Source organism: Perca fluviatilis, chromosome 9, assembly GCF_010015445.1.
Source record: "Perca fluviatilis chromosome 9, GENO_Pfluv_1.0, whole genome shotgun sequence".
Classification (NCBI taxonomy): Eukaryota; Metazoa; Chordata; class Actinopteri; order Perciformes; family Percidae; genus Perca; species Perca fluviatilis.
In genome coordinates, this window is record NC_053120.1 from 4,578,473 (window position 1) to 4,690,613 (window position 112,141).

At 39.8% G+C, this 112,141-nt stretch overlaps 10 protein-coding genes and 3 pseudogenes across 15 annotated transcripts in view; 4 read left to right on the top strand and 9 right to left on the bottom strand.

Moving 5' to 3' along the window:
- The first annotated feature begins 1,823 nt into the window (after positions 1 to 1,823).
- LOC120565678 lies at positions 1,824 to 4,291 on the top strand (annotated as a pseudogene).
- A 3,187-nt stretch (positions 4,292 to 7,478) lies between these two features.
- LOC120565683 lies at positions 7,479 to 10,175 on the bottom strand (annotated as a pseudogene).
- A 2,565-nt stretch (positions 10,176 to 12,740) lies between these two features.
- Positions 12,741 to 38,273, bottom strand: LOC120565679 (interferon-induced protein with tetratricopeptide repeats 1B-like). 2 transcript variants are annotated; one of them, XM_039811603.1, is made up of 3 exons: positions 38,166 to 38,273; positions 15,307 to 15,325; positions 12,741 to 14,494 (listed from the first exon to the last, which is right to left on the bottom strand). In XM_039811603.1, the coding sequence occupies exons 2-3, from the start codon at positions 15,312 to 15,314 to the stop codon at positions 13,159 to 13,161; spliced, it is 1,344 nt and encodes a 447-aa protein (XP_039667537.1). In that variant the 5' UTR covers positions 15,315 to 15,325; positions 38,166 to 38,273; the 3' UTR covers positions 12,741 to 13,158. The 2 variants fall into 2 exon arrangements, with proteins under 2 accessions (XP_039667537.1, XP_039667536.1); XM_039811602.1 differs by lacking the exon at positions 38,166 to 38,273 and having other exon boundaries at positions 15,307 to 15,587.
- On the top strand, positions 21,000 to 24,681 carry LOC120565681 (interferon-induced protein with tetratricopeptide repeats 1B-like). The gene is made up of 2 exons (XM_039811606.1): positions 21,000 to 21,174; positions 22,532 to 24,681. The coding sequence occupies exons 1-2, from the start codon at positions 21,167 to 21,169 to the stop codon at positions 23,829 to 23,831; spliced, it is 1,308 nt and encodes a 435-aa protein (XP_039667540.1). The 5' UTR covers positions 21,000 to 21,166; the 3' UTR covers positions 23,832 to 24,681.
- Positions 26,729 to 35,169, bottom strand: LOC120565682 (interferon-induced protein with tetratricopeptide repeats 2-like). Of its 3 annotated transcripts, none has more exons than XM_039811609.1 (2): positions 35,119 to 35,169; positions 26,729 to 28,438 (listed from the first exon to the last, which is right to left on the bottom strand). In XM_039811609.1, exons 1-2 carry the CDS (start codon positions 35,122 to 35,124, stop codon positions 27,161 to 27,163), a joined length of 1,284 nt encoding a protein of 427 aa, XP_039667543.1. In that variant the 5' UTR covers positions 35,125 to 35,169; the 3' UTR covers positions 26,729 to 27,160. The 3 variants fall into 3 exon arrangements, with proteins under 3 accessions (XP_039667543.1, XP_039667542.1, XP_039667541.1); XM_039811608.1 differs by lacking the exon at positions 35,119 to 35,169 and adding an exon at positions 29,873 to 30,007 and having other exon boundaries at positions 26,729 to 28,436; XM_039811607.1 differs by lacking the exon at positions 35,119 to 35,169 and adding an exon at positions 29,041 to 29,696 and having other exon boundaries at positions 26,729 to 28,436.
- Positions 35,568 to 38,247, bottom strand: LOC120565680 (interferon-induced protein with tetratricopeptide repeats 1-like). Its single transcript, XM_039811604.1, has 2 exons — positions 38,144 to 38,247; positions 35,568 to 37,502 (listed from the first exon to the last, which is right to left on the bottom strand). The coding sequence occupies exons 1-2, from the start codon at positions 38,149 to 38,151 to the stop codon at positions 36,194 to 36,196; spliced, it is 1,317 nt and encodes a 438-aa protein (XP_039667538.1). The 5' UTR covers positions 38,152 to 38,247; the 3' UTR covers positions 35,568 to 36,193.
- A 1,724-nt stretch (positions 38,274 to 39,997) lies between the features above and the next one.
- LOC120565685 (interferon-induced protein with tetratricopeptide repeats 1B-like) lies at positions 39,998 to 43,309 on the bottom strand. Its single transcript, XM_039811611.1, has 2 exons — positions 43,156 to 43,309; positions 39,998 to 41,811 (listed from the first exon to the last, which is right to left on the bottom strand). Exons 1-2 carry the CDS (start codon positions 43,161 to 43,163, stop codon positions 40,512 to 40,514), a joined length of 1,308 nt encoding a protein of 435 aa, XP_039667545.1. The 5' UTR covers positions 43,164 to 43,309; the 3' UTR covers positions 39,998 to 40,511.
- Positions 43,310 to 49,811: 6,502 nt separating this feature from the next.
- Positions 49,812 to 55,950, bottom strand: LOC120565610 (annotated as a pseudogene).
- A 1,791-nt stretch (positions 55,951 to 57,741) lies between these two features.
- Positions 57,742 to 60,992, bottom strand: LOC120565684 (interferon-induced protein with tetratricopeptide repeats 1-like). The gene is made up of 2 exons (XM_039811610.1): positions 60,905 to 60,992; positions 57,742 to 59,566 (listed from the first exon to the last, which is right to left on the bottom strand). The coding sequence occupies exons 1-2, from the start codon at positions 60,910 to 60,912 to the stop codon at positions 58,267 to 58,269; spliced, it is 1,308 nt and encodes a 435-aa protein (XP_039667544.1). The 5' UTR covers positions 60,913 to 60,992; the 3' UTR covers positions 57,742 to 58,266.
- An 18,296-nt stretch (positions 60,993 to 79,288) lies between these two features.
- On the top strand, positions 79,289 to 83,713 carry LOC120565686. 3 transcript variants are annotated; one of them, XM_039811615.1, is made up of 6 exons: positions 79,289 to 80,217; positions 81,103 to 81,274; positions 82,138 to 82,344; positions 82,438 to 82,487; positions 82,590 to 82,696; positions 83,558 to 83,713. In XM_039811615.1, the coding sequence occupies exons 1-6, from the start codon at positions 79,546 to 79,548 to the stop codon at positions 83,559 to 83,561; spliced, it is 1,212 nt and encodes a 403-aa protein (XP_039667549.1). In that variant the 5' UTR covers positions 79,289 to 79,545; the 3' UTR covers positions 83,562 to 83,713. The 3 variants fall into 3 exon arrangements, with proteins under 3 accessions (XP_039667549.1, XP_039667546.1, XP_039667548.1); XM_039811612.1 differs by lacking the exon at positions 83,558 to 83,713 and adding an exon at positions 82,813 to 82,965; XM_039811614.1 differs by lacking the exon at positions 83,558 to 83,713 and adding an exon at positions 82,813 to 82,965 and having other exon boundaries at positions 82,441 to 82,487.
- A 3,791-nt stretch (positions 83,714 to 87,504) lies between these two features.
- LOC120565687 (interferon-induced protein with tetratricopeptide repeats 1-like) lies at positions 87,505 to 91,801 on the bottom strand. The gene is made up of 2 exons (XM_039811616.1): positions 91,661 to 91,801; positions 87,505 to 89,197 (listed from the first exon to the last, which is right to left on the bottom strand). The coding sequence occupies exons 1-2, from the start codon at positions 91,666 to 91,668 to the stop codon at positions 87,895 to 87,897; spliced, it is 1,311 nt and encodes a 436-aa protein (XP_039667550.1). The 5' UTR covers positions 91,669 to 91,801; the 3' UTR covers positions 87,505 to 87,894.
- A 5,254-nt stretch (positions 91,802 to 97,055) lies between these two features.
- Positions 97,056 to 104,048, bottom strand: LOC120565688 (interferon-induced protein with tetratricopeptide repeats 1-like). Its single transcript, XM_039811617.1, has 2 exons — positions 103,864 to 104,048; positions 97,056 to 98,394 (listed from the first exon to the last, which is right to left on the bottom strand). The coding sequence occupies exons 1-2, from the start codon at positions 103,866 to 103,868 to the stop codon at positions 97,086 to 97,088; spliced, it is 1,314 nt and encodes a 437-aa protein (XP_039667551.1). The 5' UTR covers positions 103,869 to 104,048; the 3' UTR covers positions 97,056 to 97,085.
- Positions 104,049 to 106,751: 2,703 nt separating this feature from the next.
- trmt1l (tRNA methyltransferase 1-like) overlaps positions 106,752 to 112,141 on the top strand; it is a 28,010-nt gene continuing 22,620 nt past the window's right edge. The window contains exons 1-4 of the mRNA XM_039811513.1: positions 106,752 to 106,856; positions 108,679 to 108,741; positions 109,875 to 109,988; positions 111,155 to 111,219. Of these exons, the coding sequence (XP_039667447.1) occupies positions 111,163 to 111,219 (57 nt within the window). The 5' untranslated portion in view covers positions 106,752 to 106,856; positions 108,679 to 108,741; positions 109,875 to 109,988; positions 111,155 to 111,162. The remainder of the gene's footprint in view (positions 106,857 to 108,678; positions 108,742 to 109,874; positions 109,989 to 111,154; positions 111,220 to 112,141) is intronic.

Below are 112,141 nucleotides of genomic sequence, written 5' to 3' on the forward strand. Positions count from 1 at the left end.
GTGGTCAGCGGTACGCGTCAATGTAGATAAAATAACATGAGCGTCAGAAAAGAAATGCACCATGGTTTAAAAGTGAGGGTTTAACAGACAGAGATATATGAACAGATTTGCAAATTGTATGCAAATAAAATACCAGAACAACATGGCTCATCTCCACCCCCCGAGAAGCAAAAACTAATCTAAACCAACTAAACCAACCAACACTACACACACGACAAGCTACCTCCCAATCAGCGAGCTAAAAAATAACTCAAACTCACTTGTAAAAATCTACAACTGTGGAAAATGATTTTGTACTTGCTAAAAACAACCATAGACCCGCAGAACATAACTCTACAAAAACTTAAAGAAAAGTTACCAAAAGGTAACTTGTATGATGACAGGGAGTATCTATGACAACCATTATCACAGACTGACTGCTTCACTAACATACGAAAGTCACCGGGCAACCAGTTAACTTGACCAATACACAATAATGAAAACAAACAGATGTTGACAAATTTGGGAAATTGAAGTTAAAGATATGCATATATAGATACATATGTTAAAATCCATATATTATCTCCTAAGTAGGATATACGTACTGTATCCCCCTACTGCTATCCTCCGGATGTAGAGCTTAATTGTATATATATATTAATGTGGTATATAAATATACACACAACAGCTAGCCATTTACAGGTATCGTGTTTGATGTTTTAAGTAATTTAAATACATTATTAATTTGCACATTTAAAACAATTATTACTAAAATATATAAACCTACATTATAATTTTAAACCATAATCAAATATAAATGATGATGGTGTGTAAAACTACTGGTAACTACATCCCACAATGACGTCACACGGTCCAGGAGTCCACCTGGGCAAAAGTTAAACATTAAAGACAAGATTTTAAGGTGCTATTAAGTTATTCTTGTAAACAAACAATCTGTTAGTTCAGACAGACAGCTTTGATATCAGAGTGGTCAACCATTCTACAGCTGCAAAATATAAATTGATTTGTTGCCAACTATTAAATGAATCGACAAGTATTTTGATAATCGACTGATAAGTTTTAGTCATTTTTTTTTTGGAAAAACAAGTAAAACTTCTGTGCTTGCAGCTTGTTAAATGTGAATATGTTCTAGTATCTTCTCTCCTCTGGGACAGGAAACTGAATATCTTGAGTTGGGGACAAAACAAGACATTTCAGAACGTCATCTTGGCCTTTTAGAAACACTGATACACATTTTACACAATTTTCTGACATTTTATAGACCAAACAACTATTTGATTAATCAAGAAAATAATCCACAGATGAATCGACAATGAAAATAATTGTTAGTTGCAGCAATATCGCCACTAGTCTGTCTGATCCACTCAAGCTCAACCGTAATACGTAAAGAAAATAGAAACGTTCAGAGAGGCAAAGCAGTTGGGGGGGTAATCAGAGTTTCATTATGAAGAATCACGATTGCAAGGATACAAATGTCATAATGAAAAGGTAATTAGTATACTACTTCTTCATACATCTCGTACAAAGGTCAGCCATAAAAACGTGGCACCTCGGCTTTGAATATTTTATTGCGTGAAACTCAGTGAGTCATATTCTTCAAGAAGAAGCTACTGTATAGTTTGTTGTGATTACTTTCAGATATTTGGCTGTAGGTTTCCATTCCTGGGAAACGACAGTCAAGGTGAGATAAGACTGAAGTAGTAATAAGACTTTATACGTTAAATGCCCCTCTTGGAAATCCGCCTCTGACTTCAGTGTGACTATTTAAAGCTGCGTGCTTCAACAACATCTCATCATTTACAGCGAGGCAGAAGTTGGACATCACCGACTTTATACCAGCGGACCCAAAGCAGCATCAAGAGCAGAAACCAGCCCGAATATTTAGAGGAAACAGCTGAATGATGAGGTGAGTAGCTGCTGCTGCATTAAATATATACAGAGAATCATTATGATTTATTTAATATCTTATTATTGAGACCCAGAACCCAAAATATTAACATTATGGATCCCACAATTCAATTTTGATGTTTTCATTCCATCCCTATTTTGTTCTTACGATTAACTTCTTAAAACACCACTGGTTGTCAAAACTGTTAACTGTCTATTCGTCGTTATTCTGTTGTGTTAGGGTTACTATCTGGGACGTGCACATGTATGGGCTATTGTTGCCCAGGCAACAGCCCGTTTGCCCTGATTGGCTTAGCTGTCCCTCTGGTGGAAGAGTTTAAATAAACTTTCGTTCTTTCTTTTTCATTTCTTTTTGTTTTTTGCTGTTGTGGCTGCATCAATACGATAATACGCCCATCATTACTAAATTTAATCTTGCCCCCCAGTCACGTGACTTTGTTACTTTTCTCACACACATGGTGCATCGCATATTAAAGAGAGGGAACGCCAAGCCCTTCTGCTTTCATCTCCGTCGTCAATCAAGCAATAGCCCCTCCAAATGTCTGTGCATGTCCCTGGTTACTGTGTCATCTTTTCTTGATTTGTGTCTGGGTAGGTGGTGATGACGAATAGGGGGTTCGTTTTTTTTTGTATACTGTTAAAAAAATTAATGAAAATTGTTAATTAATAAATAAAATACTTATTTGTATTCTCCATCAGTGCTGCTCAGAGTCAAACAACACTGGAGTCCAATCTGGAGGCCCTGCAGTGCCACTTCACCTGGGATCTGGAGACCAGCAAGTCCATGCTTTTATGTCACAGGGACAGGCTGGAGGACATCGGCACCGAGGAGGGGAACAGCTGGCTGGGTCACATTTACAACCTGCGGGGGTTCGTTCAGTACAAGCTGGGGTTCACCGAAGACGCCCAGAGTTTCTTCAACAAGGCTGCAGAGGCCTTTCCAACATAAGAAACGGATTGCCTGGTTGGGGTCCCTGGTTGAACTTACGGGAACCTGGCGTGGCTGCACCACCACCTGGGAGACCAAGCAGAGAGTCAGGCTTACCTGTCAAAGGTCAACGCCCTGATGAATAAATACCCATCTCCATCCCAGGATGAGCTCTATCCAGAGATCTACGCTGAGAAAGCCTGGACTCTGTTGTCTTTCAGCACCGACAAGAAACGGGCTGCAGATTACTTCCAGAGAGCCATCAGGATGCAGCCGGACATGGTGGAGTGGAACAGCAGCCACGTCTTAGAGTTAATGTATGATTTCAGGGAAAACAACAAAGGGCAGGAGGCTGACTTTTTGGAGAAAATGAGAATTGCCAAGAAACAGGATCCAGAGAACTTTTACCTCGCTGTTCTCTACCTTGAGCATTGTGCAAAGAAAGGAGAGAGAATCAAAGATGAAGCACGTGAGTTAGCCAGAAAGGTGTTGAGAAATCCTGTCAGCAGCTACAGTGGTATTAGACCATTGTTAGAGGTTTACATAAACCATGTATCTATTGATGAGGCCATTGATTTGGCAGAGGAGGCTCTGGGAAAACATCCAGATAAACGTTATCTGAAGAAATGTCTCGCATACTGCTACCAACAGAAGATCTTCAGAGAAAGTCGCCCAGAGCAAAGCATGGTAGACAGAGCAATCAGTCTCCATGAGGAGGTGATTTCTCTTTACCCTTATTCTTCATTTGTGAAGAAAATAAACCTCGCAAAGATATATGCAAATTTAAATTACAGCCAGGATAAAAGTGAGCAGATATACCAGGAACTGCTAGAAAGTGATCTGGAACCTGCAGACAAACAATTGCTTTACAGCATCTATGCAAAATATTTACACTTCCATCGACAAGACAGCGAAGGGTCAGTACGATATCACATGAAGGTGGTGACGATACCGCAAATAAGTATCTATCGGGAGACCAGCATCACAATCCTGAAGAAGCACAAATACAAAAGCCCAATGTGTAGAGAAATAGAGGAGTTTCTTGCAAACCTGCAAGAGCCATATTGTTTTTAACATTCGCCCAAAGCAAAGCTCAATAAACAGAGCAATCAGTCTCCATAAAGAGGTGATTGCTCTTTACCCTCTTTCTTTCCTTATGAAGAAAAATGAACTCGCAAATATATATCTACAGTTAAATTATGGCCAGGAAAAGGATAAGAAACTGCTAGAAAATGATCAAAAATATTTATACCTCAATCTTGAGGAGTACCAAAGGTCAATATATGAAGGTGGCAGCAGTACCGCATCGATCCTCGTGTCAAATGAAGATTAGAGACAGAGACAAAAGCCCAATGTGTAGAGAAATAGAGGAGTTTCTGGCAAACCTGCAAGAGCCATAGTGTTTTTAAAAGCACTGCTTCTAAATCCAGATTAAATGTAGGTACATACATTACATTATATTGATTACATACATCAGGAAAACCTGTTTCCTTCTGTTGGTCTGCTGGTCCAGAAGCAGCAACACCTTATTCAGAACATGTATGATCAATACGTTGTTGGTTTTGGTCTATTCATGGTTATAATAAAGATATACAGTATATCACAGAAAGCCAACTGTCTGCACTTTAGTACAGTTAATAGAAGACAAAGGCTGTTAAGTGTGTTTGTTTTTTTGCACCATAGAGTAGCACTTTTCATTTTGTTGTGTGTACTTAAAATGACAATAAAGTCCATTCTAAATGTGATTAAAAATAAACAAAAACTTAAAGATTGACTCTGAAAACTGTCAGCAGTAGTACACTAGATTTTTATGAAAGAAGCTGAATCATTTTAATAACAGTGGTCCTTTAAATAACATCCACTGTGGACATGTTCAGATGTCATTACATGATTAATTCAAATAGATTTTCATCAGATGTTGTCTTTTCCAAACTTAACTTATTATTACATTCCTGTTGTGTTGACTGTTTTCATTTTGAAGTTTAAATAAGTACATTATACTCTGTGTATGAAGTTTGCTTTGCTGTAAGAAATATAAATGGTGGTAAGATGTCAGTTACAATATTAATTCAAATAGATTTTGATCAGAGGTTTTTCTTAAATTTACCACGGTGTTAATTATATTCCTGTTGTGTTGAATGTTTTCATTTTGAAGTTGAAATAAGTACATAACTTATGTGAATGAAATCTGCTTTGCTGTAAGAAAAATAAACAGTTGTTAATGTAATAGTTAATTTGATGTATAACCTGAATATGATCCCATTTGTAGCCTACACGATACTATTAAATATACATTATATGAACTAAGAAATCCTCCTTTCGTTAGTTTGTGTGTGTGTTGGTGGTAACTATAGAATAAATTCATGTTTTCTAGATAATCTTGCAGAACTTTACACAGTGACGGTGAGGGCTGTGATCAGACAAAACATTTAAAAAAATCTGCTGCCAAATAATTTTGTTAACTTTCAACTTTTCAGTCAACCAACAACTACAACAGTATATTAATATCTCCAAGGTGACAGGTAAACGGGTAAAAGATGATTAAATAGAGATTTTGTGTCTAAATGTTTTTCAGTGAAACTGAACCTGTCAGTGTGAAGTGGTAACAAACAGTAACCTGGTTAGACCGGTAGGTGGCAGCAGAACATCATAAAATGTTTAAGACTATTAATTTATAGGCATATTTTTATGCGTTTTACAGTCAAAATGTAAAGTTTTTTTCACACAGGACATCCGATTCCCCTAGTAACACCTGAGGGTTGACTTACCTGGAACAATCATTCCTATCCCATATGGTTCTTATGCAATGTAAATGTTGTTTACTTCTCCAGTAAATAGGACAGACCTTAGATACGACCACATGGCAACGGGAGATATTGCTAGCTACGATACGTTAGCCAGCTACAGACTGTATGTTATAACAACTTTCACATCAACTTTAACAGCTTTCTCAGCCATGTCTGTGTCCACAAATCAATATGAAGACTATCATGAAGTAGGCCTAGAGAGATGAACACTAACTAACCCTAACAAGTTCAGAGGAGGCATGTAGAGGGTTGTAGAGTGTAACTTAGCCTACTTCTTGTAGCTTGTGTCTTAGCGCCATCCTGTGTTGGTCAGAGGACGAGGCACTGAAGGACTACACTGTTGGAAATGAGATATTCAGTTGATGTAGCGCATTCATTTTGAATGTAAATGTCAAACGGTCTGTTTCATCGGAACTACTTGGCACTGCAGCCAATCTGAATAGAGTATTCACTCCGACTTAGTGTTAATTTTGTCACCTATTTTTAATTTAGTCTTAGTCTTGTGCCAAACATTTTTGTTAGTCAAGTCGACTAAAAGTCTCGTCATTTTAGTCACGTTTTAGTCAAAAGAGAACTCAAGGTATCTTAGTCGAGTTTTAGTCGACTAAAAGTCTCGCCATTTTAGTCAAGTTTTAGTCAAAACATTTTAGTCTTTTTTTTAAATAAATTATTTCTGATAACCATTTCAGTCAAATAGTTATAAAAATAAATAAATTATATAAAGTTATATAAATATTGAGCCTCTTCCTTATTTCACCAGTAAACGACAAAAACAACCACTGCAGGGGGAAAAGGATATTTTACAATAAAATAAATGCAGCACGAAACTGGCAAGGCGTATTTCAAGTGAACGCAACATATGTGTTGTTTTTCAGACAATGGCAGCTATAGACTGTCGTACGTCTCGTGTTGGAATCCTACACAGTAAAAAGAGACAAAAATTTTAATTTTTTTAGCTGTCAGCATTGTAACCCTTTTATATATGTCAATGATTGTAACCGTGTTTTACTCAACTCTAGCTAACGGTATGCTAACGTTACCTGCTGCCAAGTATAGTGGTGTTAACTAAGCCCATGCAGCGATGTTTCGGTTGACTCTAACGTCCGGTTAGGAGCATCAGAAGAGGCGCAGGCTATTCGGTCCGGTAAATAACGGTTCGTTCGGGCACCTGTCGGTGCCGTAGCACCGGGTCTCAGTAACAACCCGAATATTCTATCTCATGATGAAAAGTAGAGACGATTGTAGACGAAAATGAAGAGAGATTTTATCTTAGTTTTTATTTTATGCAAAACATTTTAGTCTCGTCTTTTTTCGTCAACAATAATGCATGTTAATTTAGTCTTAGTCAGCATTTTTGGACATTGGCGCAGTCTCGTCATCGTCTCGTCTTAGTCATGGAAAAAAAGGTCGTTGACGAACATATTTAGTCTCGTCTCGTCTGACGAAATTAACACTACTCCGACTATGGTATAATCGCTGTCAATGGGATGGATGGATGGATGGATGGATGGATGGATGGATGGATGGATAGATAGATAGATAGATAGATAGATAGATAGATAGATAGATATTTCCAAGAATTGTATTAATAAATCCTTCTGAAATCTCTACTTGAGCTTTTTGGGGGAACACAAAATATATTAGGGGCCTAGTAAACAAATGTTTTGCTTCTCTCAGAGTTTCCAATTTTAATGTTGGCAGCAGCTTTTAAAGTTTTACTTTTAGTTTGATTAAAGGCCATCTTCGTCCTGTGTGCAGTACTGCAAACCTACTGAGTAGAGTCCATTCATTTCTTGTAGGCCTACAGGAACTACCAACAACAAAACACTTGAAGATTTCTTAGTGTACATATTTATTGTATTGTGTACAACTGAGACACAGATTGACAATCAGTTGCATCTACCGACATTATTCAGGTTATACAATCAAAGTAACTATTACATTACCATTCAGTTAGATTTTTCTTACAGCAAAGCAAATTTCCTTAAGACAGTAGTTCTTATTATAATTTAAAATACAATGCAAAGGAAAAATGATTCAACCCAATAGGAATATAATAGAAAAACAACATATGATATATTTAAACTAATTGTGTAATTGACTGACTCAGGTATAAGTTTCTCACTTCCGTGTTTTATTTTGAGAATCTTGTTCACAATTGCCACAAATCTTTCCTGGAAGTAATCACATTAACAAATATGTGCAGTTTTATTTCAGGTAATGCTTTATATTTTTTTCTGGATTTAGAACCAGTGCTGTTAAAAACACTATGGCTCTTGCAGGTTTTCCAGAAACTCTTCTATTTCTCTACACATGTGGCCTTTGTCTTTCATCTTCTTCAGAGTTGCGATGCTGTTACAGCGATAAGAGGATTCAATCGGTATTGCTGCTACTTTCATGTTATATTGTATTGACCTTTGGTATTCCTGTTGATTACAATATAAATATTTTGCATAGCAGTTATAAACCATCTGTTTGTCTGCAGGTTCCAGATCACTTTCTAGCATTTCAAGGTATATCTGCTCAGCTTTATCCTGGCTGTAATTTGACATTTCGTATATTTCTGCAAGAGCTATTTTCCTCATAAATGAAGAATGAGGGTAAAGAGAAATCACCTCCTCAAGGAGAATGAATGCTCTGTCTATCGAGCCTTGATCTGGGCGACTCTCCCTGAGGATTTTCCATTGGTAGAGGAGTGCAACGCATTTCTTCAGATAACGCTCATCTGGATGTTTTCCCAGAGCCTCCTCTGCCAAATCAATGGCTTCATCCATAGATACATAGGTACTGTCAAGCTGTAATAATGGTCTAACACCACTGTAGACGCCAACAGGATTTCTCAAAACCTTTCCGGTTAACTCACGTGCTTCATCTTCGATTTCTTCTCCGCGGTCAGCACGTAGAGTTAAGTAGTGAGCAGCGAGGTACAAGTTCTCTGGATCCTGTTCCTTGGCGATTCTCATAATCTCCAAGATGTCGCTGTAATCAGAAGCATACTCTAGTGCTCGGGCATGGCTGGTGTTCCACTCCACCATGCCCGGCTGCATCCTGATGGCTCTCTGGAAGTAATCTGCAGCCAGCTTTTTGTTCGTTGCTGAACGTCAACAGAGTCCAGCCTTTCTCAGCGTAGATCTCTGGATGGAGCTGGTCCTGGGATGGAGATGGGTATTTATTCATCAGGGCGTTGACCTTTGACAGGTAAGCCTGACTCTCTGCTTGGTCTCCCAGGTGGTGGTGCAGCCACGCCAGGTTCCCGTAGTTCACCACCAACCAGGGACCCTCATCTGCGTTTCTTATCTTGCTGAAGGCCTCTGCAGCCTTGTTGAAGAAACTCTGGGCGTCTTCGGTGAACCCCAGCTTGTACTGAACGAACCCCCGCAGGTTGTAAATGTGACCCAGCCAGCTGTTCCCCTCCTCGGTGCCGATGTCCTCCAGCTTGTCCTTATCGACATAAAAGTAGGGACTCGCTGGTCTCCAGATCCCAGGTGAAGTGGCACTGCAGGGCCTCCACTTTGGACTCCAGTGTTGTTTGACTCTGAGCAGCACTGATGGAGAATAAAACAACACTATAACAGTAAGTTAATTTAATATGCTCTAGTCTAAGCTTTAAGTGTTTGGATTATCACACTGTTCATTTCATGAGGAGGAAGAAGGGGGGAAGGAAGGAAGATAGAAATGGTCCCTTCACTACTTCTGGTGCCCTTACTCGGACCACACCTGTGGACTTTGGTCACTGCAAGTTGCATGGTTGTGATGCTATTTGTTAGTGAGTCGCAGACAGAGACAGACAAAGGCAAAGTACACAAACCACCTCTATAATAGTTCCTCCTACAGTAAGTGTCTCAAAGAACACGTTTAACCCGACAAAACGTAGCAAAAGATTCATTTAAACTGAGAAGGAACTGGGGCCACACTCCCTTTTTAATAGTCTACCACGAGTTTTCAGCACGTCGCTGCTGAACCAAACGGCAGAAAAAATGATCAAAGTTTGTTTCACACCGAGAAAACATTTCGTTCAACCTGGAAACCGTAGCAAAACGTTGTGCACCGTTTTGAGACTGAACGTGCCCCAGGACACAAAACCTAGGATGGAAAGGCATGTCCTGCAATACTCTGCCTCTGATTGGCTTACCCTGATATTCTTACCCTAACTCTAACCAATCTCACGCCTACTGTCTAAACTTAACCAATCCAACAAACGAAGGCAACGAATATTATCCAATCAGAGGCAGAGTAGGGCGGGACATTCCTTTGCCATCCTAGGACACTCAAATTTGCCTCCAGGAACACATTAAAAAAAGAAAATTGAGGAAAAGAAAGAGGGGAGGACAGATGGAGAAATGAGGAAAGTGGGTTGTAAGAGACAACTTTTGACATGGAAGACTCACCTCATCATTCAGCTGTTTCCTCCACTCAGTAGTTCTCTAAATATGAGTCAGTTTGGTTCTTGACGTTACTTTGAAGACAAAGTCTGAGGTGTGGCATTCACAGAGTCTTGTGCTTGGCGTTCGTTTCCCAGGAATGGAAGTCACACCCGGCAATGAAACTAAAACATGACTCATCACATTCTGTGATGGGTTTGGACCTGCGTGAAGCTGGCCCCCCATGTCACAACACTGCTATTCGTTTGTGCCGGTTTGTGCTGTAAAAATTATCGTTTGTGCTGTTAAGGGTTTTAAGTGATTCAACAATTGAGACCATTTTGGGGAGATTTGGACATTAATGGGGGGCTGGGTGATGTCACTGGCCAGAAAATGTAACGTTGAATTATTCAAAACCCTTAACAGCACAAACAATCATTTTTACAGCACAAATATAGCAGTGTTTTTAATTATATTTGTTAGTGCAATGGAGGTCATCTTCATGCAGGTATTATGTGGTCTTCAGTTGATTTAAATTTAGAACTAGTTTTGTTGGTTTGTTCGTTTTTATTCTTGTTTGTTTTGCACTTCGTTACTCATTGTTGTACAGTTGTAGGTTATAAACATATGTTTTGCAGCAGTTTTTAAAAGTTGCAGTTTGGTAACGTCCATCATCATCCTGATTGTGTAGAATACATGAATGTCTTGTATAGTTACCACCAAAACACAACAAACACACGGAACAAGGATTTGTTAGTTCACATAATGTATATTTAATACTATTGTGTGTGCACAAATAGCGATCATATTCAGGTTATACATCAAATTAACTATTACATTACCAACCATTTATTTTTCTTACAGCAAAGCAAACACACACAGAGTATGATGTTGTTATATAAGCTAAAATTACAGTGCAAAGGAAAAACAATTCAACACTACAGGAATATGATAAACACCATGGTTAAGGAGGACTACATCGACTTAAACTTTATTTGTGTCCCCAAAGGGCGATTAGGTGTGCTGCAATTATAAACACATACAAGACACATAAATAAACACAAGTTCTACACACAGTCCAACTGTAACAGTACGAGGACAAATAAATACCAGTACAAGGTGCATGGATAGCAGCGTCAAAGAAACCTACACAGGGTAGGAAAAAGTGCATATCAGGCTCCAAAGTTGACACAATATAATCAGCAATGACCATCGTCAACAACATCAGCATCCATTACATTACATTACATCACCAACCCCTTTTATCAACATTTCTGACATCCTCAACACATAGTCAAGAGACTAGAATATAAAACCTACCAAGGAATTAAGAAAGTAAAAGGACCAAATGAGGTAGCCAAGAGATCAAAGAAGATTCCTACCCTCCCACCTATTCAAGAAGGAAATGACTGCAGGTATAAAAGAGTACTTCAATAATAATTTATACTTTATTAATTCCCTAAGGGAAATTACAATGTTTTCACTCGTTGTTATTATTATACACATTACACACATGCATGCATGTATAGGTACTCTATACATGCACTAATGGAGAGATGTCAGAGTGGCCCATGGACAGGCGCCCAGTTGGCAGTTGGGGGTTCAGCAATGCCCAGGACGTGAACTGGCACCTCTCCACCACCAGACTTTGGTTCGTATGGGGACTTGAACCAGCAACTCCCTACTGACTGATCTACTGCCACTTGTACCTGTTAGTCCTTACAGATAGACATCTCAGACGGGAGCCAGATGGCAAGGACTGAAATTCAAGGAATAAGGGGTGGGAACTGTCGGCGCAAATAACATTAGCTTTCCTGACTATCTGTCCATGGAACAGGTCTGATAATGTGCACCGTTGGACACCCAATATCTTGTTGCTCATCTTCACAACTCTTTTAGTGCAGTTTTGGACGAACAGAACCTAAGTTTCCATCCACTTGTCAATTGAATTATCTGAAGTTCGGTAAAAAAACTCATGCGAATAAAGTTGAGTGTGAAAGTGTGTTTCCATCCAACAGCTTTAAAGCGAATAAAAACCTGTTGCGTAATGACGTCACACTTGCTGTTTTGCGATTAAATTGGTATATGGAATTGATTTGAGACATTTTAAGGTGTTTCCGTTCATTTTCGCACGGAATCGCACAACATTCAAGCAAACATTTGCGAACAAAGTTTTGCTGGACAAAATTAGTTGTTGTTAATATTAGAAGCCGAGGAAGCTCCGATGGGCCTTTGGCCGAGGATCTGATCCAGCTCATCATAAAGGTGGAACTTGCCTTTTATTTTCCCTCCAGTAACGCTGCGAGACAACTCTCTTTTTTGAGACATGTATTGCTGTTTGAGCCCCTTCCATTTACTCTGGAGGACGTCCCACGGCTTGTCGTAACCTTTGTTGGCCATTTTCTTCGTGAGATCCTGATAAATGATGGCATTTCTTAGATTTTTGCTATCTAAAATAGCTGTTATATTTTGCTCGTGAATTAAATTCAAAAAGTCTCTCGTCTCCTCGTTCGTCCACTTACATCTTGTCTTTGTTGACACCCGTCATGTGTGCAAACAGAGTGGAAATACTGGGCGGAAATGAACTACAACTTCTTCTTCTTTGTTTTTGTGGCGGGTCGCAACCATGAAATTACCTAAAATTTTAATGATTTTTTTTTTTTTTTAAAAAAATTTTTGTATTATATCGATCAAGAGAAAATCCGATGAGACCGAAACCTATTTCCTTTGAGTCGATATTCATGAAATTCAATCGGATTTTACTGTTTCCATGAGGCATTTTTCATTCATCGCTTAATTCGGATAAAAACGTGTGGATAGAAACATAGCTAGAGAAGGGAGAAGATCAGGACAGATAAACAGTGGATGTTATTTAAAGGACCAGTGTTATTAAATGATTCAGCTTGTTTCATATATCTAGTGTACTATTGCTGACAGTTTTCCAGAATAAATGTAAAGGTTTTTAATATTTAACAGCCTAAAGGATACAGTTCAAAATATTCTATATTTTCTATGTTTTCTTTGTGATAACCATGAAAAGACCAAAACCAACAACCATTTGATCTTACATGTTCTGAATAAGGTGTTGCTGCTTCTGGACCAGCCGACCAACAGAAGGAAACAGGTTTTCCTGATGTGTGATCAATTCCTGGATTTAGAACCTGTGCTTTTTAAAACACTTTGGCTTTTGCAGGTTTGCCAGAAACTTCTCTATTTCTCTACTCACATTACTACTCTTGCCTCTGTCTCTAATATTCTTCAGAGTGTTGATGCTGCTCACTCGATAGGAGGATTGCTGCAGTATCGCTGCCGCCTTCATATGATATTGTATTGACTTTTGGTACTCCCTATAATGGCGGTATAAATGTGTTGCATAACTGTTGTAGAGCCTTTGTTTGTCTGCAGGTTCCAGATCTCTTTCTAGCAGTTTCCGGTATATCTGCTCAGCTTTAGCCTTGCTTTTTTTTGAGTTTGCATATATATTTGCAAGGTCTATTTCCTTCGCAAGTGAAGGATGAGGGTAAAGAGCAATCACCTCCTCATGGAGACTGATTGCTCTGTCTATCACACTTTGCTTTGGGCAACTGTCCCTGACATTAATGATTTTCCATTTGTAGCAGAGGGCAGCGCACCTCTTCAGATAACGCTCATCTGGATGGGTTTTCAGAGCCTGCTCTGCCAAATCAATGGACTCATCAATAGATAGATAATCACGGTAAACATTTAGTAATGGTTTAATACCACTGTAGCTGCTGACAGGATTTCTCAAAACCTTTCTGGCTAACTCACGTACTTCATCTTTGATTTCTTCTCCGTGGTCAGCACGTAGATTTAAGTAGTAGAGGGCAGCGAGGAACAAGTTCTTTGGATCCTGTTCCTTGGCCACTCTCATTTTCTCCAGAAGGTCAGCCTGCAGCACTGTGTCTCTGTGATCAGAAGTATACACTAACCCTAAGACGTAGCTGGTGTTCCACTCCACCATGTCCGGTTGCATCCTGATGGCTCTCTGGAAGTAATCTGCAGCCCGTTTCTCTTCTTTGCTGAACTTCATCAGGGTCCAGGCTTTCTCAGCGTAGATCTCTTGATGGAGCTCATCCTGGGATGGAGATGGGTATTTATTCATCAGGGCGTTGACCTTTGACAGGTAAGACTGACTCTCTGCTTGGTCTCCCAGGTGGTGGTGCAACCACGCCAGGTTCCCGTAGTTCACCACCAACCAGGGACCCTCATCTGCGTTTCTTATCTTGCTGAAGGCCTCTGCAGCCTTGTTGAAGAAACTCTGGGCGTCTTCGGTGAACCCCAGCTTGTACTGAAACAACACCCGCAGGTTGTAAATGTGACCCAGCCAGCTGTTTCCCTCCTCGGTGCCGATGTCCTCCAGGTGGTCCCTTAGATGTAAAGGTATGGGCTCGCTGGTCTCCAGATCCCAGGTGAAGTGGCACTGCAGGGCCTCCAGTTTGGACTCCAGTGTTGTTTGACTCTGAGCAGCACTGATGGAGAATAAAAATAATTATTGTAACATAACATCAGCAGGTTTAAACAATATGCTCTGAAGTCTGCTATGTTTGGCCTGTTTATCTTATGTGGAAGAAGGACGTGAGGAGCATTAATTAGACAGCAAGTAAAAGGAAAAATGGGGACGGTCCTTTCCCCAAAAACTCCCAAATAGGTGCTTTTTTTCTAGCATGAATTGCGACTCATATTGGCCTTTTTAGTGGCCGTCCCCTCTATTGGCCGCAGTAATTCCTCATAAGGAGGCAGGTGGGGGGGTGGACGAATGTAAACGAATGCAATACTGTCTGCTTTTTCTTAACTTGTTGTATGGTTTGGAGGACGTGTTGAAATCAATAAATGGACCACAGTGGTTCGGATCAAACATTCCTCCCAGTCACACAGTCTTCACCATTGTTGCACACATGAGCGTTAAATTACCCCAAAACTAGAGAGTCCTTAGGAAGTCCAAATGAGGAAATAACTATAAGCAGAGCCTTATCACACAGGAAACACATTACAGACCAAAAGCTATGTACAATAAAATGAAAGTACAATTAATTCATTAAACTAAAACTAAATTTATGTATTTAGAATTTCTCCAATTTCTCCACCATACGTATATTTCTGTTTTGTAATAATTGTTCAAGTAAATAAAAAAATTTAAAATCCCTGTGGATGGAATGAAAACATCAACATTGACTTGTAGGATCCATAATGTTAATATTTTGGGCTCTGGGGCTCAATAATAAGATGTTAAAGAAATCATAATGATTCTCTTCATATATTAAATGCAGCAGCAACTCCTCACCTCATCATTCAGCTGTTTCCTCGACTCAGTAGTTCTCTAAATATTCGGCTGGTTTCTGCTCTTGATGCTGCTTTGGGTAAGCTGGTATAAAGTTTGTGATGTCCAACTTCTGCTTTGCTGTAAATGATGAGATGTTGTTGAAGCCCGCAGCTTTAAATAGTCACGCTGAAGTCAGAACGGATGTCTGAGGCGGGGCGTTTGCATTTGTAGACAAGTGGTCCAACTTGTTAAGTTTGTTTTTTACTATCTCACCTTTACTTTCGTTTCCCAGGAATGGAAATGTCATATTATAATGTAAAACAAGTGGAGCAGTGTGCTTGATGGGTAACCTTACTGTTGGAACCATCAGTGGTGTTAAATCTGATTTTAACCAAAAGGCCTCAGATTAAACTGACCTCTGGATACAAGACACACATGTGCTCAGAGACAAGGGGACATGTGGCCAAGACAAAGGAATCTTGGCCTGTATGTAAACCCCAAAGCCTGGTTAATTCACACCTCTATGCGAAAGTGCCAGCCAGAAGGGAAACGCCTCACAACTGGCAGGAAGTCAAAGGACTACAAGATTGTAGTCTTCACACTATCAAGAGTTTTGAGTCTTCCTATTGGTTCAGCGGGACCATAAACACAGCATGCAGTCTTGACCTATAAATAAGCCTGATCACCCAAAATCCTGTTGTCTTCGCTTGCAACTCACGTTGCTAACAGGAGGCGCGCAAGCGCTTGTGCTCAACTTCTATTTTCTGGAGAAAGTGGATTTTATTTCGGAGGATCCTATGAAAAACGCACCAGTGTTTTTCATAACTGCACAGTGAAGGAAACAAACGTTTTCTTCTCAAAGTCGACCAAACTTCCCCCTTTGCTGCCGTTTGGAGGGGTTTCTCCGTGGCTGCTGACGCTAGGGAACCCGTTCTGTTTCATTTCTGGCGGAAATCTATGGACAAAAAAAAAAAACGGACTGAACACACCGTAAAAAGGCTGACGTCTGGGCAGAGATAAGTAGTGTGTTTATTAATGAGCAAAGGGTTCGCTACCATTGTTGCCATTAATGTGATCTGATTTAATCATGTACTGGTCCATATGTGATTATTAATCTGTTCTGTGAATGTATAATCGATCAATTATACCGTTGGTTTATGTTGTGTTAAGTAGCTGGTTTAAAACCGTAAGCGCTACCTGCTAAGTCACTCCTTTCATGGAGTTTAGTTACAGTCTGCGATAGAATCGCGAAAATCAGCTGTTAGTTACTGGAGTGGTTATAGTGACGTTTCCCTCAGCAAAACCAAAAGTCTCAGTCTGTCCTAACTAAGACCTGACCTGAGTGGCTGAGGGGAACTGGGTCATTATCGATAACTAAGATCAAAGTGCCTCTTTTCTTTACTCTTCTTCTCTTTCTCCTCTTACTAACACACACACACACACACACACACACACACACACGACACAGGCTAGCCGCGTAGCTCCCGAGCTAACGCTGTAGGCTAGCTTCACACGTGGAATCTGCTTACGTTCGTACAGAGCTAACACAGGAACTAGCTACCATACCGGCTAAGCGTGCGCGTTGCCTAGCAACCCCCCGGCTTCTTCAGCCCCGGCCCGTGCACCCAGCACCTCTACCGCCCTCTTGAGGTTAAATAGTTTGTGCAGCTCACAGGAGTAGCCATTTTTGGAGTTGTTTTAGGTGTTAGAATTACACTTCAACACCGCCCCCTCCTTTTTCACTCACTCTCTCTCTCACACACACACACACACACACAGACACAGACGTGTCCATGCTGCTTTGTTTTTGCTTTGTTTTTGGTTGTGATATTGTAAAAAGGTATATGAGTTTATTATTGAAGGATTATTGTTTAGCTACTCATAATTGTGAAGTTAATAAATCTTGTTATGCTTAATTAGCAGTTGCTTGTGATTATTTGTGTACTTGTTGTAATAATTGCTGGTCGAACGGGTCGCGCTCGAAATCACCCCTTCCTTTAATTCCTTTTAAAGGATTTTTACAGAAATGAGACTGTTCCACAGTTTGATTATTGGTCCCTGACAAGCAGGGTGGTGCCCCGTTTTGATTGTTTGTCGATTTGATACAAATCGACAATCATTAATATTGATAAAACATCTTTGATAATTTGCCAATGATCAAATCTGTACCCTACGTGAATCCTACATTACTTTATTTTGTGAATTGAAATGATGTTGCTGTGAATTAACTTTTATATTGATTGCTGTGATTTTCCCTTATCGTTTCCTTTGATGTTGCTGGATTATTGTGTCGGACAATTGATCGTACTGTTTCCCTCTTTCACAAACTGCAACAACAAACACTAATTGACACACCTGTAGAACCCTATTCACATCAGCAATCTAATTTGCCAGTTGCTCAGACCACTCCCCATAAAAGGATGCTAGATCCTAGAGAGAGAGAGAGAGAGAGAGAGAGAGAGAGAGAGAGATCTGGACGGATGGACAGTTGCTGCAGGCTGGACTGGACTTGGGTATTGTTTAACCCTGGGGCAGAACATTGGACAATTCACGTTTTTTTCTTCATTATCTCACTTTTTTTTAGAAGAGCAGATGTCTTATTTAAAACAGAAAATAATAAAATACTATTTTTATATATTTCTTGTGTCCTTCCCTCTGTGCTGGTGTGGCTGGGAATCCGAACCTAAAATAACTTAAAATTAACAGACTTTCAATCTGTTACAGAAACGTAGAAACACATGAAAAAAGCATGACTCACTTTGTCATAATATATTTTCTCTTAAGTTGATTTTAAATGTTCTTCTTCTTGAAGCTCTATTATGATGCCACAGTGAAATATTCAAACCCAAGAAGCCAGCAGGGTTGCCAGTAGGCTACTGTTTTAGTTTGCTTACTGTTAGTCAATCAATCAAACTTTATTTACTGTTTGGTTAATTCACACTTACATACACAAAAGCTTCAATTATTCTTCATCTGTTCACATATAAACTTGGAGATATTGTTATACAGTTGTGTGTGTTTAATGTTAATCGTGTTCACTTAAAAGTTGAAAGCAAAAAAAAACTATTTAGCAGCAGCTTTTCAAAGTTGTAGTTTGATTGATGTCCATCACCGTCCTGAATGTAGGGTACAAGAATATATAGTTACCACCAAAAACCATAAAGAGGATTTCTTAGTTCATATAATGTATATTTAATAGTATCGTGTAGGCTATATATGGCGATCGTATTCAGGTTATACATCAAATTAACTATTACATTAACAACTTTATTTTTCCAGAAGTATATATAAGGAAACTGAATGTCAGACCCATCAGCAGATGAATGTGAAACAGTCTATTTGGGCAGACGTGTTCCGGGACCTCCCTACATAGTTGGAGATCTCAATGTTAAACCCAAAGTTACAGCCTTCTGTCAGACAAACTCTTTACACTTAATACTAGACCAATGTCAAAGACTGTTGTTCCCATCAGTCACTTAGACACAAAAACATTTTGTTTTTGCAAAATTGAGGAAGTTTTTTTATTTATTTTTTTTAATTTTGCCATTTCCATCATTTTCTAATTTTTATTTTATTTTTTATTTAACCTTTATTTAACCAGGTAGGCCATTGAGAACAGGCTCTCATTTGCAAATTGGCCAAGAAAAGCATACGGCGTGCAGGACAACATACAGTTTCACATTCAATAAATTACAGGAATACAGAATACAACAGGCTACATAAAGGGCAGATTAAGTAGGCTTTACAAAGCAGGCGCAAAGAGAGCTGTAACTAAGTTGATGGATATGCGAAAGTGATATGGTAATAACACGATAAACATGAATAGACAGTCTATATCACTGCTGAGATGTAGTAAAGAGTCAAAAATACAGTAAGTGCAAATTATGATTTAAATTGTGGACTAGTTAGTGATGTAGATCAGTTATAACACAATATATACAGACAGACTATATAAATGCTGAAATATAGTAAAGAGTCAATATACAGTTTACAGTTACAGGTTGTGGTCTGGATCAGTGGTTCCCAACCTGGGGTCACATGGGGTGCGCAAGTCTTTATCTGGTTTGAGGCTGAGGTAAAAAAAAAAATATTTGCACATGTTAAACAAATCATGATAATTCACTAGAATATATAATGTATACAAAAGTCTGTATAAAAACTATATATTTTGTTCTCGTTTAAAATTGTAGGCAGGCTACTTAGTAGGCCAAACCTCCGGGACCTCTTAACCTGGGAGTGGTGGGTGTTATAGGGGGCTCTGGTCACAAAACATATGGCCCTGTGATAGAGAACATCTAGTGAGTTCAGGAGAGAGTTTGAGGCAGTTCTCTAAATGACATCACTGAAATCGAGAATTGGTAAAATTGTCATTTTCACCAAGGCGAGTTTGGCAGCACGAGTGAAGGAGGCCCTGTTGTGGAATAGGAAACCAATCCTAGACTTAACTTTAGATTGAAAGTGGTTTATGTGTTGCCGGAAGGAGAGGGAACTGTCTAACCAGACACCTAAGTATTTGTACACCGCCATATTTTCTAATTCCAACCCATCGAGCGTGGTAATGGGCAGGGGTGGGCAGCGATACTTCAAAATGTGCATAAAAATACATTGATGGAAACATGACTTGTGTCAGATCAAAGCAAGTGCCTTGCAGTGGAAGGTGGTAAAATATGTGGACAATTTATTAAAGGGAAAATTCCCACACTATTTGAAAGTACATTTGAGAAGCGTGCACAAGGAGGCTAACCTAGCTTACCATAACAAGGTAAAGAGAACGCAAAGCCTCCTTTACCCGAAACAGAAGCTAACCCCGGTACAGGGCATGGATGTATGTCGATTTAAATAAAAACAAATGAAAAGTGCATTTTTAAAGAATCTGGGTCTGAAGAAAACATGGCATTAGGCCTAGACTGAATGACATGCCTGTCTGAAATCATGGAGTGTGCCATCTTCAACCAGAGGTGGGTTCAAACTTTGCTGAGCTGCACTTTCATCTTTTAGCATTGCTTTGAGGCTTTTGCAGTATTGGGATATAGTGATAGTGCCTCTTCTGCCCTCTATCATTGTACCCAAGTGAGATTTTAACAGACTGAACATAGTTAAAGTGTGTCTTGTAATATTGCAGCCTTCGATGGTGCGTAGTTAAAGGACCATATGCATCCAAGGCCTCGTGCATTGGGCTCTGCTAAAATGCACTGTTTCCAAGACGTGTTAATGTCTCTGTTGGAATACCATACTGTTCAAGGTCTCGAGATTAAGAGGTCTCGAGAGTACATCCATTGTGTATTCATGCTGCTCAAAGTGTCCACGAAGATCTCTGCATGCACTGGTTCTCTGAACTCGCTTTTGTACAAAGCACTGTGTTACACTGATGTGTATGAAATGTGCAATAGAAATAAAGTTTGATTGATTGACTAACAGTAACCAAACTAAAACAGTAGCCTACAGGCAACCCTGTTGGCATATTGGGTCTAAATATTTCACTGTGGCATCATAATAAAGCTTCAAGAAGAAGGAACATTTAAAATCAACTTAAGAGAAAATATATTATGACAAAGTGTGTCATGCTTTTTTCCAAGTGTGTTTCTAAGTTTCCATTCCTGGGAAATGTCAAGGTGAGATAGTAAAAAAGAAAGTTAACATTGCAAGCGCCACGCCTCAGACATCCGCTCCGACTTCAGCGAGACTATTTAAAGCTGCGTGCTTCAACAAGTATTAGTATTACAAGTTTAGATGTGACTTCTGTTGCTGGGAAATGAGCATCAAGCCGTGTTGAGACAGCACTGAAGACTTTATATGCAAAAGCCACACCTCAGACTTTTCTCTTCAAAGCAGCATCAGGTGCAAATCTAACTCATATTTAGGTCGAGGAGGAAACAGCTGAATGATGAGGTGAGTGGCTGAATAATGAGAATCATTATAATTTAGGTTATTATAAGCTATTACTGAATCCCAGAGCTCCACATATTATGGATATGACAATGTTTTTAATGTGTTTGTTGTTCTTTTCATTTCTTCCATTTTCCCGCTAAGCCAGGGTCATATGTATTTACTTAAAAAAAAAATAAATAAATAACTGCCATGAATATAACAGTGGCTTATGCTGTCTGTCTGTCACTAACAAACGTCCTGTGTTTAGTTGAGATCTGAATGTATATAGGCCTATTAGAGACCGTCTTCTGCTTGTGAGATGCGTCTGCGTCTCTGCCGCCGCCATCTTGGGACGGACATCTGACCCGTTCTGATCATCACGACTTACAGAAAAAGTCTTTTGTGCGACGTTAGTGCTGATTTTGTATTTTCATCAGAAAGGAAGGCCAACACTTTGCAACATGGAATAACATTTCACAGATGAAAAAGGGGTTTTACAATATTTTACTGTTACGAACGAAGAGGTAGGCCTAGCCTAACCTAACGTTAATCCTTCTTTTAAGATAACATAAAGTTAAGTGACTGTCCTGATACTGAATTAAGCTAATGCTAGCTTGTGTCAGATAAAGTAGCCCATTTAAAAAAAATTTAAGTAATTAGTAAGATGCTGTAAATGATGCTATCAGCTCTGGGCTGAACTTTAGTCCCTGGAGTCACTCCCCACAGAACCCCATGTTAAAAAATCACAGCTGAAGTAAACATGTTTACAGCCTGGTACAAAAACGGTTTTGGTGTCTCTAAAGCTAATACCATCTTTCATAACTTTATGAGTGTGAATGTTTATATAAGTCACCAATTTAAATAATATTGACGGTTAAAGTTGCATACTGTTAATGTCTACACAAGATAAGGTATTTTGGTTCGAAAACTCACACTTTTACACACAAGTATCCTGTATCATCAGTAGGCCTACATGGAGGCAATAGGCATTAGTAGCAAAACAAACTGCTTGAAAATCTGTTGTAAATTTTAATTTTAATCATGGATAGAACTCCTGCCTCGATAGACGTATACATACATTAGAAGACGCGGCTTGTCAATCCCATGGCGGTCACGTTGATGTATTTCTCCAATGAACAGCAGCATCCAATGTTGTATCTAAACATATAGAGTATATATGATTTAAATGAAGGCACAGTTCAGGGTGTGGTCTGATCAAGGGCGCCAGAAGTAGGGAAGGAGCCATTTCTATCTTCCTTCCTTCCTTCCCTCCTCCTTCCTCCACATGAAATGAACAGGGATTATCCAAACACTTAAAGCTTAGACTAAAGCATATTAAATCAACTTACGGTTATAGTGTTTTTTTATTCTCCATCAGTGCTGCTCAGAGTCAAACAACACTGGAGTCCAAACTGGAGGCCCTGCAGTGCCACTTCACCTGGGATCTGGACCCCAGCAAGTCCATGCTGTTACGTCGCGAGGAAAAGTTCGAAGACATCGGCACCGAGGAGGGGAACAGCTGGCTGGGTCACATTTACAACCTGCGGGGGTTCGTTCAGTACAAGCTGGGGTTCACCGAAGACGCCCAGAGTTTCTTCAACAAGGCTGCAGAGGCCTTCAGCAAGATAAGAAACGCAGATGAGGGTCCCTGGTTGGTGGTGAACTACGGGAACCTGGCGTGGCTGCACCACCACCTGGGAGACCAAGCAGAGAGTCAGGCTTACCTGTCAAAGGTCAACGCCCTGATGAATAAATACCCATCTCCATCCCAGGACCAGCTCCATCCAGAGATCTACGCTGAGAAAGGCTGGACCCTGATGAAGTTCAGCAGAGAGCAAAAGAAAGAGGCTGCAGATTACTTCCAGAGAGCCATCAGGATGCAGCCGGACATGGTGGAGTGGAACAGCTGCTACGTCTTTGGGTTAGTGTATACTTGTGATCACAGCGACACAGGGCAGGTGGCTGACCTTCTGGAGAAAATGAGAATCGCCAAGGAACAGGATCCAGAGAACATGTTCCTCGCTGTTCTCTACCTTGAGCAATGTGCAAAGAAAGGAGAGATAATCAAAGAAGAAGCACGTGAGTTAGCCAGGAAGGTTTTGAGAAATCCTGTCAGCAGCTACAGTGGTATTATACAATTACTATATGTTTACAGATACCATGTTTCTATTGATGAGGCCATTGATTTGGCAGAGGAGGCTCTGAGAACCCATCCAGATGAGCGTTATCTGAAGAGATGTGCTGCACTCTGCTACAAATGGAAGATCATGTATGTCAGGGACAGTCGCCCAAATCCAAGCGTGATAGACAGAGCAATCAGTCTCCATAAAGAGGTGATTGCTCTCTACCCTCATTCTTCACTTGCAAAGAAAATAGAACTCGCAAGTATATACGCAAAGTTAAATTACAGACAGGTTGAAGCTGAGCAGATGTACCAGGAACTGCTAGAAAGTGATCTGGAACCTGCAGACAAACAGATGATTTACAACATCTATGCAAAACATTTATTCTACGACCGACAGTACGACAGATCAACACGAAATCACATGAATGCAGCAGCGATAACGCATCAATCCTTCTATCGTGAGAACAGCATCACAACTCTGAAGAAGAACAGAGGCAGGAGCCACATGTGGAGAGAAGTAGAGGTCTTCCTGGCAAACCTGCAAGAGCCATAGTGTTTTTAACAGCACTGGTTCTAAATCCAGAAATGTATTACACATCAGGAAACCCTGTTTTCTTCTGTTGTTTGTCTGGGCAGCAACACTCCTTCAAAGGCGTCACAGGATTACTTTGCTTCCATTGGCTCTTAAGAGACAACAATGTTAATATGGAGGATAGTTTTACTCAGAATTTAAATTAAAAAGGGAAAAAGGCACTGACACAATACTCAAAACATGTTTCAACTCATTGTTGGTTTTTGTCTTTTCTTGTTATTGCAAAGATGAGATGTATCCTTAAAAGGCAGGTTTTTACACTTTGCCCGAGCCAACTTTTCATGTTTGTTTCAAACAAAGTGTGTTGATTGGCTATTGACTATGTTATGTGGTCATCTGTTAAGTAACAACTAATAGACTATTAGGTTGCCTCCATAGACATTTATAATAATAATGGACAAATAGTCCGGGCCTGAAGATTGAAGCCAATGCGGAGATGCCTTAAAGCATGGAAGACAAAGGCTGTTTAAAATTAAAAAAATTGTACATTTTTCCTGATAAACGTCAGCAGTAAAATTAATATTGAGCAGAATTGAGTTTAGGATAGTGGTCCGGCCCTCCACAACAGTCCCTGTTTCTCATGTGGCCCCTTGGGAAAATGAATTGCCCACCCCCGCTAGATATATGACAAGCTGAATCATTTAATAACACGGGTCCTTTAAATATCATCCACTGTGGACATGTCATTACATGATTAATTCAACGATTTTGATCAGATGGTTTTCTTTACCGCAGTGTAACATAATAACATAATACTCTCTTGTTAAAATTGGCTTTGCTTTAAGAAAAATAAATGGTTGGTAAAATGTCAGTTACAATATTAATTCAAATAGATTTTGATCAGATGTTTTTGTTAACTTAACTGATTATTATATTCTTGTTGTGTTGAATGTTTTCATTTTGAAGTTTAAATAAGTACATAATACTCTGTGTATGAAGTTTGCTTTGCAGTAAGAAAAATAAACAGTTGTTAATGTAATAGTTATTTTGATAAACCTGAATATGATCGCCATTTGTAGCCTACACAATACTATTAAATATACATTATATGAACTAAGAAATTCTCTTTTTGTTGGTAACTATAGAAGAAATTCATGTTTTCTATACAATCTTGCACACAACTTTACACAGGACGGTGATGGACGTTAATCAAACTATAACTTTTGAAAGCTGCTGCCAAATTGTTTGTTTAATTTTTTTAACTTTCAACTTTTCAGTCAACCCGATGAGCATCTAACAAATACAACTGTTTATTAATATCTCCAAGGTGACAGGTTACATATGATTAAATTGATATTTTGTGTGTAAAAGAAGTGTTTTTCAGTTAAACTGGACCCTGTCAGTGTGAGGTGGTAACAAACAGTAACCTGGTTACACCGGTAGGTGGCAGCAGATCATCATACAAATTTTAAGACCATTATAGTTTTTCTCAGTGGCTTTGGTACATTTCTCGAATCCTCCTCGACATTTGCAAAACAGTAAGTGCATTTCTCAAAACAATTCATACAAATAGCAAAACACCATGGATTACCTGCAAAAGTTAATGTCTTGCTCAAAATCCTTAATTCATCTATCAAAAGTAAATATCTGTGTCAATGAACATGTCAGTGCCATCAGAATGACAAGTCCTTGTGTCATTGTGTACAGATAAGACAGTCAAATTGCTTAGTCATGTTCTCAATATAGCAGTGTACACTGGAGGGATGTTCTGCTGTAAACTATGGCTAACGTTTTGATGACAATTATTGTAAATTGTAGGTTACACCGTAGTGTATGTGGGAGTTTGATGAGTAAGACACTGGACAAGATTCACATTTACGCTTTTACTGTTTGTACTGTAATTTGTTGACAGACCATGTCATTGTGATACAGAAAGGAAAAGACAGCACTGCATAGCACAAAGAAAAAAACAAACAAACAAAAAAAAAGTAGAAATGTGAAAATACCCGGAACAACCATTCCTATCCCATATGGTTCTTATGCAATGTAAATGTTTTTCACATCTCCAGTACATAGGACGGATCTTAGCTACGACCACATGGCAACGGGAGATATTTGTAGCTACGAGACGTTAGCCAGCTAAGGTTATGCTAGCAAGATCAATGACATCAATGACATTGTGTATGGTTGACAATCATTAAATATAATCTGACAGTATGTTTAACAACAAGACAAGCCAGCTTTCTCAGCCATGTCTGTGTCTACGAATCAATATGAAGACTATCATGAAGAAATGACCCGCCATTTAGAGAGTTGAAAAGAGATGAACACTAACTAACCCTAACAAGTTCAGAGGAGGCATGTAGAGTGGTGTAGAGTGTTTGTAGCTTGTGTGTTAGCGCCATCCTGTGTTGGTCAGAGGACGAGGCACTGAAGGACTACACTCAGTGTTGGAAATGAGATATTCAGTTGATGTAGCACATTCATTTTGAATGTAAATGTCAAACGGTCTGTTTCATCGGAACTACTTGGCACTGTAGCCAATATGAATTGAGTATTCACTCCGACCACATTATCACTGTCAATGGGATAGATAGATAGATAGATAGATAGATAGATAGATAGATAGATAGATAGATAGATAGATAGATAGATAGATAGATAGATAGATAGATAGATAGATAGATAGATAGATAGATAGATATTTTGGGGGAACACAAAATATATTAGGGCTTAAACAAATTTTTTGCTTCTCTCAGAGTTTCCAATTTTAATGTTGGCAGCAGCTTTTAAAGTTTTACTTTTAGTTTGATTAAAGGCCATCTTCGTCCTGTGTGCAGTACTGCAAACCTACTGAGTAGAGTCCATTCATTTCTTGTAGGCCTACAGGAACTACCAACAACAAAACACTTAAAAGATTTCTTAGTGTACATATTTATTGTATTGTGTACAACTGAGACACAGGTTGACAATCAGTTGCATCTACCGACATTATTTAGGTTATACAATCAAAGTAACTATTACATTACCATTCAGTTTGATTTTTCTTACAGCAAATCAAATTTCCTTAAGACAGTAGTTCTTATTATAATTTCAAATACAATGCAAAGGAAAAATGATTCAACCCAACAGGAATATAATAGAAAGACCACATATGCTATATTTAAATTAATTGTGTAATTGACTGACTCAGGTATAAGTTTCTCACTTCCATGTTTTATTTTGAGAATCTTGTTCACAATTGCCACAAATCTTTCCTGGAAGTAATCACATTAACAAATACGTGCAGTTTTATTTCAGGTAATGCTTTATATTTTTTTCTGGATTTAGAACCAGTGCTGTTAAAAACACTATGGCTCTTGCAGGTTTTCCAGAAACTCTTCTATTTCTCTACACATGTGGCCTTTGTCTTTCATCTTCTTCAGAGTTGCGATGCTGTTACAGCGATAAGGGGATTGAACCGGTATTGCTGCTACTTTCATGTTATACTGTATTGACCTTTGGTATTCCTGTCGATTACAGTTTAAATATTTTGCATAGCAGTTATAAACCATCTGTTTGTCTGCAGGTTCCAGATCACTTTCTAGCATTTCAAGGTATATCTGCTCAGCTTTGTCCTGACTGTGGTTTGACATTGCGTATATTTCTGCAAGATCTGTTTTTCTAAAAAATGAAGAATGAGGGTAAAGAGAAATCACCTCCTCGATGAGAATGATTGCTCTGTCTATCAAGCCTTGATCTGGGCGACTCTCCCTGAAGATTTTCCATTGGTAGAGGAGTGCAACGCATTTCTTCAGGTAACGCTCATCTGGATGTTTTCCCAGAGCCTCCTCTGCCAAATCAATGGCTTCATCCATAGATACATAGATACTGTAAAGCCGTAGTAATGGTCTAACACCACTGTAGAGGCCAAAAGGATTTCTCAAAACCTTTCTGGCTAACTCACGTGCTTCATCTTCGATTTCTTCTCCGTGGTCAGCACGTAGAGTTAAGTAGTGAGCAGCGAGGTACAAGTTCTCTGGATCCTGTTCTTTGGCGATTCTCATAATCTCCAAGATGTCAACCTCCTGCTCTGTGTAATCAGAGGCATACACTAGTGCTCGGGCATGGCTGCTGTTCCACTCCACCATGCCCGGCTGCATCCTGATGGCTCTCTGGAAGTAATCTGCAGCCAGAATTTTGACAATTTTGAAATTCAACAGAGTCCAGCCTTTCTCAGCGTAGATCTCTGGATGGAGCTCGTCCTGGGATGGAGATGGGTATTTATTCATCAGGGCGTTGACCTTTGACAGGTAAGCCTGACTCTCTGCTTGGTCTCCCAGGTGGTGGTGCAGCCACGCCAGGTTCCCGTAGTTCACCACCAACCAGGGACCCTCATCTGCGTTTCTTATCTTGCTGAAGGCCTCTGCAGCCTTGTTGAAGAAACTCTGGGCGTCTTCGGTGAACCCCAGCTTGTACTGAATGAACCCCCGCAGGTTGTAAATGTGACCCAGCCAGCTGTTCCCCTCCTCAGTGCCGATGTCCTCCAGCTTGTCTTTGTAATGTAAAAGTATGGGCTTGCTCATCTCCAGATCCCAGGTGAAGTGGCACTGCAGGGCCTCCAGTTTGGAATCCAGTGTTGTTTCACTGATGGAAAAATAATACTATAATAGTAAGTTAATTTAACGTGATCTATTCTAAACTTTGAGTGTTTGGATAATCACACTGTTCATTTCATGTGGAGGAAGAAGGGGCGAAGGAAGGAGGAGAGAAATGGTCCCTTTCCTACTTCTGGTGCCCTAACTCGGGCCACACCTGTGGACTTTGGTCACTGCAACTTGTATGGTTGTGATGCTATCTGTTAGTGACCAAACCTGGTCACAGACAGATAGACAGATGAAGGCAAAGTACTCAAACCACCTCTATAATAGTTCCTCCTACAGTGAGTGTCTAAGGGGTGTGGTGGAAGTTTCTTAATCAGCAGGAGTAGAAGGTATAAAGTTAAAGATTGAAACAAATAAAGACAGTTTGAGAATGAAACCAAAGTTTGGTCTTTTGAGTATTTAATATGTATCTGCAGATACAGGAACAAAACAGTTACACAAAGAACATGTAGTTTCTTTGTGGAAGTGTGTTCAACTAGGCGAAGTTTAAACCCTGAGTTATATACCATTATCAGTTATGGCACCTCCTTCTCTTCACATTCTTACCTGAAGCAGTTGGTCAGAAAAAGTGACTAAACACTAAACACCTGTTTATCTGGCTCCTGGGGAAAGTGAACATCCTTGGGACGACACACTCTATGGTTGTTTATGGTTTAGCTTTAAACCTTATCTGAAGAAGGAAGGCACAGAACAGAAAATGGTTTAGGACATGAGTGACCTTACACTGGTAACTATCGGGTAACTCATGGAGCCCCTAGCATATGTCTACTACAGACTTTGCGTCTCCAGTTATGTAAAGTCAACACAAAAAAGAACTCTCCCCTGTATTAAGAGAAGAGGAAAAGTAACATAGTCATGAATATAAAAGAAATCATGCTGAAATGTAATTTTCCCATTACAGGGGCACGTTAATTTAAACTGAAAAGGAGCCAGGGCCATCACACTCCCTTTTTAATAGTCTACCACAAGTTTTCAGCACGTCGCTGCTGAACCAAACGGGAGAAAAAATGATCAAAGTTTGTTTCACACCGAGAAAACATTTTGTTCAACCTGGAAACCGTAGCAAAACGTTGTGCACCGTTTTGAGACTGAACGTGCCCCAGGACACAAAACCTAGGATGGAAAGGCATGTCCTGCAATACTCTGCCTCTGATTGGCTTACCCTGATATTCTTACCCTAACTCTAACCAATCTCACGCCTACTGACTAAACCTAACCAATCCAAATAACGAAGGCAACAAATATTAGCCAATCAGAGGCAGAGTAGGGAGGAACGTTCTTTTGCCATCCTAGGATATGCAAATTCGCCTCCAGGAACACATCTTTAAAAAAATAATTGAGGAAAATAAAGAGGGTAGGACAGATGGAGAAATGAGGAAAGTGGGTTGTAAGAGACAACTTTTGACATGGAAGACTCACCTCATCATTCAGCTGTTTCCTCCACTCAGTAGTTCTCTAAATATGAGTCAGTTTGGTTCTTGACATTACTTTGAAGACAAAGTCTGAGGTGTGGCTTGGCTTGTTTGTTTCCCAGGAATGGAAGTCACACCCGGAAATGAAACTAAAACATGACTCATCACATTGTCGGATTATTTGATGTTCAGTTGATTTAAAGCTATAGAACTAGTTTTGTTGGGTTGTTCTTTTTTATTCTTGTTTGTTTTGCATTTGGCTCATTATGAAGAAAATTTAACTCACAAATGTATATGCACAGTTAAACTACGGCTAGGAAAAAGCATAGAAGATATACCAAGAACTGCTAGAAAATGATCTGGAACCTGCAGACAAACAGATACTCAGAGTTCCATGCAAAATATTTATACCTAAATCTTGAGGAGTACCAGAGTTGTAGAAAAATAGAGGAGTTTCTGGCAAACCTTTAAGAGCCATAGTGTTTTTAAAATCACTGCTTCTAAATCCAGATTAAATGTAAGTACATACATTACATTATATTGATTACATACATCAGGAAAAGCTGATCCTTCTGTTGGTCTGCTGGTCCAGAAGCAGCAACAACTTATTCAGAACATGTACGATCAACACATTGTTGGTTTTGGTCTTTATCATAAAGATATGTATCATATAAAGACAACTGTCTGCACATTAGTACAGTTAATACAAGACAAAGGCTGTTATGTGTGTGTTTTTATGTTTGCACCATAGAGTAGCACTTTTCATTTTGTTGTATGTCATTACAATTACGTTAATTCTGATTCAAAATAAAAATAACTTTAACATGACTCTGAAACCTGTCAGCAGTAGTACACTAGATCTGTTTCAAACAAGCTGAATCATTTAATAACACTGGTCCTTTAAATAAGATCCACTGTGGACAGGTTCAGATGTCATCACATGATTAATTAAAATAGATTTTGATCACATGGTGTCTTTTCCAAACTTAAATGTTTATTATATTCCTGTTGCGTTGAATGATTTAATGTTTAAGTTTAAATAAGTACATTATACTCTGTGTATGAAGTTTGCTTTGCTGTAAGAAATATAAACAGTTTTTAATGTAATAGTTAATTTGATGTATAACCTGAATATGATCGCCATTTGTAGCCTACACGATAACTATAGAAGAAATTCATGTTTTCTACACAATCTTGCAGAACTTCACACAGGACGATGATGGACATTAACCAAACTACACATTTTCAAAAAGCTGCAGGCAAATCATTTTTTTAACTTTCAACTTTTCAGTCAACCAACAAATGCAACTGTATATTAATATCTCCAAGGTGACAGGTAAACGGGAGAAATGTGATTAAATAGAGATGTTGTGTCTAATAGAAGGGTTTTTCAGTGAAACTGAACCCTGTCAGTGTGAAGTGGTAACAAACAGTAATCTGATTACACCGGTAGGTGGCAGCAGAACCTCATTAAATGCAGCGCTGTATATTAGAGAGAGTTTGGCCAACTCAAATCATGGCCGCCATATTGGATACCAACGTCAGATGACTCTACAGTGTAACCCTATGGGGCAGATATGCTATCTTGAAATAAATTGCTTATTTTCACCATAAACAGGCATATACATGTTATTATCAACATTTGTCAATATGTACAAGGCCCTTACGGAAATATTCCAGTGTATTTTACCTTCTATATCGTAAATGGGCCTCTAAAAAATGCCCATGTAGTGAGTGACCACTTCGCCTAACAAGTCTCTGAGCAGTGTTTACCTTCCTAATGTCCGCTAGCATACAGGCTAACTATAGCTAGCTAACTAACTCCAAAGGCAGTCGTAATATTTAACTAGCAGGCTAGGCTAATGCTGGTGCCCTGACGTTAGCAAACGTTGGTGTATCGTTAGCTAGCTGTCTAAACTGTATTATTATTAACATAATAAAGACACCTGGACTCGGTTGAGACCAAAAGCCATATGACTATGGCAAGATCACAAGAATTTAGGTACATGGAGTGTTAGCGAAAAAGCTAACACTAGCATAAGGCATGGCTAACTTCATTCATTTCTATAGCAGTGTTTGAACATTTTTGACAGCATGGTACACATTAACGAGGGTATTACTATATTTGTCCTATGTAATTTGTTCTTATAAGTTGAAGAGAGAAATTGACATTTACCTCACACAATAATGAGTAGTCACTTGCTCTCCAGTTAGCTCTTTTCACATTCAGCTCCCTTACTTTTCATCTTTTTGGTTCATGGGGGAACTTGTGAAATCTTTTAGCGCTTCCCTTTCTTTCATTGCAGACAAACACGCAACAGTTGGGCATTTTTTTCATGTCATTTTTTTTTATAATTTATAAAAAAAATTCCTCTATTCAATGCACTATGTCAATGGGAATCAGATGAATGTTGGTATCAGAAATGGAGTCCACGAAAACACATGACCACCTCGGAACCAATCGCATAACGGGAGAACATTTGATTCCCTAGTTGGCCAAACTCTCTCTAATATACAGCTCTGATAAAATGTCTAAGTCTAATAACTTATAGGCATATTTTTATGCGTTTTACAGTCTAAATGTAAAGTATTTTTTTCAAACAAGACATCCGTTTCCCCTAGTAACACCCGAAGGTTTGACTAATACCCGGAACAATCATTCTTATCCCATATGGTTCTTATGCAATGTAAATGTTGTTCACTTCTCCAGTAAATAGGACGGATCTTAGAAATGACCACATGGCAACGAGAGATATTTCTAGCTAAAGTAATGCTAGCAAGATTTAAAGTCAAAGACATTGTGTATGGTTGACAATCATTAAATATAATCTGACAGTATGTTTAACAACAAGACAAGGCAGCTTTCTCAGCCATGTCTGTGTCCACAAATCAATATGAAGACTATCATGAAGAAATGACCCGCCATGTTTACTGTCGGCCGCAGCCTGAAGTAGAGAGATGAACACTAACTAACCCTAACAAGTTCAGAGGAGGCATGTTGAGGGTTGTAGAGTGTTACTTACTTCTTGTAGCTTGTGTGTTAGCACCATCCGGTGTTGGTCAGAGGACGAGGCACTGAAGGACTACTCAGTGTTGGAAATGAGATATTCAGTTTTTCCCCCCATTTGATGTAGCGCATTGATTTGGAATGTAAATGTCAAACGGTCTGTTTCACCAGAACTACTTGGCACGGCAGGCAATCTGAATTGAGTATTCAATCAGACCATATAATCACTGTCAATGGGTATGATAGAGTGATTGAATGATTTATAGATAGATAGATACATAGATAGATAGATAGATATTTTCAAGAAATGTATTAATAAATCCTTCTGAAATCCCTACTTGAGCTTTTTGGGGGAACACAAAATATATTAGGGCCTAAACATGTTTTGCTTCTCTCAAAGTTTCCAATTTTAATGTTGGCAGCAGCTTTTAAAGTTTTACTTTTAGTTTGATTAAAGGCCATCTTCGTCCTGTGTGCAGTACTGCAAGCCTACTGAGTAGAGTCCATTCATTTCTTGTAGGCCTACAGGAACTACCAACAACAAAACACTTAAAAGATTTCTTAGTGTACATATTTATTGTATTGTGTACAACTGAGACACAGATTGACAATCAGTTGCATCTACCGACATTATTCAGGTTATACAATCAAAGTAACTATTACATTACCATTCAGTTTGATTTTTCTTACCGCAAAGCAAATTTCCTTAAGACAGTAGTATGTTCTTATTATAACTTAAAATACAATGCAAAGGAAAAACAATTCAACCCAATAGGAATATAATAAAAAGGACCACATATGATATAATTAAAATTAATTGTGTATTTGACTGACACAGGTATAAGTTTCTCACTTCCATGTTTTATTTTTGGAAAAACCAACTGCTGAAGTTAGTCGTGCAAAACCTTTCTTTTTAGTAAAGTGTAGAGCCCCTGGTGATACTTTGAGCAAAGTTTATATATTATAATATTCACATTGAGGCTTAACTCTTGCAGAAATGCAACCTACTGTGTTTTTTGTGAATGTACCCGAGTCAAACTTTCGTTTAAAAGCATAATTAGGACGGAAGCGCCACTTTTTTAAGATTGACCGTATTTTCGGTCACGGTCGGCTCACGCCTACTGCCTAAACTTAACCAATCCAGAGTAGGGCGGGACATTCCTTTGCCATCCTAGGCTATGCAAATGTGCCACTAGGAACACATAAAAAGAAGATTTAGGAAAATAAAGAGGGTAGGACAGATGGAGAAATGAGGAAAGTGGGTTGTAAGCAGGGCTGGACTGGGACAAAAAATGGGCCCTGGCATTTTTGGCCCAGGCGGCCCACACCCGCTGTGATTGGTCAGACACATTCCCTGCAGACAGTCCTCTTAAAGTATGCGTGCATTCTATGATATGAGTTGCCTAGTGTTCAGCGTTCATGTGATCGTTTTGGATCCTTCAAGAGGGGTGTCAAGATTTACCTGTTGGTCTTACACTTAAATAATTAATTCATTCTTGGAATTATGATTTGTATATTTATGGTATTTTTATATATATTTTTATTATTGATATTTGATAATGTATTGTCATTATTGTTATTATTACTATTTTGCTTAATATTGGCTTAGCAACTTTAAATTTAATTGTAAGATTCATATTTTGTCGCTTTGGACAAAAGTGTCAGCTAAATACAATAACCATATAACCCTTCCCAAAAGCTACACTAAAGCTGAGAGTAGTATATGCCCTGGAAAAGAGCACCAATACAAGAGAAGCTAATTAAGCCATTCAAGGAACACTGATGCTTATATCAACACTGATTTTATAGATCACACAGACTTTTCAGCTAACAGGCTAACCGCTAGCATTTTCAATGTAAGCTTAAGCTGTTACCTGACAGCCACTAACTTTAATGTTACAGCCAAACTGCTTGTTGTCGTTATGACGTGCCACACGCGCACGCGCGCACACACACACACAGCCTCCCTCCCTTCCTGAGAGTCTCTGTTAATTTGCCTACTCCTTACCACATAGTCCTCTACTCTTCCATATTTTCCTCCCTCTCTCCCGTGGCCCTCTCATGGTCACTCACCTCCACCTCGGCTTCTTCCCTGTCATGAAGTTGTTTTTGCTTCTCTGTATAGCCAGGAATGTGTCTGACCAATCACAGCGGGTGTGGGCCGCCTGGGCCAAAAATGCCAGGGCCGATTTTTTGTCCCAGTCCAGCCCTGGTAAGAGACAACTTTTGACAGGGAAGACTCTACTCATCATTCAGCTGTTTCCTCCACTCAGTAGTTCTCTAAAAATCAGTCAGTTTGGTTCTTGACGTTACTTTAAAGAGAAAGTCCGAGGTGGGGCATTTGTCGAGTCTTGTGCTTGGCGTTCGTATCCCAGGATTGAAGTCACACCCAGAAAACATGACTCATCACATTTTGTGATTATTTGGTCTTCAGTTTACTTAAAGCACAAACTAGTTTTGTTTGTTTTGCACTTTGGTTAGTCATTTTTTTCACCTTTTCAGATATCGACTTGTAGATATTGTTGTACAGTTGTAGGATATAAACATAGGTTTGGCAGCAGTTTTTAAAAAGTTGCAGTTTGATAACGTCCATCATCGTCCTGATTGTGTAGAATACATAAATGTCTTGTATAGTTACCATCAAAACACAACAAACACACAGAACAAGGATTTGTTAGTTCACATAATGTATATTTAATACTATTGTGTGTGCACAAATGGCGATCATATTCAGGTTATACATCAAATTAACTATTACTTTACCAACCTTTTTTTTTCTTACAGCAAAGCAAACTTCATACAGAGTATCATGTTGTTATATAAGCTTAAAATACAGTGCAAAGGAAAAACTATTCAACACAACAGGACTATAATAAACACCATGGTTAAGGAGGATGACATTTGATCAAAATCTATTTAAATTAATCATGTAATGACATTTGAACGTGTCCAGAGAGGATGTTATTTAAATGACCTGTGTTATTAAATGTTTCAGCGTGTTTCATATATCTAGTGTACTACTGCTGACAGTTTTCCAGAATAAATGGAAAGGTTTTTATTATTTAACAGCCTTTGTCTTCCATAAAGTGTAAAAACCTGCCTCTAAAAGATACAATTCAGAATATTCTATATTTTCTTTGTGATAACCATGAAAAGACCGAAACCAACAACCATTTGATTGTACATGTTCTGAATAAGGTGTTGCTGCTTCTGGACCAGCAGACCAACAGAAGGAGACAGGTTTTCCTGATGTATAATAAATATAATGTAACGTATGTACCTACATTTAATCTGGATTAAGAACCAGTGCTTTTAAAAACACTATAATGGCTCTTGCAAGTTTTCCAGAAACTCCTCTATTTCTCTACACATGTGGCTCCTGCCTCTGTCTCTAATCTTCTCCAGAGTTGTGATGCTGTTCCATCGATAAAAGGATTGCTGCGGTATCGCTACAGCCTTCATGTTATATTGTATTGACCTTTGGTAATCCCTACAATTGAGGTATAAATATTTTGCATAGCTGTTGTAGAGCATCTGTTTGTCTGCAGGTTCCAGATCTCTTTCTAGCAGTTCCTGGTATATCTGCTCAGCTTCGGCCTGGCCGTAATTTAACTGTGCATATATACTTGTGAGTTCTATATTCTTCATAAGGAAAGAATGAGGGTAGAGAGCAATCACCTCTTTATGAAGACTAATTGCTCTGTCTATCTCGCTTGGATTTGGGCGACTGTCCCTGACATTAATGATTTTCCATTTGTAGCAGAGGGCAGCGCATCTCTTCAGATAACGCTCATCTGGATTGGTTCCCAGAGCCTCCTCTGCCAAATCAATGGCCTCATCAATAGAAAAATAGTAATTGTAAACCTTTAGTAATGGTTTAATACCACTGTAGCTGCTGACAGGATTCTTCAACACCTTTGTGGCTAACGCACGTGCTTCTTCTTCAATACTTTCTCCTTTCTGAGCACATTGATGAAGGTAGTGAACAGCGAGGTACAAGTTTTCTGGATCCTGTTCCTTGGCGATTCTCATTTTCTCCAGAAGGTCAGCCTTCAGCTTTTTGTTTTGCCTGAAAGAGCCCACTAACCCTAAGACGTAGCTGGTGTTCCACTCCACCATGTCCGGCTGCATCCTGATGGCTCTCTGGAAGTAACCTGCAGCCTGTTTCTTTTGCTCTCTGCTGAACTTCATCAGGGTCCAGGCTTTCTCAGCGTAGATCTCTGGATGGAGCTGGTCCTGGGATGGAGATGGGTATTTATTCATCAGGGCGTTGACCTTTGACAGGTAAGCCTGACTCTCTGCTTGGTCTCCCAGGTGGTGGTGCAGCCACGCCAGGTTCCCGTAGTTCACCACCAACCAGGGACCCTCATCTGCGTTTCTTATCTTGCTGAAGGCCTCTGCAGCCTTGTTGAAGAAACTCTGGGCGTCTTCGGTGAACCCCAGCTTGTACTGAACGAACCCCCGCAGGTTGTAAATGTGACCCAGCCAGCTGTTCCCCTCCTCGGTGCCGATGTCTTCGAACTTTTCCTTTCGACGTAACAGTATGGACTTGCTGGGGTCCAGATCCCAGGTGAAGTGGCACTGCAGGGCCTCCAGTTTGGACTCCAGTGTTGTTTGACTGTGAGCAGCACTGATGGAGAATAAAAATAACATCAACAGTAAGTTAATATGATATGTTATACAGGCTAGGCTAGGCCTACCTCTTTGTTCGTAACAGTAAAATATTATAAAACCCCTTTTTCATCTGTGAAATGTTATTCCATGTTGCAAAGTTTTGGCGTTCCTTTCTGATGAAAATACAAAATCAGCACTAATTTCTCAATAAAGACTTTTTCTGTAAGTCGTAATGATCAGAACGGGTCAGATGTCCGTCCCAAGATGGCGGCGGCAGAGACGCAGACGCATCTCACAAGCAGAAGGCGGTCTCTAATAGGCCTATATACATTCAGATCTCAACTAAACACAGGATGTTTGTGAGTGACAGACAGACAGACAGACAGACAGCATAAGCCACCGTTATATTCATGGCAGTGTAGGAAAATAAATCGATCATTAGCCTAGGCTATTTGTTTTTTAGTTTTTTAAAGTAGGCTAAATGCATGAAAATGGAAGAAATGAAAAGAACAAGAAACAGAAGAGAGAAAAAGTAAGAATAAAGAAAGAAAGGAGGGACTCAAAACATGGTTATATCCATAATATGTCGAGCTCTGGGATTCAGTAATAACTTACAATAACCTAAATTATAGCGATTCTCATTATATAGCCACTCACCTCATCATTCAGCTGTTTCCTCCTCGACCTAAATATGAGTTAGATTTGCGCCTGATGCTGCTTCAAAGAGAAAAGTCCGAGTTGTGGCATTTGCATATCATGTCAACTCTTCAGTTGTGTTTTAACGCGACTTGACTTTCGTTTTCCAGGAACGAAAGTCACATCCGGGAAAAAAGAAAAAACTAAAACATGACTCCTCCCACTGTGTGATTATTTACTCTTATGTAGATTTCAGGTTAGAAAAAGTTGTTTCTTCTCCTTGAAACTAGGCTATATATATGCAGTTATAAGCTATATTTAGTTTATGTGGACACTTTGAACATTTACAAAAGAAAATGGACGAAATAGAATCCACACACACAGCAGCCTACAACATTTTCAGATATAAATCAGATATTGGAGGCATAAAGGCTACGTGATGGACTGAACAAATAGACTATAAAGCAATGAAAACAATCTGCAAAGCCTTTCATATTTTTTTCTTTATTTTGTGTATGTATGTATATATATGTGTGTGTATGTATGTATAAGACAGAACACATCAAATGGAAATATTAAGACGTCATGTTCATTAGCCTACTTTAAACACGTGTTTAGTCGGCCCTACATGTGGAGCATCTTCTGTCTGCAGGTGAGCTGGGACAGCGGTTACCTAGGAGACGCCTGCATGATGACGTTCTGCTGCCACCGGTGTAATCAGATTACTGTTTGTTACCACTTCACACTGACAGGGGTCAGTTTCACTGAAAAACACTTCTATTAGACACAACATCTCTATTTAATCATCTTTAACCTGTCACCTCGGAGATATTAATGTACAGTTGTATTTGTTTGATCCATGTTGACTTATATAACCGGTAGAAGCACTCATTTGTTCCTCTCTCAGTCACGCTCAATAATGAGCCGCGATGAATGTATGACTATGAATTAATTAATGTATATTGGTGACTGAATGTATGTATGGATATGAATGGAGAAATGAATGCATGGATATTTATGAATGGATAAATGAATGTGTATGACTGAATGCATGGATGCTTATGGAAGTAGGAATGACTGTTTGTAAGGCATGTGTGGGTGAACAGAAGAATGTAGGAAGGATGGCTTTTGTGCTCAAGTATAGAAAATGGTCATTTGCTCTTTGAGGAGCCCAAATGTTTAATGTACACTTGTCTTTTAACTGTTTTAACCCTGTGCTTGTTGTGTGTCTCTGTTGTAACTCTTCTCCCAGTGTCCACAACATAATTCTCCTTGGGGAGACTAATAAATATACTTTGATTTTGACTGAAAAGTTGAAAGTTAACAAAACAAACAATTTGGCAGCAGCTTTCAAAGGTTATAGTTTGGTTAACATCCATCATCGTCCTGTGTGAAGTTCTGCAAGAGTGTGTAGAAAACAGGAATTTCTTGTATAGTTACCACCAAGTAAAATAACCCTAGTGAGGATTTCTTAGTTCACATAATGTTTGTATTTTTTTCCAAACTCTTTTATTTTTTTATTGACTTTTTCAATTTGAACAAAAAGTGACAGAGCAGAATAATCAAGGTGAACACAGCAAAATGGAACTAATACGTCACATAAAGTAGATTTAATAGTATCGCGGAGGCTACAAATGACGATCATATTCAGGTTATACATCAAATTAACAGCCTTCATTATAAAACATTTATGATTCATACAGCCACAAATTTCATACAGAGAGTATAATGTTCTTATATTAAATCAAAAATCAGGATACAGGTGCCAGAAAGTAAAAATCCTGCCATGTTTTGGATCTGCCTCTACATCTAGAACAGGTGTTTTCACTAATGAGCTCATCTACCTGGTAGAGGAGCTGGTTTAGTGATGGTTGGGACAGCTGCTGGACAGGATTTCTACTTTCTGGCACCTGGACTATACACCTCTGCTTAAAATACAGTTCAAATGAACAACAATTCAACACAACAGGAATATAACACCATAATTAAGTAAAGAAAGACAACATTTAATCAAAATCTATTTAAATTAATCATGTAATGACATTTGAACATGTCCACAGTGGATGATATTTAAATGACCAGTGTTATTAAATGATTCCGCTTGTTTCATATATCTAGTAGACTACTGCTGACAGGTTTTAGGGCAAAAACAACCTTTGTCTTCCATAAAGTGTAAAAAAAGGTCTTTAAAGGATACAGCTCAAAATATAGGCTACAATCTTTTTCTTTGCGATAACCGTGACAAACCAAAAACAACCATTTGATCGTACATGTTCTGAATAAGGTGTTGCTGCTTCTGGACCAGCAGACCAACAGAAGGAAACAGGTTTTCCTGATGTGTGATCAATTTCTGGATTAAGAACCAGTGCTTTTAAAAACAATATGGCTCTTACAGGTTTTCCAGAAACTCCTCTATTTCTCTACACATTGGGCTGATGCCTCTGTCTCTAATCTTCTCCAGAGTGTCGATGCTGTACCGACGAAAGGAGGATTGCTGCGGTATCGCTGCAGCCTTCATGTGATATTGTGTTGACCTTTGGTAATCCCTACAATGGAGGAATAAATAATTTGCATAGTTGTTGTAGAGCATCTGTTTGTCTGCAGGTTCCAGATCACTTTCTAGCAGTTCCTGGTATATCTGCTCAGCTTTGGCCATGCTTTTTTTTGACTTTGCATATATATTTGCAAGTTCTATTTCCTTCATAAGGAAAGAATGAGGGTAGAGAGCAATCACCTCTTTATGGAGACTGATTGCTCTGTCTATCATGCTTGGATTTGGGCGACTGTCCCTGACATTAATGATTTTCCATTTGTAGCAGAGTGCAGCGCATCTCTTCAGATAACGCTCATCTGGATGTTTTTCCAGAGCCTGCTCTATCAAATCAACGGCCTCATCAAAAGAAACATAGTTTCTGTAAACCCTTATTAATGGTTTAATACCACTGTAGCTGCCGACAGGATTTCTCAACACCTTTGTGGCTAACGCACGTGCTTCATCTTTGATTCTCTCTCTTTTCTTTGCACGTTGCTCAAGATAGTAAACAGCAATGTACAAGTTCTCTGGATCCTGTTCCTTGGCGATTCTCATTTTCTTCAGAAGGTCAGCCTCCAGCCCTGTTTCGCTGTGCTTAAATTCATTCACTAACCCTAAGACGTAGCTGGTGTTCCACTCCACCATGTCCGGCTGCATCCTGATGGCTCTCTGGAAGTAATCTGCAGCCTCTTTCTTTTGTTCTCTGCTGAACTTCATCAGGGTCCAGGCTTTCTCAGCGTAGATCTCTGGATGGAGCTGGTCCTGGGATGGAGATGGGTATTTATTCATCAGGGCGTTGACCTTTGACAGGTAAGCCTGACTCTCTGCTTGGTCTCCCAGGTGGTGGTGCAGCCACGCCAGGTTCCCGTAGTTCACCACCAACCAGGGACCCTCATCTGCGTTTCTTATCTTGCTGAAGGCCTCTGCAGCCTTGTTGAAGAAACTCTGGGCGTCTTCGGTGAACCCCAGCTTGTACTGAACGAACCCCCGCAGGTTGTAAATGTGACCCAGCCAGCTGTTCCCCTCCTCGGGGCCGATGTCTTCGAACTTTTCCTTTCGACGTAACAGCATGGACTTGCTGGGGTCCAGATCCCAGGTGAAGTGGCACTGCAGGGCCTCCAGTTTGGACTCCAGTGTTGTTTGACTCTGAGCAGCACTGATGGAGAATAAAAATAACATCAACAGTAAATCAATGTGATATGCCTGAAAGTGTTTGGATAATCCCTGTTCATTTCATGTGGAGGAGGGAGGAGGGAAGGAAGGAAGGAAGATAGAAATGGCTCCTTCCCTACTTCTGGCACTCTTGATCAGACCACACCCTGAACTGTGCCTTCATTTAAATCATATATACTCTATATGTTTAGATACAGCATTGGATGTTGCTGTTCATTGGAGCGATAAATCAACGTGACCGCCATGGCATTGACAAGCCGCGTCTTCTAATGTATGTATATGTCTATCGAGGCAGGAGTTCTATCCACAATTAAAATTAAAATTTACAACAGATTTTCAAGCAGTTTGTTTTGCTACTAATGCCTATTGCCTCCATGTAGGCCTACTGATGATACAGGATACTTGTGTGTAAAAGTGTGAGTTTTCGAACCAAAATACCTTATCTTGTGTAGACATTGACAGTATGCGACTTTAACCGTCTATATGATTTAAATTGGTGACTTATATAAACATTCACACTCATAAAGTTATGAAAGATGGTATTAGCTTTAGAGACACCAAAACCGTTTTTGTACCAGGCTGTAAACATGTTTACTTCAGCTGTGATTTTTTAACATGGGGTTCTGTGGGGAGTGACTCCAGGGACTAAAGTTCAGCCCAGAGCTGATAGCATCATTTACAGCATCTTACTAATTACTTTAATTTTTTTTTAAATGGGCTACTTTATCTGACACAAGCTAGCATTAGCTTAATTCAGTATCAGGACAGTCACTTAACTTTAACGTTATCTTAAAAGAAGGATTAACGTTAGGTTAGGCTAGGCCTACCTCTTCGTTCGTAACAGTAAAATATTATAAAACCCCTTTTTCATCTGTGAAATGTTATTCCATGTTGCAAAGTGTTGGCCTTCCTTTCGGATGAAAATACAAAATCAGCACTAACGTCTCAATAAAGACTTTTTCTGTAAGTCGTAATGATCAGAACGGGTCAGATGTCCGTCCCAAGATGGCGGCGGCAGAGACGCAGACGCATCTCACAAGCAGAAGACGGTCTCTAATAGGCCTATATACATTCAGATCTCAACTAAACACAGGACGTTTGTGAGAGACAGACAGACAGCATAAGCCACTGTTATATTCATGGCAGTTATTTATTTTTTTTTTTTTAAGTAAATACATATGACCCTGGCTTAGCGGGAAAATGGAAGAAATGAAAAGAACAAGAAACAGACTCAAAATGGTCATATCCATAATATGTGGAGCTCTGGGATTCAGTACTATCTTATAATAACCTAAATTATAATGATTATCACTATTCAGCCACTCACCTCATCATTCAGCTGTTTCCTCGACCTAAATATGAGTTAGATTTGCACCTGATGCTGCTTCAAAGAGAAAAGTCTGAGGTGTGGCTTTTGCATATAAAGTCTTCAGTGCTGTCTCAACGCGGGTTGATGCTCGTTTCCCAGCAACAGAAGTCACATCCGGGGAAAAAAAACTAAAACTTGTTGAAGCACGCAGCTTTAAATAGTCTCGCTGAAGTCGGAGCGGATGTCTGAGGCGGGGTGTTTGCAATGATAACTTTCTTTTTTGTTATCTCAGCATGACTGTCGTTTCCCAGGAATGGAAACTTAGAAACACACTTGGAAAAAAGCATGAAACACTTTGGCATAATATATTTTCTCTCAAGTTGATTTTAAATTTTCCTTCTTCTTGAAGCTATATTATGATGCTAGAGTGAAATATTCAAACCCAAGAAGCCAGCAGGGTTGCCTGTAGGCTACTGTTTTAGTTTGCTTACTGTTAGTCAATCAATCAAACTTTATTTCTATTGAACATTTCATACAAATTAATGTAACACAGTGCTTTGTACAAAAGCGACACAAAAACTCTTTGCAATTCTACAGAGAACCATTGCGTGCAGAGATCTTCTTGGACACTTTGAGCAGAATGAATACACAATGGATGTACTATCTTTACCACCTTCCACTGCAAGGCACTTGCTTTTATCTGACACAAGTCATGTTTCCATCAACGTATTTTTATGCGCATTTTGAAGTATCGCTGCCCACCCCTGCCCATCCGATTAGCATTACCACGCTCAATGAGATGGAATTTGAAAATTTGGCGGTGTACAAATACTACTACTAGTGTCTGGTTGGACAGTTCCCTCTCCTTCCAACAACACATAAACCACTTCCAATCTAAAGTTAAGTCTAGGATTGGTTTCCTATTCCACAACAGGGCCTCCTTCACTCGTGCTGCCAAACTCGCCTTGGTGAAAATGACAAATTTACCAATTCTCGATTTCAGTGATGTCATTTAGGGAACTGCCTCAAACTCTCTCCTGAACTCACTAGATGTTCTCTATCACAGGGCCATATGTTTTGTGACCAGAGCCCCCTATAACACCCACAATTAACATCATTCATGCTCTGTTTTGCACACCCTTTTATATTTGAAGCTCATTGAGAGAACACCAAGGGTTTGCAGCGCTATCAAAAAAGCAAAGGGTGGCTACTTTGAAGAATCTAAAATATAAGACATGTTTTCAGTTATTTCAGACTTTTTTGTTAAGTACATAATTCCATATGTGTTCATTCATAGTTTTGATGCATTCAGTGAGAATCTACAAAGGAAATACATTGAATGAGAAGGTGTGTCCAAACTTTTGGCCTGTACTGTATATTGTGTTATAACTGATTTACATCACTAACTAGTCCACAATTTAGATCATAATTTGCACTTTCTGTATTTTTGACTCTTTACTACATCTCAGCAGTGATATAGACTGTCTATTAATGTTTATAGTGTTATTACCATATCACTTTTGCATATCCATCAACTTAGTTACAGCTCACTTTGCCCTTGCTTTGTAAAGTCTACTTAATCTGCCCTTTATGTAGCCTGTTGTATTCTGTATTCCTGAAATTTATTGAATGTGAAACTGTATGTTGTCCTGCACGTGTCTGCTTTTCAAGGCCAGGTTGCAAATGAGAGCCTGTTCTCAACAGCCTACCTGGTTAAATAAAGGTTACATTTAAAGAAATGGCAAAGTTCGCAATTTTTTTTTTGACATTGGTCCAGTATTAAGCGTAAAGAGTTTCAGAGAAAACAAAAGTAAAATTTACATCCCATTAACCAGTTGGTTCAGTGTTGTCATGCAACAGTATTACCTGATGTGTTCCTCATATCAATCATATCAAGTTTAATTATGTTGAAACAAATTCCACAATTATTCTCCCACCCTTCTCAGACTCCGGCTGCTGCCACTCAGCAGTTAGGTGACTTTTCTTATGATTTGATTTCGGTCCAATGGGGGCGTGTTACATGTCAGACAAAGCACCTGTCGGCATGGGTCTCTCTCTTGTTGTTCCTTCTCTTGCTTACTCTGCTTTCTCTCCAGGTGATTGAGATGATTGCTTTCCACCGGAGTGGACCAATCAGCATGCGAGGTGGAAGTCAATAAAAGGACTCCTGAGAAGCAGGAGCTCAGTCTTGCTCTGCATTGCTGGCTGGTTGCCAGTGTTCCTGTCCTTTATGCTGAGGCTGCTTTGTTATTAAACTTAAGAGTTTTGTGAGGTGGAGGTTGAGGACCGTAGGTAAGTTGGGGTACCCTGTACATTTTTGCACGTAGTTGATCATTGTATAGATACACCAGGCTTAGTGGTTGTTGCCGCCTGTGTAACGTTCTCTTAATCTTTTTGTAGAGAAGCAGGCTAGGTATTTGGTTTGATTTTGTTTTGCTTGTAGAGCTAGTGGTGAGTTAAGCCCTGTTTTGTTATATTGATTTCATTTGTTTGGCACAACCTCCAGGTCCCATCCTCCACCCTCCTGTTGTGAACTATTTCCATGTTTGGAATAAAGACCAAATGTTTCACTTCTACACTGACTCTTTCACATTTTATTGATTGTCGTGTTACAGTCCCTGAATCCCTCACAGGGGTCGTAACAGGCGAGAGAAGCTGCAAAGTCCCATTCAGTTCTCCACCTGCTTTGTCTGACAGAAGGCTGTAACTTTGGGTTTAACATTGAGATCTCCAACTATGTAGGGAGGTTTTCACAACTTTGAAAACTGCTGCCAAAGCAGTTTTTCTTTTTTTTTTTTTGCTTTCAACTTTTAAGCGAACACGATTAACATTAAACACATACAACTGTATAACAACATCTCCAAGTTTATATGTGAACAGATGAAGAATAATTGAAGCTTTTGTGTATGTAAGTGTGAATTAACCAAACAGTAAATAAAGTTTGATTGACTAACAGTAAGCAAACTAAAACAGTAGCCTACTGGCAACCCTGCTGGCATCTTAGGTTTGAATATTTCACTGTGGCATCATAATAGAGCTTCAAGAAGAAGAACATTTAAAATCAACTTAAGAGAAAATATATTATGACAAAGTGAGTCATGCTTTTTTTCATGTGTTTCTACGTTTCTGTAAAAGATTGAAAGTCTGTTAACTTTAAGTTATTTTAGGTTCGGATTCCCAGCCACACCAGCACAGAGGGAAGGACAAAAGAAATATATAAAATTAGTATTTTATTATTTTCTGTTTTAAATAAGACATCTGCTCTTGGAGAAATTCTAAATACATAAATTTAGTTTTAGTTTAATGAATTAATTGTACTTTCATTTTATTTGACATAGTTTTGGTCTGTAATGTGTTTCCTGGGTGATAAGGCTCTGCTTATAGTTATTTCCTTATTTGGACTTTTTAAGGACTCTCTAGTTTTGGGGTAATTTAACGCTCATGTGGGCAACAATGGTGAAGACTGTGACTGGGAGGAATGGCCTGTTTGATCCAAACCACTGTGGTTTAGTTTAGTTTATTTAGCAGGACAATGTGCAGTTACATTAAAAAGATGGCTGCACCAGATTTAGCATTATGCTACTTTCCATCTGTAGTCTTTTTTTTTTTTTTCAACAAGTCCTCCAAACCATACAAGAAGTTAAAGGGGTGATAGAATGATTATATAGGGTATTTCACACTGTTCCTTATGGTCTCCTAATGGGGTATGTAACATTGGTTGGGCTGAAAATGGCCTGGTTGATATTTTACTGGCCCTTATGCATCCCTGTGTTTTGGCCCTATTTGTAACAAGAGCTTTTCTTCCAAATATGGTATGGTCATGAATATTTAGATGAGCTGCGCGGTGATTGGTTGAGCGACTTGCCATACGCACACATTAGAGACGCGCGCTGATTGGTTGAGCGACTCGCCATACACACGCATTAGAGAAGCGACAGAATCTCATATTCCAGACACTGCAATGTTTCATTACCAAATTCACTTCTGAGACTTTTTTTAAGCGAGAAATCAACTATATAAAGCTGAAATATGGGCCGTTTTACAAAAATTGATGGCTAATTGCAAATTTTGTAAGACGTGTCGGACTTTAGGAGCTCCACACAGTCTGACGAAAGCGGCAGCCTGCTGGGGCTCCATACCCAGGCAAAGTCACCCCTTTGTGGATACTGCACTACGGGCTCCACGCCAGCTGCCGCATAACTATATCTATAAATAATACATTTACGGTTTTGAATGTCCCAATGTCTTATAAAGCTAACCGTTGTGTCCGATTTGATTTTAAGGCATTTTTATGAACGGGCGCCTTTTGTAGGACGAGCAGCTGCTTGCTATATGTCCCATTCATTACAATGGGGAAATACCGCAGCTAGCTAGCTACACTTCGCCATAACTAAATTATATTTACAGTTTGAATTTCGTCACGCCACTTATATAACATCATTCCCCAATGTCTTATAAAGCTAACCGTGTGTCCGATTTGATTTTAAGGCATTTTTATGAACGCGGTGCGTCTTTGTAGGACCGAGCAGCTGCTTGCTATATGTCCCATTCATTACAATGGGGAAATACCGCAGCTAGCTAGCTACATTGTCGTCATAACTAAATTATATTTACAGTTTGAATTTCGACAGCGCATGAATATTACAGGTTCCTCAAGGTCTTACAAAGCTTAGCTAACACTTGTCCGATTTCGGATTTCAATTGAATGTATTTTTGTGAATGTCAGAGTTAGGAGGAGGCTAGCTAGCCTCATTGATGGACTCCATCTCACCGCGGCTCTATCAATGAGACTTCGCGGACAAGAGGCGTTTATTTCCCCGATTGTTTGTTTAAATAACTCAACACACATACCCATTATGAGATTAACTGGAACCTGCGGGCTGCGGTAAAAGATTGCGGGCGTAACAAGCTCGCTGACACTGCGGTCAGGGCTGCGATGTAGCAACCCAGGCAGCACCAACACCGGCACTAAACTCCGACACACAGTCGGACAAAATTTGCAATTAGCCATCCATTTTCGTAAAGCGGCCCATTTTCGAGCTTTATATGGTTGATTTCTCGCATAAAAAAGTTTCAGAAGTGAATTTTGTAATGGAATAGCAGAGATCTGCGTGACCTAGCTAGATTCAGAAAACTACCTGATCTCAGGTCAGTTGTGTAGCCTATGTAAATGTTCTACCTGATCTCAGGTCAGTTGTGTAGCCTATGTAAATGTTGGGGCGTGACTGTTCTCTTAAGGTTCCGGATTTTGAGATGCTTGCGCAAGCAACTCAGCTTTGTTGGGATTCGCCCGTTTTCAGAGGCAGTTTCAAAATATGAGATTTTCATAGTAAAGGGGTGTCAGTGGGATTTTGAGCTTCTATGTATGTCCTATTTACCCACCAAACTGTCGTTATTCAACTATGACAGGGTAAAATCGGTTTTGCATTCTATCACCCCTTTAATAGGACAACACTGTCATTATAAGTTTGGCTTATGTTTCCTATTGTGTTTTAGGTATGAATGTGAGCAATCTTGTCTTGTATTACAGAAACACCATGATGACGATCCTGTATACCCAGGTGCTCCCCTCACAAAAGGACAGAGTCTGCTCTTACTCATGTCATATGTACTGAGGCACAATTTGACAGGAGTAGCTCTTCAGGATCTTCTTACAATGTTTAATGAACATTTCCCTGGCTTGGTGCCAGCAACCTCATATCTTTTTCATAAAGCGTATGGACAGTTTGGCCACTATGTGCCCCATTTTTATTGTATCAACTGTGAAAGCTACATGGGACCCAGTGAGACAGCTCCAAAAGATTGTTCTTCTTGTAATGCTGAATTTGACATGGAGAGAAACTTAAGGGTTGGGTCTTACTTTCTTGTACTTAGTCTATCAACCCAAATAGTTGACATTGTGGAAAAATCTGGGATGCATTTAAATGAAAGACAATCAATTCCAGGCATTATTTCAGATATTCAGTGTGGGGCTGAATATGAAAAACTCAAGCAGATCGGACAAATAGGGGCTGATGACGTATCTGTTATGTGGAATTGTGATGGAATTCCAGTTTTCAACAGCAATAATTTTCAGATATGGCCAATTCAGCGTCAAATCATAGAGCTGTCACCAAAAGATCGCCAAGCCAACATATGTATACCATGCTTATGGTTTGGTAAAAGCAAGCCAAATATGATCACATTTTTAACTGCTTTTTTGGCAGAGCTCAAGGAACTGGAACAGACTGGAATTAAATGGATGGACTCTGAAAATGTAGACCATACAAACAAAGTTCATTTACTCATGTGCTCCTCAGATTCATTTGCCCGCCCCCTCCTAAGAAACACAAAACTGTTTAATGGCAAATATGGGTGTGACTTCTGCCTTCACACTGGTGGTGGTCCATATGTCTGAGAAACCCCAGAACCACCTTTACGGACAGCGATGGATCATTTTCGGCATGCTATGCTGGCAACACCTGCTAATCCAGTAATGGGTGTGAAAGGCCCATCCCCTTTGATGGAACTTGAGAGCTTCAAGATGATCACTGGATTCATTCCTGAGTACCAACACAGTGTCTGCCTGGGTGTCACTAAACAGATTACATCTCTGTGGCTAGACAGTAAGCACCATAATGAAGACTGGTAGTTGGGCGGCAAGGTCAGTGATATAGACGAAGAATTGCTGGCCATTAACCCACCTGTGGAGGTCACAAGGGCACCAAGATCAGTGAAGGACAGAAAATTCTGGAAAGCATCTGAGTGGAGGTCATTTTTGTTGTTTTATGCATTGCCTGTTTTGAATGGCATTCTAAAAAAGAAGTATTGGAATCATCTTTTTTTATTAGTTTTTGCGATACACACTCTTCTTCAGGATGCCATCAAAGTGAGACGTGGATGTGGCAGAACAAGCGCTGCGGAAATTTGTGCTCAACTTTGAGAAACTGTATGGTGCTGCTAATGCTTCTTTTAATGTGGATTTATTAATGCACTTGGCAGCAGGCGTGCGTAACTGGGGACCACTGTGGGCAACATCCACATTTCCATTTGAATCATTTAATGGGACTTTGCTTAGGTTTTTCAGTGGAACAACACATGTGCCAACACAAATAGTGAATAGATTCCTTCGGGGGAGGGGTCTCTCAAAAAAAGCAGGGACTACAATGGCAAATGCTAATGACAGCATTAAAGACATTATTTGACTAACTTCAAAGTACCTCTAGCTTAAGATAGAAATCAAAGGACTTTCAACATAATGTCAGAGGTTTTTACGTCTCGAAGAAAGTTAGCACATCTGTGTTGGGTAGAGGATGGCTATTGAAAGTTTAATAGAGCATACATTCAGGGTTTATTTATGACCGTTTACTTGTAGCAGTGTGGTTTATCATTCATATAATAACACAACTCTTAAAAGAGAAATAATTCAGTTGTACAGTTAAATGATGGAACGCTCTGCCAAGTTAGTGACCCTTGGTGGCTTTTACATCTGATGATGGGGCCTCATTCAACATCCACCAACTTCTGTATTTTTAGTAAAAGAGCTGGACAAGAGTGGAGGAAAGGTAGAGATGTCAGTTAAATATATCTTCCACATTTATAAAATGAGGTCTCACACCCATAATATATTTGCCGTGCATCCCCAATCACTCAAGCGTAAATGTGTTATGGTTAAGTCCAAGGACAAATGTATAAAGTCATTCCACTCCAACAATGTTAAGAGACCTAAAATTATTGGGGAGCTAAACGCCAAACCTAATCTCTACATATCAGTCCTATAAGCATTAATACTGTTTGGTATGCTTCGTTCAGTTGCATGGCATAATAGTGTGTAGAACAAGCATTATAACAAACACAAAATAAAACTATAAAAAGTTTTTAAGTGAAGGGGAATGATACTTTTGACTAACAGTCTCTGAACTTCAGTGCGCCCCGTAGACAGAGCTGACCTCTCACTGCTCCGTGAGTCAGCACATAAAATACAATATAGTAGCCTAGATATCTAGACGCACTCTAGCGGCAGCCAGGGTCAGTTTTTCAAAGTCAATTTTTACACTAATCTTGATCGCTATACCAATGTGAGTACTGATGATAGCAAAAAAATAAATACGAGCCAAATCAGTGGTAGCAACAACGGAGCTGCTGCAGCTAATGCCCAGAGCTTCCACTTAGCTGAAACAGCAGTTTTGGGGGCATAAGATACCTTTGTGCCTCTTAACAGACAAAAAATGCAATTAAAATGTCTGTGCAACATGAACAGGGACCTTAAATGACAACAAGATGCGTTTAGCAACTTAGCCAAAGTTTTTAAATCACCTACCCATTAGCTGCTACCTGTTAACTTGGAGTTAAGCACTGGAGTCATTCTTAAAAAATGAAGATGTGTTCAGAGTTTTGCCCCCGACCACATACGGCAAAAGTTTAATCTATCACCTAGCGTTGCTCTGCCTGGTTGTAGCGCTATCCTATTGGTGCAGAGGAAATTTGAAAGACTTCCGTTTATCCCGCCATGCGGATTGAGCCCTGTCGATGAGTTCCCAGACCCAGGATCTTGATGTGGGTCTGGCTAACAATAGAGTATATTATGGGACAAGTATTTACCGTCTGTATTGAAACACTACTGCTCCTCCCGGTTTCTGCGCTGAAATTTCTGGAGGCTACTCTAGCTCGCCTGGCACTGTTCTCAAGGTCTCCACCTGTGTGCAACCCCACGTTCTGCCATGGTGAAGACGGCTCCATCAGATGTTCCTACCAGCGCTTTCTCTGACCCCTCCACATCCTATTGTGATTTTCTCGCCATGCTTTCCAGGATAATCATCTCCTTAGTACTGTATTGCTGGAAATTAATTTTACAAAAACCCAGGTATGGGGTGCCAGGGCTTTGTGGGTGCGCGGTATCTGCAAATCCACCTCATCACTCAGTTCGGTTCGTAACAGTTTTTTAACAAACGCTATCACTGACCCATCTTTGCCCTGCTCTCGGGGACCAAGTCATTCAATTTGTCCTCCAGCTTCTGTTGGTCCTTCATCATTTGTTGGAGAGTGGTGTTAGCTTCAGTACTCCATGATCCGTGTCATCGATCTGGGTCTCCATCTTGCTGATTTTCGTTTTTTGCTCCTTTATAGCATGCATGTATGTCGCTAGCTGTTGGTTGACGTCTTGCTTGAACTCCGTAAATTCTTCTCGTGTCAATTTCTTCTTTAAACATTTTTAGATCTTGCTTTGAGTTACGATTTAAAGTCGCCAATCTGCTTACTTATAGCCAAAACCCATGCACCCCGTTCCTGTTGTTGAGTCGCGCCATGTTGACCTTCTTCCCGCATGTTGTCCTCCCTCTAACTTTGCCTTTGTACCCTTGCCCTTCATAATCTTAACAGATTCAACTTTTTTTGTTTTCTTTGAATTCAGTTTTATGAGGGTTAGTAAATACTTAAGGAAGTACTGATCTTTTTAAATTGACATCTTTCACCACATTAAACACTTTTTTTTTTGTCAAATGTGCTAGTTACATTAAAATTATACAAAATAAGTTTTGTATTCACAAATTCATGTTGAACATACCATATGTTGCCTGTAAGACTTACATTTTGGCGACATTGTTTTAATTCTGAATTACAACGCAACGTCTCTAAAACATAAATGCATCCGGTGAAGTCATATAACTTCAAGTTAGAACTATTTACTTTTAACGCTGGCGTTTTACAAAGAAACATATTTGGTTCAGGTTGCATTTTGTGTATAAATACAAAAGCATACTTTTTGTTTTTTAATTTTTGTTTGCATCTTTCACCACATTAAACACAAACAATCTTTTAAGTCAATGTGGTTACATTTAAATGATACAAATGTATTCACAAATTAAAATTCATATGCATATGTGTGCGAACATTAGTGGCTCACATGCAGCGGCAACATGACAACATGTACTGACAACATGAACTGTGTCTGTTTGTGTGCGTGTGTTTCATGTGTATAATGGCACACAAGCACAGGAAAGTTGTAGGAGTGTGTGTATGGATGAATATTATACTTTTTTTTTTTCTATGGCGGTCATTTTGACCGTAAACAAAAAATAAGTGTGACTAAGTTGAATAAATCACTCAAAATTCAAAGAAAGTAGTCACAATGAATGTTATGTGTTCAAATGCCATTTGTGGTTTTGTGTGATCTGTTGAAAATGTTTTTTTTTTTACTACTTCTTACTGGTTCGCTTAGAATTGAAAACGCAATTTCTGGTAGAGTGTTGCTGTGGGCATGGGAAAAAAGAGGTGTGGGAAAAGGGGTATGTTGGGAAAAGGGAGTGAACACCGATCCGGGCCAGAAACGAAGAAGGCACAGCCAGATGAGTCGGAGGCAGCGGAGGACGGAGGACAGCGAGACATATGGACTAGAGCTAAGCATGCACAGACATACAATCAACATGTACTGACAACATGAACTGTGGCTGTTTGTGTGTGTGTGTGTGTGTGCGTAGTGTGTGTGTGTGTGTGTGTGTGTGTGTGTGTGTGGTGCGTGCAGTGTGTGAGTGTGTGTGTGTGTGTGTGTGTGTGTGTGGTGTGCGTGAGTGTGGGTAGAAATGCATTGACCTTTGGGCCTAGACCCATTCACGCTTATTACAATCACTTACTTGGCCTGTTGTAAGAGGAGCCTTACACATTCCTATTTTACAACCCTGCCTTACACACGTTCTGCTCTCTGCCCAAAGAGTGTAAAGATACTCGATTTAATTCTTGGTCATTGGCTCATTTCAAACGCATCAGTGTTACTCAAACTTACATTCATGCTGTGTGTAGAATGAAAACCCTATCTTTCTCTGTTTTCAAACGGGGAAGAAACCCTTTTATGCTCAAAATTTAACGCTACACCCCTCTTCTCTCACTGGATCATTTCAAACACATCCGGATATTTCATCTCTAACGCTCATTGGATCATTTAAATGAAACATTTTTCTACTTCCTGTGACGCCCTCATTGCATCACTTAACACACGTCATTTCCGGGACACGCCTTCCTTCTAGAAGCTTCCAGAACAGACCAGTCACACACACCTGGAAGGTATCAATCACTTTCTGACAGGTCGTGACCTCTTGACCCCCCAGGTCAAAAGGTCATCCATCAAAATCCCACATACCAAAGTGACAGAAACCTCCTCCTTATATCTCTCGCTTGGATTTGGGCGACTGTCCCTGACATTAATGATTTTCCATTTGTAGCAGAGGGCAGCGCATCTCTTCAGATAACGCTCATCTGGATTGGTTCCCAGAGCCTCCTCTGCCAAATCAATGGCCTCATCAATAGAAAAATAGTAATTGTAAACCTTTAGTAATGGTTTAATACCACTGTAGCTGCTGACAGGATTCTTCAACACCTTTGTGGCTAACTCACGTGCTTCTTCTTCAATACTTTCTCCTTTCTGAGCACATTGATGAAGGTAGTGAACAGCGAGGTACAAGTTTTCTGGATCCTGTTCCTTGGCGATTCTCATTTTCTCCAGAAGGTCAGCCTTCAGCTTTTTGTTTTGCCTGAAAGAGCCCACTAACCCTAAGACGTAGCTGGTGTTCCACTCCACCATGTCCGGCTGCATCCTGATGGCTCTCTGGAAGTAATCTGCAGCCTGTTTCTTTTGCTCTCTGCTGAACTTCATCAGGGTCCAGGCTTTCTCAGCGTAGATCTCTGGATGGAGCTGGTCCTGGGATGGAGATGGGTATTTATTCATCAGGGCGTTGACCTTTGACAGGTAAGCCTGACTCTCTGCTTGGTCTCCCAGGTGGTGGTGCAGCCACGCCAGGTTCCCGTAGTTCACCACCAACCAGGGACCCTCATCTGCGTTTCTTATCTTGCTGAAGGCCTCTGCAGCCTTGTTGAAGAAACTCTGGTCTTCGGTGAACCCCAGCTTGTACTGAACGAACCCCGCGAGGTTGTAAATGTGACCCAGCCAGCTGTTCCCCTCCCCGGTGCCGATGTCTTCGAACTTTTCCTTTCGAACGTAACAGTATGGACTTGCTGGGGTCCAGATCCCAGGTGAAGTGGCACTGCAGGGCCTCCAGTTTGGACTCCAGTGTTGTTTGACTCTGAGCAGCACTGATGGAGAATAAAAATAACATCAACAGTAAGTTAATATGATATGTTATACAGGCTAGGCTAGGCCTACCTCTTTGTTCGTAACAGTAAAATATTGTAAAACCCCTTTTTCATCTGTGAAATGTTATTCCATGTTGCAAAGTTTTGGCGTTCCTTTCTGATGAAAATACAAAATCAGCACTAACGTCGCAATAAAGACTTTTTCTGTAAGTCGTAATGATCAGAACGGGTCAGATGTCCGTCCCAAGATGGCGGCGGCAGAGACGCAGACGCATCTCACAAGCCGAAGACGGTCTCTAATAGGCCTAAATACATTCAGATCTCAACTAAACACAGGACGTTTGTGAGGGACAGACAGACAGACAGACAGACAGACAGACAGCATAAGCCACCGTTATATTCATGGCAGTGTAGGAAAATAAATCGATCATTAGCCTATTTGTTTTTTAGTTTTTTAAAGTAGGCTAAATGCATGAAAATGGAAGAAATGAAAAGAACAAGAAACAGAAGAGAGAAAAGGTAAGAATAAAGAAAGAAAGGAGGGACTCAAAACATAGTTATATCCATAATATGTGGAGCTCTGGGATTCAGTAATATCTTAATAACCTAAATTATAACGATTCTCATTATTCAGCCACTCACCTCATCATTCAGCTGTTTCCTCCTCGACCTAAATATGAGTTAGATTTGCGCCTGATGCTGCTTCAAAGAGAAAAGTCCGAGTTGTGGCATTTGCATATCATGTCAACTCTTCAGTTGTGTCTTAACGCGGCTTGACTTTCGTTTTCCAGGAACGAAAGTCACATCCGAAAGAAATAAACTAAAACATGACTCCTCCCACTGTGTGATTATTTACTCTTATGTAGATTTCAGGTTAGAAAAAGTTGTTTCTTCTCCTTGAAACTAGGCTATATATATGCAGTTATAAGCTATATTTAGTTTATGTGGACACTTTGAACATTTACAAATGAAAATGGACGAAATAGAATCCACACATACAGCAGACTACAACACTTTCAGATATAAATCAGATATTGGAGGCATAAAGGCTACGTGATGGACTGAACAAATAGACTATAAAGCAATGAAAACAATCTGCAAAGCCTTTCATATTTTTTTCTTTATTTTGTTATATATATATATATATATATATATATATATATATATATATGTGTGTGTATGTATGTATATATATGTGTGTGTATGTATGTATAAGACAGAACACATCAAATGGAAATATTAAGACGTCATGTTCATTAGCCTACTTTAAACACGTGTTTAGTCGGCCCTACATGTGGAGCATCTTCTGTCTGCAGGTGAGCTGGGACAGCGGTTACCTAGGAGACGCCTGCATGATGACGTTCTGCTGCCACCTACCGGTGTAATCAGATTACTGTTTGTTACCACTTCACACTGACAGGGGTCAGTTTCACTGAAAAACACTTCTATTAGACACAACATCTCTATTTAATCATCTTTAACCTGTCACCTCTGAGATATTAATGTACAGTTGTATTTGTTTGATCCATGTTGACTTATATAACAGGTAGAAGCACTCATTTGTTCCTCTCTCAGTCACGCTCAATAATGAGCCGCGATGAATGTATGACTATGAATTAATTAATGTATATTGGTGACTGAATGTATGTATGGATATGAATGGAGAAATGAATGCATGGATATTTATGAATGGATAAATGAATGTGTATGACTGAATGCATGGATGCTTATGGAAGTAGGAATGACTGTTTGTAAGGCATGTGTGGGTGAACAGAAGAATGTAGGAAGGATGGCTTTTGTGCTCAAGTATAGAAAATGGTCATTTGCTCTTTGAGGAGCCCAAATGTTTAATGTACACTTGTCTTTTAACTGTTTTAACCCTGTGCTTGTTGTGTGTCTCTGTTGTAACTCTTCTCCCAGTGTCCACAACATAATTCTCCTTGGGGAGACTAATAAATATACTTTGATTTTGACTGAAAAGTTGAAAGTTAACAAAACAAACAATTTGGCAGCAGCTTTCAAAGGTTATAGTTTGGTTAACATCCATCATCGTCCTGTGTGAAGTTCTGCAAGATTGTGTAGAAAACAGGAATTTCTTGTATAGTTACCACCAAGTAAAATAACCCTAGTGAGGATTTCTTAGTTCACATAATGTTTGTATTTTTTTCCAAACTCTTTTATTTTTTTATTGACTTTTTCAATTTGAACAAAAAGTGACAGAGCAGAATAATCAAGGTGAACACAGCAAAATGGAACTAATACGTCACATAAAGTAGATTTAATAGTATCGCGGAGGCTACAAATGACGATCATATTCAGGTTATACATCAAATTAACAGCCTTCATTATAAAACATTTATGATTCATACAGCGAAGCAAATTTCATACAGAGAGTATAATGTTCTTATATAAACTTAAAATCAGAGGTGTATAGTCCAGGTGCCAGAAAGTAAAAATCCTGCCATGTTTTGGATCTGCCTCTACATCTAGAACAGGTGTTTTCACTAATGAGCTCATCTACCTGGTAGAGGAGCTGGTTTAGTGATGGTTGGGACAGCTGCTGGACAGGATTTCTACTTTCTGGCACCTGGACTATACACCTCTGCTTAAAATACAGTTCAAATGAACAACAATTCAACACAACAGGAATATAACACCATAATTAAGTAAAGAAAGACAACATTTAATCAAAATCTATTTAAATTAATCATGTAATGACATTTGAACATGTCCACAGTGGATGATATTTAAATGACCAGTGTTATTAAATGATTCCGCTTGTTTCATATATCTAGTAGACTACTGCTGACAGGTTTTAGGGCAAAAACAACCTTTGTCTTCCATAAAGTGTAAAAAAAGGTCTTTAAAGGATACAGCTCAAAATATAGGCTACAATCTTTTTCTTTGCGATAACCGTGACAAACCAAAAACAACCATTTGATCGTACATGTTCTGAATAAGATGTTGCTGCTTCTGGACCAGCAGACCAACAGAAGGAAACAGGTTTTCCTGATGTGTGATCAATTTCTGGATTAAGAACCAGTGCTTTTAAAAACACTATAATGGCTCTTACAGGTTTTCCAGAAACTCCTCTATTTCTCTACACATTGGGCTCCTGCCTCTGTCTCTAATCTTCTTCAGAGTGTCGATGCTGTACCGACGAAAGGAGGATTGCTGCGGTATCGCTGCAGCCTTCATGTTATATTGTATTGACCTTTGGTAATCCCTACAATGGAGGAATAAATAATTTGCATAGTTGTTGTAGAGCATCTGTTTGTCTGCAGGTTCCAGATCACTTTCTAGCAGTTCCTGGTATATCTGCTCAGCTTTGGCCATGCTTTTTTTTGACTTTGCATATATATTTGCAAGTTCTATTTTCTTCATAAGGAAAGAATGAGGGTAGAGAGCAATCACCTCTTTATGGAGACTGATTGCTCTGTCTATCATGCTTGGATTTGGGCGACTGTCCCTGACATTAATGATTTTCCATTTGTAGCAGAGTGCAGCGCATCTCTTCAGATAACGCTCATCTGGATGTTTTTCCAGAGCCTGCTCTATCAAATCAACGGCCTCATCAAAAGAAACATAGTTTCTGTAAACCCTTATTAATGGTTTAATACCACTGTAGCTGCCGACAGGATTTCTCAACACCTTTGTGGCTAACGCACGTGCTTCATCTTTGATTCTCTCTCTTTTCTTTGCACGTTGCTCAAGATAGTAAACAGCAATGTACAAGTTCTCTGGATCCTGTTCCTTGGCGATTCTCATTTTCTTCAGAAGGTCAGCCTCCAGCCCTGTTTTGCTGTGCTTAAATTCATTCACTAACCCTAAGACGTAGCTGGTGTTCCACTCCACCATGTCCGGCTGCATCCTGATGGCTCTCTGGAAGTAATCTGCAGCCTCTTTCTTTTGTTCTCTGCTGAACTTCATCAGGGTCCAGCCTTTCTCAGCGTAGATCTCTGGATGGAGCTGGTCCTGGGATGGAGATGGGTATTTATTCATCAGGGCGTTGACCTTTGACAGGTAAGCCTGACTCTCTGCTTGGTCTCCCAGGTGGTGGTGCAGCCACGCCAGGTTCCCGTAGTTCACCACCAACCAGGGACCCTCATCTGCGTTTCTGATCTTGCTGAAGGCCTCTGCAGCCTTGTTGAAGAAACTCTGGGCGTCTTCGGTGAACCCCAGCTTGTACTGAATGAACCCCCGCAGGTTGTAAATGTGACCCAGCCAGCTGTTCCCCTCCTCGGTGCCGATGTCTTCGAACTTTTCCTTTCGACGTAACAGTATGGACTTGCTGGGGTCCAGATCCCAGGTGAAGTGGCACTGCAGGGCCTCCAGTTTGGACTCCAGTGTTGTTTGACTCTGAGCAGCACTGATGGAGAATAAAAATAACATCAACAGTAAATCAATGTGATATGCCTGAAAGTGTTTGGATAATCCCTGTTCATTTCATGTGGAGGAGGGAGGAGGGAAGGAAGGAAGGAAGATAGAAATGGCTCCTTCCCTACTTCTGGCACTCTTGCTCAGACCACACCCTGAACTGTGCCTTCATTTAAATCATATATACTCTATATGTTTAGATACAGCATTGGATGTTGCTGTTCATTGAGCGATAAATCAGCGTGACCGCCATGGGATTGACAAGCCGCGTCTTCTAATGTATGTTACCGTCGCCGAGGCAGGAGTTCTATCCACAATTAAAATTAAAATTTACAACAGATTTTCAAGCAGTTTGTTTTGCTACTAATGCCTATTGCCTCCATGTAGGCCTACTGATGATACAGGATACTTGTGTGTAAAAGTGTGAGTTTTCGAACCAAAATACCTTATCTTGTGTAGACATTAACAGTATGCAACTTTAACCGTCTATATGATTTAAATTGGTGACTTATATAAACATTCACACTCATAAAGTTATGAAAGATGGCATTAGCTATAGAGACACCAAAACCGTTTTTGTACCAGGCTGTAAACATGTTTACTTCAGCTGTGATTTTTTAACATGGGGTTCTGTGGGGAGTGACTCCAGGGACTAAAGTTCAGCCCAGAGCTGATAGCATCATTTACAGCATCTTACTAATTACTTTAATTTTTTTTAAATGGGCTACTTTATCTGACACAAGCTAGCATTAGCTTAATTCAGTATCAGGACAGTCACTTAACTTTAACGTTATCTTAAAAGAAGGATTAACGTTAGGTTAGGCTAGGCCTACCTCTTCGTTCGTAACAGTAAAATATTATAAAACCCCTTTTTCATCTGTGAAATGTTATTCCATGTTGCAAAGTGTTGGCCTTCCTTTCGGATGAAAATACAAAATCAGCACTAACGTCTCAATAAAGACTTTTTCTGTAAGTCGTAATGATCAGAACGGGTCAGATGTCCGTCCCAAGATGAAGCGGCGAGAGACGCATGACGCATCTCACAAGCAGAAGACGGGTCTCTAATAGGCCTATATACATTCAGATCTCAACTAAACACAGGACGTTTGTGAGTGACAGACAGACAGCATAAGACACTGTTATATTCATGGCAGTTATTTATTTTTTTTAAGTAAATACATATGACCCTGGCTTAGCGGGAAAATGGAAGAAATGAAAAGAACAAGAAACAGACTCAAAATGGTCATATCCAAAATATGTGGAGCTCTGGGATTCAGTACTATCTTATAATAACCTAAATTATAATGATTATCACTATTCAGCCACTCACCTCATCATTCAGCTGTTTCCTCGACCTAAATATGAGTTAGATTTGCACCTGATGTTGCTTCAAAGAGAAAAGTCTGAGGTGTGGCTTTTTGCATATAAAGTCTTCAGTGCTGTCTCAACGCGGTTGATGCTCGTTTCCCAGCAACAGAAGTCACATCCCGGGAAAAAAACTAAAACTTGTTGAAGCACGCAGCTTTAAATAGTCGCGCTGAAGTCGGGCGCGGATGTCTGGCGGGGTGTTTGCAATGATAACTTTATTTTTTACTATCTCAGCATGACTGTCGTTTCCCAGGAATGGAAACTTAGAAACACACTTGGAAAAAAGCATGAAACACTTTGGCATAATATATTTTCTCTCAAGTTGATTTTAAATTTTCCTTCTTCTTGAAGCTATATTATGATGCTAGAGTGAAATATTCAAACCCAAGAAGCCAGCAGGGTTGCCTGTAGGCTACTGTTTTAGTTTGCTTACTGTTAGTCAATCAATCAAACTTTATTTCTATTGAACATTTCATACAAATTAATGTAACACAGTGCTTTGTACAAAAGCGACACAAAAACTCTTTGCAATTCTACAGAGAACCATTGCGTGCAGAGATCTTCTTGGACACTTTGAGCAGAATGAATACACAATGGATGTACTATCTTTACCACCTTCCACTGCAAGGCACTTGCTTTTATCTGACACAAGTCATGTTTCCATCAACGTATTTTTATGCGCATTTTGAAGTATCGCTGCCCACCCTGCCCATCCGATTAGCATTACCACGCCATGTGATGGAATTTGAAAATTTGGCGGTGTACAAATACTACTACTAGTGTCTGGTTGGACAGTTCCCTCTCCTTCCAACAACACATAAACCACTTCCAATCTAAAGTTAAGTCTAGGATTGGTTTCCTATTCCACAACAGGGCCTCCTTCACTCGTGCTGCCAAACTCGCCTTGGTGAAAATGACAAATTTTACCAATTCTCGATTTCAGTGATGTCATTTAGAGAACTGCCTCAAACTCTCTCTTGAACTCACTAGATGTTCTCTATCACAGTGCCATACGTTTTGTGACCAGAGCCCCCTATAACACCCACAATTAACATCATTCATGCTCTGCTTTGCACACCCTTTTATATTTGAAGCTCATTGAGAGAACACCAAGGGTTTGCAGCGCTATCAAAAAAGCAAAGGGTGGCTACTTTGAAGAATCTAAAATATAAGACACGTTTTCAGTTATTTCAGACTTTTTTGTTAAGTACATAATTCCATATGTGTTCATTCATAGTTTTGATGCCTTCAGTGAGAAGCTGCAAAGTCCCATTCAGTTCTCCACCTGCTTTGTCTGACAGAAGGCTGTAACTTTGGGTTTAACATTGAGATCTCCAACTATGTAGGGAGGTTTTCACAACTTTGAAAAGCTGCTGCTAAATAGTTTTTTTGCTTTCAACTTTTAAGCGAACACGATTAACATTAAACACATACAACTGTATAACAACATCTCCAAGTTTATATGTGAACAGATGAAGAATAATTGAAGCTTTTGTGTATGTAAGTGTGAATTAACCAAACAGTAAATAAAGTTTGATTGATTGACTAACAGTAAGCAAACTAAAACAGTAGCCTACTGGCAACCCTGCTGGCATCTTAGGTTTGAATATTTCACTGTGGCATCATAATAGAGCTTCAAGAAGAAGAACATTTAAAATCAACTTAAGAGAAAATATATTATGACAAAGTGAGTCATGCTTTTTTTCATGTGTTTCTACGTTTCTGTAACAGATTGAAAGTCTGTTAACTTTAAGTTATTTTAGGTTCGGATTCCCAGCCACACCAGCACAGAGGGAAGGACACAAGAAATATATAAAAATAGTATTTTATTATTTTCTGTTTTAAATAAGACATCTGCTCTTGGAGAAATTCTAAATACATAAATTTAGTTTTAGTTTAATGAATTAATTGTACTTTCATTTTATTTGACATAGTTTTTGGTCTGTAATGTGTTTCCTGGGTGATAAGGCTCTGCTTATAGTTATTTCCTTATTTGGACTTTTTAAGGACTCTCTAGTTTTGGGGTAATTTAACGCTCATGTGGGCAACAATGGTGAAGACTGTGTGACTGGGAGGAATGGCCTGTTTGATCCAAACCACTGTGGTTTAGTTTAGTTTAGTTTATTTAGCAGGACAATGTGCAGTTACATTAAAAAGATGGCTGCACCAGATTTAGCATTATGCTACTTTCCATCTGTAGTCTTTTTTTTTCAACAAGTCCTCCAAACCATACAAGAAGTTAAAGGGGTGATATAATGATTATATAGGGTATTTCACACTGTTCCTTATGGTCTCCTAATGGGGTATGTAACATTAGTTGGGCTGAAAATGGCCTGGTTGATATTTTATTTGCCCTTATGCAACCCTGTGTTTTGGCCCTATTTGTAACAAGAGCTTTTCTTCCAAATATGGTATGGTCATGAATATTTAGATGAGCTGCGCGGTGATTGGTTGAGCGACTTGCCATACGCACACATTAGAGACGCGCGCTGATTGGTTGAGCAAATCCCACATACACATGCATTAGAGAAGCGACAGAATCTCATATTCCAGACACTGCAATGTTTCATTACCAAATTCACTTCTGAGACTTTTTAGCAGAAATCAACTATATAAAGCTGAAATATGGGCCGTTTTACAAAAATTGATGGCTAATTGCAAATTTGGTAAAGACGTGTCGGACTTTAGGACTCCACACAGTCTGGCGAAGCGGCAGCCTACTGGGCTCCATACGCGGTAAAGTCACCCTTTGTGGATACTGCACTACGGGGCTCAGCGGCCAGCTGCCGGCATAACTATATCTATAAATAATACATTTACGGTTTTGAATGTCCCAATGTCTTATAAAGCTAACCGTTGTGTCCGATTTGATTTTAAGGCATTTTTATGAACGCGAGGCGTCTTTGTAGGACGAGCAGCTGCTTGCTATATGTCCCATTCATTACAATGGGGAAATACCGCAGCTAGCTAGCTACATTGTCGTCATAACTAAATTATATTTAAAGTTTGAATTTCATCACGGCATGAATATTACAGGTTCCTCAAAGTCTTACAAAGCTTAGCTAACACTTGTCCGATTTTGGATTTCAATTGAATGTATTTTTGTGAATGTCAGAGTTAGGAGGAGGCTAGCTAGCTCTCATTGATGGACTCCATCTCACCGCGGCTCTATCAATGAGACTCGCGGATAAGAGGCGTTTATTTCCCCGATTGTTTGTTTAAATAACTCAACACACATACCCATTATGAGATTAACTGGAACCTGCGGGCTGCGGTAAAAGATTGCGGGCGTAACAAGCTCGCTGACACTGCGGTCAGGGCGGCGATGTAGCAACCCAGGCAGCACCAACACCGGCACTAAACTCCGACACACAGTCGGACAAAATTTGCAATTAGCCATCCATTTTCGTAAAGCGGCCCATATTCGAGCTTTATATGGTTGATTTCTCGCATAAAAAAGTTTCAGAAGTGACTTTGTAATGGAATAGCAGAGATCTGCGTGACCTAGCTAGATTCAGAAGACTACCTGATCTCAGGTCAGTTGTGTAGCCTATGTAAATGTTGGGGCGTGACTGTTCTCTTAAGGTTCCGGATTTTGAGATGCTTGCACAAGAAACTCAGCTTTGTTGGGATTCGCCCGTTTTCAGAGGCAGTTTCAAAATATGAGATTTTCATAGTAAAGGGGTGTCAGTGGGATTTTGAGCTTCTATGTATGTCCTATTTACCCACCAAACTGTCGTTATTCAACTATGACAGGGTAAAATCGGTTTTGCATTCTATCACCCCTTTAATAGGACAACACTGTCATTATAAGTTTGGCTTATGTTTCCTATTGTGTTTTAGGTATGAATGTGAGCAATCTTGTCTTGTATTACAGAAACACCATGATGACGATCCTGTATACCCAGGTGCTCCCCTCACAAAAGGACAGAGTCTGCTCTTACTCATGTCATATGTACTGAGGCACAATTTGACAGGAGTAGCTCTTCAGGATCTTCTTACAATGTTTAATGAACATTTCCCTGGCTTGGTGCCAGCAACCTCATATCTTTTCATAAAGCGTATGTAGCAATTTGGCGCTATGTGCCACCCATTTTTATTGTATCAACTGTGAAAGCTACATGGGACCCAGTGAGACAGCTCCAAAAAGATTGTTCTTCTTGTAATGCTGAATTTGACATGGAGAGAAACTTAAGGGTTGGGTCTTACTTTCTTGTACTTAGTCTATCAACCCAAATAGTTGACATTGTGGAAAAATCTGGGATGCATTTAAATGAAAGACAATCAATTCCAGGCATTATTTCAGATATTCAGTGTGGGGCTGAATATGTAAAACTCAAGCAGATCGGACAAATAGGGGCTGATGACGTATCAGTTATGTGGAATTGTGATGGAATTCCAGTTTTCAACAGCAATAATTTTCAGATATGGCCAATTCAGTGTCAAATCATAGAGCTGTCACCAAAAGATCGCCAAGCCAACATATGTATACCATGCTTATGGTTTGGTAAAAGCAAGCCAAATATGATCACATTTTTAACTGCTTTTTTGGCAGAGCTCAAGGAACTGGAACAGACTGGAATTAAATGGATGGACTCTGAAAATGTAGACCATACAAGCAAAGTTCATTTACTCATGTGCTCCTCAGATTCATTTGCCCGCCCCCTCCTAAGAAACACAAAACAGTTTAATGGCAAATATGGGTGTGACTTCTGCCTTCACACGGGTGAAGGCATATGTCTGAGAAACCCACCATTACCAACATCAGTGATCAGTGCGCATCATGTTTGCAGACTGCAGCTTGCTGGCTAAGTCAACGTAATGGGTGTAGAATGGCTGCCATACCCACCCTGTGGTGGCACTAGGGCTTCAAGATGATCACTGGATTCATTCGGAACCAGCAGTTCTGCGTGGGTGTCACTTAACAGTATTAAACATCTCTGTGTTGACGTAAGCAGCCCATAATGAAGACTGGTACTTGGCGCAAGGTCATCGGTGTAGAGAGACGAAGAATTGCTGGCCATTAACCCACCTGTGGAGGTCACAAGGGCACCAAGATCAGTGAAGGACAAAAAATTCTGGAAAGCATCTGAGTGGAGGTCATTTTTGTTGTTTTATGCATTGCCTGTTTTGAATGGCATTCTGAAGAAGAAGTATTGGAATCATCTTTTTTTTATTAGTTTTTGCGATACACACTCTTCTTCAGGATACCATCAAAGTGAGACATGTGGATGTGGCAGAACAAGCGCTGCGGAAATTTGTGCTCAACTTTGAGAAACTGTATGGTGCTGCTAATGCTTCTTTTAATGTGGATTTATTAATGCACTTGGCAGCAGGCGTGCGTAACTGGGGACCACTGTGGGCAACATCCACATTTCCATTTGAATCATTTAATGGGACTTTGCTTAGGTTTTTCAGTGGAACAACACATGTGCCAACACAAATAGTGAATAGATTCCTTCGGTGGAGGGGTCTCTCAAAAAAAGCAGGGACTACAATGGCAAATGCTAATGACAGCATTAAAGACATTATTTGACTAACTTCAAAGTACCTCTAGCTTAAGATAGAAATCAAAGGACTTTCAACATAATGTCAGAGGTTTTGGCTGCCCGAAGAAAGTTAGCACATCTGTGTTGCAGAGGATGGCTATTGAAAGTTTAATAGGAGTGACAGTTCATTCAGGTTTATTTTATGACCGTTTCATTTGTAGCAGTGTGGTTTATCATTCATATAATAACACAACTCTTAAAAAGAGAAATAATTCAGTTGTACAGTTAAATGATGGAACGTTCTGCGAAGTTATGACCCTGGTGGCTTTTACATCTGATGATGGGGCCTCATCTACATCCACCAACTTCTGTATTTTAGTAAAAGAGCTTGACAAGAGTGGAGGAAAGGTGTGTAGAGATGCTCAGTTAAATATATCTTCCACATTTATAAATGAGGTGTCTCACACCCATAATATATTTGCCGTGCATCCCCAATCACTCAAGCGTAAATGTGTTATGGTTAAGTCCAAGGACAAAATGTATGTCATCCAAAGAGAAAAAATATAAAGTGGAAAAAAAAAGAACCCCCCTCTCTATCCCTCTTATAAGCATTAATACTGTCGGCGACTTTTGATCTGTACACTCTCCAACTGGTCTTGTTTGCAGTAGTCCTGCTTTTTCTCCATTAAACAATAGCAATGAAATGTTCTTTTTTGAACACTTGTGACAATGTCAACACTGTGAGTGAACTTAATTTTTTTGCTTATAATTTAGCTAGTATTAACTTGTCTGTTGCAATATGAGTGACGCTATCTATTAAATCATAATGTAGCACTGCACCAACTTTAAACCACTTGCTTTTCAGCAGAACACAAATTTTTTTGTGCACCTGTCCTTTTGAAGTGTGCATTTAATGTTTTGTTTAATGTAATTTTGTGTGTAAGATGTATTGTATTATATATTTTTGCCAAACTGATTAAACATTACAGAACAGCTGCAATAATTGCTATCTGTGTGCTTTACACACCACAAAATTTCATAAATGGGTTTAAGTGCATTTTCATAGTAATACTATTGAACACTTTATAAAAGAATGTCCTGAAGTACTAGCATGAATAACTTCATTTCATAATTAGACTCAAATGTAACTTAAAATACACTCAAACTTAATATTACAGTATTGATATTAAAATGTGTACTTTTAAAATATACTTTCAGTGTATTTTACAATGTCAATTTTGAGCATACAATTTAAAATATATCAAAAATATGTGTGTAAAAAATTTAAAATAAGTACACTTTAGAAAGTAGAAATAACTTTCACTTAAAGTATATTTTAGTATAATATATTTCTATAAAGTGTAATATAGTATAATTGTTTTAAAGTGTGTTAAAAGTTTTAGTGTGAAAGCGTGATGCTAGTATACTTTTTATATATTTACAAAAAGTACAATTTGTGTAAGTACATTTTCAACATACTATCGGAAATATAAATATGGGTGAGGCTATTTGCACCCCTGGTACAATTAGCAGTATGCTATTTGTACCCTGGTGCAATTAGAAGTGTATGCTATTTGCACCCTGGTACAATTAGAATTGCTATTCGCTACCCTGGTGCAATTAGAATTGCTATTCGTACCCTATTTCGTACCCTACTCCCATACCAAAGGCAAGAGTACTAACCACTCACCTAGCAGTTCTTTCAGGAAGTTGAACAACTGTTTACCCCTTGATTTCTTTGAGCCTCGGTTGCTAGGTAACCATACTGCATACAAAAAAATAGGTACTAACTAACAAACTAACGGTTGTATGCTTTCACTGAAGACAGAAAGCGCAACTGTAGTATCCATTTTCCGCTAGAAATTCAATTGTTATAAACTGTAGAGAAAAAACTTCCCTAATATGCCAGTTTCTGCGGTCATGAAAGATGAACGTCCGCCATGATTTCGGTGCACGCGAGCAACGTTTTTTTGTTGTTATGTCACAGGGTGTAAATAGCTCAGCTGTGTGGCCGAGGCTATTCGTACCGGGGGTGCAAATAGACACTCCGTATAAATATACTTGAATTACAATAAAGTAAATTTTTTTTCGCTTGTTAATCTGGCATTTGGGCAGATGTCTACGGTGGCCGGGAAGTGCAATGCAACATTACAAAGAATGAAACACTTTTACATTTTGGAAAACAAAATAACATTTTGGAAAACAAATTTACATTTTGGAAAACAAAATAACATTTTAGAAAACAAATTTACATTTTGGAAAACAAAATAACATTTTAGAAAACAAATTTACATTTTAGAAAACAAATTTACATTTTGGAAAACAAATTTACATTTTGGAAAACAAAATAACATTTTTAGAAAACAAATTTACATTTTGGAAAACAAAATAACATTTTAGAAAACAAATTTACATTTTGGAAGAAACAAAATAACATTTTCGAAAACAAATTTACATTTTCAGAAAACAAATTAACAAGATGCAAAACACTTTTACCAGTCCCGAAACAAATTTACAAATGACAGATTCTTCACGGGAAGGGAATGTACCACATACGGAAGTGATGAGGTTTTGTATACATGTCGCCTTGACTACGGCGGTTATGGATCGAATGCGTCAATAGAGCCGCCATCTTGGAACAGGGGAGGCACTGCCTTATATACTGTCTATGGCCGTCCTTAATGCATCAGCGTCAATGTAGGCAAAGGTCTACGGGAATAAAATCACTATAAATCGTCAAAATCTCATGCGATGTTCTAGTTTTTTAAACAAAAGACAAAGAGACTAATTAATGTGTTAATACAAAGAATATTTATTATAATCAGTTCACAGATATGAGTACAAACGGAAACTTCACCCTTCTGAACTAAGAGGTTCTGCTTCAAAGTGAAGTTTAAACAGACTGAAATGTCCAGGCTCACTCCCCCACTAATGATTCATTTATTTCTGCATGTATTTATTTATTACGAGACTTTATTAGTTGTTTTGTCGTCCACAGTCCGAGTCCGCCAGACTCCCTTTAGGAAACCTGTGATTTAAACTTCAGCAGGCTGTGACAGTCCGCTCCGTTCAGTCCTGGATCTGATTCTCCGGGGCTTCCCTTCCCTCCAGCGGGCCCAGCAATACGGCCTGGGTCTCCAGCGCGTGGTGTCGGTTTTGGCTCCCAGGAATGGGCAGTGAGCTCCAGGTCCTGCAGCTGCAGACGGACTCAGCTGCCCCCTGCTGTAGCGATCCCCGCGGCTTCTCTTCTGTTTGTCAGGTCCCTCATATAAAACTCCAAACCCGACCACAATTAAAGTCACCATAAACTTCATTCACGCCATACACTCACTCCACAACAACACAAATTGACTGGCTCACCAACAACACCTCATCACTTCCGGTATGTGGTACATTCCCCTTCCGTGAAGAATCTGTCATTTGTAAAATTTGTTTCGGGACTGGTAAAAGTGTTTTGCATCTTGTTAATTTGTTTTCTAAAATGTAAATTTGTTTTCGAAAATGTAAATTTGTTTTCTAAAATGTTATTTTGTTTTTCCAAAATGTAAATTTGTTTTCTAAAATGTAAATTTGTTTTCGAAAATGTTATTTTGTTTTCCAAAATGTAAATTTGTTTTCTAAAATGTTATTTTTTTTTTCCAAAATGTAAATTTGTTTTCTAAAATGTTATTTTTTTTTTCAAAATGTAAATTTGTTTTCCAAAATGTATAATTTGTTTTCTAAAATGTAAATTTGTTTTCTAAAATGTTATTTTGTTTTCCAAAATGTAAATTTGTTTTCTAAAATGTTATTTTGTTTTCCAAAATGTAAATTTGTTTTCCAAAATGTAAAAGTGTTTCATTCTTTGTAATGTTGCATTGCACTTCCCGGCCACCGTAGATGTCAGAGGGGCCGGGCCAATCAGAGAGCCACATGATTGTCACAGCCAGGTGAATTATTACCGTGCGTTCATGCCACCTCGGAATAACAGGCACCGCCCCCCTGGTTACATTGTTTTTCCGATTGGCAGCGTTCACATGGTCGGGATGCGTGTTCTTCTTCTTCTGTTATATTGGCGTTTGGCATAACAACCTTTTGCATGACTGCCACCAACGGTTGGCCGTAGCCTAGAGCATCAGGTGGGTGAAAACATGGAGGCCACAATAACAGAAGATTCTCTGCTGTTTTCTTATACGAGCATCCAAACAGCACATCGCCAGGTGTTTGTTTGTGTTATCTGCAGGACAACCAACGGGAAAAGACACGGATAATGTTTTTTTTTATACATAGGCCTATTTATGAATCATTTTAAACTTATGTCTGTGTATGTTTCTTGGCAGAGGCATTTGTCCACAATAAACAGTTTATTATCATTGAAATATGTTCAGTGAACCAAAGTCGCCTCCATCAAACAAATCAGTTGTCAGTGATTTTGAATCGGAGGGGTTTTAACTGCTATTTGTCTGATTTAAAGGTTTATTCTGTACAGAACACATGTTGTGTGGCTGATAGTTATGTTTAGAAGTCAGAGAGACAAAATCTGTTGAGATTACGGATTATCTACAGTGTGTTGTTAATTAAAATCAGCAACAGATCGCATGTAGAGAATTCTAACAGCTACTCTGTCATAATAAAACCAACTGGAGACTGTGTAGGAGCTGATATATGGGTCTGATAACATTTTATTAAATCGGAATCGGACCACCAGTGTTTCTGTCACTTCCTGTTCAGCCTGAAGGCTGATGGAATCAGCTGGAAAACTGTCCGACTTGAGAGCGGACTTTTGTCCCCGCCCCCGGCTGCTGCTGCTGCCTGCTCTCGTCTACTTTACAGGCGAGGCGCAGTTCATCTCGAACGAGCCTATTATGTTCGCTCTCTGTATGGACGCTACGAGACACCGTACTTTAGGAAGTGCACATGCGCAGTAGCATTCTAGTTCTGTGTGCACAGCTCCCTGCCAAGTTGTATATGGTTAATGTCACCTGTTACTTTAGACTGAATAAGTTCCACATTGTTTTCTGGAAGTTTATCGATAAACACAACCGCTTGGATTCATAAAGTAATATATTTCAACATGGTGTCAGAAGAGGGATGAATTCATCGCCTCCAAGTTCCACGTGACTTTTTGTTTTTGTCTCGAGCGGACACACAACTCAGAGAAATAATGGCGGAGAAGTGTCGCCCGATGAGGAAGTCTTTAAATCTTTCGCATCCCCACGTTAGTCCAAGCTCCTCCTTCTCCACCTGTGCATACCTCTGTCTCAGTTAAGGAGCGTGAGGCGTATGCTACAGGTCTCCACTGCTCACCTTCTTTTTGAAATCGAACCGCTCCAAGTCCGCAGGATGAGGCATCTGCAGACAGTTTAAGTTCTTTGTTTGGATCGTAGAGTGTGAGAACAGGCGTTGACGTCAGTTCACTTTTCAGCTGATCAAATGCTTTTTGTTGTGCATCGCCCCAAACCCCCTGGTTTTTCTTTGAAAGCAGATCTCTTAGGGGCTTATCTTTTTCAGCCAGTCCTGGAATAAATTTGCCTAACTGGTTGACCATCCCAAGAAAGCTACGCACTTTGTTTTCTTCCATTTCTTCTTCACCTTTGCACAATGTTTCTCTGCACATACCCAATACATTGAGAGGAGTGCCACCTGGTCCAAACAATGGTCTATCTGGTTTGCATAACTCTGTCTCATTTTGGTTTATACAGTAGTACATCTGGGCTGGGATAACTGAAACATCAGCTCCAGTTCTATCTTAAATCTGACTTTGTGGTTTCTGATTGTAAGATCTACATACCAAGGATCTGAACCTGCGTCTACAGAACCAAGGAACATGGGTGTGTCATTATATTTCTCTGTTTCTATCACATGCACAGATTTAACAGATTTACACACCTTACTGTAATGCCCTCTTTTACCACAAGTATGACAGGTCACATCTTTTGCTGGACATTGTCCTTTAGCATGTGCAGGGGTTTTACCACATCTGTAGCAGGATCTATCATTTGGTGTTTTAGACTTTGTTGTGTATTTTGGTTGAGTTGGGGACTTGTATTTTGGATGCTGTTGTTTCCTATATTTCACTGACACAGCTTCTATTTCCATGTTGCTTTCTCCTCTGATGTCTCTTTGTTGCCTTTTTATGACTTCTGACTGCCGGGCTTGATTTACCGCCTTCTCCAGCGTCAAATCCTTGTCCATCTGTAATCTCTCAGCTAAGCTAGTGTCTCTGAGTCCCACGACGAGGCGATCTCTTATTAACTCCTCGTGTAGTGCACCCTAGTTGCAGTTTTCCGCCAAAGCATAATGCGCGGTGACAAACGAGTCAACAGTCTCATTAGCTAGCTGCACTCTTTGATTAACTCGGGCTCTTTCGTAGACAATGTTTTTCCTGGGCACAAAATATATGTCCAAAGTGTCTGTTACCGCTTGATACTGTTGTCTCTGCACGTCCGATAAAGCTTGACCTGAAGAATGTCGTCCGCTTCATCCCTCATACAATAGATGAGCGTGTTTACCTGGTTAGCCTCTGAGCTAAGGTGCAGATTGCTGGCTAATCAGAATCTTTCAAACCTCCGTATCCACTTTTCCCATTGCTCAGGCTTAGAAAAATCAAATGCTTCTGGAGGCTGAATGGTGAATGTGGCGTTCGGGGGTGGATTAGCGTTAGCATTGTTGCCGCTGTTTACTTGTAGCTGGGGTGGTAGCATGCGAGGCGGTAGCATGCGAGGCGGTAGCATGCGAGGCGGTAGCATGCGAGGCGGTAGCATGCGAGGCGGTAGCATGCGAGGCTGCGCATGCGGTGCGCTAGCTCCCGCTTCTTCTGTATCCGGCATCTTTTCCTCCGGATAAAGTCTTCTTTTCACTCCCAGGACAGCTTACTTTCTCTCCCGGCGATTAAGCTCTTACTGCTATCCCACTTCTGACACCATGTCGTGTTATTGGGCATAGATTCAAGCGACACGTTGTAGAGCAACTGAACAGCATTTATTTGCGTCCTTCCAACTCACAGCCTTTCACATTCAGGTTAGCACACAGTAGTACCCGTACTTCCTGTTAGGCCCTTCACAATAAAACAGATTACACCACAGCATTTGCATATCATATGAACTCTTCCGTTGTGTCTTAACATCCGGGAAAAAATAAACTAAAACATGACTCCTCCCACTGTGTGATTATTTACTCGTATGTAGATTTCAAGTTAGAAAAAGTTCTTTCTTCTCCTTGAAACTAGCCTATATATGCCGTTGTGGTCACTTTGAACATTTACAAATGAAAATGGACTAAATAGAATCCACACATACAGCAGACTACAACACTTTCAGATATAAATCAGACATTAAAGGCATAAAAGCTACGTGATGGACTGAAAAAATAGCCTATAAAGCAATGAAAACAATCTGCAAAGCCTTTCATATTTTTTTCTTTATTTAGTTTTGCATATATATATATATGACAGAAATATTAAGACGTCATGTTCATTAGCCTACTTTAAACACGTGTTTAGTCGGCCCTACGTGTGGAGCATCTTCTGTCTGCAGGTGAGCTGGGACAGCGGTTACCTAGGAGACGCCTGCATGATGACGTTCTGCTGCCACCTACCGGTGTAATCAGATTACTGTTTGTTACCACTTCACACTGACAGGGGTCAGTTTCACTGAAAAACACTTCTATTAGACACAACATCTCTATTTAATCATCTTTAACCTATCACCTCTGAGATATTAATGTACAGTTGTATTTGTTTGATCCATGTTGACTTATATAACAGGTAGAAGCACTCATTTGTTCCTCTCTCAGTCACGCTCATTAATGAGCAGCGATGAACGTATGACTGTGAATTGATTAATGTATATCTGTGACTGAATGTATGTATGGATATGAATGGAGGAATTAATGTATATCTGTGACTGAATGTATGTACGGATATGAATGGAGGAATGAATGCATGGATATTTATGAATGGACACATTAATGTGTATTTATGACTGAATGCATGGATGCTTATGGAAGTAGGAACGAGTGTTTGTAAGGCATGTATGGGTGAACAGAAGAATGTAGGAAGGATGGCTTTTTAGCACAAGTATAGAAAATGGTCATTTGCTCTTTCCAAATGTTTAGTGTACACTTGTCTTTTAATTGTTTTGACCCTGTGCTTGTTGTGTGTCTCTGTTGTAACTCTTCCCCCTGTGTCCACAACATAATTCTCCTTGGGGAGACTAATAAAGATACTTTGACTTTGACTGAAAAGTTGAAAGATTTGGCAGCAGCTTTCAAAGGTTATAGTTTGGTTAACGACCATCATCGTCCTGTGTGAAGTTCTGCAAGATTGTGTAGAAAACAGGAATTTCTTGTATAGTTACCACCAAGTAAAACAAACCTAGAGAGGATTTCTTAGTTCACATAACGTTTGTATTTTTTTCCAAACTTTTTTTATTGACTTTTTCAATTTGAACAAAAAGTGACAGAGCAGAATAATCAAGGTGAACACAGCAAAATGGAACTAATACGTCACATAAAGTAGATTTAATAGTATCGCGGAGGCTACAAATGACGATCATATTCAGGTTATACATCAAATTAACAGCCTTCATTATAAGACATTTATGATTCATACAGCGAAGCAAATTTCACACAGCGAGTATAATGTTCATTTATTCAGTTACATTCAGTTCAAATGAACAATAATTCAACCCAACAGGAATATAACACCGTAGTAAAGTTAAGAAAGACAACATTTAATCAAAATCTATTTGAATTAATCATGTGATGACATCTGAACGTGTCCAGAGTGGATGTTATTTAAATGACCAGTGTTATTATAATGATTCAGCTTGTTTCATATATCTAGTAGACTACTGCTGACAGGTTTTAGGGCAAAAACAGCCTTTGTCTTCCATAACGTGTAAAAAAAAAAAAAAAAAGAGTCTTTAAAGGATACAGCTCAAAATATAGGCTACAATCTTTTTCTTTGCGATAACCGTGACAAACCAAAAACAACCATTTGATTGTACATGTTCTGAATAAGATGTTGCTGCTTCTGGACCAGCAGACCAACAGAAGGAAACAGGTTTTCCTGATGTGTGATCAAATATATATATATATATACACACACATATATATATATATATATACACATATATATATATATATACACATATATATATATACATATATATATATATATATATATATACACATATATATATATATATATTATATATATATATATATATATATATATATACGCTGCTGTTCATTGAAAAGATACATCAACACAGTTGCTATTTTGGGAGGGACAAGCCTCGCCTCCTAATGCATGTACCAGTATGTCTTTGAGGCAGGAGGTCTATCCACAATTAAAATCAAAATTTCTCGCTGAATTTCCAAACGATTTTTCAAGCAGTGTTTATAATACAGGATACTTGGTTTGATTAAAAATGCAGGTTTTCAAACCAAAATAACTTCCTGTGTAGAGAACGTTGTATAGACACGGTTTTAAGCCTTAATATAAAATAAATGGGTGGGTTATAAAAACAAAATCACCCCCGTACAGTTGTCATGAAGGGTGAAATTAGCTGCAGCTTTATTAACACACACATGACAAACACCATTGTCAGCATTTTACTAATTACTTAAATAAATAAAAATGGGCGACCTTATCTGACACAATCTAGCTTTAGCTGTATTCAGTAACAGGACAGTCACTTACAGTATGTTAGCTTAAATGAAAGGATAAACCTCAACACTTGGTAACATTAGCCTAAAATATCGTAACACCTTTTTCATCTTTAAAATGTTATTCCATGGTGCTTAGTTTTGTCCGTCCCAAGATGGCGGCGGCAGAGACGCATCTCACCAGCCTGTGGCAGTATCTACGTAGGCTATAGTATAGGCTATACCAGTGGTTCTCAAACTTTTTTCAATAATGTAGGCTACCTCTTTTTGAATAGTTTCTTTAAGCCAAGTACCCCCTGACCAGTGCTAATCATTTTCGGTAGAAAAAAAAAAGTCTCTATAAAGAGGAACAGTAGCTACAGCCATGTAACTGAAAAAAAAGTCTCTATAAAGAGGAACAGTAGCTACAGCCATGTAACTGAAGAAAAAGTCTCTATAAAGAGGAACAGTAGCTACAGCCATGTAACTGAAAAAAAAGTCTCTATAAAGAGGAACAGTAGCTACAGCCATGTAACTGAAAAAAAAGTCTCTATAAAGAGGAACAGTAGCTACAGCCATGTAACTGAAAAAAAGTCTCTATAAAGAGGAACAGTAGCTACAGCCATGTAACTGAAAAAAAAGTCTCTATAAAGAGGAACAGTAGCTACAGCCATGTAACTGAAAAAAAAGTCTCTATAAAGAGGAACAGTAGCTACAGCCATGTAACTGAAAAAAAAGTCTCTATAAAGAGGAACAGTAGCTACAGCCATGTAACTGAAGAAAAAGTCTCTATAAAGAGGAACAGTAGCTACAGCCATGTAACTGAAAAAAAACTAAAACATTTAACTGTTAATGAGAAAAGGAGACAAAAAACTGTAAAAAAAAACTTGGAAAAAGATGGTAGAAAGAAGGAAGGAAGGAAGGCAAGAATAGGTCAAAATAGTATCAAAAACTTCAAAAAGAGTAACAGAAGAAGAAAAAAGCGAGAAACTTGTAAAAAGTAGAAGGACAGTAGAAGGAAGGAAGGCAATTAGGTCCAAAGAAGGCGACACAAATGTCACATTTTTGGTAGAAAAAAACAATTCTACATAAAGAGGAACAATGTTCTGGACAACAGCCTCGTAACTATTAAACATTTAGTTAAATATCTCACGTACCCCCTGCAGTCCTCCAAAGTACCCCTAGGGGGACACGGACCCCCATTTGAGAAACACGGGTCTATCTATGCATTAATAGATCTCAACCACAGACTGTGGACGTTTGAGACGGACAGACAGACAGACAGAAGGACGGACGGACAGAATTGAGGAAATAAAGAGGGGAGGACAGACAGGAGCAACCTAAGAAATAAGGAAAAGTGGCTGAGGCAAGGAAGAGAGAGGAAAGGAAGGAGGAAATGAAAGGTGAATAACTGGAAAAGTGTATAAAAGAAATAAAAGGAGAAAAGTAACAAAGACACGAAATGAGAAATGAGGAAAGAACGTAGCCTAAGATGGCTGAAACTAGAGCCTAAACCCCTTAAGAAACACATTATAGTAAAAGTAAATGAAGTACCCTAAAATAAAAAAGAACAAAAATTAAATACAAGGAGCTACAGGGCTATTTAGTAGCCGATTTCTCAAATTTATCCACCGTTATGGCAGTGTAGAATAAAACTTTCAGAAAACTAGTGATCAATAGCCTACATAGGCTAGCCTAATATTCTTTCTTTAGTTCTTAAAGACATATAGCATGAACCTGGCTTTAAGGTGAGGTGTATTGTCATCCTATTTTATCTGATCATTCTATATAACATGTAGGCCTATTTAAGCTTTATCTGAACATTTATGATTCGACAGGAGACCTCAGAAGAACTTTACTCTACTTTCAGAAGACACCTCTCTGGAAACATCTGTGATGCGTTATCAATCGGCCCTCAAAGAGAGAGCCAGTTAGGATGATAGCCATTGGTTAAAGTATTGTTTCCTCCCCCATCTATGTTACACACATTATAGAATATATACCATGTTAAAACAAAGAAAGTCAGAGGACCACTGGAGAATCGGGGAAAACAGGTCCTCAGGGCTCTTCAGAGCTTGTCAATTGATGCTGATTTCTTTGATGTAAATAAACCTTTATAATCAAGAAACAGTGTCGGCGGATTCCTCACCACACAACATTACAGCATCGCTACCAAATACACTACAAAGGGGAGAAGGAAGAAATGAAAGCAGAAAGAAACGTGGAAGAGAGAATAGTAAAGAAAGAAGGGAATCAAAACATAATCATATCCAATATAGGCTACCAATGTGTCGGGCTCTGGGATTTATAATAGGTTATAAATCATGACTATTCTCATTATTGAGCTACTCACCACATCATTCAGCTGTTTTCCTCCACTCAGTAGTTCTAAGAAGCCTGTTAGTTAGTGTTTCTCTTGATGCTGCTCCGAAGACAAAAGTCCGAGGTGTGGCATTTGCATATGATTTGAAATTTTCACTTCTGTTTTAACGCAGCTTGACTTTCATTGAAGTAAAAAAATAAATAATAATAAATAAAAAAAAAAGGAAAACCTAAAACATGACTCATCACATGGTGTGATTATTTGCTCGTACGTAGATTTTAAGTCGTTTCTTCTTCTTGAAACTATATATGCATTATTATGCTATATTTGGTTTATATTGACACTCTGAACATTCATGTTGTCATTATTTTTAAAGGCTGCCTGTTTTACATCTGGCCGGGTGACTATATACTGATGAAAATTAGCACTTTTGAGCTAATTTGGGCACATTTACATTGTTTTAATGTTGATTGATGTTCACTGTCCCCTTTCAAATAAAGAAATCAAATGCAAATGGACGAAAAACAATCCACACATAGTCTCAACACTTTGAAATATAAATCAGACACTATATTCAAACGCAATGGACTTAAAATTACGAAAGCAATGAAAACATTTGCAATTTGTAAATCTGCCTTAAACCTCCTGTTGTCCTCGGGGTCAAATTTGACCCATTTTCAAAAGTTTCCATATCAGAAATTTGGGTTTCTTTCAACCAAAAACATAACGTGGAAAGAACGTTGAAAAAAGTGACAAAAATTTTGAAAATAATGTACCCCTAATGAATTCTTTTCTGTAGATGATTCTGGTGAATTATGTGCGCTCTCTGTATGGACGCTACGAGACACCGTACTTCAGGAAGTGCACATGCGCAGTAGGATTCTAGTTCTTTTATATTCTAGCACCTTTTATATATGTCAATGGTGTGCACACAGCTCCCCGCCAAGTTGTATATGGTTAATGTCGCCTGTTACTTTAGATTGAATAAGTTCCACATTGGTTTTCTGGAAGTTTATCAATAACCGCTTGGATTCATAAAGTAGGCCTCAGGACTCCTCATATATTTCAACATGGTGTCAGAAGAGGGATGAATTCATCGCCTCCAAGTTCCACGTGACTTTTTGTTTTCGTCTCGAGCGGACACACAACTCAGTAGAAATAATGGCGGATGGATTCCGCAGACCAGACCCCGTCGTTTTTGACGGGAACGTGGCCGAGAATTGGCGGATTTTTGAACAGGATTATGATATCTTCATAGCAGCGGCGCACTCGGACAAGCCTGCCAAAACAAAAGCGTACATCCTGCTTAATCTCGCGGGACCGGAGGCCATCGAACGGGAGCGCTCGTTTGTTTACGCGGCGGAGGTGAGGGCGCCCGGTGGAGACGGAGCCGTCGTGGTTCCAGCTGAATCCAGAGAAAACCCGGAGTGTTTGAAACGGAAATTTCGTGAAGTGTGTAACCCTCAACAACACAACAACAAAACCATGGAGAGACACAAGTTCCATTCACGAAATCAAAAGCAAGGTGAGACTATTGAGTCCTACGTCAGTGACTTGAGGATCAAAGCTGAAAGTTGTCACTTTGGAGACCTGACGGAGGAACTGATTTGTGACAGAATAGTGTGTGGCATCAGGAATGACAACATAAGAAAGGCGTTGCTACGTGACAGTGAATTAACCCTAACGAAAGCCATTGCTATCTGCCGCATGTATGAAATGACTGAGGAGAATAATAAGGCTCGAGCCCAGCCCCAGACGGCCGAGGCGGGTACGGCTGCAGCCCGCAGCGTCCCATGTCACGCAGTCCCGTCTCATGCCGAGGCGTGTCCAACGGTAAGTTCAGAGGGTCAAAAATTAGAGGTGTCTAAATTAATCAAATAACCGATGCATTGAATCGTGGACGATGCTGCATCGATAATCAGCCGGCTCATAATCGATTATTTCTGTTTACAATTTAATGTAGGCCTAACAACATTTCTGTTTACATATTCTGGTGTGTTTTGCACATTCAGGAGGTGCCATGTGCTCAGTGCTGTATAGTTTTATGTGTCCAAGTTATTTAGTATTAGAGCACTGCAGAATGTTTGTTTTTTGAAGCTTGAAAAACTATGAATTAAATCTTCTACATGGCTTTAATAGAAACATGGATCGTGATGCATCGAGATATCGGATTGAATCGCAGACATGATAATCGTAATCGAATCTGGAGATCAGTGAAGATTCACACCTCTATCAAAAATACGAAAAACGCGAATTATTTCCCAGATGGAGTCACCGGAGTCACGGGTAAAGTTCGTGACCACGTTTGTTGCAATCAATTGAAAAAACGTTTAAACTGTTAAAGGAATCACTTTTTTTTTTTTCTCTCTTTTTCATCAAACTCTTTTGCAAGTTCCCACAATTTCAGTGACTCAAATTTCCATAAATATCCCGCATATTCCATTGCATTTTTTTAAGAAAACGTGCTGCATAATCGAGGATTTTTGCCCGCAACAATCACAAAAAAACTCACACATTTTTCTGGAAGGACTGTAAAGTAACCATAGATCTAGTTTGCTGATGTCTGGATGTTACTGTCGTGTCCCTGATGTTAACGTACTATTGGATGAAACCTGCATCAGCGTTGGTGGACATCTGTTGGCGAATATTAGCTAACGTTACCTAGAGCAATTCATGGTTGCAGACTTTGATGGTTTCTTTCTGTGATTTTTCCTTAAGGTACACATCAGTGTCTTTAAAAAAAATAACACACCCCCGGTGACACGATGCACGGTGTGCTGTACCGACCATCATTGCCCCCTTTGCCCCACTTCCATATACAAGCCCCGGTGTAGGGCAAAGGTTTTGCAGCACATGGAGGTGCATGTAAAGAATGCCATTCAACATGAAGGTTAGTTCCCTCCATCAGCTTTGTGCTATGCCATTATAGGGCTGGGCGATATGGACCAAAAGTCATATCCCGATATATTTTGGCTGAATGTCGATATACGATATATATCCCGATATTTTTTCCGCAAAGTGAGAGCAAATGTTCAGTCAAAGTCAAAGCCAAATATGACGTGTCACATGTGGTTTCATAGAAACCGGCTATTTCAGTGAACAGTTGCAAAATCAAATGAATAAATAATAAACAGGTTTCTTCACCTGGTTCAATGCTCAGCTGTTCAAATAACAATAACATGTAAACATAAATACTGTATAACAACAGGAGTACCTTTTTTGAAATCAAAGCTCCATAAGGTTTGTTTTAGTTTTTTCCAACGTTTTAAATTGTTACATTTTTCTTCTACACATTTTCAGCGCTTATTTCTACGTCCCATATTTTCTAATATAGGGCTGGGCGATATAGAGAAAATCAGATATCATGATATTCTTGACCAAATACCTCGATATGGATATTGCGGCGATATATTCTAGAGTTGACAGTTGGTGCTCTAGCAAAATATCTTCACACTTAGATTTTAGATAAATAATCATTAATAATAGAACAGTTACAACAGTCTGGTAAGATCAGATCACTTCACTGTAATGCAGCCTTTAAAACCAGGAAAAGACACTTATGTCATATCACGATATTACGATATCCAAAATCTAAGACGATATCGTTATAAGATCGATATATCGCCCAGCCCTATGCCATTATCATTTCTTTGTTTGTAACTACTGCTACTTAGTAAGCTTACTAATAGTAACTTTACATGCCAGTTGCTTTGTCTTATAAGGTAAGCACGTAATGCTTGTGTCCCTTCATAGATTTCTTCATAACAAAATGCCACCAGGCCTGCAGGAGTGGAAGCAGTGGTCACTTCCACTGCCCTTTCTGCCTCAAGACCACAATAAAGAGGCAGGCCATACTGAGGCATTTGCAGATCTGTAGGCCACCTCTCCATGACGCCCAGCTGGACGCTGATGCAGACTGCAGAGAGATGGGCGTCAATTCCCAGACAGAGGAGTGCAAAGGTCTGAAATCGCATTTTCTGTGGAGCTGCATTGGCTGTGTTCACTTAATGCTGTTAGTTGATTGTCAGTTTGATTGTGATCAATTCTCTGCAGCAGGATCTGTGAGCCTACCTCATATCAGCTCTGACAAACTGCCTGAACCGGTGAGTATATGTCTGTCTGTTTGTAAAGAAAACTATCTGTGTGTGAATGTTTTGTGTGTTTTTCAAACTTGTGTGTGTGTGTGTGTTTTGTGTATGTGTTAGGTACATGATGGTGAAATACAAGGACAAAGAGACCCAGCAGAGAGACCCCAAGACCCAAGGATAAGGAGGAGGCAAAGAGGCCCAGGACAATCCCTCCTCAACAGTCGGTTAGTGTGAATGAAGTAAACTTGAAGCCTTGTATACATACATACCTACAGGTCAAAATACTTCAAACTGTCTACAGAATGAATTCTCAAAATAAGTGTTAAATGTGTTCATTCAGGAACCTGTTGACCTGACTATGGAGGGGATTCACACACACCCGGTCCGAGACCCGGTGCTAATACGGCACCGGTGCCTTAACGACCGTTATCTACCGGACCGAATAGCAACGCAGATTCCGGTGCCTTATTTCGGTGCCACTTAAATGCCTGCGCTTCTCTCTGATGCTCCGAAAACGGACGTTAGAGGGACCTGAAACATCGCCGCACGGGACGCTAGTTAACACTACACTCAACAGCAGGTAACGTTAGCCCACCGTTAGCTAGCAGCTGGATTAAACACGGTTAAAATGCTGAAAGCTAAAAAAAAGTGTAAAAGTGTGTCTGTATGCCGCTGTTGTCTTAAAACAACACAGATGTTGCGTTCACTTGAAATTCGCCTCGCCAGCCTTGTGCTGCATTCAAAGTTATTGTAAAATACCCAACCAGTGGTTGTTTTTGTCGTTTAACACGAATTTACTGGTGAAATAAGTTATTGTTATTACATTTTTTAATAAATCATTTAATTTTGACCCTGTGGCCTTAGCAATAAACAAGCAGACTGTCAGTTTGGGCTCCTTATTTTATTCACCTTTTTCAGCCCTTCTGAGTTTGCAGGTATGACTGTATAATGTGCTTTGAAACTGGATGGCTGTTTGAGTTGTCACTTTTGGACAAAAAGAAAGACTGACAACTGTCTGAAACAAAAAACTAATGTAAATACTGTATCATGGCAAATGCAAGAATGCTTTTGTTCTATACCGACAGGTGAGGTTGGACGAGGAAGGCGGAGTGAGCTGCGATAGCTGGGACAAGTTCTGGGGACCCCCCCACCCTGGATTCTGATACGGCAGGATTTCCTGAGGAGGGATAACAAGGATCTGCACACACAAGAATACAAATAATAAACATGTTACACTCTTCCCAAGACTGCTTTTTATTTTTATCTTCTATATCGTTTTCACACTTCACTGGGACAGACATTGCTGCAAATACAATTGCTCATCAGCGAGGCGAGAGGGCATGAGACGGGAGGCTCCAGGTTGCAGCCAGAATGAATTTTTTAGTTTGACTATAATCTGCATTTATTTTATAGACGGACATATACTTTTATGGGTTGCCAGGTTGAGGGTTACAGGTTGCCAGGTTGAGGGTTACAGGTTGCCAGGTTGAGGGTTACAGGTTGCCAGGTTGAGGGTTATAGGTTGCCAGGTTGAGGGTTACAGGTTGCCAGGTTGAGGGTTACAGGTTGCCAGGTTGAGGGTTACAGGTTGCCAGGTTGAAGGTTATAGGTTGCCAGGTTGAGGGTTATAGGTTGCCAGGTTGAGGGTTACAGGTTGCCAGGTTCAGGGTTATAGGTTGCCAGGTTGAAGGTTATAGGTTGCCAGGTTGAGGTGACTAACAGGTTGAAAATTGTATATGGTGGATTGTGTGAATAAGATGCATTTCATACAAGATCTGGCAACTGGTCACCATTAGACAAACATATTGGTCTGATTATTTATAAAGGAGTTTGGGCCGTGCTGCAAATTACGGGAGTTTCCCGGGAGAAATAAAAAACCGGGAGAGGTCCGGGTCGAGATAGGGCTAAAACACGGGAGAAACCGGGAACAACGGGAGTGTTGGCAGGTACCGTATGTATATGCTATATTTAGTTTATAGTGACACTGAACATTGACAAATAAAAATGGACTAAAAAGAATTCACACATAGCCTCAACACTTTTTGTAAATTCGTAAATCTGCCTTAACCTCCCGATGTCCTCGGGTCAAATTTGACCCATTTTCAAAAGGTTTCTATATCAAAAATTTGGGTTTCTTTCAACCAAATCGTCCATAACGTGGAAAGAAAGTTGGAAAAAGTGACAAAAATGTTGATAAAAGGTGAAAAAAAGGTTGAAAAAAGTGACAAAAAATGTTGATAAAAGGTGAAAAAATGTTGAAAAAAGTGACAAAAATGTTGAGAAAAGGTGAAAAAAAAGTGACAAAAAATGTTCATAAAAGGTGAAAACATGTTGAAAAAAGGTGAAAAAACATTAGAAAAAGTGACAAAAACGGTTTTTTTTGTTAACATGACAAAACCGTCACCCAAAAAAAGTTTTTATGTGAAATTTTGACCCAGAAAAGTTGCATGGTTGACGGGAAGACAACGTCTTAATTTCGTGTTACTCGGTAGGCTGTGTATAGATAGATAGAACCCGTGTATAGGCATATCGTTTTAGTCTTGTGTTTTTACAGTCAACACATGTAAAGCCTACTTCTGTTTATGTGAAAAATATGTCACAATAATGATACAACACAGATTTATATATAAAAGACACAACACACTAAATGGAAATAAAGGTGATGTGCCTTTGAGCATCTTCTGTCTGCAGGTGAGCTGGGACAGCGGTTACCTAGGAGACGCCTGCATGATGACGTTCTGCTGCCACCTACCGGTGTAATCAGATTACTGTTTGTTACCACTTCACACTGACAGGGGTCAGTTTCACTGAAAAACACTTCTATTAGACACAACATCTCTATTTAATCATCTTTAACCTGTCACCTCGGAGATATTAATATACAGTTGTATGTGTTTGATGTTCATGTTGAAACCGGGCTCTCAAGTTTTGAAGACAGGCAAGAGTGACACCTCCCAAAAAAAGATCATAGATTGTTGGCGGGTTGGACAAGTCGCAGGAATAGGGGTGTTTCATTAATATTTTTATTATTAGTGTTTTTGTTGTTATTATTGATAATTGCTCAGATTTACACAAGAAAAGATTTGACACATGGCACTGACAATTCAACCAAATACAAAGTATTTATTCAATTTCTGCATGGTTACTTATGATAATGGGGGTGTCTGGGGGTCCTCCCCCACAAAATTTTGAGCATTAAACTCTTCATTTCCTGCCTTCTGGTGAATTTGTATGCACCTATTTATACCTTTTTCTGAATCAATTTATGCTGGAAATCTTTATGTAGGCCCTAAAGGTAAACATAGATTAAAATCCAAATATAAAAACATAATGGAATATATGGCAGTTAGGCTCAGGCATTCTGTATTGCTTTCATTTATTCTCCTGTAGATCGACTTTTCTAATTATATCTGAGTCAGCACACATGTAGCCTAGCATCATTTACTCTTCTCTTTTGCATCTTTTGTTGAGGAAGTAACCTCCTTAAATGTGCATATGACAATTATTTACGTCAATAATACATTAATTCATTTTAATGAATTAATAAACCCCTGGACTGTAATATGATTTGTTAGAGCAAGATTTCTGCTCATGTTCAAAACTTTGTGCACATTCAAAATATCTATTTTATCTGAGTTTTGGAGGAGTCGTGATACTTTGAGAAAAATAAAGTTATAATAGTCAATATATTTCAGAAAATAATCTACCTGCACCATAGTCTGCTGTGCATTACGTGATTGCTCTGCTGATACGGTAGATCTCAGACCTTCTGACAGAGTCAGAGCCCAGTTTGGGTCTCTGGTCTCTGAATGAGCGAATGTTTAGGGAAGTGTCTGTATGCTTTGCTTTTTTTTCATTGGTTGCTGCATTAAATCTTACCCAGATAAAATAGTGCTATTTTCTGATTGGCTATTGTGTAGCCCCTTTCTTTTTTTTTGTTTGGCTGATAAGTGGCAGGCTCGACTTAGACATTAAAAATGTAAGCTACAAGCCGTGGCTTGGTCACGGTCTATGGGCTTGGTAGCGTTGCATTTCCCCTGACTCGTTTCCTGGTTCTATTTCTCCATAAACAACATGAAATCAAGGAGAGGGTTAACTTGTCCTGCTACACATTTCCCACCATGGTCAGAAAGAACAGGAGGAGACACTTTGTTTCTCTCACTAGGACTCTAGAGTCGCTACTTGCTCCAAAGATAATCGCCGTCACTCTCTCACTTCTCCCTCCACCACACACTCCCCCCACACACACATGTGGCTCGACGCACACACCAGCGCACAAGCATAACCATCAGGCCACTTATGTAGACTACTGCAAGAGCTCTGCGTGGAGCCTCCGCACAACTGTAAAACGGCCAGACGCGTTTGATTCCTGCCGGTTCCATAGTGAGAGCGGCGCAGCCGGAGAAATGTTGGCCGCTGCGGCATATTGAATTTATTATAAATAATTTTTACGCGTGAGAAATACAATGTGTGGCGGGAGTGCGTGACAAAAGACCGAAATGAGTGACTGTCACGCTCAATGCGTGACACTTGAGAGCCCTGTTGAAAGTTAACCCTTGTTTTGTCCTCGGGTCAATTTTGACTCATTTTCAATGTTTATTATATCAGAAATATGGGTTTCTTTCAACCAAAATTGTCCAAAAATAATAGTTTAAATGGTTTTAAAACCGTATCCTGACTAACCGTTGACATGTACCAGTCTGTGATCCACTCATCATCCTCTGATCTTAATTATTAGTCGAAATAATTCATAATTTAAGTTAATATTAAGTATAATGTCACATAAATTAGGTTTATTGACCATGAATTAAAAGAAATGTTGACAAAAGTGACAAAAACTTTTAAAAAAGCGACAAAAACATCGATGGGAAGACAACACAAGAGTTGACAAAACAAACAGTTTGGCGGCAGCTTTCAAAAGTTATAGTTTGGTTAACGGCCATCATCGTCCTGTGTGAAGTTCTGCAAAATTGTGTAGAAAACATGAATTTCTTGTATAGTTACCACCAAATCAAAACATACTTAGAGAGGATTTCTTAATTCACATAATGTTTATTTAATAGTATCGTGTAGGCTACAAATGGAGATCATATTCAGGTTACACATCAAGCTAACTATTACATTAACAACCATTTATTGTTCTTACAGTAAAGCAAACTTCATACAGTATTATGTTCTTATACAAAGTAGAGCTACTCTATTTCTGGACATTAAAAAGCCACGTAGCAATCAGGAGGTCTTCACTGTGAGTTTCCTCACTTCCATTTTGACTTTTTGAAAGAATTTTCCACAATTTCCTCAAATCGTTCCCCCAAATCTTGTGCATATTATCAAATGAATAAGTATAGGCTACAAATTACATGGAACGCATTACCTATGTTGTTTTTTCTTTCTGGATTAAGAACCAGTGCTGTTAAAAACACTATGGCTCTTGCAGGTTTTCCAGAAACTCTTCTATTTCTCTACGCATGTAGCTTTTGTATTTCATCCTTTCCAGAGCTTTGATGCTGTTCCCACGAAAGAAGGACTGATGCGGTATCGCTGCTGCCTTCATGTGATATCGTATTGACGTGTTGCGAGCCTGACGGTTGAAGTTTAAATATTTTGCGTAGTTGTTGTAGAGCATCTGTTTGTCTCCAGGTTCCAGATCCATTTCTAGCAGTTCCTGGTATATCTGCTCAGCTTCATCCTGGCTGTAATTTGACTTTGCGTATATATTTGCGAGGTCTATTTTTTTCTCAAGGAAAGAATGAGGGTAAAGAGCAATCACCTCTTTATGGAGACTGATTGCTCTGTTTATCACGCTTGGATTTGGGCGAGTGTAACTGAAACAAACAATCTTCCATTTGTAGCAGAGTGTAGCGTATCTCTTCAGATAACGCTCATCTGGATGGGTTCTCAGAGCCTCCTCTATCAGGTCAATGGTCTCATCAATAGAAACATAGTTTCTGTAAACCCTTAGTAAAGGATTAATACCACTGTAGCTGCCGACAGGATTTCTCAACACCTTTCTGGCTAACTCGCGTGCTTCATCTTCGATTCTCTCTCCCTTCTTTGCACATTGCTCAAGGTAGAAAACAGCGAGGTACAAGTTCTCTGGATCCTGTTCCTTGGCGATTCTCATTTTCTCCAGAAGGTCAGCCTCCAGCCCTGTGTCGCTGTACTTAAAAGCATCCACTAACCCTAAGACGTAGCTGGTGTTCCACTCCACCATGTCTGGCTGCATCCTGATGGCTCTCTGGAAGTAATCGGTAGCCAGCTTTTTGTTAATGTTCAACTCCGCCAAGGCCCAGCCTTTCTCAGCGTAGATCTCTGGATGGAGCTCATCCTGGGATGGAGATGGGTATTTATTCATCAGGGCGTTGACCTTAGACAGGTAAGCCTGACTCTCTGCTTGGTCTCCCAGGTGGTGGTGCAGCCACGCCAGGTTCCCGTAGTTCACCACCAACCAGGGACCCTCATCTGCGTTTCTTATCTTGCTGAAGGCCTCTGCAGCCTTGTTGAAGAAACTCTGGGCGTCTTCGGTGAACCCCAGCTTGTACTGAATGAACCCCCGCAGGTTGTAAATGTGACCCAGCCAGCTGTTCCCCTCCTCGGGGCCGATGTCCGCCAGCTTCTCCCTGAGACGGTAGAGTTTAAATGTGCTGGTGGGGTTCGGTTCCCAGGTGAAGTGGCACTGCAGGGCCTCCAGTTTGGACTCCAGTGTTGTTTGACTGTGAGCAGCACTGATGGAGAATAAAAATAAATATTAAAACATATCATCAGACTAGTAAACAAAATGCTCTGAAGTGAGCCATGTTTGGATAACTAGCCTACTTTTCATGTCATTGAGGAAGGTGGGGGGGGGGAATAAAAGATAGAAGGATGCATGGAGCATTGAATAGAGTAATTAACCCTTGTGTTGTCTTCTGGTCGACCCTGCACTTTTTTTTTAAAGGTACTTTATTTTGTCACATACACATACATGTAGCGAAATCCATGCTCTGTATTTAACCCATCCCTCAAGGGAGCCAGACCAACTCCAGATCTGAGCCAGTGCCTTCATCAAGGGCACTGACTGGAGAACCTAGTACATGTTTTTGATGGTGGGGGAAACCAGAGCACCTGGGGGAAACCCACACAAACATGGGGAGAACATGCAAACTCCACACAGAAAGGCCCGGAACGACCTGGATTCGAACCCAGAACCTTCTTGCTGTGAGGCCACAGTGCTAACCATTGGGCCACCACGCTGCATTCTGTCTTTCTCGGTCAAAATTAAGACTTTTTCATGACTTTTTTCAATGTTTTTGTAACTTTTTTTCCACGTCTTCGATGATATTTTTCACTAACACCAACTTATTACCAATAGTTTTACACGTATGTTTGGAATTCATGATCAATAAATCTCATTTATGGGAGATTAGACCTGATTTTGAAATGATGAATGATTTTGACTAATATTAGAGGAATGTGGTGGAGAATCAGTCTAAATTTAGTCAGGTTTTGAACACCATTTACATTATTTCAAATGCTATACAATTGAATGCCCACAATTCACTGAAAGTAGTAATCGAATGCCAGCGCCGGCCCAAGGCATAAGCGAACTAAGCGGCTGCTTGGGGCCACCAGGGGGCCCACGGTCACATCTGGGCTCCCGTAGTTCAGAATGGGCCCAGTCCTCCCCCCGCGCGTTTGCCATGGAGATACACAAACAACAACTACCGCTGACCTGACGCAGCGAGTATTGGACGGAGTACCATGGAGCACCGTCAGCTGGTGAGAAGTGAATTACCTGTATGTGTGAAAACAGCTTTATCTCTCGCATCCGTCTAGTTGTTGTTGATAGCATAATTATATAATTTGTTGAATATATAGCATAACATCATTTTGTCATTCTTTTACTGAGGGTGCCCCCCCCCAATATAATGGTAGGGAAAACACTCAAATGAATTTGCATAAAATTGGCATATTGTGTGTGTGTGTGTGTGTGTGTGTGTGTGTGTGTGATCTTGTCATTTATTTGTCATCTGCAGATTGATTTTAAGAAGGGGGGAAGAATGGATTTAAATCATGAATCAGATTTTTTGTGAAAAAAATCAGGGATTTTTTTTGAGGGCATATCGCCCAGCCCTACTTCCTACTAACACAGTGTCTGTCCGGCAAACCCACAGCTGACAACCATGCAGCTAAACTAATTGATGTGGTTGCTAACGGTTAACACGGGCGGGCTATTGGTCAGGACAAAAAATCTAAATATGCATCCCTATCAGGATAAATAGAAAACATGAACGTGTTGCTTGGCCCTGAAGCCCAAGTAGTTGTGTGAAGTCACTACCTTATTAAGTCAAAAAGCAAAAGGCTATGAATCTGAACAAATTTAGGTATTGCCCTTCTCAAGCTGACCATCCCACAAATGCACCAGAATACAGGAAATCACATCTATCACATTCAAAATTTTCTGGGGAGCACCCAGACGCCCCCCTCACGGTTGCACAAATAGATTAGGGGGGGAGGGTCCTTATGCATCTGTGCCCAGGGGGACAGTAGTTCATAAACCGTCACTGTATTAATACATAACCTCACTGTATTAATTTATAATGTAACATTATAGCGTGACATTTGTGTCAATAATCGTCAAGCACAGGTGACTCCGTGTGGTGGGAGGGGTGGCCCCCAAATCAAATTCTGCTTAGGGCCCCCAAAAGGCTCGGGCCGGCGCTGTCGAATACTTGCAATTGTACTTCATTTTTTGAGTAATTTGGTTAAAAAGAAACCCATATTTCTGATATAGACGTTTTGAGAACGGGTCAAATTTGGGGACAACAGGAGGTTTAAGTAGGTCAACCAAAGTGCCTGCTCCACTTTTTTTGCACTATTTTATTCCACCCTTTAGTTATCATCACATACATCAGACATACATCATATATATATATATATATATATATATATATATATATATATATATATATATATATATATATATATATATATATATATATATATATATATATAATTGCTACAAGCATTTAGCATTTCTCCAACTTCTTGTCTAACAATAAGCCTAGCCTATATATAGATTGTAGATTTGTAGGAGCTATTATGAATATTTTGGGTTCTGGGACTCCATAATAACATAATAAATAAATCATAATGATATACACGTTACTCATACAATAATATGAAATGCACAAGGAGCTATTACTCACCTCATCATTCAGTTTCCTCGACTCAGTTCTCTAAATATTCGGCTGTTTTCTGCTCTTAAATGCTGCTTTGGGTTCGCTGGTATAACGTCAGTGGTGTCCAACTTCTGCTTTCCTCTGAGTTCTGTTGTTAAGCACGTGGCTTCAAATGGTCATACAGAAGTCTAAGTGAATGCCAGTATTTGAAAATCGAAAACCACACACCATGACTATCGTTTGCCAAGAATGGAAACCTACAGGTTCATGTTTTAAGTTTTCTTTTAGCTATGATACCACGCTACACTGGATGAGACATTCACACACAAGGTGTCACATTTTTATGGTTGCATCTTCCCATCAAAGGGAAATATTAAGATGTCAAATGCTTTGATTTAAACATGCTTAGTATATGTGGACACTTTGAGCAGCGTCTGACTGTCTGCAGGGTTTAGATTAGATTAGATTTGATTAGACTTCAAACATTAAAACACAACCATGACATTGAATGTTAACAAACATTAAAGTCCCAGTGTGTAACGTGTTTAGTTGTTCATTATCAAAATCTGTGTTGCCCGTTCACTAACTTGTCCTTTTTCATGAATATTTACCACCACCATCAATTCCAAGAATTCCTTTTGGCTTGACATTTTACATTTGCATTCGCATGAACTGGGGTAGACGCTCCATATTCATGCTCCATCTTGAAATACAGTAGCCGGTAAGGGACATACAGGACTTACTGCTCCGCCTTTCGCATTTTTGGGGCACATGATAAACTCACAGCTGCTGCTAACCCTGCTAATGGGTATCGTAGCTTCCCGGCAAGTTTGAAGAAGGAAACATGGAGGACCACACATATTCAAAATCCAAATTTCAGGAACAGGAGTCTTCTTCTTCTTCACCCAGAGAAAGAAGAAGGATATTGCAAAGAGCGAGAGACCGGCTTTTTGAAGCGTGAAGGCTACCGTAGCTGGAATACCTACTTTGAACTGCGTGGCGCCAGAGAGTTGATTGCGATACATGATCTCAACGCTAGATGGGAGAAATTCCTACACATTGGACCTTTAAAGATATAGCACATTTATATGTCACTCCATTAAACATATAACAATTGTGCAATGAGCAGAAACAGCAGCAGGTGAAAAGGAGGTAGGATACAGCCTACAAGAGAACATATTTTAAATACCTTTTTACGTCTTTTCTAATGCAATTATTTTGCATTCACTGCCTCTACGGCATCAGGAACAAAAAGACCTCTTATAAATATTCCGGGACTCGCCCTGGGGACCATAGGCACCGATACCCTGGGTGCTCCGGAGCTCGAGCACCCACGGAAAATACCGAGCACCCACGTGTACCAGACTGCCAGTAGGCTACATTCATTCAAAATTAAACATGGCAGTTGGTGCTGAGTGGAGCGTCTGTCATAGTGTGATTGGTTAGAGCGTCAGCCCACGGAGGAAAACGTAAAATCGGCGCCTATGCTCGGGACCCTGAATCGACAGCGGCCCTTTTGGGAGCAACTCAAACTCAGAGTTTAGTGCAGAGGTGCCCAAATTCTTTCATATGAAGGGCAAAAAATGTATCTGGATGAAAGGCCATGGGCCAAAAAGAAAATGTTGATTTTTATGAGAAAAATGTATTATATTTGATAGAAAATTAACATAAAAAAAATCTGAAATAACATTTTGAAAATAACACTGCTCTTTAATCCGCATTAATCTCCCATATTACAGAACGTTTACAGTTATCACTTGCAGTAGTGGGAGACATGAGCCTTGTTTTTCAAAAGTCTTTCAACATCAGGGCTCCAGCTGACTTACTAAATGTTCTTTTATCAGTGTCCCACTGCCTCGATCGCTCCATCTTGACCGGCTGACTCAAAACCAGTGACGTCAGCACGGCTCACAGCACGTGAGGGGGAGCGGGAGAGAGAAGAAATACCGCCATTTTTGTCACTTTCAAAGTAAGAGGAGAATAAGCATGAGCATGTCAAATGCCATGGGGGGCAGGGGCGGATCTAGAAAAATATTTATGGGGTGGCGAGTGGGGGGCAGGAATTTTTGAGCGGTGGCAACATATGTCAGACATATATATACTGAATTTAATCACAGTTATCACAGTTTGATGAGAAATAGTGTGTACACACTACAAAAGGGCACAGGCTGCCATTTACAAACTCATACAGACACACTTCATCTCATGAGGTTTCATGTGAAACAGTTCATATTAGGAATAAGTGACCATACAATGTGATCTCACTTAATAGGAGATAGAAGTGTGATAGAAGTATATTAGGAATAAGTGACCATACAATGTGATCTCACTTAATAGGAGATAGAAGTATGATAGAAGTAAGGGGCATTATCACAGGACAGGCATTAAGGTAAGACACAGGTGATGAGTGGCAGAGGGGAAGCAAACTGTTTTTGACTGACTGCAGTCAGACATTGGAGATTCACGCTTGTAAATTGTCAAATTGGCCGTAACTTTTAATTTGTTGCTGCCAACTGCGATGGCAAGGCTTTCTTTTAGTCCACCCTATGCCACCCCGGTAGATCCGCTCCTGATGGGGGGGCCAAAACAAAGGGAGCACGGGCCAAACTTGGCCCGCAGGCCCCAAATTGGACAGCCTTGGTTTAAGTGGGCGTGAGGCATCCCCAGATATCTGTCTGGCCTTCCCGAGTACCACACTGTCAAATATGAAGAGCTTTGACAGCGGTTACCTGGAGACACCTGCATTAAGACTCTCTGCTGCCAGGTTACTGTTTGGTTACTTAACACTTATTTTATACCCAAAAGCTTCAATTATTTTTCATGTGTTCATATACAGTATAAACTTGGATAAATTGTTACACAGTTGTATGTGTTTAATGTTCATCCATGTTCACTTAAAAGTAAATAAAAAGATTTGGCAGTTGTTAGCGAGGGCTAGAATAGGACTGTACTTAAACTTTACTGTAGCTGACTCTGTCTTCCAACTTCACCCCAGCTGTGTTTCCGGACGGAGACAACTTCTCTCTTTTGATGCTTTATTAAGATCAAGCAACAGTACAAACCTGGGCGTGGGTAGCTTTGGTATGGTTGTGTGTGTGTGTGTGTGTGTGTGTGTGTGTGTGTGTGTGTGTGTGTGTGTGTGTGTGTGTGTGTGTGTGTGTGTGTGTGTGTGAAGCGTGTGTCCATGCTATTCTCCAACATGCACTCTAACAATCACTGCTAATAGACGGCCGTTTGTTCAGCAGTAGCTTGTAAAAGTTGTAGCTCAATTAATGTATTGAATAATAACAGTAATAACTGAATGTGTAGGATACAAGAATATATAGTTTCCACCCAAACAAACATTATGTAAATTTAATAGAAGCATTTAGGCTACAAATAGAGATAATATTCAGGTTATACATCAAATTAACTATCACATTACCAACCATTTATTGTTCTTACAGCAAAGCAAATTTCATACAGAGTGTATAATGCTATATGATCTTAAAATAAAGTCCAAATTAAAACATTCAACACAACAGGAATGTAATAAACACCGTGGTTAAGTTAAGAAAGACAACATCTGACCAAAATCTATTTGAATTAATCATGTAATGACATTTGAACGTGTCCACAATTAATGTTATTTAAAGGACCAGTGTTATTAAATGATTCAGCATGTTTCATACACATCAAGTTTACCCCTACTGAGAGTTTTCAGGGGAAAATGTAAAGGATTTTATTTTTAAACAGCCTTTGTCTTCCACAAAATCTAAAAACCTGCCTTTTAAGGACACATCTCATCTTTGCGATAACCAAAAAAAAGACAAAAACCAACAATGAGTTGAAACATGTTTTGAGTATTGTGTCAGCGCCTTTTCCCCTTTTTAACCCGCTTGTTGTCCTCTGGTCAAATTTGACCCATTTTCAAAGAATTTGGGTTTCTTTCAACCTATTGTCAAAGAAAATAACGTGGATGGTTTCCGTACTTCACAAGTAAAATAAATTAGTTCAGAACTTTCATTGAATTTGGGTGTTTTATTCAATTATATAGTATTTGAGTGAAAAAAAAATGACAAAAGAACGTTGAAAAAAAGTGACAAAAATGTCAGAAAAAAGCTTTAAAAATGCAGGAAGAAAAAAAATCGACAAAATTATTAAAAAAATAAGTGCGTTAGTTCGGTGGTCAACAGAAAGTGTTCGCTCCCAGGCTCACCCCCTCTCTGTTAAAGCCCAAAAAACCCAACAGGTGATAAAACGCCCACCACCTACAATATAAGTGCACAAAATAATAATCATCAAACAACATGAATGAGACCATAAACAACATGTGGCTCCTACAAACATTGCAGACTCAATGGTAGCAAACTAATCGTGCAACGCCACTGTTGCCCCTTCACGCTTAATGCTAGAAAGCTAGCATGTAGCACACTTATTAGCTTAAGTTCTAACACTCAAAACACGTTATTATTTTCATTTGCAGCTTCCCAGTCAATACCAAACACTCACCAAACAATGTTAAAAAGGTACGGGGACAGGTTACAATAACTAAAATGCATGCATGCATTACATAAAAGCCAACATTGTATTGATAATAAGCAACTTTTAGGTATTTCTCTAACAAATTCTGTGATTTTGTGCCAAGGAGCAAATTTTTTGTGCTCACGGCAGAAAGTTAAAGCTAAATTAACTACATACGTTGCTTCATATTTGGGCGTAGAAGCTTGGTGATAAAGTGATTACTGTTGCTAGTGAGGTAACCGCTAACACGCTAGCAAACCTTTTGCTCTGGGAAATGTACAACAACAACAACAGCTAACAAGCTAGCTTGCTTGGTCGCTAATTAAACAATAAATTCATGTAGTTTATACACAAGGTGTAAGCGGAAACCTTGAAAATGTTGTAACTTTATGTCCAATCATTTGACGAGCTCTTTAGTTGAAGCACACTGACTAAGTATAATGAAAAATAAATTTGTTTTAATGGACTCTCTCTAAAGGATTAGAGACAAGGGGAAAAACAACCCCGTAGGTAATTTGTAGAGCAGCAATTACCACCCATACATTTATTGTTAGGTCGCGCCCTCTTGTGACGGGAGTAATTATGACAGGAGCAAAGCAGGAAGTAAGGTGACTTTGTATTAAGACCGAGAAAGTCTTTTTAGGGTGGGTGGGAGCCGTGGTGGATGGGTCAAACCGCAACTGTTACGTTTAGGTATAGGTATGGGGATGGAGAACGCTCCTTTGGGACGTATTTCCCACCACCGCTAGTGACGCCAAATTATGAAATGCTCCTATGGGTCATATTAGAGGCTAGGAACAAATGACCTATGTGGTCGTATGGTTTGGAGGACTTGTTGGAGGATTCACTTCACAAGAGGATTTAGGATAAAGTAAATGTGCTCTAATTATTTGCATTAAATGGGGCCAAACTTTACTCCCTGGATTTAGAACCAGTGCTGTTAAAATCACTATGGCTCTTGCAGATTTTCCAGAAACTCTTCTATTTCTCTACACTTTCGGTTCCTGCCTTTGTCTTTAATTCTTTCCAGAAGTTTGATGCTGTTCCCACGAAAGAAGGACTGATGCGGTATCGCTGCTGCCTTCATGTGATATATTATTGACGTATTGCCATCCTTCCGCTCAAAGTTTAAATATTTTGCGTAGCCGTTGTAAACCATCTGTTTGTCTCCAGGTTCCAGATCACTTTTGAGCAGTTCCTGGTATATCTGCTCAGCTTTAGCCTGGCCATATTTTGACTTTGCGTATATATTTGCAAGGTCTATTTTCTTCACAAGTGAAGAATGAGGGTAAAGAGCAATCACCTCTTTATGGAGACTTATTGCTCTGTCTATCATGCTTGGTTTTGGGCGACTGTCCCTGAAAAATACTATCTTCCATTTGTAGCAGAGTGCAGCGCATCTCTTCAGATAACGCTCATCTGGATGGGTTTTCAGAGCCTCCTCTGCCAAATCAATGGCCTCATCAATAGAAACATAGTTTCTGTAAACCCTTATTAATGGTTTCATACCACTGTAGCTGCTGACAGGATTTCTCAAAACCTTTGTGGCTAACTCACGTGCTTCATCTTTGATTCTCTCTCCTTTCTTTGCACAATGCTCGAGATAGTACACAGCAATGTACAAGTTCTCTGGATCCTGTTCCTTGGCAATTCTCATTTTCTCCAGAAGGTCAGCCTCCAGCCCTGTTTCGCTGTGCTTAAAAGCATTCACTAACCCTAAGACGTAGCTGGTGTTCCACTCCACCATGTCCGGCTGCATCCTGATGGCTCTCTGGAAGTAATCTGCAGCCTCTTTCTTTTGTTCTTCACTGAACTTCATCAGGGTCCAGGCTTTCTCAGCGTAGATCTCTGGATGGAGCTGGTCCTGGGATGGAGATGGGTATTTATTCATCAGGGCGTTGACCTTTGACAGGTAAGCCTGACTCTCTGCTTGGTCTCCCAGGTGGTGGTGCAGCCACGCCAAGTTCCCGTAGTTCACCACCAACCAGGGACCCTCATCTGCGTTTCTTATCTTGCTGAAGGCCTCTGCAGCCTTGTTGAAGAAACTCTGGGCGTCTTCGGTGAACCCCAGCTTGTACTGAATGAACCCCCGCAGGTTGTAAATGTGACCCAGCCAGCTGTTCCCCTCCTCGGTGCCGATGTCCTCCAGCTTGTCCTTGCGACGTAACAGCATGGACTTGCTCATCTCCAGATCCCAGGTGAAGTGGCACTGCAGGGCCTCCAGTTTGGACTCCAGTGTTGTTTGACTCTGAGCAGCACTGATGGAGAATACAAATAACAAACACCTCATTAGCAGGCTCATGCAGTATGCTCTGAATTGTGCTATGTTTGGATAACTACTGTTCATCTCATGTGAAGGGCAGAAGGAAAATAGAAATGGAGTAAGGAGAATAGATGGTGCCTGTGAGTAGGTCAGCCATCGTGCCTGCTCCGCTCTGACTTTGTTTTTATTTATTTTTTGCACAATTCATTTCACTCTTCTCATCTTCTCATGTCATAAGACAGACACTTTTGGCACTCGGATTCACAACAACGCAACGGAACGATTGGGCCTCAGGAACAGGCTGAGGACCGTGGCACATCATCAATGCCCAGTATTATACTAGCTAACGTCCAGTCTCTGGAGAAACTAACAGTTTTCTACTCGCAGATCAGTCTGGCATCTTGAGATAGAGAAAATTTGGAGCCGTTCGCCAAACGACCGACCAATCAGCGTTGGTTTTGAGGCGGGTGTAGGTGTGACGCAACGAGAGGCGACTGTTCAGTCTAAACAACGTGGCGGCTTCCACGGATGAGATGAGCGTAGCTATCGCAGCAAGTTTTATCCAAATTAGAAAGTATTCCTTCATTGAAAGAAGAGCAAAAAACTGCACTGGAGGCTTTTCTCATAGGAAAATATGTTTTTGCTCTTCTCCCGACTGGTGTCAGCAAGAGGTTTGATCTGATTGATTGATTTGGCCCGTCTATAAATTTTTTTTATTTTTTTTTTTTTTTTTTTTTTTTTTTTTTTAAAAAAAAAATTTTTTTTTTTTTTTAATATTAAAATAAAAAATAAATATTTTTTTGCATGTAACTGAATTCAAATCTTTTGATATAGATGCAACATATTATAAACTGACAGCCCCATCGCTGTCATGACGTAAAAAAAAAATTTCAGAGAGGACAGATAAGCTTGTGCTTACACGCTCTCAGGTACCGACATTTCAACGTTTAACGTATAAAAAAAGGGGGCAAATTTAATGGTCGCACATGTGAGACTGGATGTAAAATTCAGTCGCACACTCTCAAATTTTGGTCGCAAAGTGCGACCATTTGGTCTGGAGCCCTGGCAAAATATTTAAGATATATAATGGGACTTTTTTGCAACAAAAATGCGGGGATTATGAAATCATGCAAGCCACGCATATTTTGCGTGGAAATCAGCAATTTATGCGGCAAAAGTGCGGCGGATTTGAAAAAATGCGGCCCCCGCATAATTATAAAGACTTTGGCTGATTATGCGTTGAATTATGTGATCGCATAATTGCTTTTTTCTGGATGGACTGAGATATATGGAGGTCAAAATTTTGCCTACATTTGGAGCGTTATTTAGCCAATTTCCCGACAAGCTAGCATGACATAATTGGTACCAAATGGATTCATTATATTGTCTAGGTTCACATTATACCACTATCTTCTTTGTAACTTTAGAACAGAGCCCGCTACAGTAAGGACAGTAGAGTCAGCCTAAAAGATTCAGGGCTTTTAAGAGAACATTCGGGGCTGGAGCACCAGAAGCCACCCCTTCACTCCGCCCCTGCTCTGCCTTAGAGGGATACGCCACCGTTTGTTGAAATAGTTCTTATCACGGTCTCCCCTGGCTGTAGATAGGTGGGCCAACGCATTTTTGTCTCAGTGCAAGTAATTAGGTTGTTTTTTAGTCTTTTGTCGGCTCACTTTTACTCCCAACATGCTAACCGGCAACATAGGATTCCATTCACTACGCTAAGCTAACTAGCGGCGGCGCTGCCGGTGTTGCACCGGACTAAAACAATGCATGCACAAAAAATTTATTGGCCCACCTATCTACAGCTAGAGGAGACCCCACCTATCTACAGCTAGAGGAGACCCACCTATCTACAGCTAGAGGAGACCCCACCTATCTACAGCTAGAGGAGACCCCATCTATCTACAGCTAGAGGAGACCCCACCTATCTACAGCTAGAGGAGACCTCACCTATCTACAGCTAGAGGAGACCCCACCTATCTACAGCTAGAGGAGACCCCACCTATCTACAGCTAGAGGAGACCCAACCTATCTACAGCTAGAGGAGACCCCACCTATCTACAGCTAGAGGAGACCTCACCTATCTACAGCTAGGGGAGACCCCACCTATCTACAGCTAGGGGAGACCCCACCTATCTACAGCTAGAGGAGACCCCATCTATCTACAGCTAGAGGAGACCTCACCTATCTACAGCTAGAGGAGACCCCACCTATCTACAGCTAGAGGAGACCTCACCCATCTACAGCTAGACCAGCTTAGTAAGAGACCTCACCTATCTACAGCTAGAGGAGACCTCACCTATCTACAGCCTAGGAGACCCCACCTATCTACAGCTAGGGGGAGACCCAACCTATCTACAGCTAGGGGAGACCCAACCTATCTACAGCTAGAGGAGACCCCACCTATCTACAGCTAGGGGAGACCCCACCTATCTACAGCTAGGGGAGACCCAACCTATCTACAGCTAGAGGAGACCCCACCTATCTACAGCTAGAGGAGACCTCACCTATCTACAGCTAGAGGAGACCCCACCTATCTACAACTAGGGGAGACCCCACCTATCTACAGCTAGAGGAGACCTCACCTATCTACAGCTAGAGGAGACCCCACCTATCTACAGCTAGGGGAGACCCCACCTATCTACAACTAGGGGAGACCCAACCTATCTACAGCTAGAGGAGACCCAACCTATCTACAGCTAGAGGAGACCCCACCTATCTACAGCTAGAGGAGACCTCACCTATCTACAGCTAGAGGAGACCCCACCTATCTACAGCTAGAGGAGACCCCACCTATCTACAGCTAGAGGAGACCTCACCTATCTACAGCTAGAGGAGACCCCACCTATCTACAGCTAGAGGAGACCTCACCTATCTACAGCTAGAGGAGACCCCACCTATCTACAGCTAGGGGAGACCCACCTATCTACAGCTAGAGGAGACCCCACCTATCTACAACTAGGGGAGACCCCACCTATCTACAGCTAGAGGAGACCTCACCTATCTACAGCTAGAGGAGACCCCACCTATCTACAACTAGGGGAGACAGTGATAAGCCCTATTTCAACAAACGGTGGCGTATCCCTTTAAGGCTTTTACTGTACACATCAGGGGCGGTTTTTAGTGTGATTGATTCACACGTCAATATATATGTTTTTTTATAAATGTGACGCCACCTTCACACTGGCACTTGAAATCAGCTCTGATACGACTTCGCAATCGTGTGAATGGGTCCGAATGAGTGCGGTGCGAAAATAATCGTCTCCGTCGGTCATCCGGATGCGTTAAAAAAGTTGAACTCGTACAACAGGCAACGGACCGTTCCTATCCGACAACCCGAGCGGAAGCTAGCGTTGCTATGGTACTGATAAACAAATCTGAATCCTTAACTTTTAATAATTTAAATAATGATTTCATAACGATATGTTGTCATGTAATTTTTAAATGTTTTCATGATTTCCTAACGTTATTAGGGCAGTTAATACAATTGCTCGCGTTAGCTAATCAACGCTAACTAGTTAGCGTTAGCTAACGTCAGCTAGCCTGAGCTCGCTAGCTCAAGTGAATTGACGTTATTCATTCAGACAGCATTCAGGGCCAAACTTTTGTCCACGCAGCAGCCTTTCTGTTCCTATCTCTACAGCCCTCAGAGGAGAGGTCAGAGAGAATTGGACATTCGGACACTGACAGAATGAGTCGTTCTCTCCGCACAATTGTTTTCTACTCCCGATTTTTACTATTCCGACGCTTTCAACGGTGTAGTACGACGTCCACTGGGGGCGCATTGCCATACTTATCAAGTATCCCGTTAATTGCCGGGAAAGTCCCGTATTTTACCCTTCTTTCTCACCGTCATCCCGTATTAGTATTTTCCCGTAAATCTCCCGTATTTTAACCTGCGTTATTAAAAAATAATAATAGCCCGGGCCCGAGCGGAGTAAAAAAAACAAAAAAACATTCCCAATCTGAGCTCTGTCACTAGCCTCGCAATAACTGCCACCTGCAGTAGCCTACTACTACAGGTACTGTAGGTGGCTGTTGTTGCAAAGAGACGGATGATGGCCGCTTCTGAAGGCTTTACTAATTCCCCATAGCAATGCAAGTTGAGAAAAGGTGTTTAGCATGGTACGAAAGATTGTTCCAGAGAATAGGAGGACGTTAGACAACAGAACTGTCTACGCTCTACTCTCATGTAAAATGAACCACTCTGGCCCAGCCCACAAATACACTCCTTCCAAAACAGTCTTAAAGAACGCAAAGTCTGCAACAAATTTGTACAATAACTCACTAAAGAAAAGTTATGTGAAATTAAAAAAGAAAAACTGTAGAAGAAAAGCAATATGAAATGAAAAGAATGTGTGGAATGAAAATAAAATGCAAATGTAAAGACAAGCAATGTTATAAATTGTAAATGTTTTCAGCATTCTGCATCAAGTGGTGATTTTAGCTTTCTTGTACACCTGTCTTAAAATGTAAGGGATACTGGAGCTTGGTTGGGGTGGTGGGACTACCGCTGACTCAAGGCCAAAACACAGAGAACAAGGAGGAGCTTCTTCCCTCAGGCCATTCTGGTCTGAACCAGTGACTTTCACAATCTACTCATCTGTTCAGACTGCACCTTAGCCCCCTAAAATATGAATATAAATCTTAAGTCTCTAAATAGAGCACTTGAAGTAGATCAGCATATTTGAAGCTGATGTACTTGCATGATCTCTCCTAATTTTGGGTTGTATCAAAATGGTTTAATGCACTTTTTGTAAGTTGCTTCAATAAAAGCATCAACTAAATGTACTGTCAGTTATAGTTTCTGTATTATAAACTATTCATGTTTCAATGTTCAAATAGAATAATTTATCGGGGTGTGAAAAAAAATCAATTCATATTCGAATCGCGATTTCAAGCTCTACCGATTCAAAATCAATTAATATTTAAAAAAAATAAAATAATTATTCTTTTTATTTTTTTTAAATTGTATGTCTACTGCAATCACATGGGAAAAGCAACTTCATTTACATACTGTGATTAATTTCTTTTAATCGAGAATCGTTTCTGAATCAAAAATCAATTTTGAATTGAATCTTGAACCTAAAAATCGATACTGAATTGAATCGTGACATTTTCTGAATCGTGCACCCCTAGTGATTTAGCATTTCTCCATCAGAATTGTATTCCTGGTAGGGCTTAAATCCCTGTGGCCTTTTCATTTTCTTACACTGCACTGCAACTTTTATTCTTGTATTTCATACCTGTGTTATTCTATTTTGGGCTGTGTTCATAGTGTTCTTTAACGAATGTTATTAATGGCTTCTAACTGTTCTTTTATGTTTTATGTAAAGCATTGTTGCTGAAATGTGCTAAACACAATTAAAGCTGCCTTGCCTTGGCTGACAGGGAAGAAGGAAGACAGGAAAATAAGGAATTTATAGCATAGAAAATATGAAAGGCAGAAGCAGCTACTCACCTCATAGTCCAGCTGTTTCCTCGACTTCTCTGAAAATAAGACTGCGGTTTCTGCTCTTGATGCTGCTTTCGTTTCGCTGGTATAAAGTCAGGGGATGTCCTCACTTGTGCTTTTCTGTAACTAAGGCTATTTAAGGTCGAGCCGCAGCTTTAAATGCTGGATGTTTACGCTGAAGTAGAAGCCAGTTGTAGAGGCGGGGCATGTCTGTCCTGCCTTAGCTTTCGTTTTCCCAGGAATGGAAACCTAGTGTTGAAACCTATACAGACACATCCGAACACAACTAAAACATGACTCATCAAATGTTCTCATACATTTTCTCTTAAGTTTATGTTTTTTTCTTCTTCTAGAAGATGCCACACTGAGTGAAATAACAATCCTTATATCCAAGATGCCACATTTTAATAGCTGCACCTTGCTTTCAAATGCAAACATTAAGATGTAACGTTTCAACAGCAAAGAGTTCACAACTTTAACCCTCTGGTTGTCCTCGGGCGATATTTGACCCATTTTCAAAAAGTTTCGAGCCTAGGCTATCAGAGAATGTGGGTTTCTTTCAACCAAATTGTCAAAAAAAATAATAACGTGCATGGTTCCATACGACGCTCTTCACAGGTGAAATAAATGACCAGTTCACTACTTTCATTGAATTTGGGCGTTTTATTCAATTATATAGCATCTAAAAAAAAAAGAGCTGATACAAGAACGTTGAAAAAATGACCAAAATATTGGAAAAGCTTTAAGAATATGGAGAGAAAACAAATAAAAATCAACATAAACATCGAAACAACATGACAAAAACGTCTGGAAAGCTTCCAAAACATTAAGAAAAGTGACAAAAGTGTCAAAAAAGATGAAAAGGTTGGGAAAAAAGTTTTTATTTCAATTTTTTGACCCAGAAAAACGAAAAGTTGCATGGTCGATAGACTGTAGCCTAAACACGTGTATTTAGTGTATGTGGACATCTCAAGGGGTTATTCCCATAGACAGTATATATATATAGAATATATAGTTACTCCTTATGAAGAATTTCCCCCAACTTAGCGAAGAGCATAGACAGTAGTAGGCCTATAAGCAAAGAGCGGCTGTCTGCAGAAGAGCTGTGAATGTGGTTACCTAGGAGACGCCTACTTTATGACGCTCTGCTGCCGCCTACCGGCGTAACCAGGTTACTGTTTCTTTGGGATTCCACTCATTTCTGTTATTTATTCTATTAGCTACTGTGTTCCTCACATCCTTTTATTTCTTTTTAGTGTATTTATTATTGTTTCCACACCATTATATTTTATTGTCTATTTATCCTCTACTATTCTTTATTGTTTATTTATTTTCATTTACCGCTCTATTTTTATTATTTCTCATGTGTATTTTTTTTTTCATTTCATTTGTTATTTCTTATGTATGTGTGTGTGTGTGTGTGTGTGTGTTGTGTGTGTGTGTGTGTGTGCTGTGTTTTTTCTTTCTTGTCTCTTTGTCTTTTTTTGTCTTTTTGTTTTTTGTGTTTGTTTTTGTCTTGAGTGGTCGTTTTTTTATCTCCTTCTTTCTGTTGTGTGTGTCTTGTTATTTTCTCCTTTGTTTCTTTTTCTCTTCGTTTGTTTTCTTTTCCTTTGTTGTGTTTTTTCTGTGTGTCTGTTTTGTGGTTCTGTCATCTTCAGTTCTTTTTTTTTCTCTCTGTGCTGTGCTGTGTTTGCTGTGTGTGTGCTGTGTGCTGTGTGCTGCTGTGTTTTGTGTGTCTGTGTGTGTGTTGCTGTGTGTGTTCTGTTCTCTTGCTGTGTGTTTCTCTCTCTCTCTTCTTTTTCTCTCTCTCTGTCTCTCTCTCTGTGTGTGTATGTATGTATGTATGTATGTGTGTATATATATATGTGTGTGTGTGTATGTGTGTATGTGTGTGTATATATATATATGTGTGTGTATGTATGTATGTATGTATGTGTATGTATATATGTATATATGTATGTGTGTGTGTATATATATATATATATATATATGTGTATATTTTGACCTCGGCAACCCGACTGCATTTTACCGCAAACTTGCGACTAGTTAACTTTCTAAAGCGGGCGCAAATCGCTTGTTTGCTCGGGACTCCAGCATTAACACATTGACAACATTGTATTCAGAATATAAAATATTTTTATAGGACTTTTAGGGCTGTACAATATATCGATATTACATCAATATCGTGATATGAGACTAGATATCGTCTTAGATTTTGGATATCGTTATATGACATAAGTGTCTTTTCCTGGTTTTAAAGGCTGCATTACAGTACAGTGATGTCATTTTCTGAACTTACAAGACTGTTCCAACTGTTCTATTATTTGCCTTTACCCACTTAGACATTAGGTCCACATTACTGATGATTATTTAATATCTAAGTGTGAAGATATTTTGTTAAAGCACCAATAGTCGACCCTAGAATATCGCCACAATATCGATATCGAGGTATTTGGTCAAAAATATCGTGATTATATATATATATATTATATTATTATAATATCTGATTTTCTCCATATCGCCCAGCCCTAAGGACTTTTTAATGTGTAAAGGTGTTCACGAGATAGATACCAACCTTTTGTGAACTTGTGGATTTCGCCAGCCATCTTCTCTCCTTTTTGGAGACCGTGTGTGTGTGTGTGTGTGTGTGTGTGTGTGTGTGTGTGTGTGTGTGTGTGTGTGTGTGTGTGTGTGTGTGTGTGTGTGTGTGTGTGTGTGTGTGTGTGTGTGTGTGTGTGTGTGTGTGTGTGTGTGTGTGTGTTTATGACAGACCTGCCCCCACTGATCTGTCTGAATCCGTAAAGTTAAAGTAAAGTCTGTGTGTCTGTTTGGGATTGTAAATCTGTAAAGTAAACCGTGATTGAAGGTATCTTGTGTATCTGTCTGGGAAGGTGGAGATGCCGGAGAGTCACCGCCAGCCGGCGACCGAGCTGCCGAACAGCCGGTGAAGACTGAAGCTGCTGCAGACGGCGACGCCAAGCCTTCAACCACAACCACCGGTGATTTAATAAGAGCTGTTTCTGCGTATTTATCCGTTTAAATCAGCGATGGCTTCGTACCGTCTGTACTCACTGACTTTAATAATAATAATTTATACTTTATTTATCCGGCAAGGGAAATTACAATCTATTCCACTCTGTTGTTCGAACACACATTAGTCTCACATTGCCAGACCTTCCTCCACAGCGCTGTGGAGGAAGCATTCTCAGCATTCCTGGATGGGCGAAAAACGTGCTCTGGTCTATTGGCGTTTCTTTAAACCAATCAAAAGCGCCAGACAGAGCCACAGTCAGTGGGAGTTTTTTTGTGATTGATTATGTGGCACTTTTTCTTAAAAAATGCGACGGAATATGCTATATATGATATTTATGCAATTTTAATGCGATGAAATTGCGTGAACTTGCAAAAACTGCGGTTTGATGAAAAAGAGAAAAAAAAGTGATTTTTTTTTTCCCACCCAACACCCTGCTTTTCGATGATGTTCACGTTGCGTAATTACATCACTTCATAACGTTCCCATGGCAACAGGGTTGAAAAACATTTCTCAACTTTCTGCTAAGATATATTATGGGACGTTTTTTGCAACGAAAATGCATATTTTGCGCAGAAATCAGCAATTTATGCAGCGAAAGTGCGGCGTATTTGAAAAAATGCGTTGAATCGCATAATCGCATCTTTCTGGAGGGACAGCACGGTGCCTCTGCTAAATAGCCTCAGGAAGGAACTTGTTTTGGTGGAACATGTGGACGTTCAAAAGTAGTTTTAGTCGTGCAACAGAGAACTCCGATTGGACAGATAGTCTAGCTAGCTGTCTGGATTTCCCCTGCAGAGATCTGAGGAGCAGTTAACCATAGTCCTCACAAATCAGCCGGAGGTTAGAACGCCAACACAGAGAAAGAGACAGAGGAAGGGGACGGGACATCTGGTGTAAGGCGTGGATATACTAGAACGCACATTACACACAGGCCTGAAATACAGATACATGCTCAGTAGGGCTGAATGATGAATCGTTTTTCAAACTGATCAATCGAATCAATGTGAAATATTTATTATATTTATTATATTATATGTTTTTTCATAAGAGAAATGCAGGAATAATGTTACATATCACAGATTGTTTACACTAATGTCCTATTTTCAGGGGATCTTTCACTTATTTTTTGTTACTTTATTGAACGGGATCGTAGAAGGTGCAATATGTAGCTAAAAAAATATCCCAGATCAAATCGTAATCTTACAGGGTTTCCGCAGGGCCTTAAAAACTCTTAGATTCGTTGAAGTATTGTTTTCTAGGTCTTAAATAATGTTCCTACGTCAATGTAACGCTACCTCTAATGCTCATTGAAAAGTTCCCGCAGCGCTTTAGAATTATTATTAATTTTTATTCTGTGGTGTTGTAGTTTTTTCAGTCGCTAGTCCAAATATAGCCTATAATTCGCTGTATTAGGACTACAAATGAGACCAACATGCAACTTATATTGCAGCCAATCTAGAAACCAGTCTTATAATCCAATGAGGAAATCGGGGAATTGTTTCCGGACTCTTGACATCTGACTTTGTACCTATATTATAGGTCTTAAATTTCATTCATAATGGTCTTAAAAAGGTCTTAAATTTGACTTTGTGAAACCTGTAGGAACCCTGATCTTAATATCTGGCAGGAAAATTGCAATTTAATTTTTTTCCCCCCCTAAATGATTCATTTCTAAATGCTCCGTGGAGCTGTCAGAGGGAGGGGGGGCTGCAGAGGAAACTTCAATGACACAGACTACAACTTTACACGTGTTTTTTTTTAAACTTCTTGTCCCTTTCTACACACAGAGAGACACATCTCCATCCAAACTAAACTGGAAGGCCTCGAGGGGCTGGTGGACCTGAATGGTGGTAAGTTCACTTCTGCAGGAAATCTTCATCATCCTCTTTTCTTCTGTTGTTTTTATTTTGATCAAATTAATCAGATGACATAGACCACTGGTTCTCAAGATTTTTTCAATAATGTTCCCCCTTTGAACAGTTTTTTTTTTTTTTTAAGCCATGTACCCCCTAACCAGCGACCAGCGTGAATATTTTTTTGTAGAAAAACAAAGTCTCTATAAAGAGGAAGAGTACAGCGATGTCAGCGATATATTTACTAAACAGCAGCCTTGGACCTGGAAAACATTTAAATGATAATGGAGAAAGGCGACAAAAACTTAAAAAAAGACGGTAGAAAGAAGGAAGGAAGGCAAGAATAGGTCGAAAATAGTTATAAAAACTTAGAAAACAAACCGTAGGAAGAAGGAAGGCAACACTAGGGGCGACAAAAGGGACAACAAATTCAAATAAGCGACAAACTTCGAAAAAAGTGACAACAACTTTTTTTTAAAAAGCAAACAGAACTTTAAAAAAAGTGACAAAAATTTGGAAAAAGAGACAACAAACTTCGAAGAAAAAAAGAGAGTAGAAAAAAGTGATTAAGAAAGGCAAGGAGAGGTCAAAACAAACGACAAACTTCAAAAACGATGACAAACACTTTGAAAAAATCTCACATACCCCCTGCAGTCCTCCAGAGTACCCCTAGGGGGATACGTACCCCCTGCAGTCCTCCAAAGTACCCCTAGGGGGACACGTACCCCCTGCAGTCCTCCAGAGTACCCCTAGGGGGACACGTACCCCCTGCAGTCCTCCAAAGTACCCCTAGGGGGACACGTACCCCCTGCAGTCCTCCAGAGTACCCCTAGGGGGGACACATACCCCCATTTGAGAAACACTGCGTAGGGTTCATATATAATAATTCAATAAATCAGATGACCTAGACGAACCATTAGGGTACACCTTGACTTTTACAGCTGCAGAATATTGTTTGTGTATTTTAATACCCAGGGCTCGGTTTACACCTATCACCATTTCTAGCCACTGGGGGACCATAGGCAGGCTGGGGGAACTCATATTAATGTTGAAAAACCTCATAAAGTGAATTTTTTTTTAAGCAGTATATTTTTGTACTCTTTCCACCTCTGGTTTCCACTGATGATCAGCGGGACGTAAGTCGTGTCCTCTGTGTCCCGAGGAGAAGTTTAAAGCCTGCTACAGCCACAAGCTCCGCAGACACCTGCAGAACCTCCACTGGAAAGTCTACGTGGAGTTCGAAGGTAGGAACGTTAAACTCAGAACACACACGGTATGTTAGAGATCAGCAGGTCTGTCTCTCAGTCGGTGTTCCAGTTCATCTTACAGATGTTGGATTTGGCCGAATCCTGAACCCCCTGGTTGAGATGGTGCTGACTCCTCCCCCCATCCTCAGTCCATGAACCCAGTAAACACATGAATGAAGTAAACGGGGACTGTCCTTCCTTTGCTGTACCTGAAGTTGCTGCATTCTGGCTGCTGTCTGGAGATTCCTTCGTGCACAACTCGTATTCTTTCAGATGTTTCAGACCAGATGTTGTAACAGCGGCCATGTTGTGTATAGTTTAGGGTCCTCGCCACCACCAGACCAATCAGCATTGCAAATTGAACATGTAGCTGGACTTGAATGGTCTTCTTTAGACTGAAAGTTCTGCCAAACAACAACTTGTTCTGCTCACCAGATCCATGTCCACTTCCTCACAGCCTGCTGCATTGAACGCTCCACCTACGTAAACACCTTCCCCTAACCAGCGTAGCGCGCTTAGTGCAAGCGTAGGGATAAGTTCGGTGGAAAAAAATTCTAAGGTTCAGCAGAAACCAGAACCCTGTCAAAAAGCCCAATATTTGGCGTGTATCCGTACCGACCAGTCAAGTTCCTCCACACCAAACTGGGAAATCCATTTCTTAATGGAGCTGGCTTTCTGCACGGGGAAACTGAGTAGGTTTACATGCACACCAATATTCCACTATTATTCCAAATATTACAATACTCTGAATTTGATACGTGTCAAGTAAACAGCATATTCCTGTTGGATATTCAGAATAAGGCCTTTTTTCCAAATATAGCATTTTGCGATTAAGACATGTGGGCTATTCTGGTATTATTCGTTTTTTAGAGGCATTCTTTGAGTCAAAATGTAAGATGATGATAAAAAAATCGATACATCATGCAGCCCTAATGTAATGGCCGACTTTGTTTTGAGAAAATATCGTATTGTTGTCCAGAGAATCAATAAAGTATTGTGTCGTGATGAAACTTGTGATTTACACCCCGATACTGTAGAATGTCTGAAAAAGTAAACAAAGCTAAAACAAATAATGCTTTCCAAATGTTTGAAAGTGACATCTACTGATATCTAGGTCTCAGGAAATCATCAGATCCTAATTCCTAATTGTTGACCTTTAACAGGCCAGAGGATGTGCATCTGCCACCTGCCCTGCAGAAACCTGAAGCCCAGCTCCAGTGGAGATCAGGTGAGAAATGTGACACACAAACTGTCTGCAGGTCAAGTTCCCTTCAGTTGGAAACATGCAACGCATCCGTACTGTAGAAAGGTCATCATTGCACTATAACGGGGAAAACACTCTGGCTTTGTTGGTATTTCTTCAAACCAATCGCAATCGTTTTGGGCAGCTCTTAGCTCAGATGCAGCAACGGTGCTGTTTGCTAAATATCCATCCGTCCATCTTTGTCCGCTTATCGGTGGTTGGGTCTCGGGGGGCAGCAGCTCCAGCAGGGGACCCCAAACTTCCCTTTCCCGAGCTACATTAAAGGACAAATCCGGCGCAAAATGAACCTAGGGGTTAATAACACATGTGTACCAAATGCTTTCCAGATTAAAAGATTTACAGAATTAAAATCCAGTCCAGAGTCTCGGCCCTTACAGACAGAAGTTCTCAGATCTTGTTGTCTCGTTGGCATCTTTGCATAAATTACTGCCGCAAAATAGTTTGTTTCATTCGGGTTGTACGGACAGTAAGCGGCTCTATTCACACACGTGGCTCCATCGGACATTACACAGACGTTGTACTTTGGAGCTGGCAGGGTAGAGACTGTTTGATGCTGGGCCAACAAACCAGTGTTTCCTTCCTTTAGTTTAGCAGTGGGGGCAGGTCTGTCTGAACAACGTAGAGGAAACACTGCATACAGCTCCTCTGGGTAATGCTAGATAAGTTTGCTGCAGTGCATGTGCGGAAGGGGCTCAAGTTAAAGGAGGAAATAATTGGAATAAATGAAGAGGAGCAGAGGTTCCCAGGGGGGGCGGCAAAGATCACAGGGGGGGCGCGCAAGTCTTTATCTGGTTTGAGGTTGAGGAAAAAAAAATATTTGCACGTTAAACAAATTATGATAATACACTAGAATATATAATGTATACAAAAGTCTGTATGAAAACTA

Coding starts and splice junctions, on each gene's coding strand:
- LOC120565682 (XM_039811607.1), bottom strand. CDS start 29,072: ATGTTCACTTTCCCCAGGAGCCAGATAAACAG. Junction 28,437..29,040: donor CCCAGGAGCCAGATAAACAG/GTGTTTAGTGTT, acceptor TTTTTCCATCAG/TGAAACAACACTGGATTCCA.
- LOC120565686 (XM_039811612.1), top strand. CDS start 79,546: ATGGCGGATGGATTCCGCAGACCAGACCCCGTCGTTTTTGACGGGAAC. Junction 80,218..81,102: donor ATGCCGAGGCGTGTCCAACG/GTAAGTTCAGAG, acceptor TTTTTCCTTAAG/GTACACATCAGTGTCTTTAA. Junction 81,275..82,137: donor GAATGCCATTCAACATGAAG/GTTAGTTCCCTC, acceptor GTCCCTTCATAG/ATTTCTTCATAACAAAATGC.